Source organism: Ictalurus furcatus, chromosome 5 (assembly GCF_023375685.1).
Source record: "Ictalurus furcatus strain D&B chromosome 5, Billie_1.0, whole genome shotgun sequence".
In the NCBI taxonomy this organism is placed as follows: domain Eukaryota; kingdom Metazoa; phylum Chordata; class Actinopteri; order Siluriformes; family Ictaluridae; genus Ictalurus; species Ictalurus furcatus.
The window spans coordinates 23,989,197-24,133,375 of NC_071259.1; the positions used below are offsets into that span (position 1 = coordinate 23,989,197).

The 144,179-nt window shown below is 38.5% G+C and overlaps 3 protein-coding genes and 1 long non-coding RNA gene across 4 annotated transcripts; 2 read left to right on the forward strand and 2 right to left on the reverse strand.

The window, feature by feature from the left end:
• The first annotated feature begins 17,213 nt into the window (after positions 1 to 17,213).
• Positions 17,214 to 54,279, forward strand: rhocb (ras homolog family member Cb). The gene is made up of 5 exons (XM_053625350.1): positions 17,214 to 17,346; positions 43,996 to 44,153; positions 50,867 to 50,987; positions 52,014 to 52,144; positions 53,696 to 54,279. The coding sequence occupies exons 2-5, from the start codon at positions 43,998 to 44,000 to the stop codon at positions 53,867 to 53,869; spliced, it is 582 nt and encodes a 193-aa protein (XP_053481325.1). The 5' UTR covers positions 17,214 to 17,346; positions 43,996 to 43,997; the 3' UTR covers positions 53,870 to 54,279.
• A 6,679-nt stretch (positions 54,280 to 60,958) lies between these two features.
• On the reverse strand, positions 60,959 to 80,827 carry LOC128608001 (putative helicase mov-10-B.1). The gene is made up of 22 exons (XM_053625351.1): positions 80,648 to 80,827; positions 78,818 to 78,920; positions 75,964 to 76,160; positions 72,831 to 73,081; positions 72,489 to 72,738; positions 72,236 to 72,361; positions 70,544 to 70,706; positions 69,868 to 70,022; positions 68,908 to 69,081; positions 68,538 to 68,685; positions 67,904 to 68,065; positions 66,946 to 67,043; positions 66,714 to 66,811; positions 66,507 to 66,605; positions 66,270 to 66,372; positions 66,055 to 66,172; positions 65,035 to 65,226; positions 64,764 to 64,838; positions 64,526 to 64,651; positions 64,327 to 64,415; positions 63,260 to 63,378; positions 60,959 to 62,983 (listed from the first exon to the last, which is right to left on the reverse strand). Exons 1-22 carry the CDS (start codon positions 80,776 to 80,778, stop codon positions 62,922 to 62,924), a joined length of 3,039 nt encoding a protein of 1,012 aa, XP_053481326.1. The 5' UTR covers positions 80,779 to 80,827; the 3' UTR covers positions 60,959 to 62,921.
• Positions 80,161 to 84,647, forward strand: LOC128608002 (uncharacterized). Its single transcript, XR_008385988.1, has 3 exons — positions 80,161 to 81,173; positions 81,382 to 81,645; positions 82,334 to 84,647. It is a non-coding gene; the product is annotated as an uncharacterized LOC128608002 (long non-coding RNA).
• Positions 84,648 to 107,584: 22,937 nt separating this feature from the next.
• Positions 107,585 to 128,028, reverse strand: wnt2bb (wingless-type MMTV integration site family, member 2Bb). Its single transcript, XM_053625352.1, has 5 exons — positions 127,600 to 128,028; positions 118,488 to 118,708; positions 115,410 to 115,687; positions 113,155 to 113,419; positions 107,585 to 110,091 (listed from the first exon to the last, which is right to left on the reverse strand). The coding sequence occupies exons 1-5, from the start codon at positions 127,740 to 127,742 to the stop codon at positions 109,862 to 109,864; spliced, it is 1,137 nt and encodes a 378-aa protein (XP_053481327.1). The 5' UTR covers positions 127,743 to 128,028; the 3' UTR covers positions 107,585 to 109,861.
• Between the last annotated feature and the right edge of the window lie 16,151 nt (positions 128,029 to 144,179).

A 144,179-nucleotide genomic window follows, 5' to 3' on the forward strand; every position in this document is an offset into this window, starting at 1 on the left:
CAGCAGCAGCAGCCAATCAACAGCAGGCTCTTCAGGCACTCTGTTTTCTCTGCTCACTCTTCCAGTCCCCACACCTGCGCTTATTAATCACAATTACCACAGTTACACTGTGGACTTTTTCAAACTGGCACATGAAAAGGCAAACATCTGTTCACAGCATCTCCCTCATGCCCTTTTTTTTTTGGAACTGTAATCTAATGTGTCCCTTATGTTCCAGGGGACAATATTCAGTGCAACACCGCTTTCGGCTCGATGATCACCACTTAACAATGGCCAATTATCTTTGATATAACTGAATGGCCTTTTTGAAGGACACAGAGAAAAGGGAAAATGCCTGACAGTCAAATAAATACTCAGATACTTGCCATTACCTCAGGTTTTTACAGACTTTGAGGGTGTTTTTTTCTCATTAATTAAGATAAACCATATGCTATGTAGTCAATATTTAGATCTTGAACTACATTCTTCTGGCTCAGAATTTGGATCATGAAAAGAATAATAAGCACCTATGACCTAGATTTCACTTTGAAGTAGATTCATGCATCCTCTAATGACATTAGATTATTAGACACATCAGATACATAAGCATCTTCTAGGCCACTATGTAAGATTTCCTTGTATTGGCTAAGCACCTGCTGTTGACCTAACAAAAGCTCTGACCTGGTAATGTAGCCTAGTCATTATGACCCAAATTGATGTTTACATTTTACTACAGGGCTACAGTTTTCAGATAAGAATGAAGGGCCAACACAGGAATGAAAACAGGGAAGTTTCATGAGGTTATTCAAATGAAATTTTCAACAGACATCAGTATTAACTCAAGAAATCCACAAATATAAAGAAATCACAACATTAAAGTCCATAAATAAAGTTATGTGTAATAAAGTGGAATGACACAGGAAAAAAGTATTGAACACGCTAACTGAAATTTATTTAATATTTAGTGGAGAAGCCTTTGTTTGTAATGACAGCTTCAAGACGCTTCCTGTATGAAGAAATTAATGGGCCGCAGTATTCAGGGTGTGATTTTGTCCCATTCTTCTAAACATATTGTCTTTAAATCTTGTTCAATTGGATTCAAGTGATGTGATTGACTGGGCCATTCGAACACCTTGATTTTTTTTTTCTCTGAAACCAATTGAGAGTTTCCTTTGCTGTATGATTTGGATCGTTATCCTACTGGAAGCTCTGTCTCATCTTTATCATCCTGGTGGATGGCAGCAGATTCTTCTCAAGAATCTCCTGGTAAAGGGCTCCATTCATCGTTCCTTCAATTATATGAAGTCTGCCAGTACCATGCGATGAAAAACAGCCCCACACCATGATGCTTCCACCTCCAAACTTCACTGTAGGTATAGAGTTTTTACGGTGATGTGCAGTGCCAGTTCTTCTCCAAACATGGTGTGTAGTATGACAGCCAAAAAGTTCAATTTTGCTCTCGTCTGACCAGACTACACTCTCCCAGTATTTCATAGGTTTGTCCAAATGAGTTGTAGCAAACTTTAAACAAGCTTCAACATGTCTTTTCTTTAGTACTGGAGTCTTGTGGGGTGAGCGTGAGCACTAGGAGTGCATTGCCTATTGTTTTCTCTGTGACGATGGTACCTGCTGCCTTCAAATATTTCTGGAGCTCTTTCTGAGTGGTTCTTGGCTCTTGGGATACTCCTCTGTCTATTCTTCTGACTCCCTGGTCAGAAATCTTGTGAGGAGCTCCTGTGCGTGGCCGGTTGATGACGGAGTGATGTTGCTTCCACTTGTGGATAATGGACCCAATGGTGCTTACTGGAGGATTCAGGAGTTTTGAACTACGTCTGTATCCGATTCCATCGATATATTTTGCAACAATAAGGTTGCGAAGGTCTTGGGAGAGCTCTTTGCTTTTACCCATCATGAGATGTTTCTTGTGTGACACGTTGGTAACAAAAAGCATAATTATAGACCGTCAATTTAGTAACCCAGCTGATATTAATTTGCACAGATAGGGGGTATAATTACTTATGGATTTCAGCTGGTTCCTTGCCTTTCCTTGCCTTGGAGAACTGCTTTTCCTGTGTCTTTCCACTTTATTACACACTTTATTTATGGACTTTAATGCCATGAATTCTTTATATTTGTGGATTTCTTGAGATAATACTGATGTCTTGTGAAAATTTCATGTGAATAACCTCATTGGAAATATATTTACTGAAAAAAAGATGTTGACGCATTCAATACTTATTTCCCCCACTGTATACGTACGTGTGTGTGTGTGTGTGTGTGTGTGTGTGTGTGTGTGTGTGTGTGTATGTGTGTGTGCATAAATTGTGTATTTGTTTTTGTGTATTTGTCTTTGTTTTTTTGTTTGTTTTTTTATGAAATAATGGGTACAAATGAAATTCTTGGCTCAATGTGCTTCAGTTTTAATACATCAGTTTTATTGTTATACCACAGTGCTGTTAAATTCACAAATCGGAAGGTGTTGATTAATTTTCTCTAATGTCCGGGCTCTAAAGTAGTTATGGCTGTAATTCGGTTTATATGAGTGAGCTTGTTTATTAGGTTTACATTATTGCCGCTCTAAATAATCTAAGCCTAATAATAAACAAATTAAGAAAATGTTGAAAAAGAAAAAACGTAAGTATAATTGTAAGTTTAAAAAAAAAGAAAAGAAAAGAGTCATCACTGCAGAGAAGTTTATACTTTACAGTTTTCCTATGACAAGCTGAATTTTTTTTTGTCGTATTAACTTTACGAGAGAGAGAGGTGAGGGTATGACTGTTTATAGCAGCTATAATGTAAGCGATAGCAGGAACTAACTTGTCTCATAGACATTCTACGTTAAATATAATTATTCATGGTTAAAAGTATACGCATAATATTCTTCTTTAATAAATGTAAAATGTTCATTGCTGTGGGATAACAGCATAAAATACTTCATGAAAATAGGAAAATAATACATTTTTTTTAGTGCTAACAGTAACTCTGCTTTGTATCTAGCCACATCACACTACCCCACTGTGTTTTATTTTCCTATAACAACATACACTGTAGTGGTTTTTAGCCACCAGTTTGGAAAGTAATTAAGTTAAAACAATGATAAACACTTTTGAAAATGCCTTTCTCTATGAAAGAAAATCGTTTTACCTGCTTATGCATGTACTGCCACCTAGTGGTAACCAGCACATATATATCCATGGATCAGATAAAGAGTTATTATTAGGGGATTTTATTTTATTTTATATTTATATTATAAAGTAAATTTATATAAATTATAAAACATTAAATATAAAATAAAAATAAAATAATTAAAAAATATCTCAAATAATTATTTGCAATACAATACTATAATATATTGTATAATATTATTTCATTCTGTTATAAGTTACACTAATCAGTTGTTTTCGAAATATTCATTTGAAATGGTAAGCAAATAAAATAGTTAAACACATATACACATACACACAAACACACTGACATCCAAGCACTCACAACTACACACTATTAATGTACAAAACTCTTCCTATATTTAATTTGCTCCAGTGCGTTCCTCCTATTTCATTATCCATCAGCGCACACTTGCATGTGTTCTCTCAGGTAATATAAACCGATGAATATTAATCTGCTGTAGCTTCTGGCTGAGAGTATCCTGTTCATGACAGATGAAACAAAAGCCCCATAGCTTTGAGAAGATGTGGAGAGAAATCTACAGTGACAAATATCTGTTCGCTTAAGTGTGACATTCTCACTGCATTTATTGCATTAGTTTTTTTATTAAGCTGCATAATAAATGCGACTGTAGTTGTTTTTAATCCATTTGACAAGATGTATAAATCCTGCAGGAAATTAAATGATTTTTATTCAATAAGTCAGTGCGCACATCATGACATTTTGAGTGACAGCAAATGTCATTACTGTATTGCCATTTAGCCATCATAAAAGTAGAACTTTTTAGCAGTGAATCTAAGACAATCTAAGACTCATTTTTACAAGGTTTGTTTGATGACACTGGCTGTGTTTTGCTCTTAAATGAGTAACAGGGTTCAGCACAGAATTAACTATTAGGCTACACAAAATGTGGTTAACTAGCATCCATGCTAATAAAATTTAAGTACATTTAAGGACTAAAAGATTACTTAAATTTTTTTTTTTTATTAATAATTTACTTTCAATCTGCAATTTGGGTAACAGGGATTGCCAGTCAGAATCATAATATAACTAAAAATAAAGAAAAAATGATCATTTTCTTCTTCCCATGATCTTCAGAAAATTCAGATGATTCAACTTCATGCAGAACATGTGACTTGAAATATTCCTGATATTTCATAGGGATGAATGTGTTTAAATGACAGTCAATGTTGGGGGTCACAAATAAAATATACATTTTTCATAACTTATAATGGATGAAATGTGGAAAAAGATGTTTCATGCATGAGATGTTAAATGGATTCAAGTCAAGTCAAGCGGCTTTATTGTCATTTCAACCATTTCAACCATATACAGCTGGTACACAGTAAAACAAAACAGTGTTCCTTCAGGACCATGGTGCTACATAAAACAACACAGAGCTACATAGTTACACAGTCTGGCCATGAGGGCCTGAATGCTTAAGTGTCTTTTTCCAGGCTGCAGGAGGGTAAAAAAATGTGTGAGGGATGTGTGGGGTCATCCACAATGCTGGTGGTTTTGCGGATGTACTGTAGAGTGTGGTGTAAATGTCTGTGATGGATGGAAAAGAGACCATGATGATCTTCTCAGCTGCCCTCACTGCAGGGTCTTGTGATCCGAAATGGTGCAATTTCCAAACAAGGCAGTGATGCAGCTTCTCAGGATGCTCTCGATAGTCCCTCTGTAGAATGTGGTGAAGATGGGGAGTAAGAGATGGGCTTTTCTCAGCCTTCGCAGAAAGTAGAGACATTGCTGGGCTTTCTTGGCTATGGAGCAGGTGTTGAGGGACCAGGTGACAATCTCCACAGAGGAGTTGTAGATGTTGAGCGGAGAGTGGTCACTTCGTGCTCTCCTGAAGTCACTTGTTAATGGAGAAATAACAGGAAGCTGTTTTGAAGCTTTTTATTGATAATATTTTAACATAAATTGTAGTTCTTGTTGGCAGGGACAAGACAAAATGCTGTTTTAAAAATTGTACAGACAAAATTCAGATGAGCCTCAATTTTCTTCTGGGTTAGCGGTGGTTTTTTGCCTCGCCACTCTTTCATGGATGCTATTTTTGCCCAGAGTCTTTCTGATAGTGGAGTCATGATCAGTGACCTTTATTGATGTAAGAGAGGCCTGTAGTTCCTTTGATGTTGTCATTGGCTCTTTCGTGACTTGCTGGATGAGTAGCTGCTGTGCTCCTTGAGGAATTTTGGAAGGTCGGCTACTTCTGGGAAGGTTCACGACTGTGCCGAATTTTTCAATTTGGAGAGAATGTCTCTCACTGTGGTCCTTTGGAGTCCCAGAGCCCTTGAAATAGCTTTGTAACCGTTCCCAGACTGATGTATTTCAATCACCTTCTTCCTCATCATTTCTGGAATTTTGACATAGTGTGTTACTGGTGTGTTACTAGTGTGTTACTGTGACCTTTTAACCAACTTCATGCTGTTGAAAAAGTTCTATTTAAGTGTTGATTTGATTGAACAGGGTTTGCAGTAATCAGGCCTGGTTGTGTCTAGTCCAGCTGAACCCCATTATGAATGCAGTTTCATAGATTTGGGGAATTAGTAACTACGTGGGCAAATGCATTTTTACACAGGCCCAGTTGGTATTGTATAACGTTTTTGCTTCAATAATTAACATTATCATTTATAAACTGTATTTTGTGTTTACTCAGGTTGCCTTTGATTTATCTTAGATTTTCTTTTAATTTCTGAAACGATTTAGAATGGGATATACACAAAAACAGAAGAAATCACACCAGTGTATATACAGTATATGCATTTTGTTTATAGATTTTTTGTATGTATTCCTCACCCTGGCTGGAGCATAATATTTTTATGCATATATAAGTCAACATATTCCACTGTGAAAACCATCATTACAAACCAAAAGACTCTCATTCCTACTTGGACCTGGAGGAAACCCAGTATTGAGTGTATTTTTAATACTTTCATTGCAGGCTATCAATGCATCCATAATGTGTCAAATTTCAGACTTAATGATAATAGTTTATTAAAAATTCTGTGCCAAGGATATAGAGTTATAATCTCAATGCAGACACATTCCTCTCTGTACTGAACAGCTACATTATGTAACAATGAATAATGCCAGCTGTTTTAGGAGGTGGTGTTCGTTCATTTCATTCATTTATTTGAAAAGTGTCATGCTGGTTCTTTCATCAGAAAGTGGATGGAAGAAATTACAGTCAAAATGACACCCAACAGACAGAACTAATAAACTCAAACAGTTCTTCAAGCACAATTCCAATTTAATTCTAACAACTGAACATCCATTAGAGTTTCTATAGGCAGCAGGTGCACGATTCACAGACCAAGTGTGACATGCTCTCAATGCCATCTCCCGAACTCAAGAGACCCGCCTTAATATGCGGGCGCTACTTTTAGCAACAAGCACATTTTTACCCAGAACCTGCAGACACAAGACAAGAATACATTCATATCAGGATGACATTTTTGCAGAGGAATGTGTTCCGGCTTTAAAGACACTGAATGTACAAATATTTCTGGACCATTCTTTATAATTCTCACCCTGAAACACAGGCAAAAATGAACATAAAACCTTGTATATAGCTTTTTGTGAGGGCCTTGAATTTGATCTTATTCTGGAGGACAGGATGGGAATTTAGATAGTTCTGTTTTTAGCTAAAAATAATAATAATAATAAAGGTGACCTTTGGTTGACCTTTCTAGAGGTCTTTCTTGGTGATGACACCACAGAAGACACAATTACAGCTCTAAGTAATGCATATTTCAACATTTTTTTCTTCCTGGAAACTGATCCTTTGAGAGCTGTTTGTTATGTTAATATGTAGTGCTGCAATATATATATATATATATATATATATATATATATATATATATATATATATATATATATATATATATATATATATACATATATATAAGAATGGTTATTGTTCATAAACAAAAAGGTTATACATTTGGGCATAATCAAGTCACACATAAACAGAAGACTGACTTATTCCTATGGTCACATCTGACTAACATATGGTACCTGCTATATATTGTAACATGAAATTTGACCTGTGTGCATATACACAATATGGCCAAAAGTATATGGACACTTGACAATCACACCCATATGTGGTTCTTCCCCAAACTGTTGCCACAATGTTGGAAGCACACAACTGTATAGAATTTATTTTTATGCTGTAGCATTATGGTTGCCTTTCACTGGAACTAAAGAACCAAATCGTTTTATCATGACAAAGCCCCTGTGCACAAAGCAAGGTCTATAAAGACATGCTTTGCTAAGACTGATAAGGAAGAACTTGAGAGGCACAAACTCTGACTTCAACTTCACTGAACACCTTTTGGGATGAACTGGACTGCCAACTGCGCACCAGGACCTCTCACTTGACATCAGTGTCCGATCACACTAATGATTTTGTGGCTTAATGAGCACAAATCCCCAAAGCCATGTTCCAAAATCTAGTGCAAACTTTTCCCAGAAGAGTAGAGGTTGTTATAACAGCATGGGGGCAACTCCATGTTAATCGAAGTGGTTTTGGATTGGGCACATATGGGTGTGATAGTCAGGTGTACACATACTTTTAGCCATATAGTGTACTGTATATGAAATCCTCTACAACTTTCATTATTTTTAATCCACCTTGCTTATTCATATTCTTCCCTGAACTTAATGATGTTAAGTAAAATGTTGTTTTAAGGATATTGTAGGATTGTTTTAAGGATATTGAACATATTAAATCTGTATGTGATATAGAAGAGTGTGAATTTTTAAGACATTCTTTCTCAAAAATGAAGAATCAATTAGCTCATTTTTCTTTTGCATTCACTGGATAGATTACTCTCACGATTATAGATTATATTGCTTATTCTAATTGATCTTTTCAGTTTTTCTTTACTTTAACATTCTCCATCCATCTTCTATACCGCTTATCCTTCCTTCAGGGTCACGGGGAAACCTGGAGCCTATCCCAGGGAGCATCGGGCATGAGGCGGGGTACACCCTGGACAGGGTGCCAGTCCATCGCAGGGCACAATCACATACACATTCACACACTATGGACACTTTGGACATGCCAATCAGCCTACCATGCATAAACAGGATCATCAAGCTCATCAATTTTGTGAGCTTTGTAAAATACAAATGTAAATAGGTTGCTAAATGATAATAACAGACTATATGGCAAAAAAAAAAAAAAAGGAAAGTAAATCTGATCTGAAATTTTGATGTGTAAAGGCATGCAAGAAGCACCTGACAGATATTATTTAATCTATTAGCTCATTAAATGAGGGACTTGTACTGCCTGGGACTGACCTCTAGATGACACTGTCTCCCAGAATCTGCGTCATAGTGAGCGTGGGAAAGGTGATGTGAGGATATTGCCCAGAGCAAGAACCCAAAGAAAACATCCCATAGAGCAACACTGCCGAGTCTGCCTTTATCGCACAACCAAATGATCACCCTGTTTACTCAAACTCCCACTATCAACACATCAAATATTCATCACTGCAGCACTCCAGGCGAAGAGAATCAAAGCCAAGTTTTTTCTCTACCATCTAATGAACTGTTCCCACACCAAACCTACTGCTCCTCTGACAGCTGAAGTTATAATCTGAGCTCTCCATCTAATTACTCTGTAGGAGCCTACAGTAAACCCGAGGCTTTCCACCAGGCTATAGAGATTCATTAACAACCACTGATATGAGTAAGATTTCTTAATGTGATGAGGACGTAATTCTACTTTAATGGAGGATATCATTAACAAAGGGTCCAATAGGACTCGGTTTGGTCTTGCCTATAAAAACTCCTGCAGTGTTTTTCAATTCTGTAAATAAACTTTATCATAAATGAAGTTATTACTGTTGTTTATGAAGGTGGCAGCTCTTTGTGCCGGATCTTTTATGTAAACATTTTCGGTGAGCTGACTCAATATCTGAGTTGTTTGGCACAGCCTAACAATCCATCCATCCATCCATCTTCTACCGCTTACTCCTTCTTCAGGGCCGCGGTGGAACCTGGAGCCTATCCCAAGGAGCATTGGGCACAAGGCGGGGTACACCCTGGACAGGGTGCCAGTCAGCCTAACAATGTAGAAACGAATCTAGTGAGAATGGTGAGATCTGTATTGTGATGATGTACAAGTACACTTGATTCCAAAGGTTTATATACACCTAGGATCAAGATATTAAATTTTTGAAATACGTACTCAGATGAGATTTGAGAACTCCACACATTTCAGATTACTATACAGCAGCTGTGAAAGGGCCTACCTTTAGAGACAGTGCCTTTTACTCCTAATCAAACCTCAGATAAAAAACTGTGGACCTCTTTAAGTCTAAACAACTGAAGGCACCATAAGTATCTGTACAAACAATTGCATGCAAATATAAAAATCTTGGGACCACAAAGAGACTGCATAATTCAGGAAAGAGGCACAAATTAACTCCCAGGGATGAACACACTTTTAGTCTGAAAGGTTCAACTGAACCCCAAGACAACAACAAAGAAACTGGTGAAGGAGTTGGAGGCAACAGGTACCAAAGTACATCAACCATTAAGAGAGTTCTACAGTGCCATGGCCTGAAAGGGTGTCGTGAAAGGAAGAAACCACTATTTTAAGACCGGCATAAAAACAGACTTTTGGAAGAGTTTTCTCTGGTCAGATGAAACAAAATTTGAACTGTTTGGCCATAAAGATCAGTGCTATGTATGGATGGGAAAAGGGTCAGGTTTTTAATCTGAAAAACACCATCCCATCTTTGAAGCATGAGGGTGGCAGCATCATGTTTGGCAGGAATAGGGATTGGTGCACTTCAGAAAATAGATGACATCATGAAGAAGGAGGATTATCTGTTATAGTAAAACCTCAAGACATCAGCCAGAAAGTTAAAACTAGCTCACAAACTTGGTCTTCCAGCAAGACAATGATCCTAAGAATACCTTAAAAGTTTAAACAAAATGGCTTAAAGACAACAAAGTGAAAGTACTGGAGTGGCCATTACAATGCCCTTGCCTGAATCCAATAGATCATTTGTGAGCTGAACTGAAAGAGCATGTCCAAGTGATGAGGCCCATAAACCTCGCTGTGTTACATCAGTTCTGTCAGGAGGAATGGGCAAAAATTCTGGTTAAGTATTGCGAGAAACTTCTGGTTTTCAGAATTTCGATTCATCTTTCAGCAATGAAAAGACATGAATGGGAAATTAAGAGGTTTGAATGTCTTTAGTCTAAGTGTATGAAACCTTTTGGCTTCGACTGTCTGAAGTGTATTGGGGAAATGAACAGCCTTTAGAATAAATCTACCAGAATCTTTAATTAGCACAGACACAGAAGGTATGATAACATTAATGCAGGCATAGGAATAGTTACAATGGCAATATATATATTTTTTATTTGTCTTCAGTGCTTTATCCTCATCATTGTCACAGTGGATTAGTAGGGCATGGGGCAGGGACACACTGTAGATGGCCATTCCATCGTAGACATTTACTTTTATGCAGAGTAATGTTATTTTATGAAAAGAAGTGGCCAGTCGTGGAAGGAAAAATGCCAGTGAACCATTTGGGAGTCTAAAGAGCCAAACTCTTATTGGTGAGCTAAACTGATTTCTTTGCTTGAAAAGAGACAGAATTTCTCTAAAAGCGATACTGGCAGACAAACGTGCAATTGCTTCCTGGACAGTGTGTTATCACACCTTGCACATGCCAGCGTTCTCACCGATTACACGTTGGCACAATTAGATTCACTTGTGGTGATTCATTGTCTTCTTTGTTAATATGTAGAAACCTGTTCAAAGGTTGCTTGTGGTATTTGTGGTGTAGGCTTGACAATAATACCAGATGAGAATGTATGATCAGCTCAGTGAAAAAAAATAAATAAAAAATAACACTAACTGGCCTACATGAGTGTTCAGCTCAGCTGAGTCATGTACTGTATTAAAGTCCTGGTCAACTCACTTTCATGATATTCACTTCTGTGAATTTACCACCGATTTTAGTATTGTTGGTGTGTTCAGTAGCTTTCAGAGAGTACTATATTTCTTTTTCTGCTATATTTTTGAGCAGGGTAGGACTATATTTGGTACATGTGATGTAAAGGCTCCCAGAATTAGCCATCTGCTTACATTATTTCCCCTTTAACCCCAACCACATAAACTAAAGTGACTTCTTTCCTGCTCGCTCTGCCTCTTTGTTTCTGAGCATGAGAAAAACTGCATTGAGATATTTTTTAACCATATTAAAACACACTGTGTTTTTGTGTTTCATGTGCTCATTACTCACATGTGGGAACATTGAAAAGCCAAGATGATGGGCCTCATTTATCAAGCTGGTATGAAAAGATTAGGAATTGAAGAATTCCTGAAAGAATTCACAGAGCCCTGACCTCAACCTTACTGGACACTTTTGGGATCAGCTGGAATGTTTACTGCACGCCAGGCCTTCTTGTCCAACATCAGTTTCTGACCTCACTGATGCTGTTGTAGCTGAATGGGTAAATCCCCACAGCTACACTACAAAATCTAGTGGAAAGCCCTCCCAGAAGAATGAAAGTTATTAAAACAGCAAAGAGGGGACTAAATATTGAATGGAATGTTCAACAAGCACATATGGGTGTTGTCCACATAGGTGTCCGCATACTTTTGGAAATATTGTGTATATATAAAATATACCAGCACACCATGCATTATTCATGACTCGCATGTAAACAAAATCATTGTGGAAAGATCACTCTGTCATTTCTAGACACTTTTCAAGCACACGCACTTCACGAGTTGATTGTGTTGCCAGGGAGATGCTACTGTCAATCATTATGCAATCTGACAGGACCATACAACTCTGATCAGGCATAAAAGAGAAATATTTGTACCTTTTATGTAATTGTATATTGATTTGAATTTATATTGACGGGGGTTTTAACACCCGAGGATTTATATACGGTTTAAGAAAGTCACATTTAGACTAACCAACATGTGGAAAAACAATCACACTAATCAACTAATATAGAAAAATTCAGTGTATAAGAACTCAATGCCATTTTATCCATATATTATCCATACACAGTATATCAAGTTATCTTACATTTTTAGGAGGATTGCACTTAGATTAGTAGTTTATCCAAATAATGCACTAATAATTTTACATTCAGATTTTCTGTAAGCATGTTTGTTCTCTAAAATGTAAAGTTCTCTAAAGTATATTCTATTTGTTTGTGTGTGGTCTTTATTAATAATGGTAAAACGCAATGTTATCATTAAACTATCCTATCATGCTATACTAGTGTACCATCACAGCCCTAATTTTGGTACAAAGATTGCTGGCCTTGTTGTGTCCTCATCCACCAATGTTCCTCCTATTTTCAATGCATAATAAATAAAAACAAAGTAGACTAAGGGACTAAATCTGTGTACACAGCTGTATATTTAATCCCTGTAACATACAATGCAGCTGAACACACAAAATACATCTTTGTATGTAGGATACGGCCACGCAATTGCTTACACCAGCCCTCATTGCTATGGCAACGGCCAAAGTTACTGATAGAAAGGAAGTGTACTGTGTGAATATAAACATGTTTTCAAGTGGATCCCACACACATACCTTATATATCAACATATCCATTCCACTTTTCCCCAATGTTGGGAGTGTTTTTAAGCCAGTGTTACTCCGATGACAAATTCCCGTTGGTTTTATCAGAGCAGGAGCCCTAAGGCCTATAATGAATAATAGATCTGGCATCCACCTGTAACTCTGCATAAAATAATTTGTATTCAAAAGCTTAAGCATAAACACTGACAGGATTTCTAATAAGTATGCTTGAGTCTTGAGTGTGTTTGTGAAGCATTATGTTTTTATATAGTGTGTGGTCTTTTATGTTTATGAAAGGCACATTCTGCATTTGAGATGGGGATTATGAATTATGAAAGTTTACTTACACTGCTTTTGTTCTTTCTTTCACCTCATGTGATCCATGTAATCAAGCTCCAGAACATTATTAAAGTCGGATAAACTGGGTTAAATGTTTCCTTAAAATGAGGTTAGTACTAACAGGAGATCACTAGTGCCCAAGACTGCAGTATATATTAAGAACAAGCTAAGGCACTGTGAGAAACAGGGTAAGAAAACAGCCTAAGCAAATTCATTACAAAATAAATTATGTATAAGGAATATTATGGGTGTGCTGTTGTAGGAAAATATTTGAAAATGGGTGATATGAAATGTTCCAATGCAAAGTAGATGCCAAAGTTCTTTAGTTTTCAGTAACAGCACAAACCAAAGTGTTTCATTCTTCTTATAACACAACAATTTGCCAATATTATAATTTTCATATGATGTTGCACTTTTTTAATTTATAGTAACATTGTGGAATGTCCACAAATCTAGTCAGTTCCTGTTATCACTTATGTCCACAGGTATAAACATGCATTCTCTTACTGGCCTCTCTTCCTTTCTCTATCATGAAGTGTAGCTTGTCATTACCAAGACTGGAGCCTATCTCAGGGGACTTGGGGCACAAGGTGGGGGACGGGGTGCCAGCCTATTGCAGGGCATAATCGCACACACACACTTGCAAACCCGTTCACAAACTACAGACAATTTAGAGATGCCAATCAGCCTACAGTGCATGTCTTTGAACTGGGGGAAGAAACCAGAGTACCCAGAGGAAAACCCCTGAAGCATGGGGAGAACATGCAAACTCTGCACACACAGGGCAGAAGCAGGAATTGTGCCACCCTCCAGGTAAGCATCTGGGTTTTTATATGTAATGCAGCAAGTTAGAGCATACCACTAAAAGAGAAAACAGCAGTGATGTTATGCGGATCAACTTAGATGACTGAGCACAAGTCAGACAGGAGGTATTCTGGACCAGTTGCAAATTTGCAGTACAGGAAGACCACCAGGAGCAAATTGCAGTAGTCAAATCTTGAGATGATGGACTGAACAAACACCTATTGAATCCAACCCTTCCCTGAGCTTTTATGCATTTTCTGAAGGAGCCAGATAATTTCCAGGACTATACAGCAGTTCAGTCCTGCTGGGATTGCTATGAGCTGAGCAGGGATTCCAAGGCTGGTAATGATGGATGAGAGAATACTGTGACTAATTACATCAGAGGTTGCATTGAGGTCTATGAGGATCAGGACTGGCAGTATGAATCTTCTCGGTCACTGCCACAAGATAAATTTTTATAGAGGGTATCGGTTGGAAGCTAGATTGTTTGAAGCTAGTTCTGAGTGAGAAAGTGGAACAACTGAAAAAAGAGATACCAGTCAGTAGCTGTTAACATCTCACTGGTCTACCATGGGTTTCTTCAGTTTGAGACTCACACTGTATATATAGGGCTGTTTCTGAACTTTTGGGGGACCTAAGAGACATCCTTCTTGGGCCCCCATCCCAGTCATACCTCTCAAGTTACAGAATACAAGTGGGACGCTTGCAAAAGCCTGAACCATGGTAAAAACCACGGGCTCACCATTCCTTATCACCAAAATATATTGCTGAGATTCAGATACCCCTCCACTTCAGTATACCTTGAAATATCTGCCTGAGAGCCTTTGGGTGACAGTTGACAGAAGACTTATTTAGAAAGCATATTTCTATTGTTTGTACAGAATTATGGTTTTATTTTGGAGCTCAGTAATGCAGTGTTTTGGTTGGGATACAACTGAATAGTGCATCTCCTGTGACTATCATGTTAATGAGCTTTTTTTTTTTTTTAAATAAATAATAATAATAATAATAATAATAATAATAATAATAATTTCCAGGCTTGGCAGGTTCAACCTATAATGGCCACATATTGCAGATATATTACTGCAAATCAGAAATGTGCACCTCTGTTAACTTTTTTCACTCAAAAAGACTGAGAAAAGAAGTAAAATGCATCTAGTTGGGGTGAGAATTTTGCTGAAACCAGACAACCCTCCCCACAAGCTTCAGTGAGCTGTTCTTCAAAGTTCCACATGAAAGTAAAAACCTCTCGCTTGCATGATTTTTTTTTTTTTTTGTCCTGTGGGATCCCAGTCCCTGAAGCTGGCAAGCATTCTAAAAAAATACCCCTCCTATTGTTTGTATCTGTATTTGTGTTTGTTGAGACACATGGTCTGTTCAATCCAAATAATGTATTCATATTCAGTTATATCTCTAATAAATGTCCTGCATTTCTAAGGGGCCTCATGGTGCATAAGGGGCCCTAAGTGACAGCTTTAACTGCTTTTAGCTAGAAACTGCCCTGAATATATTTCCTCCACATGGCACACACACTCCATCTGGCAAATAGAAGACACACCATTCTTTATTAAATTAAATCTTTGATAATTACGTTTCCATTTGACCAAAAGCCTGATTAACACCTCAATAGTTCTAGCAGTCTTGGTGTCCCTAATCTTGACGTAAGGTTGCAGTTTGCTTTAAATGTGTTTCTAACCCTATAATAATGATATCTTTTTAAATATACCTTAAGCAAACATTGATGAAATCAAATGCAGCCAACTGATTGGGTTAAGCTAGTCTAGGGAACAATACATTTTTTTTTTTAGCTTATTGCTTTTCTTGTAAATTTTGTTTCTGGATAAGCTGTGATTCAAGTAGATATTCCCCAGCAGCCAGCTCACATCCCTGGGTCATGTGTGATTCCAACATCACTTGTTTATGGCAATAAAATTGCCATTATACTGTATTATACAGCTCAATGACATGATATCAGTAATGGCAGTCAGAGATGTCATTCATTCTGTAGTTATATACTCAGGTAATTATAGGCCCTACATCTGCTCCAATCAGAAACATTATTGCAGCACACACACACACACACACTTGTCTTACTATCACTGTGAGGATGTTCCATTAACATGGAACAATGCCTAACCTTAATCAATGCCTAACCTTAATGCCTAACCTAATCAATGCCTAACCTTAAGGAAACCTTTTGACTCTTTTACTTGTTTACCCAGAGAGCCCCCATACATACACAGACAGATCTTGTGAAACAGCACATACAGTAACCCAAGCTCAGGCTCGAACCAGGCACCCTGGAGCTTTGAGGTGCCATGTGCTACAGTGTGCCACTCGTTGAATGCAGTAACCTAATTAACTGACATTGTTCATCCAGTGGGGGCACGGTGGATTAGTGTTTAGCATATTTGCCTTGCACCTCCTGTGTGCGTGGAGTTTGCATGTTCTCGGGGGTTTCCTCTGAGTACTCTGGTTTCCTCCCCCAGTCCAAAGACATACGTTGTAGGCTGACTGCCAATGTGTGTGAACGTGTGTGTGATCGTGCCTGGCAACGGATTGGCACCCAATCCAGGGTGTCCCCGGCCTCATTCCCCAAGTCCCCTGGGACTTGGGGAATGAGTAAACTTTCATCAGTTTATACTATTAAAATTGTCATTTAATTAAACAACGCTGTGATATTGTAATTAGTGACAGCAATCAGTGACAGACAGGGATGTTTTTCCTTCTGTAGTTATATACTTATCTATAAATAGGGCCCACAATCTCCTCCAATCAGAAATATTAATGCAGTTAACGATTTAACGATAAACTTTCATCAGTTTATGCTATTAAAATTGTCATTTAATTAAACAACGCTGTGATATTGTAATTAGTGACAGCAATCAGTGACAGACAGGGATGTTTTTCCTTCTGTAGTTATATACTTATCTATAAATAGGGCCCACAATCTCCTCCAATCAGAAATATTAATGCAGTTAACGATTTAACGATAAACTTTCATCAGTTTATGCTATTAAAATTGTCATTTAATTAAACAACGCTGTGATATTGTAATTACTGACAGCAATCAGTGACAGACAGGGATGTTTTTCCTTCTGTAGTTATATACTTATCTATAAATAGGGCCCACAATCTCCTCCAATCAGAAATATTAATGCAGTTAACGATTTACACATACACACACCCACACACCGCAGCTCGCTACAATTCCAGTGCCAATGATGTCATTCCGTTCTAACAGTAGAGGGGGCGTGTCTCCGAGGGATTCGAAAGGAGGCTCTGCCCTACCAACCAATAGGAATCGGGCGCGAGCAGCTCGAGGCGTGTCCCCTCGATATGTGGCACTCCCCTCGGCAAACCTCAGCCCCTTAAGCGCAGCGTACACATTTAAACCCACTGCGCCAAAGATTGGCTGGGCAAAACGGAGGAAAAAATTAAGGAACTCCGCTTTAAGAAGCGACTTTAAAGAGAGGTAAGACGAATGTGAATGACCACCATGTGGGAAACGTCTTAATTGTTTGATTTCTGTCGTCTAAATTTGAACGTGGCTTGAGGAACAAGTAGAAGCTGAGCTCGCACTTTACCAAGGGGAAAAGTAGGTGGTGGCTAAATGCATTCTGCGTCTTGTTTGTACAGCAACTTGACTTCTCTTTACCGACCTGCGTGCCTCTGACATTAGGTAACACGCTGGGTTCATGGATATCGCTGAAATTAAACGTAGAGTTGAACCGTGTTTGAATGAACCACCTGTTTTCTGTTCTGAATAAGACCGCGTTACACTCTTGCGGGTCACGAGACGCTGAAAACAGGGAACGGATTTCAAGCGCGTGCCGTTTCCTGTGCCGTCTTCAGCACTTGTAGAAAGAAAGAAAGAAAGAAAAAAAAAACAAATTACCACACAGCTTCGAGGATGGACTAATTCACCTAACGTTCAGCTCTTTTGATCCTGTAATGATACTGGGGACAGTATGGTAACTCCAGGAGTAATAGTAGTAGCAGGCTACATTGTGTTCTTCCAGCCGAAAGTTTCAGTTAACGTGATGTTCTTTCCTTGAAGTCAATTATGTTGAACAACTTCAGATTACCTGAAGTTTTACGCATGCGCATTGGCTTCGCATGTCTGCCCGCGTGTCGCCTGATAATGACGGACTGGCTTCTAAATATTGCATGTAGTTATTCAGCAGTAACTTGTTCAACTGAACCGATAGGATGTTTAAGTTTACACTGACCTCTAGAACCGGTTCCTGTAGGAATGTAAAAGCTCAGGTTTGTTTATTATTATTATTATTATTATTATTATTATTATTATTATTTTAAACCTCATTAAGTTCCCAAATTCCTATCTGACAATCACAGCAGTTTCAGAGTACACACACACACACACACGTTTTTTACTACCCTTGTGAGGACCTTTCTATGACATTCTTATTAATGCAAATCGAGATCTAACCCTAGATGTTACTTTTGGATTGTTCGAGTATTGTTTTGTTTTTGTGTAAAAAAAAATAAAAACCAAAACAAAAAGGGCGGTCTTCCTTATGGGGACCAACCAAAGGTCCCTACAAGGTCAAAGCACTAGATATAAAACTCACCTCCACACTCAGTAAGCAGATTTGGGACACTGTAAATAACTGACCAAATCATGCTTTCTAATATTAACTGCCTTTGTGCTCTCTATTAAAATAAAGTTAATATAATGCTTATTTGTAATTCCCACAGAGATTGCATAGTACATCGTTTATTAATCATTGTTACAAAATGAGTGGCAAGAAGTCTGCAGTTCAGAACATATAATAAATTGCATTCAAAACATGTATAATAAATGATTTTAAACCTAATGATTTCTGGTTAATGTAATTAGTATTCAATAATATACATGAATTAAAACTAGCTCATAGCCATGATCACAATACATTAGTTTGAGTATTATACAAGGTGTCCCAAAAGTCTCCATACATAAGGGACTATGTTGGCCAGCAACATGTCAGTTGTGCCTTCGTCAGTGGCTGTTTGTGGACGTTCACTTCTCAGTTGGTCTGTAACACTTCCAGTCTCATTGAATTTGTTAGTAAGTTTGGCAACATTGTCGTGTGATGTATATCTTAATCTGGAACTTCTTAATTATTGCCCTGATGGTGGAAATGGGCATTTTCAATGCTTTTGCTATATTCTTATAGCCAGTTCCCATTTTGTGAAGCTGAACAACCTTTTGCTGCACATCACAGCTTTATTCCTTGGTCTTACCCATTTGTTATGAATTTGGCCTATGTCACACCTCATATTTATACCCCTGTGAAACAGGAAGTCATGGTTGAACAATTTCCTGTTCCTAGTCACCCAGGTGTATGAAAAAAATGAAATATCATTGAGAATATACTTTAAATATATTTTTCTCACATGAATTCACAGGGGTGCCAATAATTGTTGCACACATATGTAACAAAGATATATAATTTTTTGGGGGGATAAACCTGTGTTGTTTGCAGTTGTTTGAAATCCATGATAGGTGTGTGTCTATAAAAACACTGCTAAAAAGTGTTCATTTCCCCTATGTATGGAGACTTTTGAGGTACCCTGTATTTATATTAATCATGTTTTACTTTTGCATTGTAGTGAGCCCCCCCCATCATGTTTTAGTGATGCTTTTCCAAAAACATTTTTTTCCCGTTATCTGCAGCTATACAATAAAGCCCACTTATAAATACTTGCATTTTCAAAGATTATGCAAAATGATAGATGTTGTGAGAACCCTTTTAGACAGGGTAATAAGTAGGTGATTTAGTATTAGTGTATCTATTTATCTATGGAATAAGAGGGGAAAGTGTTCTGGGGTGTTTGTTAAATCTTTTGTGGACCTAAAGTGTAATTCAGCTTAGCATTTGACAGGTTTAAAATAAAAATGTTAGACTACTGTTTTGCCGACCCTCTTATTATTAATAACTTATTATTATTATAATACACAAATACGCAAATCAAATATTTTTGAACATCCTGTATTTTTGTTTGAATGACCTTATTTTGAATGCTCTCATTTGAAAATCTACTCAATGAAAGGTTACTATGTTTAAGTAAATGGAGAAATGTTCAGTGACTGTAGAAATGCCTTTTTCTTCATTTCTCGTCTAGATCTAATCAGAAAAGACCAGCAAGTATACCACACATAAATATTAAAATAAATAAATATATATATATATATATATATATATATATATATATATATATATATATATATATATATTATATTATAATATTTTTATGAACCCCAGTCCCTGACAGCATGAGAGCTACCATATCTGGTTTACTATTCGTCCTTCACTCCCTGAGTGAAAAAGCTTACGTTACAGTGTTTGTGCTATATCCGATATTATTCCATTCAACATCCTTCACAGTATCTGATTCCTCATTGTGATATCTGTAATTTTATTGGCCTGTCCTCAGACTCGTGAAGTAAATCAAATCAAATGTGGATGAAATTTCATCTCTGGCCAAGCAAGCAGCCTTGTATCTTTTGTTTTGAGCTACAGAGTTCTGACTCAGCTATATATTCTGTATGAATGACTGGGAGAGTGATATCTACTGACCCAAATGGCCTTCATAACTTTTTTTCTCCATCACTTCATATACATATAACACTTCATTCGGCAAAGAAGACTCTCACTTGCATGTCCAAGAACTAGAACTGTTGTACAGGAAATCAGCATGAAGACCATTAGCTGTATTTTTTATTTTTTTTAAATAAAGTTAAAGCCTGAATGAACTTGTTCCAACCTGAATGTCTGTAATTATTGTACACTTAGTTGTGTTTTTATGATGGACAGTATTGTAGTTTTTACTGCCTCACAGCTCCCAGGTCCCCGGTTCAATCCTGAGCTTGTGTCCAGATGGGTTTCCCTTCCCGCTCTTGTACTGTATATTGACAGTGGACCCTTCTCAGCCGCTCCTGGAACAGACACACCCACAACGGATACCATCAGTGTGGATTTTTGTCGATAGCCAGTAGTTCCAGCACTCGGTTATCAGTACTTAATCGGCAAAACCAATCAATTGGTCAACCTCTACCACTTCCCAAAGCATGCTACTAGGTGTGAATTGTGTGTGTGTGTGTGTGTGTGTGTGTGTGTGTGTGTGTGTGTGTGTGCGTGCGTGTGTGTGTGGTCCCGTGCGGCGAACAAGCATCCCATCCAGGACGTATTCCAGTCTCGATCTGAGCATTCCCACTATAGGCTCCGGATACAAACCTGATACAAAACTTCCAATACAAACCTGACGAAGATAAAGTGGCTACTGCAGATAAATGAACGTGTTTTTATGCCAGGTGTAGTGGAGTTATGTTTTGAATAAGCTACTTACACCTCGCATTACAGACATGTTTTCTGAACTAAAAGTAATAGCTACTCGGTGCTGCACAATATGGATTGTTAAAGATTGTGTTTGTTGAATGACCGTGATGACAGTTTTTATGCTGAAGTTGCAGTGCAAATCTGTGTTTTGTCAATGTGTTGTCAAGAAACTTGCACACTTGGCTGGTATACCTGACAAACCCACACAAATGTGCTGTCAAAATTCAGAGTTGATCTATTTTGGGGAAAATCACATCTGTTTTTATCTCTTCATCTTTCAGATAATGTTTGTGAAGCAGGTTCGTGGTGAAGCACAGCAAGTCATCTCTTGTCCACGGGCTGCGTTTCGATCTGCTATCGCCTGCTTATAGAGGAGTAAATCCTCTGATAAAATAGGACATTGCACCAGTCAGAGCTATTTTTATTGAAGCTTGGTTACGAAGCTCATCCACATGCAGTTTTCTGTGTTTCTGGCACCAAACAGTCACCTGCTTTGGTTGTTGCTACTTAAGGTCATAACGTGGAGGAATTTTGAGCTTACGTTAGCACTGTAAGCAGACATCTCCCTTTGTGTGTGTGTGTGTGTGTGTGTGTGTGTGTGTGTGTGTGTGTGTGTGTGTGTGTGTGTGAGAGCTGGATTAGTGCTAAATCAGATATGTGAATTGGTACAAAAATGGAGTTAGTAGTGACATGGTCTTGATGGTCTAGAGTGGTACAGTTACATGGACAAGAGGAAAGCAGGAGCTACTCTTAAATTACCATTTCTTTTCTGAGACACTTGATGGACACGCACTGTGGACGAGGCTGACACCAGCATTAGTAACAGAACGAAGCCTCCCACTCCACAACTCGTGCTATTGAGAGATTAGCACCTGATTATCCAGGCTCAGTTCCACTGCCGCAAAATACTTTATATACTCAACTCAAAGCCCTTGTGACCCAAACAATGTACAACATAATCACTGTAGCTCTTTACTAAACTATATCCTTAAGACCTTAAGGTGACCTTTTTGAAGAAATGGACTTATTCTGACTATATTAATAGTTCTCTGGTTTTGCTAGTCGTGCACAGAGGGTAGGGAAAGCCTTTAGGCAATAAAAACAGTGCCAGTTGCTTACAGTGAGAACTCCTGTTTTGGCCCAGTTCCTTTTCAGAAAATTGAAAGGCTCTGTCAGTTCCCTTAGCTGCTTGCGCTGGGGAAAATCATGCTTGAAAGGGTAGCATTTGTCACTTAAAAAATAACGCATGTTAAGGCATGTTGTTTTAGGAAAGCAGGGAATGACTGGGTGTGAATGATGTTGTGTGTCCTAGATCAGCGTGTCTTGATCTGTTTTATTCCCCTTATACCAGAGCAATTTGCTAGTTGTTATTAACTAAAGAAAACATGTACTGTTTATCTGTTTAGGATTACATTTAATATTGTGGAATGTGAGTAAAACAAGATCTGTACATAAACAGTCATTCTCTCACAAGCTTTTTATTTTGTCTCTCTCAAAATTAAAACAAAAAAAAACGCAGTAAGACTGAAGACTTTCCCAATGTACTCTTACAAAGTGAGGAGTCCTTCCATAAATGTTAAATATTTTAAAGGAAGTTTTACCATGTCAGCAATTTTCTTTTATTAAACAACAGTATGGTTATTAATCTGTTTATTATTAGTCATAGGTTGTGTATAGGAGAAAACGACTCCACACCTTCTGACCAATCAGATTGGAGAATTTTAGTCCATTCTGGAGAATTTAATTGTAGTGCATCTTCATGTAATTCCATATAATGCACAGAAAGGTATTTTATTATGAAGTGAAAGATTGATTTACAATGATTGCAAGTTTATTTTTTTTTCTGGACTACTGGAAGTGGTTAGGGGCTTCTTATTCTTTTATATATGAATTAGCCTGTCTATTTCGCCCATCACCTGCTTAAGGGCTTCAGTCCATTACCTCCCCGACGACACATTTATCATGTGAAGGAGGGAAAGAAACAGGCCCGGGGCAAAGTAGGTGGGTAATTGGGTCTCTCTCCTTGTCTCTTGCTTCTCTCCAAGAACCTCAATACATTCAAGTAGGTCAGATACTGCTTCAGAATTCTTCTAATTTCTTTCGATTTATTTCTGGAGAGGTGGAACTTATGAATTCCGTTGTGTTGCTATGGCATCAGACTGCTCATTGGCCGATCATCTGTATATTTTAGTCACTGCTAAATCTGGGCAGAGGAGGTGGTGATTTTCATTCTCCTTCCCTCACTTTAGCTTGTTAAAGCCTGGGGCGCAGTGGTGAGGAGGCCAGAGCTGAGAGTGTAAATTTCTACTGTTGATGTCAGGGCGTCTTTAGACCACATGAACATTGTTTTGGTTCGGGTGTCAATAGTCTTGATCTTGGGCTTGTCCTAAGGATTTATGGAGAGACTACGTTTGGTTGGCTTCTACGGTCGGAGTGATGTAAACATGGCGGAAACGGACGCCACGCGTGTCTCGGGCACACGGCTGCTGAGCAAGCTGTGCGGACAAACCCGCTCTACAACCATGCCTGTTAGAAACGAGACATGCCCAAGCCGATTCATTCTTAGCATTGCACAGGTTGTACTATCATTTATTTAATGTTTTCATGTGCTACTTGCATCTTAATTGCAAAAGGAAAAGCAAAATAGGGGGAAAGCAGCACTTCTTTGTGTTCTAGTATTTATGTACTTCCAACAACTCCTGCATCGCCATGGTTTACGCCGTTTGCACTTTGCCATGGGTAGTCATCTTCATGTTTCATGGAAATCGTCATGAATGTTTAATAGCGCCACCTGCAGTATTGGAGCACTTGCATATGACTGCCAATACAGCACCACCGAGAGTGTGAGCTTGTAAGGTCATGAAGGTGGTCTCAAGGCCCTCAAAGTCATTGTCTCTGCATGAACACTGCATTCAACTAAAACTCATGACTTGGAATTTCCGACTAAGGAACTCAGGGTGGCCTGCTCATATCAACATGGCTGCTCAAGGCATGAATGGTAAACAAAGCAGCAATTTCTTACCTTTTAAATGAGCTATGCTGTATAAACAAATTTGTTTTAGATCAATCAACATAGACCTATTAGCTTGTTAAATCTAGACCATTGACTATACAGATGTGTGTATACTGTGTGTGTATATACTTCAGTCTTCAGTTAGCTGGCTTACATGTTGTTAACAAGTTCTGAATTCCCACTTCCAAGGTAAGTCAAATGCAACATAAGTATGCTGGCTTGAGGTGGGGGTGGGGGGAGGGTAGTGTTTACTCAGTCTCTTGTGGAGACATATTGGCTTGACATGAGGACTGTCTACACTTTTGCACTCAAGTCTCCTTTTGTGAACAGTGGACTAGTTCAACAAAACCGATTTCATATAAAAGCCATAATGAACTTCCCTTTACTTTCACACTATCCGTTGTTACCCAGATGTGGATGGGTTCCCTTCTGAGTCCGGTTCCTCTCAAGGTTTCTTTCTCATATCATCTTCGGAAGTTTTTCTTAGCCACCGTCGCCACCGGCTTGCTCAATAGGGATAAAGTCACACTTCAAATCTGTATCCTGTGTTTGTTTCTGTAAAGCTGCTTTGAGACAATGTCCATTGTTAAAAGCGCTATACAAATGAAATTGAATTGTTTAGTCACATTAAAGCATGTTTATCTCGAATTCACTGCATGCATGATCATCAAAATTATTATTTTTTTTTAGTATTTCAAATACTTTCACTATTACTATTGTCCTTATTTAGGAGAAGCATCACTGGTATGCTTATCCAAGAAAGAACAGCAGTACAAAATTTTCAAACATGTAGGCATTTTAACTACTGCTCATAATTTTATTCATTTCAATGGTTCTATATGAAATGTTCTATTCACATGTAGATAGTCACGTGAAAGCCTACCACTCACAACACATTAAACACTTAAATAACATGCTTTTATACCTTCTGCTAACTAGCTCTCACTGATTTTTCTGTCATTTAATTTCTCAAGTATTTGTACATGATGGAGCTTTCAGAGAATGAGGGTGTTTTGGCTGTTCTTCCCATTAGAACAAACTTGTATTGTCTGAAGTTGTTTGCACTATGAAGTGGAGCAAATGTGTGTCTTCCCAATAATTATGGTCAGAAACTGGTTAGATGCTCACGTTATTTTTAATGCGCTACAGGCAAAGATTTTAAGAACAGTGTGTTTGAGACTGGTAGGGCTATATTCACACTTTGTTTTGAATGCAATCAAATACACAGTCTCGCTCCAGACTGTGTCCCTGAAACTTATTCATTTCTTTATTGTAAAGCATCAATATTAGTCATTCATGTTATGTGTGTTAATACTTCGTCCTTGGGCACGGAGAAAAGCTCCCTCTCATCATATCTGTCTTTCAAAAGAAAACAGCGTGGCTGACTAATTAGGGTTGGTTTCCCCCCCCCTTTTTTTTTTTCTTTCTTTCTTTTTTTTCACCTTTTCTGTCTTGATTATACAGCATGGAGAATGCAGAGTGAGAATCTTCACCTAGTTCAGGCTAGTTCAGACTTTCTGCTTCATTTCACTCCTGAGATTAAGCATCATGAGGGTTCCCTGTAGATTTGGATTTAGATACCTCCTGCAGTGTGGGTTTCTGTAAGCTTTCGGCTTGTGCTGGTTGTTTTTCCTTTCATTAGGGCTGCAACTATTGAATATTTCGTTTTTCAGATGCGCTACAGAATAATGTTTAGAATATTCACTAGTGCGCCAACATCTGTAGTTTAATTTTTCAGGTCTCGCTACAGTGATCGGAGACCTACACTTTTTTTCTTTTTTTTTTTCTTTTTGATTTCTCAGCTACAGCGATTGTCGGACCAAGTGTAAATAAAAGCCAGTTCACCCAAGGAGAAAGGACAGGAGCTGTGAAACTGCTTCACTTTGCATTGTCTTTATCTATTTGGATGCTGGAGAGTTTGAGAAACTTGGTCTGGTGAGCTAATAGAAAACAAGATCTCTCTAAAAGGGGGGAAAAAAAGGATGAGCCACTAATTATTTTGTAGTGGTCACCCTGAACTCTCGCTTTGCTGTTCTTCCTGTTACTTGGCATACATCTAGGAAATAAATGAGCAGATTAGCTAACTAACATTATCCATGCATTCTTCTCAAAATCACCTCCCCTAGAACTGACCTACTGCTGATGTGAAAAGTAGTGTTTGTTTATGGTGTCACATGAACACTTAATCTATGCGATACCAAAGATAAATAAATAAATAAATAGGATGCAAGTGTGAAGAATTGAAATCGGTTAACTGTATGCGATGATTATTATTATTTTTTTAACTTTTTTTTTTAAAAAAAAAGCTATTTTGCATTCCTGAATAAATAGACCTGTGTGTGTGTGTGTGTGTGTGTGTGTGTGTGTGTGTGTGTGTGTGTGTCTGCAGACAGACGGACATGGATGGAGATAAAGGGAAATAAAAAATCTCTGCATATGCCAAAGTTTTTGTAGTAAAATTTTAATATAAAATATTCAGAATTTCATTCGTTTTAATGATTTAATAAAAAATAAAAATGGTAGAATAAAATTCACATTAAAGGCTCTTCTGTAAGGCATCATGCTAGTCACTCTAGAGCTTAAAACTTAAAATATACATTATAAGCTTCAAGAAATTTACAGCAGACTGTGTAAGTAGGCTAACAAATCGGCCATGATAAAGTAAAATAATTTTTTTTCCATGATAAAATGACTTTGAAGTAATGAAACTGATGTTAATGTTCTGTTGTGTGGTGTGGGTTTATTTATTTATTTATTTTTTACTTACACCCTTAAAGTGATTTAAATGTTGATAGTTGGTAGTTTTGTGATGATAAATGATAATAGGACATTAGAAATAAGTGATGAACAAATGATGCTCTCATTTATACAAGAATACATACAAAAAACTGCCATCCTGGATTTTCTACTGCTCCAGAAGGCAAGATGGTACATTTCTGGTGTTTAAGACTGTTATTGTCTGACAATAAAGTAAGTTTGTGGAGGTTAAAGGCTTACCAATTTAGATTTTAATTATTGGACCTGTCAAATGTATTGAATATTAGTCGCAGCCCTGTTATTCTTAGTTTCGTCAACATTTGTCCTAACATTACAGATGGCCTGTATGAGCTTAGCTTCTAGAATCTTCCTGCAATTTTTCTTCAGATTACGAGTGAACTTGCGCTCACCTTTTGGTTCGACGTCTTAATCGAGACTGTGTTCATTTCGGCATTCCGGCGTTCTGCGAGGTTTCAAATTAAACAGTGCCTAATGAGATCTCCATTATGTATAAGGCCGGTAATCAGATCTGTATTTCTGATGTGAACATTTTGTTAATCCAAACCCTATAGAAAGTAGTGGCAGTGAAGGCAGGAACTTCGGCAGGTGGCAGGCCAGTACAAATATGATAGACATTTCCAGTAGAAATAATGAAGGTCCAATTGGTGTATATAGCAAGGTTCAATAGTCTATGAGCAAGAAATCTAATGCAACTTTGTCTGATTAAATTTCTTAAATTAGATCATTCTTGATGTTGCATTCAGGTAGCTGATTTATCCCAACCAAAATGATAAACTAGCCTAGTCCAAATTCCACTGGGGGAATGAGGTCAGGCATTTGTATACTAATCATAGCAGATGAGTAGTTTTGAATGACTGAATCAACTTTAACTATTAATGAGGTACATGGAAACCTGGAGAGACAGAAAGAGAAAAGAAAGATATGCTGAGACATGTAGAGAGACAATAGAAACATGGAGAGAACGATACACACAGACATAGAGAGAGGGAGAGACACACACGTTGAGACATTGAGTGAGACCAGCACAAAGAGGAAAAAGATGCACTGTGTGTGTGAGAGCGAGAGAGAGAGAGAGCTGCACATGCACAGATAGACCGAACTTTCCTTGTACCACTGCACCTTATGTAATTCTGATTAGCCTGCTCTGTGTGTCTTAATTACTTTACATTCCTTCTGCTCATAATGGTAACGTCATAAGAAGACTATGGGGAAATGAGAAGTCTGTGTGTGTAAATATTTCAGCTGTCTGTGTGGTTTTCCTGGGTGGGTTATGGTGAACCTACTGCAGGCAGACATTCCTTTCATCTTACAAGTACCTCCCCATCCCCCCAACCACAGGAACTGTGTGAAAGTCTTGACTAGATGAGCTTTAACAGAATGTCAGAAAGTACTTAAATGGATGTTAAATTCCATGCAGAAAGTCGAGACTCACACAAATATGATTGGAGTCCTGTGTTGTGTCTGTCTGTGTTTTGATGGAAGCTGTGCAGATCTTAAGCTTTATACACAGAAACTGTCAACAGTTTCACTTAACCAAATTCTCAGTGTTTATCTGAACCACGTGACGTACACGACACTCTCGTCCTCACTGTGTGAACAGGATTTGCAGCAGGACTAAAGCATTCCGGACTTGCCCAGAACCCCAGTCTGCTCACATATCTGCACATCAGTAGCCTGAAAACATTCCACTGCCTTCAGTTACACAAACCACCCCCATCTCACGCAGCTCTGGAGGTGTGTGTACTCTGATAGTCCTCGGCTCTTCAACAGAGAACGTCGCTCGGATTCAGTTTGTTGTTAGTGCATTTTTCACTCTTTCTCTGAAAGTTTAGTTAGTGTAATGAAGTGATCTAAGCTTTTGGTGAATATAGTCTAGGAATCTCAGGTGGTGAGCAAATGATATATATTTATTAACTAACAAAATGTCCAGTGTGCTGCCCAGTCTTATTTTATGGTTGCCAAGAAATCTAACTGACTAGACTTAAGTATTAGCTAAAGTAATGTAATAACCTTAGCACTCACACCTCCCAGAAACATTCCAGTAGGTGGATTGGCAAGTCTAGAATTTCTGTAGGTGTTGAACGAGTATGTGAACATGTCCATGGTGTCTTGTGATGGACTGGTGTCGCATTCAGTGTGTATACCCACATTTTATTTACCCAGTATTCCCAGTATAGACTCTGGATAGAGAGGATACCCTGACCAGGGTAAAGAACTTCAACATTTTATATGAAATGAATTTTGTTCCTTGGTTTCTTTACTCCACATTGTCCTTTACAGTTGTACACCATTTTGTTTGCATATTAGCCAAATCTCAGTGTTGGGTGAGGAAGCACAGGTCTTGTGCCATATTTATATAGTTTTAACAAAGAAAGATAACCAATTGTAAACTTCATGCTTTTTTCCAATCTTCAACCGTCCAGTCTGTGACCATTGTTGCCTCTTTACTGACTCTTGATGTGATCTTCTGCTCTTGTAGCCCATCCCCTTCATGGTTTGACATGAGATGCTTTTTTGCTCACCATGGTTGCAAAGAGTGGTTATTTCAGTTGCCTTATCTTTATGGTCCATTCGAAATAGTCTGGCTTTTCTGTCCGACACCAGAACCACGCTACAGTCAAAGGCCCTGCGGTCACCTTCGTTTCCCTATTTTGATTCTTGATGTGAACATTGATTAAAACTCGTGTCCTGTATATTTATATTGCATATTATAGTGTCATATTGCCCAGCGTTACTATAGTTGTGATGACTGATAGAACTTTCGTCTACCACAGGTATACATTCTAAACCAGTGGTCACCAACCCTCTTCCTTGAGAGCTAATTTCCTGCAGGTTTCATCGCCAACCAAAATCTAACACGCCTGTTTTAGTTAATCAAGAACTTTTCAAGACAACGATTAGATGGTCAGGTAGGCACAATTCTGGTTGGAGCTAAAGTCTTCAGGAAGGTAGATCTCCAGGAACAGGGTTGGTGACCACTGGTGTAAGGGCAGTGGTTAAGCCGATGAGCTACCGATCGGAAGGTTGTGAGTTCTAACTCCAACGCTGCCACTGTTCGGCCCTTGAGCAAGGCCCTTAACCCTCAAATGCTCAGATGTATAAACGGAATAAATGTAAGTCGCTATAAATAAATAAGCACGTCTACCAAATGCGAAATGTAAACCATTTCACTGGTTATTTTGGACGCAAGTCAGCCAAGAAGCCTTAATGCCCCTAGTAAATAATCCCATACAAGTGCAATCTGTGTAACTGTACATGAGTAATGGAGAAAGGAAAGCAGATCAGGTAGCAGTTTGTCTCTTGTCTCAGGCCAGTGTGATGTGAATAGTGCTGATAATCTCACAGTGTCTCAACGCTGAAGCCGGGATGGTGTCTCTCCTTAGAGCGCTTGTCCATGAGACCTGTACGTTAACTCTGACATTCAATGTTCTTCAGGATTGGTTATCTGTTCTACATCCCAATTAGTAGTAAAATGGCTGAAATCAGCAGATTTGAATCAGCAGCATCTGTCCAATAGATAGTTTATCTCTTGAATGAGACGGTGCTAAAGATTATCTTCATACCACATGCAGCCTGCGGACCTGCCCAGCTTTTTTATTTGATCATATTTTATACGTTTATAGCTGTGCTGTAAACAGCAGGACTGCAGGGGTTAGATTCAGCAGTTAATGATTATGAGCCCTCACCTGTAGTCTCTCCTTTGGAAATCTCATTTATATGCGTGTTTATGTTCTTAAGGCAAGATGATATGCAAACTGATGTTCTTACGAGTATTTATTTGTGTGTGTTGGAACTTTTAAATGGATGGGGTTGGGGGGGGATTTATGCAAATTAGTCTTCACCTAATTAATTATGAATACATTTCCGTGCTTTATAAAACTGTAAATCTATGTGTTTGAAGTTGGAATCAAAATATTTTTCACTGTGAAAATACCATACAATCTTATTTAAAATAAATAAATAAATGAATGAATAGAAGTAAAGTATAAAAATGAAAGGTAGATTAATAGCAACTGAATAGAAATCTATCTGAATGAGCCAGCGCAAAAAGCTTGGTAAAAATGCACTGTAGGTTTAAAGTGTTTTATTAAATTAGGCATTTTAATATTTGTAATACTCGTTAAAGACCAAATACTGTGCCTCATAGTAACCTACTGACATGATGATGATGTTGCTGTATTTGAAATGTTGCTGTAATATATAACTAAGCAGTGAGGGAGAGCAGAATGAGAGAGAGGACATGGTGAGAGCATGGGGTGTGTGTATGTGTGTCTGACAGAGCGATGGAGAGAGAGAGAGAGAAAATTCTGCATCTTATAAGTTTTCCTATAGCCAAACGGCACAGCATTTCAGCTTCACGTCCTAGCATCACATGCAAAATGTATTATTCGAGTCTTTAACTTATCTCTGTATATTTAACCGTGAAGTGACTGCATGTTCTACTAGCTGGACAGTTACATAACTTTTTTTTTTTTTTTTTTTTGGGTGTGTGTGTGCTCTGCACACTGCATAGTTTGGATTTTGTCAGTATTTCCACATGCCTCGAGTTCTGAAAAGATCGTGTGTTATCTGTGCATGTTAGTTGAAATCCATGTGCCTATTAAATAGCTGTGTGTAGTGCGGTGGGATTCGGAAGCACGCTGTCTAGTTACAGCAACAAGGTGTGTCGCACCACTGTGAAGTGTGTTCTGTTTAAATGAGAACTTTTTGTGAAGGTCAGTAATGAGTAGGTTTTTTTTTTTTCTCTCTCTCCTTTTTCTGGTTGTCAAACCAGCTTACCCAATGGGGAATCACGACATAAAAACTTACAGCCCAGACATGAAATCTGCTTTTCTTTGGTGACTGGGCTACTGACCGTCCACCTCTGTTAGATTTATAGTCTGGACAAATTCATTATGCCTTAGTCAGATAAGCGAAACCATAGTTATGATGAATATAGAAAAATGGCAAATGGAGCTATTTTTGTGTGGATGGTGGCTCTCTGACAGCTCTGGGATTTGAACTTGTGACCCTCCTGTCCCTAGCACAAAAACATAATAGCTGGGTAGACATGCGTTCCCTTAATGAGTTTAAAATCTTTAAATATTTTTCTCAGTATTTTAAATTAACCTTAAATTCATTGTTATGAATGTAAAGATCCATGTCCAGTCAGCTGATTGTCACTAATGTGTATGTTTGTGTATTACAAGATTTGCCTGAATTTTGCCACCAGTGTATTTAAGTGGTGATGGTTGTTAAAGGAAGGATGGGTGAGTTGTAATTTTAGTACACAGGAAGAGATGTTAATGTTGTCGAGCAGGAATGGTAATGAGAAGCCTTTTTTTTTTTTTTTTTTTTGTTTGTTTTTGTTGTATGTGTCTCCTGTTAATGTAAGACAGCAGATGACTGAACAGGGTGTGAAGATCTCGTTTGCATGGAATCTCTTTTATCATTGAGTGATTAAACTACAATACTGTAACCTTCAACCTCCAGCTCAGTTCATATCCGTTTGTTAGGCAACTTGGGGCAAAGGAGTTCAGTTATCCATAAGCGGATGTTACTGTCCCATAACCTCTTCAGAGTTTCTTACCTTCTTGAACATGTTTCCTCAGCCTCACCCTGTGTAAAACTTCTGCATGCATGTTTCTCAATTACTGTGTGGGTTAATGCTGTGTAATGAGCTACGTTTGGCAAGAGAACATAACAGGTTTTTTTTAAATTTTTTTTTTTATTTTTAAAAACGTTTTCTTTCACCATGACCTCATTGTTGTTTTTAGAGATGGCTGTGATTGTCTGGAAACTGAATGTTTTGTCTGATATGCCCTCATGTACCCTTCCCATTTACTGTGAAGGATCTTAGTCACACACATGAGTCATTTAAAGAACACACAGCATACCGGAAAACGTGTTTTACTTGTTTGCCACCCAACAAAAGGACAAATCAGCTGCATGGAAAGTAAAGAAATCTTGCTGTAATCATGACTATTATGCTCATGCCAGGACTCTTTTTCATAATATACACATCCTGAATTTCAACGATATTAGTGTGGTTTGCCGTTACTATTCAGTTATATGCACTAATTATTTATAATCCTACTATAATCCGGTGTCCTCCAGATGAGGACAGATTCTAGTACTTCTCAAGGTTTCGTCCTGATGTCATCTCAGGGACGCCCCCCCCCTTTCTCCGTCACCTGTAAGTCAGCTTTGTTATGATGTCTGTAGAAATACAATGAATTCAGTTAGTGTTAAGCTGTATCCAACAATCTAACACCGAAAATGAATGCAATTACTTGGTTAACAAAGCTGAAGATTTACAGACAATAAACCTCCTAGATAAATGTGACTTTTATTGTTTATTTAGTTTTTTCCCCTCTCATTTTCATTTCTCATTTGTTTTCAATTTCCGTAAAGAATGAACAAGGGCACCTGGGCTGTTAATAAAACATTATGAAAACAGATAAAAATCATAATAAACTACTTTGAAGAGAAATGCATTAGAACACACTTTCAGTACGACTTGCATTCAGGTTCTTTATGTAGCTCCTTAGTTAAATTACTATTAGACATGTGAGGGTTTTTTTTTATTATTTTTTTTTATTATAAATAAATGGTTTCCTTTTTTGAACTGAACTTGGGATCAGGCATTTTCCCACAGTGCTTGCCGGTCTCATGTTACTTTATACTCTGTCCCTTATATAACCAAACTTGGTAAAGTCCCTGAAATATAAGCATTGGCAGTCTTCTCACAGTTGAGTATTGAGTGATGAAGCCTGATGGGTTTGGTCACATCAGTCCTTATCTGTGATGACGTAACTCTATATGTATCTGTTTAGTGCTTCAAATAGCTGAATAATTTAAATTCCCTTTTTTTTTGTTTTAAACCCTGCAAGTACACCCCTGGAAATGCTGCTATTATTTCCCAAAATATAAACAATGCGACCCTGACCAGGCAGTGGAATCAATGAATGAATGAATGCTGTATGTTCATGTTAATGAATGCTTAAAAGTAAAAACCTCCCACTCTTATTTTTATTTTGTTGAAGCTCTCAGGATTTCATTCCCAATGCAGGCTTCTATGCTTTACACAAAAAGCTAAATGTATAGTGTGTTTTTACACAAATTCTGTTTATTCCATGTTTACCCCAACTTTCATTATATTCTCAAATCTCTTTGCTCTTTGAGTCATGCAAAACATGCGGACCCTCTACACTTCCAAGCTTGACACAATACAAACACCTGCCTACTTTTGGTGGATGTGATCTCTGCATGTTTAGTCTGAGTTAAGGTAGTTTTCATTTAGCTGGTGGACTGAAGTTTATCGTTGCCCTGCAAACAGGCACAATGTGACTGTTGTTGTGGCTGCTATGAGGTACAAAAATATATCCGTGTCTTCCTTTCCATATTGACACAGTGGAGCTGGAGTTCTCCTCCCTCATCATGAAATGGTGAAATTGGTGTCTACAATACTAAATCAGCTGCTGTCAGGAGCTGTGAGCTAAAGCTATTTAAGTTACTGAGAAATTCTATTGTAGCCCCTTCACTCAGAAGATCCCATTTCTACCCTGTGAGGAAGAGCTCACTTCATACTGGCTGACGCATTAAGAGCAGTGAGCACAGCCGCGCTGCTGTCCAGAATATCCCCATAGAAACATTTGTCCTGGTTAAATTTAGTTTATTATATAGTGCAACATCATTGCCTAGCCGTTTTTCAATAGCTTATGCCCTGATTAAATCAAGTTGGGGAAAATAAACACTCTGCAGTGCTGTCCTCATTTTGTTCAGTTTCCTGGTTCCAGTTCAAATCGAGAACCAAACATGATTTAAATGTACAGTTGAGTTTGCTGCAGTTTTGTTTATAACCGTTATAGCAGATTATGGCTTCATGTTCTTATCCATTTATGAGGAATAGAACCTATTTGTCGACTCCCTGATGAGCTCTGAGTCATTACCTCAGCCGAGTTAAAACATTAGCACAATATTGATGGGGTAGCTTCTCCTCCCCTTTAAATAAATTTTTGAGCTCATTAAATACTTTATTTCTTCCAGTAGGTTAGATCAAATTGATGTTCAAAGTTACATCTCGGTGCTTATAGAATTCCACAAATAGACACAGTAAGCTAAGCCTCCAGAAACTGAAACTAGTTTTTGGGTTTCATAAGGCATATATTACATCAGTAGCATGGATGTGGGTGAAGATGTTGATCTAGGTTGACACTAGTCTTAGATTCAATGTGATACTCTGTTTTATATTCTCTTTCAGATTCACTTGTACACTTTTCTGGCCACAAGTTTCAGAATCTGGATGGTTGCAAGCTGATTGATTCTGCTCTTCTGTATATACAGTGCCCTCCACTAATATTGGCACCCTTGGTAAATATGAGCAAAGGCTGTGAAAAATTTGTCTATTGTTTAACCTGTTGATCTTTTGTTAAAAAGAAATCGTAAAAATGCAATTGCAAACAAAACAGGTTTATCAAAAAAAAAAACAAAAAAAAACACCACCACTTTGTTTAATATAGGTGTGCAAGCAATTATTGGCACCCTTTTAGTCAATACTTTGTGCCACCTCCCTTTGCCAAGATAACAGCTATGATTCTTCTCCTATAATGCCTGATGAGTTTGGAGAATACATGGCAAGGGATCTGAGACCATTCCTCCATACAGAATCTCTCCAGATCCTTCCAATGCTGGTGGACTCTCCTCTTCAGTTCACCCCACAGGTTTTCTATGGGGACTGGTATGGCCATGGTAGGACCTTGATTTTGTGATCAGTAAACCACTTTTGTGTTGATTTTGATGTATGTTTTGGATCATTTTCCTGCTGGAAGATCCAACCATGGCTCATTTTAAGCTTTCTGACAGAGTCAGTCGGGTGTTCATTTAATATCTGTTGATGTTTGATAGTCCATGATGCCATGTTTCCTAACAAAATGTTCTCTGGCAGAAAAACAGTCCCAAAACATTAAAGAGCCACCACCATATTTAACTGAGGGCATGAGGTACCTTCCACATGGTGCCAAAACCACCTCTGGTGTTTATTGCCAAAAAGCTCTGTTTTGGTTTCATCTGACCATAGAACCCGATCCCATTTGAAGTTCCAGGAGTGTCTGGCAAACTGAAGATGCTAGAGTTTGTTTTTGGATGAGAGTAGAAGCTTTTTTCTTGAAACCCTTGCAAACAACGTGTGGTGATGTAGGTGACTGGATTGTAGTTTTGGAGACTTTCTGAGCCCAAGGCGCAACTAACTGATTCATAACATTTCCAGTTGACTGGAACTTCTTAATTATTACCCTGATGGTGGAAATAGGCATTTTCAATGCTTGTGCTATTTTCTTATAGCCACTTCTTATTTTGTGAAGCTCAACAACCTTTTGCTGCACATCACAGCTATATTCCTTGGTCTTACCCATTGTTATGAATGACTAAGGGAATTTGGCCTGTGTGTTACTTCATATTTATACCCCTGTGAAACAGGAAGACCTGGTTGAACAATTTCCTGTTCCTAGTCACCCAGGTGTACAAAAAATATCAATGGAAATATACTGCAAATATATTTTGCTCATATGAATTCACAGGGTTGCCAATAACTGTTGCACACCTGTATTTAATAAAAGATCATTTTTATAAACCTGTGCGGTTTGCAATTGTTTGATATCCATGAGAGATTGATTTATTTGTTTGTTTGTTTATTTTTAAACAAAAGGTTAAATAAGTAAGACAATTTTTCACAGCCTTCTTTGCTCATATTTACCAAAGGTAACAAAATTAGGAGGGCACTGTATACGGCGTATAAACTAGATTTGCACAATTTCCCCCTTACTCCAAATTTGATCGATCAACAAATACATGCTTGATCTCTAACATCCATTTTGGTTTTGCTCTGGAGTTACAAGGAAATTAAGGAAGGCTTGTAGCCTTCAATTTATTTTGTACACTTTTCTGGCCTCTAGCTTCAGATTCTGTTATGAATCTAACTTCAGATTACACTGCACATCACTGATACTGAATATTTTGTTTAAAAGTTCTTAGTGTTTTGTATAAAGTGGTGAGTAAATAAGATCTCACGGTTATCACTGAAAATAAGGAAAAGCACTGTGGTTATTCATATGCCCGGTCAGTGAAATTGTCTTTGTGAAAGTAGGCAGCTCTTGGTCATATTTACTACAGACTATCGTGAGTGCTAAAAGTCTGTCATGTGAGACTAGGCTGATGAACCCCATGTACATCATAGTTCACTTCCTATCTTCAGAAGTCTAAAAGCTGCATGTAGTCATTTTGCAGTCAGAAGGATTTAGGCATTCTGAGTATGTAGTGATGTGACACCAGTGTCACACTCCTGTGCGTTCTGCTTCCTCTCTCTGAGCGCTGCTCTTCATACAGACATCAAACATTTACAATGTGTTCAGAGCCTGCAGCAGACTGACTCCCATGAGTGTCTACGGCAAACCTTTTGCCCCGGGATACACGGGGAACATTTCAGTGCTCGTTAGAGGTGCATGGGAATGACAATGAGGTAGATTGGATGATTTGATTAGACTGTATCTTTTCTAAAATATCAGTCCCTCCAGGATTTTACGATTGCAGAAATTGGCGCAAAATCAAGCAAACTTCACAATATTCAGAGGAGCTTGCAATTTTTAAAAATTACTGCAGATTTTCTGTAGATTTGAGCCAATTTGCATCATGTGACGTCGTCACAACATTCATTCAGCCAACTCCCTCTTGCAATTTTGTGCAACTGCAATTTCGCCATTTCAAGTAGTTTTCCAGGAAAAAAGCAGAAAGATCTCTGTAAATTGCACCACAAATTTTGAAAAAGCTGCAGCAAAATTGAACATTTTTGATCACAAAAAACTCTACGAAATCCCTTAAAGGTGTTTCTCATTGGAACAGGACAATGTGGTATGGGGCAGCTTGCAATCGGGTAACCTTCCCCAGGGGCAAGAGTAACTTGCACGTCCCTTTAGTTGTACTGTAGTTGACCGTAGAAGGTCTGAGAACTACTACACCTGGACCTACCCTTGTTAATTGAATCGAACTTCCATTTTTTTTCCATAATCAGGTTCAAGCCAGTTGTTATAGATTCTTATCAGCTGTAATGAAACGCCCTCTTCCTCATTCACATCTTATTGCTTTCAGTTGATGCCTGGCTGTAGGTCTCAAAGGAGAATCTCTGGGATTGTGTCAGTAGGATCTCTAGGTTTTTGGCTGAAAACTAGGCTGTGTGTTTTGGAAGAGACCCACCCTTCTGTTATTTTCTGTGTGGAAGCCCTAGCATGAAAAGCACACTGCCAAGCACCACTCCCAGGATCAGGAAGTGTGTTGTTTTGCTTCACAGGAGGAAACCAGAAGCCTGCTCTTGTGCTGAGTGTATGGGTTGCTGGCACCCTCCCAAACACCCTAGTCTACAAACACATTCTACATGCAGGACTTGGAAAAGCCTTCATAGCTCTTGCATAAACCACTGAAACTAAAAGATGGATAGACTGAGTGGATGGATAGACATTTATTAGCTATTGAAATAATCAGGGTTATGAAATGCAAACTGTTTTGCTACCTGATCGTCTATGCACTGGAAAAGATCAATGTAGTCACTTCAGCAACCCCTGGTCCTGTTTCTGGTTCTCAACTTTTTGGCTAAAGATTTGCCCAGCTGGTAGCTGGATCTATCGTCACAGCTTTGTCTCTGAGCAGTTAGAGCCTCGAAAATTTTATGACTCATTGGCCGCCTTTCCTTGCATCAAGTAACTGTCAAGTTGTGTTAAAGTTTTAATAGTTTTTAATACAACTCGCAGCCTGTAACTTGCTGTCACGCTTGCAGCCAACGTAAATAAATCTAGCATAAATCACATGAATTTCCAACCTTCCTGTTCAGACCGACATGCAATATCTGATCTGTATCTGGGGAAGAAACAACACTGAAAAAGAACTGACTCTTAAATTTAATTTTGTGTATGATATTTTAGGACCATGAACTAAAGTTGACTTGTACCGGTTGGACGTGATTAAGTGCGTCACGTGTCATGAAGCAACATTCTTGTTTGGTAAGTCAATTATTTATAAAACTTGAAAACATGTCAACCTCTGGTGCCTTCACTTCTGCTATTATATCGTGTAGGCTTTCGGTGCTGAATGCAAAAATTGTCCAACGTTTTACACTTCATCTATGAATCTCATTGGACTGGCCAATGTAAATACACTACTTGTCCAGGTTTGCAATTTTTGTGGCTGTAACTGATGCATCCCACTGGCCTCAGCATGCAGTTAATCATAATGACAGCATGTTTGTGAAATCCCCTTTCAGGTCTGTTTTTCTATTTTGCCATTATGTAATGGAGGAAATTCGGACATTTTGGCTCCTTCCAGGTCACTTGATGCTGTAGGTTTGGCGGTCATTTTCATGATGTCGTTTCCTCCCCTGTGATTCTTCTTAAAAGGGTCGCTTCTTTATCCTGACAGAATGATTCCTTCCGTGGGTCCGGACTCGACCGGCAATCAACTCTCATCAAGCCTGCCCACTTTTCATCTCCACATCTTTTCCTGTCATGCTGCATACTGCAGAAACGTCACACGTCTCTCACTGTGTATGTGTGGGCATGGGTTGTAAAATATCTGTGGGAGTATTCTGAATTACTTAAATGTTTTACTTACAAGTCCTGAAGCTGTTAAGAGGATTTGGGAAGCATTTTATCCTTGTATATCTGCTCTCAAACGGTGCAACAGAAAGATATTTCCCCTGCCGTTGTTACTATCTTCATGATCAATCACGTTAGACAATCATGGGCATCTGTGAGCTCATGTATGTGGAAGATGGCAGTTGGCGCTTTCCTCAGTGTGTTAAGCTGTCACGTGATGTAACATGGCTAGCCTTCACCTTCCCTGACTGGTAGCTGTTGTGATAGGGGTGGGAATTGGCAAATTGGGAGGGGGGAAAAAAACCATTGTGTATTTGTACCTTCTTTTAGTGCACTAAGTACTAGCTGAGGTGCCAGTATCTGTGGTTTAGCTGTAACATTTATGAACCTGTTGCTATTGTGATGAGAAACCCCTGAAAACTAATCTAGTAAATAAAGAAAAGCTAACATGTATAGTTTAACCAATGCTGAGAGAAAAGACACAGGACTTGAAAGATGTGAAGACGTTCAGCTTTATCTAGGAACCTGTTGAACTGTAATCACAAAACTCTTGTGAACCAATATAAAACAAGAAGGTGGACTTCTTGGTCAGTAAAAAAATGGATGGGATGATAATTGATTAAATAGCCATTACCCCTGGCTTCTGCTTTGCTGTTTTCATATTGTTCTTTCTGTCTCTAGAAAAAAAATCCCAACAAATACGCTAAGGTATTTCCTAGGGTTTCTTGTTGGCAATATAGGCACCTCTATAGCCATGACTCACTTGACCTTTCCTTGGATGCAGGAAGGGAGTGTTCAGCACAGGAAGTGAGCTCAGAGCCTCCCATTCTGTTGTTTTTCCTCTCTTGAGCCTAAACACAAAACGTAGAAAAGAGCAAACAAAATAGCATTGTGACCTGGTGCTCCTAGATACATGACAAAATGTAACTACTACTACACTATTATTATTATTATTATTATTATTATTATTATAAATTTGTATTTTTTTTTAATTACTTTTTTTTATTTTATTATTTATTAAAAAAAACAAAAACCTTTTTTTCCTATTTAAATACAACCTAAAATTTAAACTGGGGGAAAAAATCCCTGGTCATATTGTGCTTGTTTAATCAAGTATTAATTCAAATGTCTTTGTGTGTGATCTCCCAGTTAATGGAACAGCTCTACAGGTCATGAATGTGTGGGTGGGGGAAAAACCTATTAACCTGTGTAAAATCATGTCATGATTCAGTTTCATCTTTCCCACCACCCCAGCTATCATCAGCAAAAAATGCTGAGCTTGCTTGCACTCCTATTGGAACTTCCACTTTCTCCACAGTCCAGTTAAATCCTGATGCATTAAACCAACATCCAGCTAAACATTTCATGCGTTCCTTGATAATACATCATGCAATACAGGTGTAAGTTTATGATCTCCATTTCACGTTAGTTTTTATTAGTAATGCCAGATCTGTAATAGTATCAACCCGTGAACAAGGAGGTTAAAACCCCTTTTGCCTTTTCATCTGCTTGTTGCGGTGGAAAACAAGGTCAAACGTAAAGGCCGATTGTTTTTTTTTTTATGAGGCACTCGTTTCTCATTTGCGTTGCAGTGATTGTGAAAGGAGTGGCCAATCTGCAGTAAAGTTCCGCTGGTGGTTTAAAAGTCACCAGAGCGCTGTAGCAAGCAGAGCCGGCCATAATTGAAGAGTTTCTGTACCAGAGTGACAGCGTGATGAATGTGCGTGTGTGAAACTGGGACGCTATCGCCAGGAACATTTGTGGTCTCTCTCTCAAACACACACATACGCAGAGAGAGAGATCGAGCTGTGACCTGCTTTAAGTCTTTTCTACTCCGTTTCTTTCTTTATGAGGCATCGGTTTTGAAAAACGCCATCAATTACCTTTTGATTTCTTTGTTTTCTGCGTGCATGTGGTTCGTAGGTGGGGATGTAACTATTGCTGTTCAATACTGCTTGTCTATCATTTAGAAAGATAGTAACCAATGCTGATGCCAGTAAATCGGTTCAACTTTCATAATATAATTTTTGCCTAAATTCATTAATTGTTCATTTTGACTTTTGAATTAAAATTCGGCAAGTATCATTTACACTCTGAATTACTTGGGTATAGACATTTTAGGTATTTACTTAGGTATAGACATGTCATAGTACGTAGGCTATCTGTTATTACATATTCAGTATACATTCATTATAAACATTACATATTTACAATCTTATGTCCTAAAATGTCTCAAAAATGAACGGTGTGTCTGTGTTCAGCGGAGGTGGTGATCTTTACTGACCTTTTCCAGACCCTCAGAAAAGCGTCCTATGGTTCTTTTTTCCTGACTGTTTGACCATCTACTTATGGAAGTCTTTTACTGTGTGTGTGTTTAAATACATTTGTATGATTTGATCCCATTTTTGAGACTGATTTGACCAGTTTTGCTCAACTTTCAGAATCGGGCAGATTTCAGCTGTCAAACAATCAAACATTTTTGGTCAACTGTCTAACAGTGTGAGCTGTCTGATGAACTGCTTTCCCAATATGGATGCATGTAACAGTGACATTAGAATGGTTCAGTGAGAACGCGCACTAGACCGACTGCGTGGAGAGCAATTTGTCTGAGGTGTGGAAACAAATATATCCAGGGACAGGAAAAACACTGGCAGCCACGACTTGACTAACTCGAGCTGAGTGGGAGGAACGGTTACAGGGTGGGGCTCTGGCAGATCCACCAACAACAAAAGTAGAAGTGTTTTAGAATTTTTCAGCAGACACGATTCATTCCATAGGAGTCTGGATTTACATAGTGTAAACACGCACAATGTGGCATGTTATACCTGTGTGAGCATATAAACCGTAACATCTAGTCATTCAGACATGTCACATGAACAATGTCCGTTGTCACCAAATAAGATTTGTGATCAGAGTACATCATTTCACGTTACCAATATCAGTCGTGATTGAAACTCACAAAGAGAACTGTCTAGACCAATGTCTGAGGAATGAGTCTTGTTCCAGCAGTCCTCATGGTCTCCTCCACTGTCTCTGTGCTCCTCTATGGAAAAGATTCTGTGCCAGAGTGAAATGCCGTCTCACCAGTGGAAATTATTATGCAATATCTTTTTTTTTTTTTTTTTTTTTTTTTTTAAATACAATACACAAGCAGTATTGAAAACGTACCATACTGAAAAGCAAAACCTTCTTTGCCTGATCACATCAATGAAAAACAACAAGCATTTAGAGAATTAAACACGGACTTCGTGTCAAAAGTGAATGTAATTCCCTGTTGCAGTGCATTTCCCTTTCATCACTGTGCTGCAGTAGTGACTCACTGAAATGCAATCACTGTGCAGTCATAGCCCTTGTAAGCTGAGAAGGTTCTGAAAGTGTCATTTAACAGAAGGTGTTGCTTTCCATATAATGGAATTTTCTTTAATAGTTCTTTATTTGCTTAATCTTTCCTCATTTCTCATGCATCAATTGTTGAATCCGTAATCAGTCAGCTTTTTTTAGGATTACTACTCAAGCATGTGTTGATATGGCTAAAAAGCAATTAAACCAAGGATAATTAATTTTCACTGAAGACTTCGAGACACACAGACAGAACAGTGAAGGCTTTGCTTTTCAGTGTGGTACTTTTTTTTTTTTTTTTTTGGTATGTCGCTAATGAAAAGCAATACTGTTTGTGTATTGTCTTTTACGTTGTTTCACTTCGGCAGGGAATCTTCTCCATACTTGCCACCACCTGGGTAAAGTCTATTAGTGTTACAATGGCACTATGTGAATGTTCCTGGAGTCCTGACCGTTAATAATCACACTGTTCCTGACCCTTGTTTATGTGCCAGCATGTAGCATTTAGAGCAACAGTAGGGTGAATTGTATGACCAGGTAAAGGCTGAATAAGTTTTGGTGGTCTTTTCTTTTTGTGTGTGTGTGTGTAGCAATGTGACCGCATTATCCTGAGTGTACTGTATCCCCCTCGAAACCCACCTGCTTGCGGTGGATCTATTTAAGGGTGTGTTTCTGTGCTGTTCTGGCTGTGAGACATTTTCAGGCCATCATGTCCTTGTTTTCCACAAGTACTCACTGCAGGAACAGACTAAGGGCGGGGCAGAAAATCACCAACCGATTTTTTTATTTTATTTTTTATTTCTGCTCTGTGGGGCCTGTGGAAATTTTTTTAAATAAAATTACTGTGGCCATGCAGTAACTAAATTCCTCCCAAAGAAGGACAGGCCCAGAGTTAGAAATAGTTACCAACTAGCAAAGCAATATTTATTTCTCCCCTCAGTATACATTATTTTGCTTTCCATTCTCACACCTTCCAAAACCAATACAGCGTGTCATTATTTTAACACCCTTGCTTCCCCCCCCTCTATCTACAGCAATGGCAGCCATCCGTAAGAAGCTGGTGATTGTAGGAGATGGAGCATGTGGAAAGACATGTCTTCTCATCGTTTTCAGTAAAGATCAGTTCCCTGAGGTCTACGTGCCTACTGTATTTGAGAACTACATCGCTGACATCGAAGTGGATGGTAAACAGGTGAGTGAGATGTGGCAAGTGCTTATTTTTTAGTACTTGTTTGGGTATATTACTGAGGAAAATCTGACATTACAGATGTTTGTAACATCCTTTTTCAGGCAACATGAATAACCTGGTTATGTGGTTAATTGTTGTTTCAAACAATTGAATTAGAAATAATATAAGAGTGGCTAAAGTTGCATACAATATAGAGTGAAATGGTAATTCTGATAAGAATGAGCAAAGTTACATACCCTAGAGTTAAATAGCAGTTTTGAAGTGTGTTATCTATGCTCAGTTTTATATTTTCCAGGATAAAGTTGACATTTGTGTGGAATTATCCTCATGTATTCATTTATTTCAGAACTAGGCTTTCAGTGTGGGAATGTGAAATGTCATAAATGTATATCCTTGTTTATAGGAAGTGTCAACTTGTGTAACTGCGGAAAAATATATTATTGGAACGGTCCGATGCAGTGTTTGACTCCGGTGTTGAGTATCAATCCAGTACAGTGTCAGGGTCTGGTACAGTGTGTTGATCAGGTACTAAGTGTTGATCAGATACAGTGCGTCAGCCCAGTATAGTGTATCAGTCGGATACAGTATGTCATTCGACTATAACATGTCAGTGCGCCATTCTAGTACGCTGCGTCAGTCCGACTGTTATGTCCAGTGAATCGGATACAGCATGTCATTCTTGTAAAGTCTGTCAGTCTGATACATTGTGTCAATCCAATATAGTGTGTCCATATCAGACCTGACGTGTTGGATTGGTATTAAATGGTACTGACATTATCCAGTTCAGTTGACTGCTGTACTTTTCTATATCTGCCATGAACACCTGTGAATTGTATAAAAATGAGAAATGTTTCAAAGCCCATTAGCTGAGATGAAGCAAAAACTAATAATGTTCCCCAGCAATGCTTTTTAGTCAGCTTCTGCTTTTGTTAAATTGACCAGATCTCAAAAATCCAAAACAAATCAGATTGGTGTCTTTTTCAGGGCATAGTGCTTTATATTTATTTATTTGTTCTAAATGTAGTTCTCCCATTTGGCACAGTGGCTTTCAAATGCCACCATTAATAACTGCCAGAAAGGTAGAGTGAAGTGTGGTAGTGTTGTAATAATACCACTTCTCCACTTCTCTTGTGCCAACCAAGGACAGTAGCCATCTTGCCATCTGTAGAGATCCATTAGATGAATGTTGATGTATTTCAATAACCACAGTATATTTATCTCTTGAATTGGTTTGTTCAGCCGTGCTTCAATTGTTCACCGAGACGTGACCATTCTGTATGATCACCATTAGTCCCATTATAAACCACATATAATTCTTCTTCTTTTTTTTTTTTTTCTTTTTTTTTTTTAAATAAATAAATCAAAAGCCCAGTCAACAAGCCACTCACAGTTAATGAATGGTAGTTTGTAGAAACTTGATGAACTGTATTGCACTCGGAGTGCTACATAGTGACGCTTGCTCATTTCAGAGAACAGTTAATTGTTGAGTTATAGCTGTAAAGTAATTACTACAGATGTCTGTGATAATAATCTTCAATTTGTGCAGGATAAGCGATTTCTGTAGAAATTACAGAGATGGGTGTGCCTTCATTGTTTACGTGCTGGCGACACTTCACATGCTGCTGCACCTCAGTGTTCGATAATACAACGTGGCACCGCTGAAGCAAAAGAAACGCCACAGCTGAATGAGAGCTGAAACTTTGTTTAGTTTTAATTTGGGGCGAATGACGTTATCAAATGTGGTTTGAGGAAATGGTATATGGTCATTCCGTTTGGGGAAGATTTTTCGGGAAGATCGCAATAAATGTCCCTCTGTCAAAGTGGCGGTTGGTGACTGGACTAAATGTCGGACGAATCTACAACCTCAAAAATACAGAGAGTGCATTCACACAGGATTAGTTTAACCTGGGGTTGTTTTTACAGGCCGTTTTATAGAAGGTAAAAGACGCTGTAATCTTCACCGGATCGGGAACGTGCAGTCCGAGGAAATAACTGACCCGACCAGTTCCCACGGGATTAAAATCACAGAGAATTATTGCATTACCCAACCTCCCCATATAAAACTATTCCTGTCCGAATAGCCCTTTTGTTCAAGTACAACCTTGGTTCAGTTAAAGGATATCTGCTTGATTTTAAAGAAACCATTGTTTCCAACTCACAGGATATCAAGGATATTGCAGGCTTTAAGGCTGTCAGTAGACTTAACGTTTCTGAATAGTATTTTTGCTCTTTGTAATTATTCAGTGTGGCCGACTTTTGTTTATATGCGTTTTGGAAATAGTTCAGAACCTATTTGGCGTGTCTTAATGAATGCATCATTGTACTACAGCGCAGCTGAATTCTCGATTCCGATGATTAAAAAAATAATAATTTTGGTGCTCAGTTTCAGCAGGTTTTTTACACTTGGTACCTTGACACTGAATCAGCAGCAGGTGCATGTTACACCCACCCATGGTCTCTTGTTGATGCCCTTCATCAGTTCGAGTGCTTGGCACATTGTTTACCACCAGACAGGTTGGGTTGAGACCTTGGAAATAGCATTGGAGTGCATCAGATGGTCAGTGGGCTGGCTGTCTGGGTGAAGATCACACCAGGGCAGTGGGTGCAAATTTGTATTGCAACACTGTTTAATAACTTTTTGTAGAGCCTTACTTCGGTGAAGTGGCCATACATGCTACAGACTGAATGAAAATGTCATTAATGTAAAAGTCAGCAAAGATGGTAGTGGTTTTAGAGTTGAGATTTGAAGATCATAGTGAAATTGTATGAAACATTTAAATTGGCTTACTTTGATTATATATCTTGGTGCTTGGGCAGCATAGTGGCACAGCAGGTAGGTTGCTGCATCTCAGCTCCAGGCTCTCTGGTTCGATCCTGAGCTCCTCTTACAGAAAACATGCCAGTGGGTGGATTGGCCAAGATAAATTTGCTTGTAGGTGTGAATTAGTGTGTGCGTGTGCGCACTGACTGGCATCCCATCCAGGGTGTATTCCCACCTCACACCCTCCTGGATAGTATAGGCTCCGGATACAGTGCCACCTTGTTCAAAATAATGTCACAGCTTGAATTTTTTATGCACATTTTTTTTTATCCACCAAAGTGAATCTCGTGCGTGTTTGTATGCGCGCATGCGTGCAAGTGACATCATTTGAGTAAGTCTGCAAAGTGAAACGCATACATGTGAACAGCCAAAAACACCAGTATCTATTAGACCCAACAAGATGAATGACGTTTGGCCAAATTCTGGAAAAACTTTACAGAGCAAAAATCTAAGTGAGGAGGAAATTGGTGCTGAAAAGTGAAGGTACATCTATCCGCACATCAGCTTTTAAATGATCTCAGTCCCAACTTCTGTGTGAAACGAGTAGCTTTGACATTTTAAACACATTGAACTTGCAAATGCAGTTTGAATGTGATTTTTGTTTTTTATGCCTATTCGTGCGCGTCTGTGTGTGTAATATATAAAAAACAGAGTTGTACTTTTATAATGTTGCATTTGGAAATAGCCTGATACACCTTATTCTTTTCTGATACTGAAATCTTAAATGTTAGCTGATACCAACACCATTCGTTATCTTTTGTTCTTTAAAAGCTTTAAAAGGGTTTTTAACCAAGGCAATTAAAATACAGAAAAAGACAACTGTATAAATATAATGCAGTATAAATATAATAATCAATCCAATAAAATATGAAATCAAGTCTCTTTATATATGTAAATATTTCAAGTTCCAAAAAATCTTTTCCAAATCCATTCGATTCTTTTTTTTTTTTTTTTTTTTTTTTTTTCTTTCCCCCATTTGTTTCCGGATCAGATCAAATTCATTCTCAAAGATTTCTCCAAACCACATAATCAAAGCCATACCACACATCTCAAACATGATGCTCACAAACACATGCAGCTAAATTACTTACAACACTCACAGAAACCAAAGGTGTTCTACATATTTATAAACTTCTACACACCCTCCGCCATACCACCCTAGCCCACCGTCCTGATAAGTACCTTGTCCATGTTGTGTCTACTAAGAGAAGAATTATACCGTGCCAATATTATACACTTTATAGCATGTTTTGTGTGCATGTGTTCTTTTTAATTGACTCTAATTATTGTTCCGTCATGTTGCATAAATATACTCCAGATATAATACCTGACTTTTCTCCATTTATATCCTCCTTGAGCCCTTGCTGGAATGTCAGCTATTAGGGAAACAGTATATACAGTACATCAGATGACTTTCTACTGAAAGTTATGTACAGTAATTACTGATTAACTGACTGATACTTACTGATACTGATACTTTTTCAAACTCCATTTCAAGATGATGGCCTAAAGGGGATATCTAAAGATATGTGCTGAAACTGAACTGGGTGACACTGATGTGAATCAGAGCACAAGAATGTTAAGAGGAAGGGTGCTTGGGAAATTCATAGGATAGTGACGCGTATATCCGCGAGATAGCATGACCGAAAAACCTCCTTTTCTCCCTGAGGTTTTGAGGTTTCTGATCATTGTTTCAGAAGCAATAAAATAAAGGAGACTAAGCGTGGCAAGATCCCCTAACCTTTTGTTAGAGCCTACTTTTCTCGATCCGACCGCATACACATTCTTGACATTCTCTCCTTTTAGTTTTATCTTGCTGAGGAACAAAAAGTAGACAAGAATTATCTCCTGGCTCCTCCTTTGAGGCTCTGCATGCGCACTGTGTAGGGTAGGGGAGGTGTGTGTGTCAGTGTGGGTGGGCAAGAGGAAGACTGGAATAGTGTGCAGTTACTGTATAATATGTAATGCCATGTATGAATGTGTGTACATTTTATGGATCTATATTTGTGCCTGTTGGAATTTAGGCTCACATGGTGTCAAATCCCTTTTCCACTGAAGCTGGTGCTGTTAGGAATTATCCCATGTTGTGTTTTTTAAAGAACTGGTTTGCTTTTCCACCAGTTTAAGGGCTGAAGTGTTACATAATGCAGAATGGGGTTGTTTTTTTTTTCCTTTCTCCTTTTATAAAAAAAAAAAAAAAAAAAAAAAAAAAATTTTAAATAATTTAATAAAGTACTACTATTCCTACTACTGTTACTACTAATAATAATGATGATGATTAACCATGTTTTACCTTCCATAAATCCTGTGTCTATACAGCGCAAATGCACTCACGGAGCACTTTATTACGGACACCTGTACACCTGCTCATTCATGCAATTATCTGATCAGCCAGTCATGTGGCAGCAGTGCAGTGTGTAAAATCATGTAGGTACGGGCCAGCAGCTTCAGGTAATGTTCACATCAATGTGGCATGGTTGTTGGTGAGTATTTCTGTAACTGTTGATCTGGAATTTTCAGTCTCTCTAGAGTTTACTCAGAATGGTGCAATAAAGAAAAAAACATCCAGCGAGCAGCAGTTCTGCAGTCGGAAATGCTTTGCTAACGAGAGAGGTCAATGGAGAATGGACAGACTCGTTCGAGCTGACAGAAAGGCTACAGTAATTTTAGATAACCATGATTGTGGTGAGCAGAAAAGCATCTCAGAATGTACAACACGTCAAACCTTGAGGCAGATTGGGCTACAACAGCAGAAGACCACGTCGGGTTCCACTTCTGTCAGCCAAGAACATAAAGCTGGAGCTGTGGTGGGCACAGGAGCACCAAAACTAGACAGTTGAAGACTGGAAAAACATAGCCTGGTCTGATGTCTCAGTTTCTGCTGAGGCACACAGATGTTGGGGTGAGAAATTGGTGCCAACAGCATGAACCCACAACCCAACCTGCCTTGCATCAATAGTCCAGGCTGGTGGAGGTGGTGTAATGATGTGGGGAATGATTTCTGGGCGCACACTGTGCCTGTTACTACCAGCCCATCGATTGAATGCCACAGACTGTTTGAGAATTGCTGCTGACCAAATGCATCCCTTCATGGCCACAATTTCCCATCGTCTAATGGCTACTTCCAGCATGATAATGTAGCATGTCACAAAGCAAAAGACATCTCAAAACAGGTTTCATGAACATGACAGTGAGTGTTCTTCAGCGGCCTTCCCAGTCCATAGATCTTAATCCTATAGAACACCTTTGGGATTCAGTCGAACGGTAGATTCGAGCATGAAATTGTACCTGGAAAAATCTGCAGGGATTGCACTATACACTCATGTATCAAAGTGGACCAGAATCCCAAAGGAATGTTTCTAACATCTTGTGGAATCCATGCCATGAAATATTGAGGCTGTTTTGAGAGCACAGTATTACTGCCCGGGATTAATACGGCTTTCCTAATAAAGTGCTCAGTAAGTGTATATTCAATAAGCAATGATTACATGCAAGATGAGCGATAAATATTTCTGTAGCTTCTACAACTCAAACACCACATTATAAACCCTGGCATTAATCTTGACTTTTGCAGTTTAGCTCCACGTTTATGGCACTCACTAATTCGCATGGTATCTAATTTAGTGTTTTTATTTATTTATTTTTTTTACAGCTTTTTTTAATGGCATTCATGAAAATGACTGATTCCAGACCATCTTGTGGTGTTTTGAATCAGACTGCTTTTGCCAGCCAAGAAATCTTTCAGCTCTTTTGTGAAAGAACAGCATAGAACGGCTCTAGATTAGACATGGCAGCTCATCAGTGGAAAATGTATATTGTACTTGAAAGGGGAATGCATATTTATTTAATATTAATTTATGCCGTGCTTCTCTCTCTCTCTCTCTCTCTCTCTCAGGTTGAGCTGGCTTTATGGGACACAGCAGGACAGGAGGACTATGATAGGTTGAGGCCGTTGTCCTATCCAGACACAGACGTCATCCTCATGTGTTTCTCCATAGACAGTCCTGACAGTTTAGGTACTTCACACCACCACACTACACCAGGGGTCATCAGTTCAGCATGGGGCCACATTTTCACAAAGCAGAAGATACAAAAAGTAAAGACATAATGTAAACCATAGGAACTCGAATTTAAAAATTATTCTAAAGCATCCATCATTCTGTGTTCGCTAGAATTGTGGGCTTAGACAGGAAGAGCTACAGTACCACTAGATGCAGAGGATTGAAAACACTTCAAAGTTTCATTGATAATTGATCAAGCAAGATTTCCTTAATTTTTTTTTCCCCCAGCACTTTTCAGAACAAAGTTATGGCCATTCTGTCTTCTATTCATTCTCCCTCTTCCTTTTCAAAATGTTTATTTTGTAAAAGCTTTGAGACTTTTTTGCTTTCTGGTTTGGTATGCATGACACTGCCCCCTAGTGCACATTGCATGTAATGATGAAGGCAGACGCCTATGCAAGTATCCTTGCACAGAATTATAAAGCAGACTTACAAATGACATTCTGATAAAGATGTACCGCTGCTTTTCAATTTAAATTCACATTCCCTTTTTTTTTTTTTGTCAGAAACCCAGCCAAACAGTGATATTTTTTGGTGTAATAGCTAATATCACGGCTTTTATTTATTTATTTATTTATTTATTTATTTATTTATTTATTTATTTAGCTGGCTGTTCACACATTGTTTCTCGCTTTGTGCTATGGTCCTACTCTGAGGCTGTGTGGTGCATACATATACACATACAAATACACATGAACATACTAGCCTCTAGCCTATCAGAGTATCTCCAATATGTAGTTATATATTTCAGTAGGTCTTGATTATAGAACACTATTCAGTACTTTTTCTACATAATTTTACTACCATCAGTTGGATAATAATTTTAATATTATTAATACATGGTATGGAATTTTCATAAAGAGTTACTTAACAATCCTCTTTTTAGCGACTTTTGCTCTGCATTCTATCTATATGCAGTGTGTAGGTCTTAAGTAGAGCCTACGAGTGCTGGCTTTAACAGTGTGTTGTGCGCCCACGCAGAGAACATTCCGGAGAAGTGGACACCAGAGGTGAAGCATTTCTGTCCTAATGTTCCCATCATCCTGGTGGGGAACAAGAAAGACCTGCGCAATGACGAGCACACTCGCAGGGAGCTGGCCAAGATGAAGCAGGTACATTTTGTGTGAATGTATGTGTGTGTTGTCATGGCAATAACGGTTAGTTATTTCCGAATAATGATGGCAGATTGTCTTCCATTCTGATGGTGACTACGAAGAGCTTCCTGTCTACAATGCCCATTTTAGGAAGTGGAAATGCAGCTGTTTCCTGTTTAAAGAAAAATTTCTCTAAGGAGTTGCATTACGCTTTAAGTGTGTTTGTGTGTGTCTCTGTGTGCATTTAGGATGGAACATAGATGTAAAAAAAAATAATAATTTATACAAATTGCTGGATTCCTGTAGTATACACTAATCCTCCTATTATAATATTTGCATTCACCAAGACTTTAGCATTCCTTCAAATGGCAGATTATGGGTTATGGTTAGCTATATTCTATACACTGTTTGAACATCTAAAATCAAGCACAATTATTTCTTATTAGTGCAGAATGTAAAATCACTGTTATGGAATTGCACACGAACAACCTCGAGAGAAACACCAATTTCGAAAGTCTTTTTGCATCTGAGGTGCAATGCCATTCTAGCTCAGCCTTTCAGCAGATTTGTAACTACACTGCCATCTTGTGGCTCTTTCCTGCCTATTCACTATACATGCTCCCTACATAGGGTGCAGCGTAAACTTGTAGAACCTACATAGTGCACTTTAGAATGTTATTTGATGCTTAGCCACTGAAAGTCTCCAGTTAAAATTGACTACTTGCATACAATATGTAATTAGGACACATACTTTTAATATATTTATTTAGTAAATTGATAGATAATTAAAGTTAGAATTAAACGTAGGGGATATTGAGAAAGGAATATAGCATCACCCCAGGTTGATTATTTTTAAGAAACGGCACATCCCAATGTATTTTCTTCTTAGATCACAGTTAATGACCAGTGATAAATAATTTTTAAAAAATTGTTACAGAAAACAATTCAACTGTTTAATGTTGACTTGTCCACGAGGCAGGTTAGACCCTGTTATCACTAACTATATCTCAGTCTCTAACCAGCCTCTAAAGTATTTAAAAAAAAAAAAACAAAAAAAACCACACAGCTTGTGATATTAGAGAAACCAGAAAGCATAAGACCTGAAGACAACCATGTCAGAAGACTGTGACTGACTCTGTTATGAAGCACTGAAACTTGAGACTCCTTACATGTTATATAAATGACTACTTAATGAAAGCTTCACCATTAACAATTGTGTGTGTGTGTGTGTGTGTGTGTATGTATGTATGTGTATATATATATATATATATATATATATATATATATATATATATATATATATATATATATATATATATATATATATATATATATATATATAAAATGTGTGTGTGTGTATAATTTATTTTTTTAAATGTCACATTTTAAAAATATTGTTTGGTTTAGGTTATGTAGAGCATCTACCATACAAGTCCTGTTAATTGTTAGAAAGTTCATAAAGGCTACATGATTATTGTAGCTAAATCATAATTGGAGATTGGCGCTAATGTTATTGTGTTGGAATATCATTCATTTTAAGTATAAAAGTGTGTGTATGTGTGTGTGTAGGAGCCAGTGAAGCCTGAGGAAGGCAGAGACATGGCTAACAGGATCAGCGCATTTGGTTATCTGGAGTGCTCTGCTAAAACTAAAGAGGGTGTGCGGGAGGTGTTCGAGATGGCCACCAGGGCAGCGCTGCAGGTCCGCAAGCGCAAGAAGAGAAGCGGCTGTCTGCTCTTATGAGTCGCGTACACACACACTTACACACTTCTGCCAAGTGCTCAAGGAACAACATTAACTGACGTCATCGCTGTACTGTATTCTGCATTTCATGCACCTGCGACAGAGACTGACGAGCAAGAAAGCAACCCACCTGTGCTCTTAAACTTCGTGTATGCACACAGCCCTGTCCTGCCATCTCTGACTTTCCTTTTCCTCTAGCAGTATATCCTCCTGTGTCTGGGAGAAAGATCGATCAATTTGATTATGTATGTGTTTGTACAGAAATCTTAGTCTCCTCCTTTCTCTCTCTCCTCATTCCATGTTGTATTCAGACATCGCTTCTTTATGTATTGTTTACTTATTTGGAATGGCCCAGTTTTTCCTGACATTTGGAAGTTAATGATCAAGAATACATTTATTATTCATTCAAACATTTTTGTGTCTTACTTTGTGTTGTTGTAGGACTTGTAGGTCCGTGCGAGTGTTTTTCGTAACCTGTACATTTTGCTGAGAGTAACAAAACTCTGAGGAGCACTAAACATGGGGTTTAATAAGATGAAAGTGATTCAGCATGGCTCTATAACCACATTGTAAAGTACAGTAAGGCAAGTAGGTTAAAGATGTAACAAGATAGGAACACATTATTCAATTTAATATTTTGTATTTTAAGAAAATTTGCCAGAAAAGTTTACAGGTCATCAGGCTGAGACGAGGAGGCACGTGCATGCTGTCTCACGTGCAGCTTGAGGACCAAAGACCATGTCCTTAGTGGTCACCTAGCACCACCAAGCTGCCAATGTTGAGCCCTTGAACAAGACACTTAATCTCCAACTGTTCAGCTGTATCCTGTCTTGGCTGCAAGTGTCTTTTGGATTTAAAAAAACAAACAAAAAAAAAAGCATCAAGTAAATGTAAACTTCTACCTCTACCCCACCCCTGTTTCTAGGGGCATAGTGGTAGGATTCTTATTTAATATATTGAAGCATAGGCCATCCAAAAAAATGTTTATTATTCAAACATGCACAAAATCAAATAGTATGTAACTGTAGTCAGAAAACGTGCAGTCAGAAACTAATAGCTGAGGGCAAGCAGTGTGTTTTAATGGTGAAGAGTTTGTGTAACCCTCCAGTGGGGAAGTGATTTGGAATGTGGTGTGCTCAGTGAGAGGCAATTTTTGTAAAGAGGAGTGCACTGATGGATGAATTAAGTCTTTGTTTACAATCCATTCAAGTTCCCACAAAACACAGTCTGTGCTGCTGTAGCAGACAGTCATAGAATGTTTTGGATGATTGATGAATAGAACTGTATAATTTCCCTAGATGTATGTTAATCTAGTTACACTGGCTTTCAGAGCCTGGAGGTGCAGTCAGACCGGATCTCTCACAGGCAGCTGATTTGGCTTCCATAATTTCCCTAGATGTTCCATAAATTGGGATTGAACACACTTTCTTTTCTTTTTTTTAACATAATCAAATTTTACTGCTCTTCTCTTCTCTTAAATATTCTACCGTTTATTTTTTTCCCCATATATTCTATTTCCGATTAAAAAGCAACTGTTTAAAACATTACAAACTCAAAATAATGTGCCTTGTTTCTATTTTAGTAAAGTTGTGTGTAAATGTTTGCATAAACCAACCCAAAAAACTTCTGCTGGATTTACGAAAAGTTACAAAATGCTGTCTTGCTTCATACTCATGCATATATTGATGAACGCCAATCACCTGTAAATGACCAGGTGCGTACATGGCATAGTTTGTTTGCTTCTGGTGATGCCCACAAAACTCCATAAAAGGCAAAGTTCACAGAGCTGAACCGATGAGGACATGGCAAAAACAAAAAAATAGACCTTCTATTATAGATAGAAATGAAAGTTATTTTTGCTTACATCTATATCAATAAAAATATACAGTATAATATTTAAGAGTAACAGCACCTGAAAGGCCACAATCTGGAGTCAAATGTTGACGTGCAGCACACTGTGAAGTATATGGTGCATTGTAGCCTTAGACGTACTGGATCGTTTACTTATTGCTGGCTAATCAACCATGATTTATATTATCCAGTCTTCAATTTACACAAACTCAGGAGCGTGAGTTGGATGCAAACGTTTTTACGAACTCGCAGGATTTTCATTTTTTAAAAAATCTTGTTTTAATGTGCCTATGAATGATTTTATGAATAAATCCATTAATACATTTCCAGCTTGATAAATGAGGCCCACTGGCCACACGGTTAAATAGGTTAAACTTAGACTAGTGAACTCCAAAAGCTCACTCCAAAAAGACCCTCAAAAGTTTTGTGCGTGATCATCTTGGTTGTTTCTTAAAAGAAGTGACCTTTCCATCGCTGACTTAACCATAGAGGAGTATTTCCTGTGTGTGTGGCAGTGGCAGATGAAATAATGCTTGCTGATATGATAGAAATCCAGTTGCTTTGTTCATTGCAATATGATCATGAGGTCACTGGAGAGAGCAGATAATAAAGAAGAAAAAGAGTAGAGGTAAAAGCATAACAGAGTTACTGAGAGACCTGAGGCTCGTAAAGCTCTCTTTTGTTGTTCTATTCAAATGTATGTTTATGACGTTAATCTCTACTTTTACAGCTTTTTTTCTGTTTGCACATGGGTCAGATGTGAACTGGCCACACAGTACATTACACACACACATCCCTATAGCGGCATTAGCTATACTTAAATGCAGTACTGTGCTAATGCTGCTAGTTAAGTATTTAACCAAGCTAATGCTGCTTCTCCAGCAGTAGGTATTTGAATAGTATCTAGTCAGGTTTACCAAAAAGTGAGCTAAAGCTAGACTTGTATTGTGTAACCTGAAGCCAATGTTCCTAGCAACCTAGATCATAAGGTACCAGAACTCACCAACTTCCAGGCTTCAAATAGTCTCTGCCTTAAAAAAGGTATTCTAAATGTTCTCTGACAGGGGAAAAAATCTCATTGGTGCATTTTAACATCTAGAGGGCAGTATAGATATTCTAATTCAGTTTTTGGAGTAGTTCACTCAGGATTCAACTGAACACAGGGTGAACACTTTCTCACTGCACCACCTGGGAACTGGTAAGAAAACCAGTTCTTATCCATTGTTCATTTGTTTATTGAGTCATATCATTTCCAGGGTTGGCCAAAGAGCTGCATGGTATCCTGATAGACAAAACTAAAAATCAAGGACTCGTGTAGGTGGGTCCAGATAGTCAGGTTGAAGCTCGGGGGATTTAAGAAAAAAAAAAACAACAGCAATGAATTTACGCCATTCATTCATCATTCAGCTTTACTTTGCAGAATCTGAATCAGCGTTATAGTGGTTTATATTTATATTCTGGGAATTTTAACCAGTTTGTTTGAAAATAACTCAAAGGTGCGATTAAAAATAATACCTGAAAATGGGTGGAGAATTGGGTATGTATATTGAGTATGTACATGTATATTCCTGGGCAAAAATATGAAGCTTCTAATGGTCTTAAGAACAAATCATTGGTTAGGAAATTAGCAAGAATGAAACCAATAGATAAAGTAACCTAGTATAGGATAACTTTTCGCTTTGGATTCCTTAGATGTTTAAGCCTTGTGGGTGAACTTGACAGACAGTTTTTTATTTTATTTTATTTATTTAATTTTACATTTTTATCATTACCATGATTTTACCTTTGCATACAAGACGACTATATAAGTGAATTTCCCTGTTTCTAGCTCCCCCCCCCCCAAACAGTTCACTGCAGCAAAAGTAAACGAGCAAATGGTGGCATAAGAGGTCTTGCGAGTGTCTAATTCTTGCTAATTTCCTAGTAACAATGATTTTTTCTGATGATAATTGCTGAACAATGATTTGTTAAGACCATTAAAAGCTTAATATTTTTCCAATTTAGGGCTTGGCCCATTTTTTTTTTTTTTTTTGCCCAGGAGTGTACACCTGCACAGTAAAAGTCTAATAATAATAATCATAATAATAATAGATGAATTGAAATGGAATTGAAATCTTGACTTCAAATACAATTTTAAATGCTTGTTCAAATGTATTCTGAACATATTGCTTACACTGGCTCAAAACATGCTTATAAGAAGTAATTGAATGTGGACAATAAAATAAGCAGAAACTGAGCATAAGAGGAAACTCCGTTGAAACGCATCAGAAGAAATATCCAAGGTCCTATTTCGACAAACAGAGCCTGAGCATCTCTGTTTAATTTCTGTTTGATCACCTGACCGTCTGGGTGAAACTATAAAGATAAGAACTAGCTCAGGTGTCCCATGTCGGCCCTCACATCTCAGTGTCACAGTATTCATTTCCCCCCAGATTTTTACAAGAGGACTCCACTTTCTAGCATTTAAATATAGAAGCTCACTTTTTAAACAGTTTCTCCCTGTTGTTGTTTTTGTTTTTTAAACCTGACTTACAGGTGTGCCTGAAGGTCAGGATGAGCTACTCTCTTTGGAATGCACTAACTGAGGATCATTTGCCTGACCGAGCATGTCTAATAGGCATCATTTTAAAATGAAACCTTTTTCTGTCTGTAAAATAAGACTCCCCTTTTTGGACAAGGAAGCCTTTGTGAAAGGAACAAAACATCTTTTGGCAGGTTTTCCATCGTGCTTTAATTAAGACACACGAAGCACTGAGCAGCGAAACAGAATTAGGAGGCGGATGAGAGAATTCTTGATAAAAGTGACTCGCTCCATATTCTTTCACCAAGGAAATGTTGATAATGCGATGTGAAGGTACAAGAAATATTGGCTGTGTTTTTTTGTTTTGTTTTTTTTCGCTCACTGTGCTACATTTCAGTTCATTCCAATTTTTACATGAATTACTTAAAAAGAAATGCAGCACAGAATGATCTTTAAAAGATCAAACTCCTATTTTAAAGTAATATCACAATATACTATATGGTATGTCTTCGTTATTGGTAGACCGAATACAACTGTGGCACTTTTAACTTTTTGCATTAACAAACAACTGTTATATTATTCCTGCAAGATTTATTTATAATTTCATATTCCATACTTGTATTTAAACTAATTAATTCAATCAATCATTTCCAGTAACGGTTTTGTCATGGTATATGGGTCGCAGTGGATCACAGGAAGACCACATGAGAAGGAAATACACCTTAGCGCGCACGCATTCACGACCTACAGCCAGTTTAGAGACACCAAACTAGACAAGCCAGAGAAAACCAAAGCTCTACACACACATTAACATGAGCCCAGGATCAAGCCAGGGACCATGGAGCTGTGAGGTTACACTGCATCACTGTCCTGTCACTGTAATTAAATTAAGGAAAATATTAGTTTACATATGTGGCCTGGTATATTCGGTTATATCTATTCATTTCAGTTGAGAGCAAACCTTTAATTCACAATTTCATATATTTCACAAGTAATACAAATGGTCAAATTTTAGATGTTAAGACTGATTGGAAAGAAATGGTTTATAAATGCATTATAACGTTCATTATACACAAAGTCTTCATAGAAAGTTACTGAAAAACCTCACTGTTTGGAGTGGAGCTGTGTATGTGCTAGAAATGTCCTACCCTCAAAGAGGATAATATTTCATGTACTATGTGCACAGATAATGTGACCCTTCAATCATGTGTTAAAAGTTCTATGTAGAACGCATTTAGAAAGCTAGAATTGTTAGAAAGCAATAGAATTATTCAAATATTAGACTCATTAATTTGTACACAATAATTTTTGGTCTACTTATCGGAGCTATAAAGTTTTTTTGTTTTTGTTTACTCCTGAGCTTTTCAAACACAGACTTGTTTTTGAGTTCTTGAGGTTTGGATAAATTTCATTCAATTCAAGTGCCCAGACAAACTGATTAATAACTATATAAGAGTAATAAATACAAAAACCTACAGTATGTTATTATTGCCACGATTGTAATAAAATAATGAAAAACTCACAGAGCCCCCTGGCTATGCTTCACAGGCCCCTGGGGAACCTCAGACCCCAGTTTGAGAACTCTTGGCTCTAAAGAACCTTTTTAGTCACAGGAACAGAGGGGATGATATTCAGTCCTGATTAGCTGATTCATTTTTGTATCATGATCTAGACCAGGGGTTCCCAAACTTTTCCAGGGCAAGGCCCCCCAAATGGCATTAACATTTGACCGAGGCCCCCCTGTTGCAAGATGTCTTTAAAACACATTAAAAATACAGACTTCTGAATATATTCACCCCCCTTTTTTTATTAATAATTACATCTTTACATTACTTTAGGAATTGATTGTGTGTGTGTGTGGTTGTCTGAGAGTGAGAAAGAGAAAACATACTAGTGGGAGGGATGGGCACACTAAATTGTTGAGGCCCCCCGGGCACCCCCTGGAGGCCCCCACTTTGAAAACCACTGATCTAGACTATCAGATGTTAAAGACTGATTAAGTCATTTTTTAATTTTTTTTCAATTAATTTTAACTGGCTAGTTGATTGATATTGATTGGTTTATTAGAAACCTCTGTGTCAATGTGAAAAAGAGAATGAAGACAGCAGAAACTCAGAGATGAGAAGAAAATGACAGCCAGCAGCTTGAGCAAAGTGTGGCAAGAAACGAAAAGGAAATTGCTCATTACACACACACACACACACACACACACACACACACACACAAAAAAAACATCATGTTTAGTAAGGGTGTAAATAACAGCACTTTTGGGCCTCGGGTGATATTTTATATTCATCTGCATAGCAAAGGAAAACTCTCAACTCCGTATCTCAAAAATTGAAGAACATATTTTCAGACCAGTGAAACTACGATCTGTGTATGAAAGAAAAAAGAAAAAGAAAAAACCTGGGGCATGACACAGTGGTGACTCTGTGTAAGGCTATATCTAGTCGGAAAAGCTAAATGTGTATTTAAGTAACTTTTTAAATATTATACTTAATCAAAGCAAACTCAAACAACATAAACATTGTATTACAATTTATTAATGAGATTCCAACTCTTATCTTATAGACACAGTGTCCAGATAAAGTCAAAATCATCCTCAAACATTCCAGATACCATACTCTTAACAAATAATATATATATATATATATATATATATATATATATATATATATATATATATATATATATATATTATATATATTATATATATATAAAAAAATCCTGATTAATAAAATCTCTGCATAGATCATTTATACTTCATTAAGACATTCAGCAGGCATTTCTGTTCTAAATTTCAAAAAATTTCATTCTGATGGCACTGATGGTAGATGGTCACTGCAATGTCATTTCAACAAATGTCAATGATCTGTAATTATAATCAATATTCAAGTGATGTTTAAGTATAATTCGGAATCATTTATGTTGTACAAGTATTCATAATTCATAATAAATGATCTGCAGCTTCTATGGACTTGCACAAAAAAAATGGAGGCAGAACATGTATATGTAATGCAGCTGTTTATGATGCATGGCCACCAGGTGGCACTAGAGGGAGGGTCAGGGATAGAAGAAAGAATGAAGGCCCTGATTTATTAAAAGTTTGTACGTGCAAAAAATAAATGCACATTTGATAAAACCTACAAAAAACGTGCAAACATATTTACTCACATTCTACAGGCAATCGTGTCTTTCAAATAAGCAAAATAAAGCACCCGATTTGCATGTTTGTCTTAATAAATATACAATTTAGGGCATTTAAAGGATGCTCAGGAAAATATGTTAATTTTTTGTAAATGATTAATCCTGAAAGTCACTTCATAAATGATGCAAATTGATACATTCAAAGAGCAGGTATTAAATTTATGGAAATTGATTTATTATATCAATTAAATCGGTTATTATATGGTTTTATAATTTCTCAAATATTATGTCCCGGTATCATATTGAGATATATTGTGAAAGTTTCTTGTAATTTGGACTATTTGGCAGATTAATAGCTACACCTTTTAGTTCACCTTCACACAAACTACTAGTCATATGTCTAAACTAGCAATTCTAGCATCAGCTAGCGATTAGGGGTCTGGAATGGGTGAAACGAGGGATCTTGGTGAATAGAAATGCTTTATGATAGTAAGCCCAGCGTATACTCGGTCTGGTTACCTGCTCATTACTGCTGCCCAACTTTATTCCTTTATGGCTACTGCTTATCAACACACGCACAGATGCATTCAGCATAGCAAAGCACTATGTCACAAGGCATGTATCGCTACTGAACGCTTTCAGAAACATGCTAGGGAATTTTCATTGCTTTTGTGCTGTAGCTTTTCTATAAAGCTGCTATGTAAATAAAATCGAATTGAATAGTATCCTGCACTGTAGGGCTAAAATATAAAGGGTTTATTACTTAGCCCACTGCTCTCCTATAACCAAGCACAGAAATATGTGCAGCCGAAGGTTGAATGCGTGTTTTAATTTATGATTTATATATCTGACTACATTTAATTCATTATCTGACTCCAAAGAATAATCTTCTAGTTAGTGCTAGAAGTTTAATACCTCAGTGTTCGGATTATATTTAAGCTAAAACAGTTTCATGCTAAGCTTTCATCATAAAATGACGTTCCTAGTCAGAGGCTTTTATATAGCCTATAATAAACAATTATGTTGTCAGCTCAGAGTTTTATATCAACATGCAAGCCTAGGTCTTTCCTTTTTACTTGTCAGAGGTTTCATTTAAACTTGCAAGTAGTAGCCTTTTACATTACCTTTCAGAGATCGATTTTAACGTGTCTAATATACTATAACTTAAGCTTAGGAAACTTCAGCTTTGGGTTAACCATATAAATACAGTCATGCACTGATTAGGATTAGGAACTATATGTTAATTAAGTTCCTGAGAATGAGTCGGTGGGAACAAAGGAAGAATGCCTCCCATGCAAACCAGGGCTGTGTGTGTGTGAAATATGGATAAAAATTATACCAAACATGCCCTGAGTAATACTGTCATTAAGCATAATCTCTGACCTTAAACAGATTACTACCACAGTTAGCAATTATACTACAGCACAGTCCCCAAATCTCACGTATTTGAAATGAATTGGTGAGCGCTATTTGGAGCTTCAAAATTTGGATAGATAGAGAGAGAGAGAGAGAGAGAGAGAGAGCGAGCGCGAGTTACTGTTCATTCCTCCACTCTGGGTTTTCATACTGCTGGATGACACTCTCTTCAGTGTCCACTTGAGGTGGAATAAGAAACACAGAGAAAGAATAAAGGTAAATAAAGAGTAAGCATTTCTTAAATGGTGTAATGCCTTACACTTCTAATTAATCTATTTTATTCTCTCTCTTTAATTTGACTTATTCTATACTTCTTTGATGTACTGTATTTATTATATATATTATATATATATATATATATATATATATATATAGAGAGAGAGAGAGAGAGAGAGAGAGAGCTAATCCCACAATTCAGGCCCAGGCAGTTTTTCCATAAACAGTGCAGTACTGACCTTCAGCCACTGTACGGATGTTGAGGGCCATGAGCCGAGCCACCACTTCTTCTGTGCCCTCTACAGAGCTGCGCTTCAAACCAGTACAGCCTTCCTCTTCAGTGCAGTAATCAATAAACCTTAACACACACACACACACACACACACAAACACACACACACAAACACACACACACACATATATACAGTATGAACAAAATAATACACAGAATACACTTCTATCTGAGCATGTATGCTTGCCATCAGCTTACTAGACCTTTCAGAACTAGTTTCAGGATTTGGTATTTATTTATTTTGAATCTTTTTAATGTTATAGCAAGAATTTGCGTAATGCAGATATATCGAAATTTGTTTTCTATACTTTTAATCTAAATGATCCTGAAGATAGCTAAATGACCCTGAATAAAACCACAAGGCCTTGTTGTGATTTAGTTACAGGAATGTGGATTGCTATGGAGTTTATCTTTGAGAAGCACTTTGAAAAAGACAGTATTTAACCTTGGTTTTTTCCACACTTTCTCCAAGTTTCTGTGTGTCTGGAGTTGTTCCAAAGATTAAAGTGGGTTGAATACATCCACAATCTAACATGGTTTTAACAGGCACTTATTGCTAAATAGATGTTTTGGATTTGTAAATTTACGATTTTATGTTATATGTGTAAGTAAGCAATGTAAAATTGACTTAAATATCACAGACAAAACATTACTGTGGGTGGAAAATTACAAATATTTCTGATGATGTGGAATTGCCTTATTTTATATTTAAATTAATATTTAATACACATAGTGTTCATAAAATAAATTGGATTTATTGCATTTTTTTAGCTTCAGAAAGTTAAAATTTTCTTCGTGCAAAATGTATGCATTACAAGAGCAAAGTGTAATGATGTTCACTCTTTCAAATAAACTTACATACTCTTTAATATTGCAATGCATTTGTAAAGGAATGTTCTCCAGATTAGTAATTCAATACAAGCAAATGAAATGAAGCACTTTAGAAATTAATTAACAGTGAATGCAATAAATTCAGTGCAGATGATGAGAATAAAGTGCAGATCATTGTGCATACTTGCACCAGTTTGTATCGGTACTGAGGATGACAGGGTTTCCCACAACAATGAGGAGAGACCTGGCTCGTGTCACAGCAACATTGAACCTCTGAGAAAGTGAGAGAGAGAGAGAGAGAGAGAGAGAGAGAGAGATATTGTTGTAAGTTATGAGATTGTGTGAGTGTGCTTAATGTGTGTCTATGCTTGTGTTTGAAGTACCTTTGCGTTTTTAAGGAAACCAATGTTGAATTTGGAGTCTAATTCGAGGTATTCATCGCTGCTGCGGACAGTCGAAACGATGATCACCCTCCTCTCTTGACCTTGAAACTCCTCCACTGAGCCCACCTGCAGCACACACACACACACTTTGACAATGTTGTGAAGGAGAAGTAATGATGGAGTACTGAAGGCCATGCCATGGCCATAGCAAACCAAAATGAAATACTCTCAGTGTCACCTTCAGGTGTTCAATGTCCCTGAAGGCTTTCAGCTCTTTATCACATTTTGTGATGGCCTTCCGCAGTTTCTCCACCTGTGACCCAACACATAAATAAATACACAGAAAGACACATGCAATGAGAGGAGTGAGTATGCTATCTGGCTCAGCAATTTGAAAAACATCAGACTGAATCTCTACTCCTACATCCCCTTGTGAATTGATAACTCAAGATGGCTGTAAATACCAGGTGCGGATGTGGCTCTCCTGGCTGGCGGGTGCTCGTTCCTACCTGTTTCCTGTAGGGGGTGATGATGCCAATGTCTTTGGGTGAGATCTTGGCAACACATTTCTTGCCCTGCGTCAACAACAGTTTCTTCAGGTAGTCAACGACGACGGTGATCTCACTGGTGTTGAAGAAAGACGGACTGTTTAACTCGCGCACATCCTTCCCTGGCACACCATGAAAAATCAGAGGGAAACCCTGACAGACAAATACAACAAGTGATATTGAGAAAACACTGCCAAACAAATACGTACAAAGTGCATATAGGGTTTACAGCGATTTCACCTGGAGTGAATAAGAACACTGACTCCTCCCGATTCTTTCAAAAAAAGTGTAAATGACAGTTCTGTAACACACTTGATTGCAAAAAATATATTAACAAACTTAAAAGTTTGTCTAAAAATAATTACAACATTTAGACGAAGCATGTGATGCTGTAACAAAAAACAAATCCCAAATGACTCATATAAAGACTCCACTGGCTAAGCAAAACTTCAGTCAGCCCTAGCAAACCTGTCTTAAACAGTAGTTCAAGTATTCACACTGGCAGTGACGCGATGCGACAAAGTGGATGGACGTCATTCATGTAAATGAATGTTGGTGACAGGAGACAGTGTCCATTTGTGATGGAAAGTGGCCAGAGTGAATGAGACACAAAGGTTCAGTGGAGGTGCAGATGACATGCAAACCAACGTGGTGAGCAAGAGGGACTGTGATATGGTTCTTTTTTCCTGCAATGCTGTCAAGCTTTATCTTAATCAACTGTGATTGTGATTGATTCACCCACACACTACCAGAAAAACCATTGCAAAAAGCATTACTCAAGACAGGAATTACACAAGGTGTGAGCACAGAGTAATGTGTGTTAACTACAACTCTGAAGGATGCTTTCCCTGCATCAGTACAGTATACTGTAGGAATGTAATGCAATGACATATCCCGTGGGATAACGGTCCCCAAAAAAAGAGAATGAATTCAAATATTCCATGTTTTTACATTTTAGAGTAATGCACATCTTTATCTCACCTTTTTGGGAAGGTGTTCCCAGTAGCAGTAGAAGTTGGTACTGAATTCATCTGCACATGGCTGCAGCTCTCCATCATAAAACATCTCATTAGGAATTTTCAGGATCGCCTTGTGAGACCTGCATACGATCATAGGAGAGAACACCTTTGTTAAAAGGAAGTAATGAGTTACATAACTTCCGATCGAAAGAGACAAATAGTCAAGCTGGACATGACCTATAGTTGCGCAGTAGCTTGGTCACATAGTTACTGTTGAATCCGGTATCTGTTTTCTCATAGAGTGGATTTTTAGTCATCAGCCTCTCCAGAAGTGATAGACCTTCAGATAAGAAAGAGAGCTTAGAGTGAGACTGGGTAGATAGAGAGACAGGGCATACTACAATGATCAATGTGGGCAATGAGCAATGAATTCATATAGTCTAGTTCCAAGTGCGAAATAAGAGAGCACCTCACCAAGGCCATATTTGATAGCATATGGAGACCTTAGAATCGGTCCAAGCTGCTTCGGATCTCCAGCCAGCACCAGCTGCCCTGTCTCTGCACGCAGCAGACCTGCACAAACACACAATTCAAACTGTAGTACCTTACAATACACACATACAGACCAAGCACAGTACCGTAAAGTTAGTGTTCCAGTATATCGGTTAATATGTTTCTTACCAGCTATGGCAATAATGGTCTCACACTCCACTGCATGGCCAGCTTCATCCACAAAGATATGAGTGAAATGACCAGCAGGCACCCCACCTGTGACCAGCCTATACACACACACACACACACACACACACTTACAAATTGTGACGAGTTTGAGGAAACTTTTTAACAGGTAGTCCTAAACATCTGTGTATTTTAATGACGAACCACAGAAATGATCGTTGTAATGGACGTTTACCTGCCAGCTGTAACCACAGTGGTGACCACAATCTTATAGATCATCAAATCTTCTTTACATGGAAACTCAAACATATCACCTTTAAGATTACTAGCATCCTACAGAAACAGAAGACATACATGAGCATAACCACACTCAGTAGAGTAGTGCTCTATAAACACACACACACACACACACACACATCAATACTGGCACCATTTGTGAAAATTAGCATATTTATAAATTGATGTTTTATAAGCAGCCCTGGAAAACCATTTACATGGTGAAATTTTTGATATGCTCTACTATATGAAGTATTGAAAATTACAAGTTTTCTTTAACTAAAATATGCTTCTCTTTTATGGACTATATGAACCAGAGGCTCTAGTATTTTAAATTCTGGTTATCTCCAAAAGTGAAAAGGGAAAAAACTGTCTTTAAAGATTCCACTTAGACGCACCGATGCACTGACTGCCTAAAGCAACTACAATTTAGTGGTTTAATTTGTAAGCATTTCCTATGTAATAAAAATATATATATAATAAATTGACCATTTACAATGCAAAACAAGTAATTACTTGGATTATGGGATGTTTTTCTATTCTCTTCTATTATTATTATTATTACTTCTATTATTATTCTATGGTAAATGTCAGTCCTGGCGTTTGCATTTGATGAACACGAGCGCTTGACTCTCTACATGAGCTGAAATCTTGCCTCTACTTCGTAATCAATCATTTTATGCAGACTTTATTAACTGCCACGTTTGCTTAACTCCCTCCTTATCTACCTAATGTGATGTTTGCAGAAAGCCAGTACAAGAGTCCAATTTTGGTCCAAACCAGATTGTCAATTTTGGCTATACCATCTGACATTTTAGAAAATAATGAGTAACTTGCAATGTCATTACAAAATAAAGGAATAAATTTACCTGACCACAATAATCCCTGCTGTTGATATTTGAAAAACAAACACTAACCTGCAGACTGGGGGGCACTTGGTCGGGGTTGCGGCTGCTGGCGTACATTCGGTACACTTTGTGAGTGTCAACATGTGGCAGTAATTTCTCACACAGCTGATCTGCAGCGCTGTTAGAAGGAGCACATGCTAGGATATGCACATCTGGGAAACACTTCTCCACCTGACAGAGGATGAAACAGAAAAATAAATAATGTGTGGGTCACAATCTAATCTCATGGATATTAATGCCATATTAATATGATTAGTGTGGCTATGACAACAAATGAGCAATATAACAAATGCAGTTATGAAATACCTTCTATGGCTGAAGCTATATTCATATAAAATTCTCATCCCCATTCCCAAATTTAATTAAGGGTGTGGTCTATACTCGCAATGTGAAATCTAGAGACTCAGCATAGTAGAGTGAACATATAGTCGGTTTACTTGAGTATGTGGTGATGTGTGTCCAGTTATTTCTGTATATTTACACTAACATTTATTCAATTGTCTGCCCATGTTCTGTATGTGTGTGTGTGTGTGTGTGTGTGTGTGCGCGTGCATGTGTGAGACAACACAAGTGCATGATGCCCAGGGAATTTGTGTTTACAGAGAGTGTAGTGGGTGTGTGCGGATGCTAAAACCTGTCCCACCTGTTTAATGGCTTCTACCATAGTAACTGTTTTTCCTGTGCCAGGAGGTCCAAACACTAGGTACGGTGCCGGCTTAGACACACCAGCTACAATGTTACACACTGCAGTGTATTGCTCAAGGTTCTCCTCCAACTTTCTGTCAAACAGGCTAATTGCAAACACACAACGTCAGTTTATACTATTTTTCTACTGAAGGCTATTACAAGTCATTTTGTAGTTATTCCAACAATCTAGTAAATATAGGTGCTTACATAATAAGGACTTGTGCCTATCATTACAGAAACACATGTACACACACCTAGTGTAAACGCATTTCCATCAAATTCCAGCAGAAATACGATGTCTTTCTCATCTGATCTGTAACACTGACCTCAGTGAATGTTTTGGCCTTGGGGTTGGGTCATTTGATTCTTTAGGGAACAGCACCTCTTCAAGCTTGTGTTGGACAGCCAGCTGCACAGCACGATGCTGGAGTCTCAGTGGGAGCCGGTTAATGGTGAACTCCACCTGAAACTTCATGTTGTCTATGAAACTGGCCAAGAACCTACAAAACCATACACACTAGACATTAGCTAAAGTCCGAAATCTTAAAATGAGGGAAATAAATTCCAAAGTCATGAACCCCCTTTATACCTACACAGTGGGGGAAATAAGTATTCAACGCGTCAAAATGTTTTTCAGTAAATATAATTCCAATGAGGCTATTCACATGAAATTTTCACCAAACATCAGCATTAACTCAAGAAATCCAGAAATATAAAGAATTCACAACATTAAAGTCCATAAATAAAGTTTATCGTGTAGAGCATCGCTTCCCTCTCGGGAGCTGCACATTGCAATATTGTTCCTGTTTTATTATTATTACACTTTGAACTTGAAACTGCATTTGCATGCCCCTCCAACCTGCTTTACCTGACAATATGTTGCTATCGTGATACAATTTGCTTGTGGGTGAGCCGCCATTTTGATGTAATAACACAAAGTCACTGCAGTGTTACCCTGAAGTTAACTTGCTTATGAGGAAATCCAGCTTTGTGGTACAGTTCAAAAATATCATGTTTGTAATCCGCAATTTTGCACTGCAGAATACGGCTATGAATCAAAAATCAGGAAATACAAAGAAGGGTTAGGGTTAGGGTTAAACAGGAGAAAAACTTGAGAAAAACAATGCTCGGATTTAAAGGCTCAAATGTACAATAAGACCTTGCAAAGACAACTCACAAAACAAAGGGGAATGAATACTAAAGGGAAATGTTCACACAATTCAGGACAGAGAGCTGATGCAGTGGAAACAAGTGCTATGGAAACCACAAGATGCAGGCAGCCTTACGTCTGTGAGAAACCCAGTTTGAGCCGGTCAAGCTCCACACGATGCACATAGCCTTTGTACTTGGTGATAGGCTGTGAATTCAGGTCATCAGTCTTAGTCAGCAGCAAATGATCCCCTCTTAACACCGACGGACGATTTTCTGAAACACCTGGAACCTGGAGACAGGATGGTACAGATGAGAAGAATCCACACTTATGCGTGTGCATGGACTTGGAAATGTATGCGATTGTCTTGATAATTAACATGAAAATTCATTTTAAAACTTTTCACATTTCAAGTTTCCTTGCTCAGATGGTAAATTGATGGGCATCAATTTCCAGCAAAAGTTTCACAAAATGACTCAGTTTCAGTAGGTTCCTTCCAGTACTACTTGAATCAATTCCCCAAATGTCAATCATTTACCAATTTCCCCACCCTTTTACTCTATATATTTCTGTTATATAATTTCTGTTGCTGTAAACCACTGGTGTTTTGCCACACTGCTGACACTCGGTGATGTGTGCATGGACATTAGGAAAACACCACATGGATCTGACTGTTCTCATTCATGTTGCATGGCCACATATTGGACATGAGTCTGATCTAAAGTAGGACAACATAAGAAAGTGGCTCAGGTCTGATTAAAAATCTCATTAGCAGATGGGACAGTGAAGCTAGAACACCGCTCTGCATTTACCTCAAGCACCAACAATTTCCTGTTGTGGGTGTCCTTCGTCATGGGGACATCATGCTTGTCATATTTCTTGATGTCCACCTCCATTTGGCGTTCCTCCAGGTAGAGTAGATGCTGGAAGCGCTCTGTATAGTTACAAAAATCCAGACGCGACTCCAGTAGAGACCTAACCACCATTTGTGCGCACACACACACACACACACACACACACACACACATCCTATAAACTCTATGAATTCAAGCAAAGTGAGTCAATACCAACTAACAGTAATCATAATTAAGTGAGGAATGAAACACTTATTCTGCCATATACGAAAATAATCAATGACGGGGTGGTATGATGCAGCTTGATGCAAAGCATGGTGGAGAATTTTTCTAGGGCGACTTGTACATAGGGGCAGGTAGGGCTCTCAGACATTCAATAAACGTTAATCTTCATAAAGTCCTCATTCACAATGCCATACACTTTAAATACAATAGAAATACTAATTACCTCTTTGAAGTGACCAACATTTTGTTTTTAAATTGCTATTCGAGAGATATAAGCCAAGGTTCCATTGACTTGCTCGCCTTTCTAGATGTTGCACAGTCTTGTTAACCCCACTAAGCTTCCCCAGACTTATCCTTGCACCCAGTGGTGAAAATGGGAATTGCTACACATGCTTATAGAGGCTCATTGGGGCAAGAATTTGGCTACCCTATGCTTAGGAGAAGGAGCTACAGACAAGACAGTAAAGATGGGGTTGCCAAATTGGACTGGTTTACAACTCTGCTCTGCAGCCACCAAGCCTTGTTCTATTGCAAATAAATGTAAGTAATTTCTAAAAACAAAGGCAAACTGCAAGTGTAGCTAGTGTGTCTATAAAGTATAGAACCACTTATATTGTAATACAAGGATTGGGAGAGGGAAAGAGGGATGAAGGAGTGAATAACTTCTGTACATTAGAAATGCATGTGATCTTGGTTCCCATGTAAAGGCTGAGGAACGGGAGAAAAATCTGTCGATCTTTTCCGGTGGCAATTTTTTTTGGGGCTAGGTTACAGACTTTTGCGTGGTTTTTGAGAGTTATGATTGAAATTTTTGCTGAGACACATGTCAACCCTGGTTAATAGCAACGGGATATACACCTGCTGTATCGAACAAACTCATCTAAAAACGGCCTATTACAGGATCACTCTAAAAATTCACTAGATTATATCTTATAACATAATCCAATCAAGCCTCTCGATTTCGTTTGAGGCTGTGTCGTTATTTCTTTCGTCCTGCCCCACCAAAATCTAAGGTTACGAACTACTGCTTATAGCAAGCAGCACATCCTGAAGTGTTTCATTCCTGTTACAACACAGCAATTTGGCATATATTACAATGTTCTTATTAAAGGATGAGTTACAATTTTTGTTGTGCAACATCCTCTGTCCTGAAGACTTTCCCATGAAAGAAAACTTACTGATCATCACAAAGTGCTGAAACTGGAGACTCCTTTCATAAATGTTAAATAAATCCACCATACAAGTCCCTGTGAATGAGCTGTTACTACAGAAATGATATAATATCAGAACAACCACATTATTATAAACTTGTGAGTTGTCTGACAGCTGAACTATCAGCAATTCAGCAGTGCTGTGGTGTAATGACTAATTATCAATAACTAATTATCAGTAGTGAGGGCTTGAAGAATGCTATAGCCTACTTACTTCTTTTGCAGCAGATAGGGCTTGGGAAAACGTGGGAATTTCAGAAAGTTGATCAGGTCATCGACATAGTCTGGGCATTTATAGTGAAGCAAAAGGACCTCATTTTGAAGACGCTGTATGGCTAGGCTACAAGAGACAACACAAACAGTGAGTGATAGTGATTTTCTTGAATAAAAATGTCCAGTAAGCCAGTCTATTATTACAGTATAAACATTTCTTTAGAAACAGGCCTCAAGTTTTTTTAAATGCATACTTTTCAGGTCGCTCTCCCTCAACGACAGTAACATCATTAGTTTGGTCTCTGCTCAGTCTGAAGGGTGTGTAGGGCTCAGTGGGTGCCAGCTCTCTAGCTAGCTGTGTGCTGAACTCAGCTTCAATATAGCGCACAATGTGGAACGGAGTGGAGCTTGGGTCCTTGCTCAACTTGAACTCGAAAGCCATCGTAGCCCGGTATATACCCACATGTTTCGATTGGAACTTCACCAGGACCTCATACTTTTCACCTGGTGAACACAACAGGTACTGTCAAACAACTGCAGGCAGAATTGCAATCTAGTTTGAATTTGTCCAACAGTGAAAATGGGTTTATTCTCACCAGGAAGTAGGCTCAGGGGATTGTTGCGTGTGACTTTCTTGGAGTCCTCAAATACGAAGCAGTGTATCCAGTGCAGTGGTGAGTAGTAGGTGAAATCCACCACATACTGCCCTGTGTTTTCAACAAATACCTTCCACTCATAAACCTCTGCACTGTCCACACACAAGCACATTCTCCCATCCACCATCTCCATCTCCATCTCCATCTCAGGGTGGACCCGAACTCCATTTTTGTCAGCCACAAACTGTGATCTGAGAAAAAAGCAACATTATAGTTAGGTGGCTCTAATGAGGATAGAGGTGTTCTCACATGTCAATGTTTCACATGAATTTAAAGGAGCCTTTTCTAATTGTTCAAGCCCTTTGCTGAAAATTGGGGAAAAAAACATTGACAAGCTTGTCTGTTCTGAATGAGCTGAAGCTAATTTTCAGGTAAACAAATGTAAAGCTGAAATTAAGAAACTATAGCTACAGTCCCCTTCAAAAGTATTGGAACACCAATGCCAATTCTATTGTTTTTGTATACCAATGTCCTGATATTTACATCTAGATGTGTCATACAACTTAAAACATGACACATTTGGTGGCAGACCACCCACTTTTTAGGTGAGCAAAAATATAGGAACAGATAGTCACTTACAGATTAAGTAAATTAAAGTAAATAACACTTAATATATGGTTCCATATCCCTTGCTTGCAATAACTGCATCAAGCCGGTGACCCACTGACATCACCAAACTGTTGCATTTTTCTTTTGTGCTGCTTTTCTTGGCTTCTTTTCAAGTACTAGAAAAGTATGTAGTACGTTTGTCGTACTCCAGCTTCTTTCAGTTTGGGGGGGGGTTTCTCACTTCAGTCTCCTCTTCAGGAGAAGAACTTCTATTTTTTTCCCCCTGATGAAGTCCTTTGTTGAGTTGGCAGTTAATTTTGTATTAGTGTCCTCCTGAATAATTTGGATGCATTTCTTTGTAAATTGTATAGAAAATATTTATGAAGTGTAATCAATATGTTTAACCAACATTCAGAATTATTACTTAAGCATAACTGAATAATCAATAGTAGTTATCAAGCATAATCTATATGTATAATCAATATTTAGAAGCATAATCTAAATCCACAGAACAATATTTGATCAGTTATATTCTAAGTGTGCATTGAGTTAGATGAATTCTGTGTTTTACTGAACAATAACTGTTTTTTTTTTTCTGTACCAGCCTGTGATCTTCGTCCACAGAAGCAAATAAGGCCAGATGCCAATTAACGAGTTAGGATAAGGCCTTAGAAGGGGAGGTAGGTTTCAGCTAAGACAGCAGGTAGAAACAGACAGAAACTCATTGAGGCCTAAGAAGGGAGTGTTGGTCAAGGTCAGGGAGAAACAAAAAAAACGAAGACTCGTGACTGAGTGAAACCTTTTTTTTAAAAAAAAGAAACCTTGTCCTCATAAAACCGTTTCAAGAAAACAACTAACTGCGCATGCTCTACAAATTTAAGATAAATATAGACATGAATAATTAATTGTGGTGAAGAAGACTGGTCTGTTTTTAATGAGGAAAGGCAAAACCCACCTAAGATGAGTACACTGTGGAGAAAGGTATAAAAAGGTAGTGTGTGTTTGCATAATTTAGACTTTCTGCAGACTGTCTCACTTTATTGTTTCAATAAAGTTTATTTACTTTTTGACATCTACTTACTCTCTGTCTCTGAAGTTTTTTGACTTAGGCTGGAAAGATTGTTAGCCATGACAATTGGAAGACAGATTCTGTTTTCCAATTGTTTCTGTAGACTTCTGAATTCATTCTGCTGCTACCACCATGAGTTACAACGTCAATAAACATTAGTGAGCCTGTTCCAGAAGCAGCCATGCAAGCCCAAGCTTGAGCTATGATTCTATGAGTTTCTATTTTTTGGATCATTAGGAGATCTTCTTCTCTTTCACCACACTTCAGCCTTTCCATCACTTTTGTAGAGGTTAATCTTGGTTCCAGAACTTTTGTGGCACAACTCTATATTTCTTTGCAAATTCCAATCTAGCCTTCTGATTATTACTGCTCATGAGTGGTTTGCATCCTCGTGGTATAGCCGCTATATTTCTGCACTTACAGTCTTCATGGAACGGTGGATCGTGATACCTTCACCCCTGCTGTGTGGAAGTTGTTGGTGATGTCTCACAAATTTTCTGTCATCAACCTGTTCCATGTCTGGGTGTTAGCACACAAGTGGTTTCTTTTTTTCAAGATGTTCCAAATTGTATTGGCTCTGATATATTGTCCCTCTTTTCTCAGCTTCAAATGGCTTGCTTTTCTCCCATAGACAGCTCTCTGGTCTTTATGTTGGTTTATACTTTTGAAAACAAAAGTTTTCACAGGTGAAACCTAGGGCTCAAACCAAGAGTATACATTCGTAGCAATTCATTCTTTAAACGATCAATTTAACAGGGCACACCTGGGAAGCAAGAAACCCCCATCAGTCACATGTTCCAATATTTTTGATCACTTGGGGAAAAAATGGATGGTTTAAAACAATAGGTGCCATGTTCTAAGTTGTTTAACACATCTAGATGTAAATATGAGGAAATGAAACCTGAAATTCTGATCTATCGTCTCATTCATCTTTTGATCTCAAACCCAAATATCTTCATATATGTATAGCGAAAACAATAGAATTGGCCTTGCTGTTCCAATATTTTCAAAGGGGACTGTATTTTAATTTAAATGGCAATTGTGTGACTTAAAGTCTTAAGTATGTACCTTAAAAACTATATGCTCATTATAGACCAGGGGTGTCCAATCTTATCTCGAAAGGGCCAGTGTGGATGTAAGTTTTCATTCCATCCAAGCAGAAACCTCTTCCAGAAACTTCCTCACCTCCAAAACCTCAAATTTAATCCCTGGTCTTAGTTGTCTGTAATTCAAATCAGCACTTTTCTTGTATTGAAGCATTTTTCTTCATGTTTTCAGATCATGTTTATAAAAAGCACAGTCAAGTACAACAAGTACCAAACGCCACAAAACTAATTTTTTTTCCCCACCCAGCACAGGTGTGTTTAATAAGGTTAAAACTAAAAATGTTTACTGTTGTTCTCTTTTACATACTGTTAACAAATCCTGTATGTGTGTGTGTGTGTGTGTGTTCACCTCTCATTAGTGAGCTTCTTGAGGATCTCGTGAGCCAGTTTCCTTCTGGCTCTAACACCACCCTCAGGTCCAGCAGGTGGAGAGGATGCTTGCAGAGCATCATTAGATGGTGGAGATCTTGAGTTGCTCAGAATGGCAGCGCTAGCACTTGGCTGACTGTCTCTAGGTCTCCACCACTGGTCCTTTAACACTCGCACCTGCAGGAACAATGACACAAATTACACTCAAGATGTACTGCTTTCATTTTTTTTTTTTTTACTTTCTGAAATACGATGTAACAACAGCTCTGTCTTCAAATTAAATAATAATTCATTATTATTCTTCGAAATGACACTGTATAAAATTGTATGTAGATTTTACAGTAATTTGCTGGCAACCTGGGTACTGTAAAATTTACAGTGAAGAACTGTAAAACATATTTACAATAATAAACTGTAATATCTTACATAGTATAAAATAACACATAACTCAGTACATTTGGTTGACACAGCATTCAACTGAGCCGAAGGGTCTTGCTCAAGCACTCAATCAAGGCCCTTCAGCTCAGTTGTATGTCAAATGAGCAAATGTATTGGGTTTTGTGTTATTTTATACAACATTAAAATAGTGCAGTACTTTACTGTAAATAAGTTTAGCAACAACCAAGAAAAATCTACATTTGTTTTAATTGTAATTAATTAATTTGTTCAATAAACCTTTGGTTTGCAGCCTAAAACCGACACTGATTTTCATTTAAGTATCATTTTCTATGTTAATACCACTCAAATTCAATGTAATTATAGATTTAGTGATAAAGGAACATTACACATTGTTATTTCTCAATTATTTCTATTAGCAGCTAATCCAGTGTTTCAATGTTATGCAAATGCAAGTTTCAATATTTGTTATAATATTAGAAATGACAATAATCAGTCCGTCAGTAGATATTACTATCAATTCCTCAGTTGATTGCACTGTACTCTTTTGCATTATACTATACCATAAATTATTCATTCACAAATAGGAGAGTCCTGTATTCTGCCACAGTTGATGATTTCTACATAACATTAAACTTCTTGGTTGATTACTAGACTAATAGGTGTTAGTGGGTGTGTTTCAGATGGACTCTGACCTTCCAGCCCATACACACCTGAAGTCAGCTGTTTAGATATCTGGTTATACTGCTAGGTATAAGAGCACACTTTATAAAAAAATATCATATTCAATTTCTTGTCACTATTACACACTTTACCTGACTGCTACCACAATAACTGCTATGTCCATGTTTGGTATAAACTAATCTGCTGAAGACTAAGTCATAGCATGTTATGTTTACATTTATACCATTTTTAAATTATATTGTTACTCTTTGGCACCTATCTTTTGCACTACCTGTTATATCGGTCACTTCCACACTAAAAATGTGTACTGGTCGGCACTACACTGTCACTTACTGTGCCTACTGTCCTGTTTTAGTAATACTGTACTGTCCTGTGTTGTTAGCACACATTTCCACATGCACTTTATGTAAACATGTTTAGGTCTTATTTAGTTCTGTGTCGTCTCATGTGGTTAATGTGTTGTTTTATGTAGCACCATGGTCCTGGAGGAACGTTGTTTCATTTCACTGTGTACTGTACCAGATGTATATAGTTGAAATGACAATAAAGTGAACTTGAACTTGAACACTGCACTATATTGGACAATCAGAAATCTCAAAATGACTGTCTGTGGCTTATTTTTTCTTCCGGGGGAAACTGCTGTTTTCTGTGGAAGGTTTCTTCCTCTTAACATCTTATGGAGTTTTCCTTGCCACCATCGCCACTGGCTTGCTCAATTGGGATAAATTCACACATTAAAAATCTGTATACGGTGTTTATATTTTCTGTAAAGCTGCTTTGAGACAATGTCCATTGTAAAAAGTGCTATACAAATAATTGAATTGAACTGAATTGCTGAGGTGCAGTTTAATATTAGATTTTGCAGGGCGTATCCATTGTGTCTCTTTACAAAATGAGGAACAATAAATCTAAACATCCTTGGCTGCCTACATTTGCAAGAAAACATAGTGATGTGTCTTAAACATGGTGTCTGCCAATTCATAATTACTAGAATTGAATAAATAAGAACAGAAATAAAAAATATAATAAAACTATATGCCTACTAAAATGTATAAAACCCAGATGTGAAGGTGCATTTTAACCTGTTATGCCCTGCACATGTGAAATCAACTGAGATTCATGTGGAAATAATGAATCATGTGGAAACTGAAAAATGAAACCACATGCCCTGCATGTAAAAAATTAACGTATGAAAATGAATTAATCATGTGTCAAAATCATGTGAAATTAAATAGATTGTGGAATAATCACACGTGAAAAGAAATGTGTAAAAACAATGTGAAAATAAATACATTATTAATAAAAAAAATGAACTGTAAATAAAACCACATGAAAATAATTGAATCGTGAAACAAGTCATGTGTAAATTAAACCATATATTCGCTATAGATGACAAAATCACATGTGAAAATAAATAAATCATATGGGGTGAGGGGGAAATCACATGTAAGAAAATAAACGAATCGAGTGAAAAATAACACTTCATGTGAAAAACAAGAATAAGAGTGGAATCAGTAAGATTTATTTATACTACCTGTATCTGTTATTATTCTTTTTACATAGTTACCTAGTGAATATCCCAATTTTACTTCATAATCTAACCCCCCCCCCTTAATTAGGTAACGCATTAAAGGTGTGTACAAAAGCAAAGCTGAAGACCAGAGACAACAGAAATGAATTATATTGCACTAAATTAAACTGGTAAATTATTAAAGTGATAAATTATTAATTGTAGACTAGGGTGTCAGTCTTACATTAGCACTAAAATAAACCTGTCGGCTCCGGGTGACACGAGCTCTGTTGTTCTTCTTGAGGACGTAAAGCAGTGAAGAGAAGTTGGGATCTTTGCCACCATGTCTGTGGGCAAGAGGGACAGTTTCATATTAAAACTGTATTAAAAATGTATTAGTGACCAATACAGAATAATTTGTATGGATAAATGGTCGGCACTTATATAGCACTTTAACCTTAGCAGTTCCAAAGCGCTTTACACTGGTTCTCATTCACCCATTCACACACACACACTCACGGTAGCAGAGCTGCCATGCAAGGCGCTAACTTGCCATCAGGAGCAACTTGGGGTTCAGTGTCTTGCCCAAGGACACTTTGGTATGTGGAGTCTTGTGGGCTGGGAATCGAACTACCAACCCTACGATTAGTGGACAACCCTCTCTACCACCTGAGCCACATAGCAGGGATATGTCTTATCCTCACATATGTATGTCATTAATTTACAAATTAAGCATGGAGCACAGAATACAATGTGATTTGTATGTCAGTTTCCACAGGACCCTGAAGATATATTAGATGTAGATAGATAAATAGAAAGATAGATCAATAGATAAACCTTGTCTAGTGTGGGAAAGGCAGATAATAAATCAGTAAAAGTTGATCAATTGACTTTAGCACTTGTTGTTGTGGGTCCTAATAACGCCACATTATCTAACGCAGTGGTTTTCAAAGTGGGGGCCGCCAGGGCGCGCTCGGGGGGCCTCAACAATTTTGTGTGAAAATAAATAAATAAATAAATAAATACATACATACATACTTAGTTATTTATATTTAGCTTTCTTAAGTTAACTAACAACCGGTCATCTAGTGAGAACAGGAAGCTGATCAACTGTGCGCGCATGAAGCAAAGATAAACTAAGTGCAAACAGAAACAAAAAACAGTGCAGTAAACGAAACTTATCCGTAAAAGTATTTTCCCCTTATTTCTTTTTTGAAGATTGAATGAATGATTCTGACGGTCGTCAGTGTCCTGTGGCTAACCACGAGTAAACTTACAGAAAATTCAGTTTTCTTGCCACCATTTTTAAAACACAACTTTTTTTCTTACCTCCTTTTTTTGAGCCTGGCAAATATATATTAAAGTATATATTTGCTCAATCAAAATGTATTATTATTATTATTATTATTATTATTATAGCTTAAATTAACAAGTATACCCTAAATTGATATTTTGTAGCCGCAAATTAATTATTTTCCTCTGTTTTCTACTCTCTTGACTAATGTATGAAAGGCAGACAATAAATCAATAAAAGTTGATAAACTGACTTTAGCACTATCTGTTTGGATTCCTAATAACAGCAGGATATCTAATTACCATCTTATATTAATCTGTATTCATTATTATTATTTTTTTTAATCTTAGTTTTGTTCATTTAAATTCAACAGGCTACAGTTTAACACCCTGTCCTTCGGTAAGCACAGGAAGCTAATCAACAGCGCGTGCATGAAGCAAAGATGAAGGGCCAAGTGCAAACAGAAACAAACAACAGTATGCAGTAAACGAAACTCATCGGAAATATATTTCCCCCATTAATTTCCTTTTGTGGGTTTAATGAAACTTTTTCAGACTGACTTCCTGTGGCTCATGGATTCAGCTGTCAGTGAACATTTCTTTTGCACCTTTTTTTATCGTTATTTATTTATTTATTTATTTATTTATTATTTCGATTAGCAAATTTAGGCAGTCTGAGGTGTGTTTGGTTAGCTTTGTTGTTCCTCAATTTTCTCAGAAAAACACTTGTTTACATACGCTACTGTCCTCATCGTGAGATCAGAACAACACAAAGTCTCACCTGTTCCTGAACTCGTGTTTGTAGATATGCTGAAGCTCATCTCTCTGAGTAACACTGAATCTCTGCGTCTCGTGTAAATACTCAATAAAGTCCAGACCGACAGCCCGGACCTCAGAGTGAGAAAGCCGCATATTTAAGGGATAAATCGCTCCAGTAGTCCAGTGCAGTGAGGATGTAGTGCGGATGTAGTCTCTCACACACTCACAGCGCAGTTAAATGACAGGGCTCGGCGTCAAACCGACTTACTCATCAGACTCCCGTCCATACCGGAGAAACGAAACTTAAGCACAGCCCTGTCTATTGTGTCCTTGTTTCTGCGGAACACACGTAGGAACTTATTCCTGGACCCTTATGTGTTTACAATGAAATAAATAAACACGTATTGGCTGAGAAATATCCCAAACCTGATTCATCTCAAAATTCCAAACTTTAAGCGTCAGTAGGAAACGGTGACAAGAGAAAGCGCCATCTACCGCTTAAAGCAAGACACTACAGGACAATTGGCTCATTGTTATACCGCAATATGGTTTGTTTGTTTGTTTTGTTGCTTGGATTCCTGGTTTTCTTAAACGTTTGTTTTTTTGTAACTTTGTCAAAATAGTACATTCATTTAATCTAATCTAAATTTACATACTTAATAAAACAAAAAGTAGTTTTTGGATTATTTATTAAAATTTTTTATTTCACTGTGAGTAGACCATCCATTCATTTTCTATACTGCTTATCCTACACAGGGTTGTGGGAGAGCCTGCTTCAGGGAACTCGGGGAATAAGATGGGGGACATCCTGGACAGGGTGCCAACCCATTGCTGGGAACAACTGCACACTATGAACAATTTGGAAATGCCAATCAGCCTACACTGGGGGAGGTAACTGGAGAACCCAGGGGAAACCCAAGAAGCACAGGGATAACATGCAAGCGCTGTGCACACAGCGCAGAGGTGGGATTCGAACCCCCAACCCCAGAGGAGTTAGCTTTTTGCAGAAGCTCAGGACAGGTGGTTTTATCTTTCAGTTCAGATGTTATTCTCTGGCATGTTTACTTGACTTTACATTGAAATATGCTAAATCACATGTGAAAAATGTATGACTACATGCTAAATGTGCTTGATTTTTCCATAAGGGAAAAATAAAGTTTGGAAATTTCCAACATTCTCCGTAGTGTGTGAATGTGTGTGTGCAAGTAATGCTGTAGCAACAATTCTCGTACAGCTTTCTTTCATAATTTGTTGGTTATTCTACAGATTAATCTAACACCTTGGCCTTATAAAAGTTCTGTTCAAACTGTTCTGTCTTTATTTATTTATTTATTTATTTTAAAAAGAGTTGGTGGATTGGCTATTCAAAATTGCCCATAGGTGTGAATGTGTGCACGCATGGTGCCCTGTAATGGACTGGCATCTCATCCAGGGTGTATACTTCCCTCATGCCACATTTTCCTAGGATAGGCTCTGGATCTACCATGATGCTCAGAACTTTATATCTCTGGTCTCAATTTCTCCCACTTTACCTAAATCCCCCTCATGTGAAGGTGATGTTTTTGTGATGGTATTAGCAGCAAAATTGGTTGCTATGGAACCACACCCTCTTGCAGACAAGTGCAAGCAAAATTTAAGGACTGCACTGAAAATAAAAATAAATAAATAAATAAATAACCAATCTTCTTCTTTCAAATGCTCCCATTAGGGGTCACCACAGCAGATCATCCGTCTCCATTATGGAAATCCGGTTTAGGATCTGCATATTTAATTTGGCACAGGTGTTACACAACAACAGATACAACAACAACAACAACAACAACAACAACAACAACACCAACAACAATAAGAAGAAGAAACTACTCTCCACCCATTTTCCATATGTCTTATTCTACACAGGACGCCTGGAGCCTATCCTATCTGTGGGAACTTGGGGCACAAAGTGGGGGACACCCTGGATGGAGAGCCAACCAATTGCGGGGCACAATTGCACACACATTCACACAATGTCAGTCAGCCTACAACACATGTCTTTGGACTAGGGGAGGAAACAGAAGTAGCTGGAGGAAACCCCCAAAGCAAGGGAGAACATGCAAACTCCGTGCACAAAGAGCGGAGACAGGATTCGCATCCCCAACCCCAGAGGTGCGAAGAAAATGTGCTAACCATCAAGCCACTGTGCCCCCTGTCAATATAATCCGCAATTTTAATAATTTGTTAATTATACTGCATCTGAATATACTGTAATCTTGACTATATGACAGAAAAAATAACATGGCATTTGTTAAATCAGTTCTGAGTGGATGCTCTGCTGCACTGAACTCAGCCAGCGGATGGCGCTGTACACCTGTTCTTACAAGAACACAGCAGAAACAGCAAGGCATTTATAGTACAGGATCAAAGCAGCCTCATATTAGTAACTTGCATTTATCTATTCATTAATATCCTAAGTATCCTACATATTAAAATTTAAAATTATTCTAATTATATATTCTAATTTTTAAACTATATCTTCTAATTCTAATCTTTAGTATTCTAATTCTAATCCCAGATAGCAGATAATGAGGGCTAAGTATGGTTGACTTTAGGCACATAAAGGTTATTTATAAGAAATGTATAAGTCAAATCTTAAAATGAAGAAATCTTATAAGCCATAAGAAACACATTGTTGATCACAAAGTGGTCCAACTGTGAGCAGCCATATTTAAGGGTTTTATAATAGTTGGAATCCGGGACAAAGATGGTCCAAGTGTAACTAATCATATATAATGCTTGTGACCCAACTACATTTATGGTCCATATAATGTCTGAGTCACAGTTAAGCTCTGGCTCTGGTCTGAGAGCCAGGCTGGGCCGGGTTCATCACTGTCATTTCACAGTGGTATGTGAGCCATCAGTCATTTGCTATCTGGAGTTGGCTCATGTGCTCCTCCTTTGGACACATTTTCCTCTTTAATGCAGCCCATTTGTTTGATTGTCTTCACCAGTTCCAGATTAATTTTGGTACAGCTGCGCCAGTACCAGCCAAGATACTCCAAAAGGCTACCAAGGGCTACTCCCTATTGTTTCACTCTTTACAATTTGTTTTATTTTCATCAGCGTGAATGCCAGCAGACTGATCCCATCAGTAGAGCTTCTTCATTAAAAGCGTCATTCATGGGAAAGCATTACTTTATGTGACAAAAACAATAAACCTTTCAACTGATGGATGCTGCAAATGGTAGAAGATGAAGTTGAATCATTTTCATAAAAAGAGCATGATGATACAATAATCAGAACAATACCCAAACCTTATATAATCTCATTTGAATGTAACATTGTTGTGGCTAAACTGCCGCTGAACTTAAAAACACAGATTAAAAACACCATTTTCCTGTTTGATGTTTTGGTGCTATATAAATACTAAATGCTATGTAAAGGTGTTTATTCTTGTAAATAAACTAACTCCCTCTGTACTCTGATTTTTTCACATCTAGTGAGCTGCAGGTCTGTGAATACATTAGCGGTCATTACTAAGTGGTCCTCCCTCACTACCTGCACTTGTGAACTTATCCGGACTCTGCTAATACTCATATACGTGGGTTTCCTTCACTATACCTCCTATGTTCTCTTGGGTCATTGTTTTCCACCTGCCCCACCATGTAGATGAATAGCAAGCCTTGGCTAGCACAATAATTTGTAATGTGCCTCAATTATTGTAATTGAGGCACTGTTCAGCTAGACCACTATGTCAGCCCACTTGTAATGCAACAGCACTGGGCCAGGAGTCAGTATCCCCCAGTCACCCCTTTTATTTCCTCCACTGGATCATTCTCCCTCTGATTTGTTTTTCCTTTAAATTCCCACATCCTCCAGGCCTTGTGACCGGTGGTTCCAAACTGCTAGAATGTTTCCTCACCTTAACACACCACAGGTAGTGATGGCCTGAGTAGGACTGGATAGCGATGTGCAGCGGGCTCTATGATACAACCTTAGACAACTTTACGAATAAGAAAAGACACATATACATTAAGAAATGGTAGCCCCTCTAATTCAGAACTAGGAGTTCTACTTAGCATATTTTCCTGTTAAGAATATGGATGGTGGTTTCTGTCCAATTCTAGATTTGAGAGGGCTGAACTGGTTCCTATAAGCCCTTCACATACTAAGACTATGAGATGTAACTCATGCTATTTGAGGTTGCCCTCCATGGACAGGCACTAAAATTAAAGTTCTTCAGCCTCTCTCTAGCACCACAGGTGTTCTCGAGATAGCAAGCGGCTATGTCATTTCTCATGCGCCTCCACCATGGTGCAGGCCATTTGGTAGATGTCTACCTTCCTCACATAGATTAAAGTGCTTGCTCAGAAAATGCTCCCTAGCACCAAAACAGGCCACATAATTCATCAGTGTAAAGATTCCTGGAGAATGTTAGCCACACTGTTACTATGACATGTGGCAGATATTATTTTGGTCATAAAGCAAATTCAGGCAAGTCATTATATGAGCTACTAGCTGTTGTGGAGTTCCCTGGGGTCTATTGGAATTAAGAGACTTTCGGAACTAACTAGATTCACCTTAAGCCTGTGTGTGTTCATGGCAAAAATAGGTTTATGAGATGTGATTAATACTATAATACAGCATGAATGATGAAAAGTTATGCATTTCTGACATGCACTTGTGAGATGTTACGCTGTTCGAGAGCAATGGCTTTCATTTTGCCTTCCAATTTCGAAAATCAGCTCAAAAAGCATATCAGGCATGCCTGTTTACATTTTATTTGTTTCGTCTTTTATTTCTTCCTTTACAATCAACATCTGGTAAGTTGTCTCTAGAGGTAACATTGAATTAGTTCCATCTTTGTTTGTCTATCATTTTTTTCTCTCTCTCTCTATAGAGGTAATATCAGATCAGGTCTGTCTTTTTTCTATCTGTCTGTCAGCCAGACTCACTTGCTCTGTGATAAAGGTGGATGGCTGTGTTGGAGTGTGTTCATCTGTAGTGAAGAGGTTTCTCCAGTTAGCTGCAGTTGTCTTATCTCCTCCTGTTTGAGGCTCTCAGACCTCTCCAGCTGTCTGTTGTCCCCGAGAGGAGAGCACCCTGCCAGGCAGTCACTCGCTCATTACCTCCTTATCTGTCTCCTCTCATTAGGAGTGCTCCAGACTCATGCTGCTCTGTGTGTGTGTGTGTGTGTGTGTGTGTGTGTGTGTGTGTGTGTGTGTATTTATTCTAGCTCTTTAAAAAGATGACCGACTGGGCTGAAGTGCTCCTCTCTCACATATGCTTTGATGGCCTCCTACTCTTGGCTCTGTTTGGCCTGATAATGCTCCTTTGCTGTTTATGAGGTCTCTTCTTGTTTACGGGTCTGTTTACAAGCTCGTCCTACTCACTGCGACGGGAAATGAGAGGAGGAGAAAAGAGCAGGACTTCACGGGAAAGAAAAGGAATTTTTCTGTCATTGCTTGAAGAAGAATGAAATAAGACAGAATGAATAGCGTAGGACTGCAGTGAGTTCCAGGCCAAGCAAGATGACCTTAGGAAAAAGAAAAAAAAAAGCTTCTCTCTGGCTATTAGGAAATGAAGAAGTAAGGGCAGAGTCTGTGACATTAAGCAGATGATCAGCAGTAAAGGCTGCTGGTCACTCAGGCTAACTGGACCTGCATTTTACAGGCTTCTGTGTGTAATGCAGAGCACCCATCAGAGCCTACCTTCTTTAGTTTTATGAGTGACAGTGGACTTAAAGTGCTTAAAAGGATGATGATAAATCTTTTCCTGTAGGATAGGATACGTCTCTGTATCTGGGTGATCCAATTCAGTGGCGTATACACACATGGACAGCAGATAGTTAATAAAATAGGAGAAGCACACAGTTGGGTCCAAAAGTTTGAGACCACTAGTGATAATGCTTCTATTTTGCATTCTTTTCTAATAGTTAATCCAACAATTTTCATTACAAATTACTTTTTCAAAATTTGAGTGAAAAGTAGAATCTTTGAAATACTTACTGTACATGAATTTAATAGTTTCTTATTGACTTTCGTATTTTATGAGCTGGCACGGACTCCACAAGTTTGTGTAAAACCTTATGATCCAGTTTAGATCAAATCCATTGGAGTGGCATCTGAACACATAAGTTCAATAGAACAGATGATGCATGAAGAAAATCTGACCTTATGTACGATGCAGTTAACATGGTCAATATCACAAAGTTGCTTACGTTTAAATAGGGACCTAGAAATCGTGCCAAATCTTGAATATTAAATATTCAAGATACTGAACATTTACAATAGATCAGCAGACCTGTAGCACCATTACACCATCAACCAGTCAGGTGCCATGTATGAATGAAGAGTGCACAAATACGACTACACCAACATCTGTAGATACTGTTCCAGACTGTAGACAAACATTCAGATATTGATAGTGTCCCAAGTTCAGACACTATTCCATTTGTAGACAGTGTCCCAGCTATAGACACTGTTCCAGCTATAGATAGTGTCCCAGATCTAGTTCCAGCTGCAGATAACAATCCAACACACACACACACACACACCAATAACAATATTCTACATGCTTAATATTACAATATTTCCTATAATTATATGAGTAAATATACAAATATAATTGTGTAATTATAATTTTGAGTAATAATAATACTAATACTAACACTACTACTAATAATAAACAATTATATAATATTTATAATAATTATATTTTGTTATTTATGTTATATATAATAGTTTCCAATCATTAATACTACTACTACTACTACTACTACTACTACTAATAATAATAATATCATATTTCCATGATGTACCCATGCATTCACCAGCTGGGAAGCATCTAACTCTCTACATGTTGGAGTCTGCTTCTGTAGATGACCAGATCCAGATGGTGCATGAGTCTCACACTCATATATACACACAAACACACACATACATATGGCTTATATACACTCCTGTTCAGCAGCTCAGCATTTTAATGCATTTTCGTTTGACTTACCCATGATAGTTTGGGTTTAGAAAGGTTCTGACACCTGATTGGTTGACTGGGACCATTCACTTCATCTCTATTCTCTTTCCCTCTTTCACACACCTGACTCTCTCTCTCTCTCTCTCTCTCTCTCTCTCTCTGTCATTGAAATTATGAATTAGCTTTGGCCATGTGGAAACAAAACTCCACCCACCAAATCATTACACACATTATATCACTCCCCTATGCAATCTTTATATGCATATCACTTTAATTTACACACATGTGATACAGTATATGCTTATGCATATGTTTGTTTGTAGGTCGATAAAATGTATACTCTCCTGAAGGCGAGGGAAGCCGGTCACAAGCCAGTGAGTTTTCTTTAATGAAAACTGGACATGTGCTGATAATCATAGTTATGTGACACACAACAATAATTTGTTTTTGATTCGCATTTATATTTATCATCACCTCACAGTTTACACATGGATAAAATGTTTAAGAGTCATATGAAATTCTAAACAAAGTACACACACACACACACACACACACACACACACACACATACATACATGTATACATGTACACGTCATGTGTGTGTATATAGTGAAGCACTGACATTTTCTGTTTTTTTTTTTAGCATGGCAAGAGATCACCTAGGGTCACATGACTGGCTATGAATGAAACAGAATGAAACCTTGCTATTGTCCTGACTTTGCCAGAAGACCTTTTTTGTGGATTTCATGCTTTATCACATATAGCATTTCATATGTACTCATATTTATATTCACATCTGTTACACAGTCTTTCGGCAGCATGCGACATCTTCCTTTTTGTAATTTTCTCAGCAAAGCCATAGCTCTGAGGTCATCAGAAAGCTGCACGCTGTTCAGCACACTCTCCCTCAGAAGTGCGTGCGATGGATGCTACACACTCATGTGTGATTTAGACTTGGCAAATATAATGTAATTCAGTCTGAACTGGAATGCAGCGCTTGGTGCATGACATGGTGGTCTGGAAGAAGAGTCCTGAAGTGTTTCCTCAAGACAATGACCTCTGTCTCACTCTCACTCTCTCTCAAACACACACTCTTAGGCAATAAAATGTCTAAGAATGAACATAAACAAGAATATAGATAGATGCTAGAAAAGCCAACACTACAACATTAAACCTTAAAACCCTCTGTCTCTCTTCTAGTTTTGTTATTTGGGAAAAGGCAGCATGAATATAGCAAGTGGGCCAAGCATATAAGTCAGCAGAAAAGAGGAGAAAGAACAAAACACATTAGAGGTCTGTTTATGGCTGAATAACTACAGCAGGAGAACAGAAGCTGAATAAGACATAACAAGCAAGAGGAGTTAATGTAGAACATTTTTTGAATGTAGAAGTTTTGCTGTTATGAAACTCAATATTTAAATGCCTAAATGCTAACATGAGAGTTTTCTATATTGTATGGCATCATGATTGACAATCAACAAAATCATCCATGTGATTGGTTGGCACCCCATCCAGTGTGTCCCCCGCCTCGTGCCCCAAGTTCCCTGGGATAGGCTCCAAGCTCCCTGTGACCCGGAAACGCATAACATATAGTACTATATATGTAGTAGCACACTCTAGGAATGTATTAAAGTATATAATTTTTATGTTTATGATTTTTGTGGAACATGAGGTGCCACAGATAAATGAGTTCTACACCTCTGAACAAATATTTTATTGAGTTTTGCCAGAGTTGGAATAATCTCTGTTAAATATCACAAAACAAGTTAATCTCAAAAACATATTACTGACCCAGCATTTAATGATTAAACTTGAATACTTAATGCTGTTTCTACTTTTGCATTATTGGCCCATTAAAATAAAATAAAAAATCAGCCCTGAACTGAGTACTGGTGGTACTGCTGCTAAGTGGATCAGACAGCAAAGGGAAGACAGCAGTAGTAGTCTATCATGCTTGTGTTGTGCTGCTGTCTCAATGTTGTGCTACATGATTCCTGTGTTGTTTTATCCAGTGGAGTGGACGGGTGTTTATTGAAATGTTTACCGAGCCTTTCAAACATGCCGTCTTTTCTCCAAATTCCTTCTCCCACTCACTCTCCTTTTCACCCAGGGCTTTTACAGTGTCTCTCAGGACATCAGACAGATTCATGGTACACAGTCACATATATTTTCAACAAAGACATCAACATATTATATATTTATTCTTTGTTTGATTGTTATTTATCTTATATATTGTAAAATATTGTCATACTATTAGGCATTCATTCAACCTGTTTGCTACCTATACACATACTGTAGGTATGTATGTACTGTATGTGTGTATGTATTACAGATGCAACTGAATATGAAAATATTATTTGGATTAAACATATAATCTGCAAATACAGATATTAATAGGTGGCACACAACTTATTTATTTATTCATTTGTTTGTTTGTTTGTTTTACAGAGCTTGCCAGAAATGTTCAGAGGGCATCTGGTTGGGTCTAAAGGTGTGCATTTGGGACTGGGAGCCTGGGAGTTTTTACTTTCATGCCGATGCATGTGAGTAATACAAAGAAATACCACACACACTGGTTGAAATTAGCTTACTAGTTTTTTTGTAACAAAATATAAATAAATGTATATGTATATATATATATATATATATATATACATACAGTGCATCCAGAAAGTATTCACAGTGCTTCACTTTTTCCACATTTTGTTATGTTACAGCCTTATTCCAAAATGGATTAAATTCATTATTTTCCTCAAAATTCTACAAACAATGCCCCATAATGACAACGTGAAAGAAGTTTGTCTGAAATCTTTTCAAATTTATTAAAAATAAAAAACAAAAAAAAGCACATGTACAGAAGTATTCACAGCCTTTGCCATGACACTCAAAATTGAGCTCAGGTGCATCCTGTTTCCACTGATCATCTTTGAGATGTTTCTACAACTTGATTAGAGTCCACCTGTGGTAAATTCAGTTGATTGGACATGATTTGGAAAGGCACACACCTGTCTATATAAGGTCCCACAGTTAACAATGCATGTCAGAGCACAAACCAAGCCATGAAGTCCAAGGAATTGTCTGTAGACCTCCGAGACAGGATTGTATCGAGGCACAGATCTGGGGAAGGATACAGAAACATTTCTGCAGCATTGAAGGTCCCAATGAGCACAGTGGCCTCCATCATCCGTAAATGGAAGAAGTTTGGAACCAGGACTCTTCCTAGAGCTGGCCGCCCAGCCAAACTGAGCGATCGGGGGAGAAGGGCCTTAGTCAGGGAGGTGACCAAAAACTCGATGGTCACTCTGACAGAGCTCCAGCGTGTCTCTGTGGAGATAGGAGAACCTTCCAGAAGAACAACCATCTCTGCAGCACTCCACCAATCAGGCCTGTATGGTAGACTGGCCAGACGGAAGCCACTCCTCAGTAAAAGGCAAATGACAGCCCACCTGAAGGACTCTCAGACCATGAGAAACAAAATTCTCTGGTCTGATGAAACAAAGATTGAACTCCTTGGCCTGAATGGCAAGCATCATGTCTGGAGGAAACAGGCACCAGTCATCACCTGGCCAATACCATCCCTATAGTGAAGCATGGTGGTGGCAGCATCATGCTGTGGGGATGTTTTTCAGCAGCAGGAACTGGGAGACTAGTCAGGATCGAGGAAAAGATGAATGCAGCAATGTACAGAGACATCCTTCATGAAAACCTGCTCCAGAGCGCTCTGGACCTCAGACTGGGGTGAAGGTTCATCTTCCAACAGGACAACGACCCTAAGCACACAGCCAAGATAACAAAGGAGTGCCTACAGGACAACTCTGTGAATGTCCTTGAGTGGCCCAGCCAGAGCCAAGACTTGAACCCAATTGAACATCTCTGGAGAGATCTGAAAATGGCTGTGCACGGACGCTCCCATCCACCCTGATGGAGCTTGAGAGGTCCTGCAAAGAAGAATGGGAGAAACTGCACAAAATTAGGTGTGCCAAGCTTGTAGCATCATACTCAAAAAGACTTGAGGCTGTAATTGGTGCCAAAGGTGCTTCAACAAAGTATTGAGCAAAGGCTGTGAATATTTATGTACATGTGCTTTGTTTATTTTTATTTTTTTAATAAATTTGCAAAGATTTCAAACAAACTTCTTTCACGTTGTCATTATGGGGTATTGTTTGTTGAATTTTGAGGAAAATAATTAATTTAATCCATTTTGGAATGAGGCTGTAACATAACAAAATGTGGAAAAAGTGAAGCGCTGTGAATACTTTCTGGATGCACTGTATATATATATATATTTGGAGCACTTAACAGATACAGATACCGATGGTGTGTATTGGGTTACATGCTGTATGTATGTATGTATATACAGTATTTATGTATGAATGTGATTTCTTGTCTTTCTTTCAATTTTCTCCATTTGCTCTGTCTTTCTCTCTGCAGCAGCTGTTGATAGGTAGACAGTATGACTCTATAAACACATTAAATGTCTGTTTATGGTTAAATATCTGCAGCAGTTTAAACAGTTTTGAGAAATAACTGACTCCAGAGTCAGAGGAAACCATTGTTTAGGTGTCCCTGGTTGTGCCTGTTTATTTTGCATGGAGACTCCAATGGACCGTTGCACATGATATGGGAGGCACCAAAATCAGCTTTAGCATGATGATGATGATGACAATGATGACGACGATGATGAAGGAAACGTCAAATAAAGACAGGAGGCCGATAGAACATCTCAGCTTTCTCTCAGCGTGTGTGAGTCTGTATGTAGCAGAGGTGTGACTCAGAATTTATTAGTCATGGAAATCAGAAGATTAGCTGTGTTCATGCTAAAGCTGAGGCAGAGATTAGTAGCAGGATGTAGGAGCTCCATATTAGGAGTAAAATGAGCATTATGAATTATAAAGTTGAACTCGATGACTGCAGATAAATGTCTGGCCCTAAATGTCTGTTAACAACCTTAGTGAGGGACTGTTTCAGCAGCAGCATAACTCAGGCCATGTGGGAGTGTGTGTTGGATTGGTGTGTGTATGTGTGTGTGTGTACATGTACAGGTACTTTAGTTCTGTGTGAGAATCAAAGCTCTGATTTATGACTCCTAACACAGATGGAGTTGTGTGAGCATTAACAGGCACCCTCAATGACAAACCTACAGTTCACACGTAAGCCCACAACATCATACAGTGAGGGAAAAAAGTATTTGATCCCCTGCTGATTTTGTACGTTTGCCCACTGACAAAGAAATGATCAGTCTATAATTTTAATGGTAGTTGTATTTGAACAGTGAGAGACAGAATAACAACAAAAAAATCCAGAAAAACGCATGTCAAAAATTTGATAAATTAATTTGCATTTTAATGAGGGAAAAAAGTATTTGACCCCCTCTCAATCAGAAAGATTTCTGGCTCCCAGGTGTCTTTTATACAGGTAACGAGCTGAGATTAGGAGCACACTCTTAAAGGGAGTGCTCCTAATATCAGTTTGTTACCTGTATAAAAGACACCTGTCCACAGAAGCAATCAATCAGTCATATTCCAAACTCTCCACCATGGCCAAGACCAAAGAGCTCTCCAAGGATGTCAGGGACAAGACTGTAGACCTACACAAGTCTGGAATGGGCTACAAGACCATTGCCAAGCAGCTTGGTGAGAAGGGGACAACAGTTGGTGCGATTATTCGCAAATGGAAGAAGCACAAAAGAACTGTCAATCTCCCTCGGCCTGGGGCTCCATGCAAGATCTCACCTCGTGGAGTTGCATTGATCATGAGAACAGTGAGGAATCAGCCCAGAACTACACAGGAGGATCTTGTCAATGATCTCAAGGCAGCTGGGACCATAGTCACCAAGAAAACAATTGGTAACACACTACACCGTGAAGGACTGAAATCCTGCAGCGCGCGCAAGGTCCGCTGCTCAAGAAAACACATACACATGCCCGTCTGAAGTTTGCCAATGAACATCTGAATGATTCTGAGGACAACTGGGTGAAAGCGTTGAGGTCAGATGAGACCAAAATTGAGCTCTTTGGCATCAACTCCACTCGCCGTGTTTGGAGGAGGAGGAATGCTGCCTATGACCCCTGGAACACCATCCCCACCGTCAAACATGGAGGTGGAAACATTATGCTTTGGGGTTTTTTTTCTGCTAAGGGGACAGGACAACTTCACCGCATCAAAGGGACGATGGACGGGGCCATGTACCGTCAAATCTTGGGTGAAAACCTCCTTCCCTCAGACAGGGCATTGAAAATGGGTCGTGGATGGATATTCCAGCATGACAATGACCCAAAACACATGGCCAAGGCAACAAAGGAGTGGCTCAAGAAGAAGCACATTAAGGTCCTGGAGTGACCTAGCCAGTCTCCAGACCTTAATCCCATAGAAAATCTGTGGAGAGAGCTGAAGGTTCGAGTTGCCAAACGTCAGCCTCGAAACCTTAATGATTTGGAGAAGATCTGCAAAGAGGAGTGGGACAAAATCCCTCCTGAGATGTGTGCAAACCTGGTGGCCAACTACAAGAAACATCTGACCTCTGTGATTGCCAACAAGGGTTTTTAAACCAAGTACTAAGTCATGTTTTGCAGAGGGGTCAAATACTTATTTCCCTCATTAAAATGCAAATCAATTTATAACATTTTTGATGTGCGTTTTTCTGGATTTTTTTGTTGTTATTCTGTCTCTCACTGTTCAAATAAATCTACCATTAAAGTTATAGACTGATCATTTCTTTGTCAGTGGGTAAACATACAAAATCAGCAGGGGATCAAATACTTTTTTCCCTCACTGTACACATACACACCCACACACATATACACACAAATATGGACTCTCTGGTATGTGATAGCACTTAATACCCATAAACATAGCAAACATATGAGAAAACATGACAATTTTATCATGCAATTTATTATATTACACCCAGTACATTGGCTGTAATATAAAATGGCATTACACACTCTTAGAAATAAAGGGACCAAACTGTTCTGTTCCTTGTCTCTGGAGTGGTACTATCAAGGGCACATATTTTGTACCTGTTCATATCTTTATACATTTAAAAATAGTTCAAGGTACATAATTAGATTTTGAGTACCACTGCAATGGTACGTTACTCTAAAAGCTAATTAAAGGCATACCATGTGCACCTTCTTATGTAAAAGATACACACTAAATATATAAAACGTGATACAAAAGATAGTACCACCCCAACTATTGAGAGTACTTTGATTCTGAGAGTTTTCTCCACAGAAATATTTTGTGCCTGTCAGGTAGCTGAGGTCTTTGCCATTTATAACTTAATTTCCCACTAAATACTTATTTTTGTTCCTGTAAACACATTTATTATGCAAACGGAAACTAAAATAGGAAAAAACTCAACAAATTTATGAATAGTAATAACTTTCTATGAGGTATGTCCAATTGGCCTTTTGCAGGAACCATGAATTTGTAAGCCTGTGAGTGTGTGTGTGTGTGTGTGTGTGTGTAATGACAATGATTTCCTCCTCCTTCTCTTTCTGCCTGATGTCTCCATCGTGATCTATTCACCCCGGGAATTCCCGTTGGAATTTACCCACCGTTCCCAGTCACTGCTGTTTGTGACTCTGTGAATTTCATCCCAGATTCACTAAAAGATTTCAGAACCACCTATCACATCATCCCACAGCACTGTCTATTCCAAAATACAGTCTCTAATGCTCTCTTCCTTCTTTTCTTTCGGTCCATCTCACTGTTTCGGTGTGCCTTGATCTCTTGTCTCTGACTCCTTCACTCACTCACACCTTTGCGCAGGGCTGGAATGTTGTGCATTTGACCCCGAGGCCTGGAGGCATCACATACATAAACAAGAAAGAAAGAAAAAAACATACACTTATCAAAACATTGCCATGCACATCGGTTATCGCACTCACTCTTATCAAAGCATTGTTGTTTACACAAATCTGTTGTCACATACATGCATACACTACACTTGTTCTAAATGATGCAGTGCATATTATTTATGGGCTGTGCATGAGCTAATGTTATGGCAGTTGTGGTTTGGAAAGGGGAGTTTTGACGCAGTTTGACTCAGAGCACCTTGTGCTGGAATGTTTTATTCAGAGTGAATCGGAATGGACAGGACAGGACAACCTCGTCATCCTCTGTGGTCCTGTGACTCAGAGGAGTTTAGTGTGTGTATATGCTGTATAGATGTATATTTGTTTCCATGTGGAGGTGTAGTAATGGACTTTTTTTGTGTTCACTGGTCACACCCAGTGCGTTCACATAAACAGCAGTTAAACTATAAATCTGCAGTCCTACAGAACATTATAATGAGACACATCCTCACCCTCTGTACATACGTCACTGTGCATTATAAATTATCAGTACCCCTTACACACCCAGATTTGAGTATACTATATATTATATTCCCATAGACAGAAAGCCTTGGAGAGAATCACATCATCAGCAACGCAGCAGTGTTATACTCCATTACCTTTTTAGCTGAATGGATAAATCCTAAGTGCTGCTATGAATTAGGATCAATAGAAGGAAACAGCCTGCAAGTTAGCAATATTTTCTTTAGGGTTTTGAGTTGGAAATTAGGATTCAGTAAGCCATTATTACCATTAATAGTAGTGGTAGCCAAAAAATCCTGTTCTATTGGGTTATGGTGGGTTAGTAAGTCAGCCAATAAGTAAAAAAGAGGTCTGACTGTTCTGAAATTTAAACTTAGTGTTAGACTTAGTGTAGAGGGATACAGTAGATGGATACATGCATGAATGGATGGATTGATGAGTTTTGGACTAGAATTTCTTGGATCTATAATCTAACAACCAAATTTATACCCAATCATGTGTCTGACCTGTTGCCGATTAACCTAATTAGTTGCAAAATGTCCCTCTAGCTGTTTCTTTTTAGTAACACTTACTTTTCCAGCCTTTTGTAGCCACCCGTCCCAACTTTTTTGAGACTTGTTGCTGATATCAAATTCAAAATGACCTTATTTTTTCCTTAAAGTGGTACTTTTCCTCAGTTTAAACATGATATGTTTTCCATGTTTTATTGTGAATAACATATGGGTTTATGAGATTTGCAAATCATTGCATTCTGTTTTTATTTACATTTTACACAGCGTCACAACTTTTTTTTGGAATTGGGGTTGTAGTATGCATTTATTAAAAACAGAGAGTTCTTCTGAATTTGGTCATGGAAAAAACAAAGATAATTAAAATGTCTGTTGAGCACCTGTTAGCGAAGCCACATCAATGAATTACACTGTTACTAATTACATTACTACATAACATAACAATGTAATGGTTGGTCGTTCATCACAGATGTTAACTACAATGATTTAACAATGGCTGATTCTTGTCAAACGCCTGGCTGGAATTTTCTAACGGTCATGTTGAGTTGTATTTGCTGGCTTTGATAGAAAATGTTCTCTTCTTATTTTAGCACAGATGTGTGTTGTTGAATTTTCTTGAGTCTGATTAGTCATTTTTCTATAACAGGATGGCTCTGACAGTAGTGCCGGCTGAAATCACATGTTTATATGAATACACTAATAAGTTATTGTTTGTATAGTAACAACTTCTTTACAAGGACTTGTATAGTGGACATGCCACATAATTTAAGGTTAATAATAAACTCATTCGAAAAGCATTTTGATAATTAATCAAATAAAATGTTTAGTCATTGATATGGTGCAGCTTTCTGTAGTCTCAGATATTATTTAATATTTTCTGGTTTCTTGGTACCTAATTTGTGTCATGGATGTTCCACAACATTAAATGTTATTATAAATGGATAATGTACAATGTCCATCCATCCATCCATCTTCTATACCGCTTATCCTTCTTCAGGGTCATGGGGAACCTGGAGCCTATCCCAGGGAGCATTGGGCACAAGGCGGGGTACACCCTGGACAGGGTGCCAATCCATCGCAGGACATACAGTGTCATTCATTAATAAGTTAAAAACTGGAATCACTGGCAAACTGCCATGGTATAACAGTAATAAGACACTTTGTGACATGCTGTTATTGGAAAATAATCATTTTTGGGCCACATATGGTAATATTAGGCCCCATCACATCACCCTGTCAGTAACTATTTTCATTACTTAATGTGTAGGTCCACAATGTACTCTGTTTAATTAGCAACATAGAATGTACTGATTTGCCATGGTATGCCATTAATGGTGAAATGGACAGAAGGATGGGTAGACAGATAAATGGATATGATTAATATCTGACAAGACAGGTAGATAGACTGACATGCAATCATTGAGACAAAAGAAACAAAGGAATGGGGGTTTATGGGTGACCTGTGTGTATGTCTAATCTCTGTCTACATTCCCTGTCTAGGCATTGTGTTTTTACCTCTGGGGTGTGAGTTTGTGTATGTGTGTGTTTATGTGTGTGCAGGCAAATTGCTAGTGATATAATGAATCCATCTGACCTTTTCAACCTCCGCGTCATTCAGAAATCCTAAAGACGAGCTCAACTCTGCTCCAGGGCAGCATCAATACTGGCAATGACACTCCAAACCAAGCATAAACACACACACACACACACACAGACACACACACACACACACACACACACACACACACACACACAAAGAGAAACCACCATCCAGCAATTACCCTGAGACTCAGCTCATAGTAAGAGAGATAGATAGAACGGCCAGTGTAGGGACAGACCAGAGTTAAAGAGTAGAGGGGGGTCAAAGGAGAGATGGATGAAGTAAAAAGAAAGCAGGAGAGAGAAAGAGCTAAAGGAAGAGAATGTTAAGGGTGAGGTGAATGAGAGGGAGGGAAGAAAGTAAGAGACAGGACTGAGAGACATGTCAGTAAAATCTGTTGACGTGCCAGCACTTTGAGAGAGACAAATGATTGGCTGGTGTCACACACAGTGGGAGGTCTTTGACACAGATATCTCCAGCCTCAGGGTGTGTGTGTGTGTGTGTGTGTGTGTGTTTTGAGGAGTTGTTCCTCCCGCTTAGATTAAGATCATGCCTGCTGATAAACGTGCCTGCGAGGCTGCCCATTAACTCTATACTGCTCTCTCTCTTTCTCACTTCACAACCTGATAATTTTTTCTCATGTTCCCCTGATGTTGTCTATTCTTCCTCTCCTCTCCTCCCTTCTCCTCTCCTCTCCTTTAACCAGCAGTATGCGAGTTTTGTCTTGTTCACCCTCTTTTCTGAGGCTCAATCATTATACCCCATCAGTCTCAGTGGCCTACACACTCCAGTTCATTCACACAACATAGAGTCCTATCACAGGCAGCCACACACTCTTGGATCTCAAAATTCAAGTCACATTTCCCTTTCTTCTTCTCATCTCCTACAAACGTCTGATCACATGTATACCATATGGTGCTGCTTGTGATTATGGTTGGAGGTACAGGTAACATGTCCTTATCACTGCATACAGTATTTGTGCTATGTAGTTTTTTGGTTACTACTTCATAAAGTGCCACTTACCTCTCATTCTCCCTGCCAGGTTGGTTCCTCTCAGAACACCATCTCCTCTAAGTATTTCAAAACATCTGCTATTTAGCTGACTAGTTAGCCTGTGACACCATACTATGCAAAGGTAAGTTAGTTGGATTTCCACTAGTATGTAGATCTTGTTCTGGATTAGACTCTACACTTGCTCTCTTCACTCACATTTCCCCTGGATGTTTAGCTTAAGGACCCATGCAACATGTGGTGTTTTAATCCCTTGGTAGCCATGAATAGGGACCAGCAATGTGCTCACTGCCTTGGCATCAACCATTTAAAAGACACCGTGTCTGCCTCAGATGTTTCCTGCACTGGAATAAATCTGACTTAAGTCCCACACATCATTTAACCAAAGAACTGTAAGTTAACACACAGTTCAAAACAAAGTGTCCTACTCAGCTTAAATCCTTGTTCAAATGTGAGGGGGTTCTAGTTCTAGTCCTTTTCATTCATCCAGTTCAAGCTGTGCAACCACAGAACCTGTATATGATCGTGAACCTGCATTATGCTAATTTTGAGGTCCATCTAGCCCTCAGTTTCTTACCAGTTCTGAGACATTGCCATGTGTAGGTTCACTAAGACAATGTTGTGATGGTCAGCTATATAAACAAACAGGGTGCCATGAGGTTTAGTGGCTCTCATCTACTTGCACAGAATTTCTTTGGGTGGGCCCATCCATGGTTAGGCTTACTGAGGGCAACTCATTTATTGGAGCTGCACAATGGTGCAACAGACGCACTATTAAGCATGGACACCAAGAAGTGGTAACCCAGATCTGGGAAAAGTTTTGGGAGGAACAGATAGACACCATTGCCTAGGCGAGAACCACATTCTCTCTGGCAGAGCCAGACTTCCTGCAGGAGCAGTCTGCACTGGCCCATCACTGGCCTCACCATATACTATATGAATTTCTTCCACTACTGTTCCTTTCTTCTCTCATTGCATACAATTCAGCAACTAGGCAACAAGTCCTGGTACTGGCTGTGAGATAGTTTTCAAGACCATGGTTTGTGGTTTGAACACCTGGCAGCCTCCTCCCCAAGCAGATATACCATCCCAAATTAATGGAGAGATTTGGCAACCTCAGGTAGGTCTCCTTTGCCTGAGTGCTTGGCCCCTCAGGACTGCAGTCTAGAAACACCCCTGGACACAAGAGACCCTGTCACATTGTCCTTGTATGCCCTTAGGTGGAAGTTAAAGGTCACCAATTTTTGTGAATCATTTGACTGACCTTGCAGTGTTCCATGAAGACAAACTTCCTTGTTGTGCCTGGTACATGATCTATAGTACTATTTAGCCAGAAACAAGCTCCATTGTCTAAGCAGAGGCTGGCCTACTAGGTGGTGGATGTTATCACCATGAACTAAACAGTAGATGGGCTGGATGCTTACGATGACATGCCACTCTAAGGAGTGTCTTTTCCTCATGGACATTATTTAGAGGCGTGCCATTTCAGGAAGGCTATGCTGCTGCTACCTGTGCATCATTTCTCCAGATACTACAAGGTTAACATTGCCCCTCCCAAGGATATGAGTTTGGTGGTCATCTCTGGACACCTTGATATTGTTGGAATATGTTATTATTGCTGTCCCTGGTGGTTAAGAGGTGTAAAATAGATCACTAGTTATATATGCAACTGTGGCCACGGGTAACTGCCAGGGTTCCTTGTTATTAGTAACTAACTAATGACTTTGCTAGCAGGTCTCTGTGTGCATTCACATGTGCACAAAAGAGTATCCAGTTTTATTTCCCCTTGGGGTTATGTGGGATTCATAGAACCACATTTGCATACATAACTAATATTCCAGGTCAAAACGTGCATGTCTATATTCTGCCTCAGAATTAATTTTTTTATTAAATGAATAAATAAAATTTGAGCCCTTGAGCCCTTTGGCTCAAGAGGAACCCTCTCAGGAGGGTTGTAGAATTTTAATGTGAATTTTATTTAGTTAAATAAGAAATAAATATTTTTAGAAATAAAAACATACTAAAAATTATTACCATCATTTTCATAAATAGTGTAAAAAGCAAAATGGAAGACATTTCTTTCTGTCCCATTGGAGTTTCCATTTAAAGTCCTACAATAGATGTTTCTTTTCCATAAACGGTTCCAAGTAGAACCCCTTCAGGAAGCAAAGGTCCTCTATCCAAATACCGCTTATTGTATGCATCAACCAGTCTGTGGTTTAAGTACAATATTTTTATTTCATGCATGTAGTGCAAGATAAATAATGGAGTGCAGATGCTGTGGATTTCTACCCATAGAACTTAATCATTGCTTAGTGATTTTTAAAAAAACTTTTGAACCAATTTTGGACCAATTCTGAAATTTATGAAGAGGGTACAATTCTCCTCATTTTTTTTTTTACATGACTCATATGGTATCCAAAGAATTCTCTTTCAGGTTCCTATGACGTTTATGTCTGGTGTCCTTTTAGTGTCATCACAGTGTAATACAGCATCAGGAGGTGAATAGGTAACTCAGTTTGCACCATTTACTCCTGACCCCAAGACCTGGTTGGGCTGCATCCTGACATGACCCAGAACACACCTGCCCCATCCTGAGACAGGCAGCCCTGCTCATGGATTCCATCTCATCATGCTGCAGAGCTTTACATCAGAGCATTTCTTTCACTCTTCAAATCTCTGCCCGGTAATTGATGTTGACAATCTTATTTTCTTATTTTCCTTCTAATTTTTTTAATAGCAAAAATGCATAACATTTATGAAAACATGCACACATCCTCCTAAGAGCAGGTTTGTGTGTAAATATGTTAGTTCCTGTCAAATCCATTAGATATACAAACATAACCTTGGGCTCCCCAAAGGGTCCACATAATCTCTGTGATATGAATAGGATTACATTTTCTTTTAAACCAGCCAAGTTTGTTGTTGGAATAAAATCATTTTAGTATGGTTAAAATAATAATAATAATAATAATAATAATAATAATAATAATAATACATTTAAATGGGTGTGGCACAGAGAGTAACATTGACTCACAACTCCAGGGTCCCCAGTTCCGGTCCTGAGCTCAGGTTTCTCTATATATAGTGTCTGTGCAGGTTCTCCCCTGATTTCCTCCCCAAAACATGCCAGTAGATGGATTGACTACGAGTATTGGCACATTGAGTTGGGCCAATGTGAAAATGCATGTATGACCATTTTTAAAATTTAAAATTGGACATTTTAACCTCAGCAGAATATACAAGCATGTGGGGTGGCTGTGGCTCAGGTGGTAGAGCAGGTTATCCACTAATCGCAGGTTGGCAGTTTGATTCTTGGGCAAGGCACTGAACCCCAAGTTGCTCCCGATGGCAAGCTAGTTTCTTGCATGGCAGCTCTGCTACCATTGGTGTGTGAGTGTGTGTATGAATGGGTGAATGAGAAAAACAAGCACTTTGTAGAACCGCTAAGGTTAAAAGGCACTGCATAAGTGCAGATCATTTGCAATAACTTAGTCTTAATACTTTACACTAACAATATTTACTCTAAGTAATTTGATAAGGATATAGTGCTGATATGTGGAATTAAATCTGCACAATTAATCACCACACTGAAGATTTTACTACATGTCCAGTTACCTAGACTAACCGCTACCAAATCATTCAGTGAACTGGATGACTGAAAACCTACTGTACATAGACACATGAAGCTGCATCAGTTTACTTTGTCAAATTTTACTTACCATTTGGTGATCAATAATCAACTAATAACAATCCAGTATGAATCAGGAAATATGGCATATCAGATCTTCTGTCCATCTGTGTGCTGGTGTTGACAGAAGTGTTTGGTCAGTCCTCTACAGGGTTGCCAGCTTAAAAAATAAAAAAAAATCTTTCAGATCACATTGACATTGAATATATGAAATGGGAAATATTTTTGTTTAGTTGATGGTCTAGTCGGTGAACTCTTGTGCTTCCTCGTGAACTGGGAGGCATTAAGTCTTATATAAATGATAAATTATTAAAATAGCCACTCCAATCTGGCAACCCTGGTCCTGTATCATTTATAGGTTTTGCTGTCAGCTCCAGCACAGTGGCTATATATCTGAAAATCAGACCACCACATTGTAATGTTGGCAACTTTACAACAAATGATAGCAGAACTGAATCTCAATGTTTTCTAGTATCAATAGCTTCTATTCTGTTAAAAACAAATCAGGCTTACAAAACAAATGACTAATAGAATGAATAATGTATTCTGACAATGAGAATGAATTTGGGATTCGTTTCAAAAGAGGAATCAACTAGGGCTTTAAAACTGTCCGGGTGTTGGCTGAAGTGGCATGCCATGAGCAAGCATATTGCTGGGAATTGGCGTTTTTTGGTGCCAAGTGTAATGTTTTCTCATTCTTTAAATTGCCAAAACACAATTGCACTCCGTTAATGTTGGTAAGTGAATTGATATAACAGGAAATTATTTCTTTCTTCATTATTATAGAGCTTAAGTTGGGAATTTACTAATATTTAGTTAACCACATGTTGAAATATGGAGTACAGAGATTTTGACATTAATGGAGAGTGAATCACATTAAAGATATCCATTTCCATGTTGAGTATACAGTATGGCTTGAATGAATGAAAAGAGCAAGCCAGCAAAGAAACAAACAAAATATGAAAAATGCTCAAACCCAGTGTAGTTTGATTGGACTCTGCTCAGAAACTCAGAATAACATGGTTCAACAATAAGTTCAACGGACAAACATGAGTTCCCCGAAGTGTCTGAGATTGCAAGACTATAAATGATTCATGTACTGTGCATGAGACAGCCTCTCTGATTTCTTCCATAAATCATGTTGAAAGTGAGGGCATATGTTAAACTGGCCAGGCAGCGTGTGCCAAATGCCAGGCTGCCTATTTTCTGGCTGGTGACATAAACAATGTCTTTCTCTTTCCTTTTATCCCTCTATCCCTCTATCTATCTATCTATCTATCTATCTATCTATCTATCTATGCCTCGGTTTGATTCATTGCCTCTCCAACTCCCTCCCTGTGTAGTCACACGGCCCTTCATCAAAGCCCTGTCCCTAGGGTCACATTAAAAGCTTTTAAGAGTGCTTCTAATTTCCCTTTATTACGTAATGACAATGATTAGCTGGTAGAATGGCCCATAGCATCCGGATCAGCTTGAGTGATTTCCAGGCTTAACAGTTAGTGATCTTTAGAAGGTCTTCTAACATATTGTTGCCATATGAGACCAAACCTACACCAGCACATTAAGTCAGACAGTAATGGCAGGATGCAAAACAGGCCTGTAAGTACTGAAGCAGCTCAAATGCAGAATGCCCAAGGGTCTGTGGTTTGACTCATAGTTACTGAATTTCAGTGACACTAATGCTTGTAACGTTGATGTCTTATTAAGGCACACATGGATGTGGTTGTGTATTTGAATGTCTGTTTGTGTCTGCATATTCACATCTATAAGAAAGAAAAATTATATATCTAGGAAAACAAAGTATTCCTGAAATCTAGATAGATGGCTTTAGGTACCATACACAGTCCAGAGTAAACTCTCCTGTGTGGTAGAGTCGAAAAATTCCCTTCCTTGGATAATGTAGCATATGACCACTTCCAGGCAGAGGTGACCTCATCACTACGGGAGACCTATACATCTGCTCCCTCATTTTTTACGCAGTACATGAAGGAAAATCAACAGCTCCTGTAGAGTACACTTCTCATGCACTACAATGCAACTCTAATAATGCTGAAGGTCAGGAAATGTGATTGTGCTAATGCAAATCTTCATTTATCCTCTTCTGAATCACAACACACATGATAGAGCAACCATTGTACTTTGATATTCATATACAGCCTACTACAAAAGTTTGCACACCTTACCAATTTGTACCTCTTTTATAATTTATATACAAATAGAAAGAATTCAAATAAGAATACTGCAACAAAATCAGCAAAAGGGAAAATCAATAGAACATAACATAAAAAGAAACAAGAGTTTTGTTCTCTCTGTCTACACAAATTTGGAGACAGTTAAAAAGCCAAATGTACAGTCCCCTCCAAAACTATTGGAGCAGCAAGGCCAGTTCATTTATTTTTGCTGTAGATTTAAGACATTTGGGTTTGAGATCAAAAGATGAATATGAGAAGAGAGTTTAGAATTTCAGCTTTTATTTATAGGTATTTATATGTAGATGTCTTAAAGAACATAGAACATAGGACATTTTGTATCAGACCGCCCAATATGTAAGTGAGCAAAAATATTGGAACATGCGACTGACAATTGTTCCCTTTCAAAGGGAACTCAATGTTGCGTGAGCTTAACACTTTGGGAACGCCTCAGCGCATGACCGGTATCTGAAGTCTGTGTAAAATCACTCCAATTTACAGACTTGCCGTGGTCGGGTGACGTGGCATTTCCTGTGTCACATTACCATAAAATGTTGCCTGTAAACCATGTCATCAGCTTCTTTGTCTTCAGCAAAGTTGCATGTCTGTTGTCTGTGTGAAGAAACATTGCGAAAACTCTTCACTTTCTCTCTATTTTTCTGCTTTTTTTGAACAAAAAATATATATATCATTCCCTTTTCTGTCACTATCCTGTTGAAGCAGAATGAGTCAGAGAGAATTCAAAGAGTGTGTTATTCCCTGTTCTCGCTATATTACAAAGGGGGGTGGACACATTTTCTGCATGAAATGTATGGGAGTGGAGCATGCTACAGCAACAGTGAAGTGGCTCCGCTTTTGGCTCTCTCACTCCTCAGCTGAAGGGAGATGGGTTTCGGAACCTCAGGGCTCTGGGCCAGCCGCTGTCAAGGTAGCCAGCTGGTTCAGATCCTGGGGGTCCCGTATGGATCTGGAGGGGGAACTGGAGATGAGCTCTGCTCTATCTCTTGCTCTTTCCTCTGGATCCAACTCTCCAGTGCCAGGTTTTGGAGCTTGCGAAGTGAAGTCTCCCTCTGGTATGGAGAGTCAACCCACCCTCTCTGACTCCAAGGAGCCAGAGGGGGGAGCCAGTGAATAGGAGAGCACTCCCTAACACCACAGAAAACTCCCTTTTTTTCCCGTACTTGCACCATGAAGCATCACGCTTCTGGGGAAAGCCATACACAAGCTGTTTTTGTAACCCTGCAATGTTGGATTATTCGCCATTGTGGGGAATAAACAGTATGGTTATTTTGCTATGCCAAATGTGGAGGAGGCGCTTGCAAGCTACCTTTCTCCATTAAGAGCAGCAAAATTTGGAGGGCCGGCTTTGCCATCCAAGCCGTGTAAATCCACTTCGGCGTTGGTTGGTGAAGCCTATGAGGCAATAGGTCTCGCTTGTGGGTATCTGCATACAATGACAGTGTTGCAGGCCGACCAGGAAGACCTGCTGAATTGTGAGGCACAGAAGGTGAGTGTGGCAGCCCGCCTCACCCCATTGAAAGCCAGGGGGACTGGGTGGCCACAGTCTCAGCCTGCCAGTAGGCCTGATTTAAAAATTATAATCAGTGCCAAAAAGGCAAAAAGAAGCAGTCCTGATGGGCTGTGAAGGAAGGTATCAGGGGACAAGAGGTTGTTAGGGCAGTTAGCCCCCAGTATTACTGAAGGGACCCCCTAGTTAATGTCACCCCAAGTTTTCAGTTTTCTCTGGTCAGCGAGCTGTCACAGGGAAATGAAAATCTGATGCTTTCCCTCCAACAAAATGTGGAAACTACTGCCTAATGAATCTTCATGGGTTCTGCCCTTCATAGAAAAGGGTTACCGGGTTCATTTCATAGCTTAACCCCCCTGTTTCAGAGGCTTGCTCTACCACAGTAGTCAGCAGAGAGCAGAGCCTGACATTAACGCAGGAAGTAAGATCTCTCTTGGGCAAAAGGGCCATAGAACATGTACCTCTTTCTCTGAGGGAGGGGGGTTTTTACAGCCATTATTTCCTGGTCCACAAAAAAGATGGGAGTATGTGGCCAATTTTAGATCTGCTTCATCTGAAATGTACACTTTGGTTTCAGGATGATGAGGCTCAAATTTATCATTTCACAGATTCAGTTTGAAGATGTGTTTGTGATGATAGATCTAAAAGATGCATATTATACATAGAAATATTGCCCAGTCACAGGAAGTTCCTGAGGTTCATGTTTGGAGGCAACGTGTATCAATATCGGTTCTTCCTTTCGGTCAGTGACATCACCAACAACTTCCACAGATGTGAAGGTATCACAATCCACCGTTCAGAGAAGAATTTGAGAATGGAACTATAAAGACCATACCACAAGATTCAAACCACTCATCAGGAGTAAGAATTGGAAAGCCAGATTGGATTTGGCAAAGAAATACGGAGACGAGCCACAAAAGTTCTGGAACCAAGATTAACCTTTACCAAAGTCATAGAAAGGCCAAACTGCAGAGAAAGAAAGGATCTGCTCATGATCCAAAACATACAAGCTCATCTGTGAAACATGGTGGAGGTAGTGTCTTGGCTTAGGTTTGCATGGCTGCTTCTGGAACAGGCTTACTAATCTTTATTGATGATGTAACTCATGATGGTTGCAGTAGAATGAATTCAGAAGTTTACAGGAACATTTTGTCTGCCAATTTACAGAGAAATGCATCCAAATTAATCTGGAGGAACTTCATCATGCAGCAAGACAATGATCCAAAACACACTGCCAATTCAAGAAAGGACTTTATTAGGAGAAAAAAAGAGGAATGTTTTAGACTAGCCAAGTCAAACCAAACCCAATTGAGCAGCATTTCACCTCCTGAAGAGGAGACTGAATGGAGAAATTCCATGAAACAACTGAAAGAGGCTATGTTAGAAGCCTGGAAAAGCAACACAAAAGAAGAAAGAAACAATGTAGTGATGTCAATGAGTTGCAGGCTTGATGTAGTTATTGCAAGCAAGGGATATGCAACCAAATGTCAAGTGTTATTTACTTATAATACATACACTTGTGTATATATACTTCAAGACATATCTGTTCCTATACTTTTGCTCACCTAAAATTGGGTGAGCTGATACAAAAGGTTCTATGTTTTATGTTGTTTAACACATCTAGATGTAAATACCATGAAATAAAAGCTGAAGTCCTAAACTCTCGTTGCATATACATCTTTTGATCTCAAACTCAAATGTCTTTGGTGTATGGCACAAACAAATGAATTGGCCTTGACATTCAGGTAGTTTCGGAGGGGACTGTAAGTGCATAAAAGTTATTTTATGAAGAACATTTAGGACACATTCATAATGTGAAATTCAAACTTTTTAATACTTTTTACAAATATTGAAAGTATATTTTAGCATATATTCTGTGGTATGTATATGAGTTTTTTTTAACTGTAGTTATATTAGGAGAAAATAAATCCAAGATCACTTTCCTACCAGACCCTTCGTTTAAGGTTATTTTCTGTAAAGGCTTTTTCATTAAGGGAACTTCTTCCAACAAAAAAGCATTACATCTAATAACAGGGAGGAAAGACAGGGAGGATTGCTGGACACTGTGTGCTTTGATAAGCTTGGCTTTGATATACGTGACGAAAAAAAAACCCCACACAAGCAAACACAAGCCCTACTGTGAGACGAGCATTTATAGCTGTCACTATGTCCTGCTGTCCTGCTATTAAGATAATTAGCTGGATATTAGTTAATCAGGAGTATCCCTAGCCTGAGAGATACCCTGTGATCTTCATTGCTCTAGTCCATAAACTGTGATTGCTAGCCCACTAAGTTCCGTTCTCTCTCTCTCTCTCTCTCTCTCTCTCTCTCTCTCACATACACACACACACACACACACTACAATAACTTGTTCTTATTAAGATCCTTACTAGTAGTTTCATCATAATTATTCAATTTTGGACTATATCATTCAAATCAGACTTTTATATGTTCTTTTAGGACAACACAACTTACAAGATCATAATACTTCATATTTTTTATGTGAACTTTTGTTTAAATATCAATACAGTATACAGAAGTTATACAGAAGAGCCAAAACATCAGCATTTCTCTGACACCATAATTCCTCTATAAATCAAACCAGTTCTTTCAGTTTGAATGGATACTTTAGGTCACATATTTTGTGTTAATGCTCATAAAATTATGCATTTCCTTTTATTGTAATTTATGCATTAATATTTACATTTTTGGTTAGATAGTGTTCTTAGTGCAGGCTCATCTTTAGATTTAGACCTTTTTTTAAAAAAAAAAAACTCCCACTCTCTCTCTTCATCTTTCAGAAAGTTCTGTAAAATCCTTTGAGGTCTTCTGTCCAAAATCTGGCCATATCTGGAAAGTGTGCAAAGGCCCAGGCCATTTCTTCTCTTTATGCTGCTGCCTCCATTCACATTCGTTATCAGTCAAAGCAAGGCAATGTTATAGGAGTATGACTGGTACATAGCACATAGTTTTGTTCTCAATAACAAGTAAGTGGTATTATAGTGAGGCCTAGAGTTCTTTTATAAAGTCCTTAAAGCATTTTAAATGCAGCACAAAACACTACTTGAGGAACAACATATCTTTGTAAATTCACAAAAAACATTACATAAAAACCACCAACAAAAAAGTTCACAGTTGCAACACAGCTCATTCTTACACTCTTAGTGTCCTCTGCCCAATTCAATACCATAAAATAAAGAGCAAGAGAGAGGCAGAGTAATGTGCCGGGTTGGACATAGTGTGCAAGGCGCTCATGGGAAATGCAGGTTTGATTGTTTTTTAGTTGTAGTGCTTTCACAGAGAGTTATAATAAAGCCATGCAACAAGGAATAGGGATCAGGGAGAGGAGCCATGAAAGATGGACATCATATCCCAGAATACCATAGTTCACAGAAGATCTTGAGGAAGATGAGGGAAGACAGAACTTGGCCAGGCCTCAGGTCTGGTCCAGCCACTCGGCTCGTTTTGGCGCTTTGCAGGTGTGTATATCCACGGCCTCTTCACAGTCTTTACACTCAACTGCGCAGCACCATTTAAACTTACATTCGCACTTGGTGATGCGCTTCACACGAGTTGTATCGTAACCCCGCCCACAGCACATCACCTCACAGCCATCTGTCCCTCGAGATGATTTGTTGCAGACACGACCAGCCGTGCCCAAAGAACCTTAACAACAAAATGGCATATTAATACATTTAAAAGTTCAAATGTTTAACTAATAAATGCAGTAAGCATGTAAGGTCATTCATTGTAAGATACAGTTCTTGTACAGTATATGTAATTCATATACAACCCCATTTCCATAAAAAAATTTTCTAAAATGAAATAAAAACAAAAATCTATGATTTGTCAAGTCCCTTGAAACTTTAATTAACTGACAAAAGTACAAAGAAAAGATATTCAATGTTTTAACTTACCAACATGATTGTATTTTGTAAATATAAACAAATTTAGAATTTCATGCCTTCAAGCAAACAGGTTACTTGGTAACAGGGGAGGGTATCAGGATTGGACATAAAAGGAGCACCCATCAAAGCTCAGTCTTCGCAAGCAAGGATGGGTTGTGGCTCACCACTTTGTGCAAAACTTCATGAGAGAATTGTCAGTCAGTTCAAAAAGAACATTGCTCAATGCAAGACAGCAAAGAATTTAGGTCTTTCACCATCTACAGTGCATAATTTAGTGAAAAGATTCAGAGAATCCAGACAAATCTCATTGCGTAAAAGGCAAGGCCGGAAACCACTGTTGAATGTGAGTGACCTTCGAGCCCTCAGACGGCATTGCCTGAGAAATCGTCACGCTACTATGATAAATATAACCACATGGGCTCAGGAGTACTTTGGAAAACCCTTGTCCAAAACCATTGTCACAGTCTGCCGCTGCATCCAAAAATGCAACCTGAAAATTCTATTATGCAAGGAGGAACCCACACATCAACTCTATGCAGAAATGCCGCCGAGTTCTCTGGGCCCAAGCTCATCTCGGATGGATTGAAAGGCAGTGGAAACGTCTACTGTGGTCAGATGAGTCCACATTTCAGATTGATTTTGAGAAAAACGGACATCGAGTTCTCCGCGCCAAAGATGAAAAAGACCATTCAGACTGTTATAAGCGAAAGGTGCAAAATCCAGCATCTGTGATGGTATGGGACTGCATCAGTGTCCACATCATGGGTGACTTGCATATGTGTGAAGATACCATTGACGCAGAGGTGTATATTGGGAGAGACATATGCTGTCATTAAGGCAATGTCTTTTCCCAGGAAGTCCATGGTTATTTCAGCAGGACAATGCCAGGTCTCATTCTGCATGTGCTACAACAGCATGGCTTCATAGATACAGTTTGCGTGTGCTTGACTGGCCTGCCAACAGTCCAGATCTGTCTCCTATGGTGCATCATGAAGAGGAGAATCAGACAACGGTGACCAAGGTCTGTTGAGCGGCTGAAGTCTTGTATCAAGCACAATTGGGCAAAAATTCTACTTGCAAAATGGCAACAATTAGTATCCTCTTTTCCCAAACGATAAGTGTAAGTGTAATAAGTGTAACTAAAAGGAAGGGTGATGTAACACAGTGGTAAACATGCCTCTGTCCCAATTGTTTTGAGTGTGTTGAAGGCACCAAATTCTAAATTTGTTTATATTTACAGAATACAATTAAGTTGGCCAGTGAAAACATTGAACATCTTTTCTTTGTACTTTTGTCAGTTAATTAAAGTTTCAAGAGACTTGACAAATCACAGATTTTTGTTTTTTTATTGCATTTAAAAAAAATCCCAACTTTTATGGAAATGAAGTTGTACATCTCAATATGAGTATGCCAAGCTCTCAAGAGTTGTAAAGTTATTTGCCATTAATAACTTCTTCCACTACACTGACTCTCAGGTAGAAGGCTGTGCCTCATGCGTTCATTGTGTTATAGGACAGTGAAGCTCCTGCACTGAAGAATCAGTGTCAGTGGAGTCTCCCCATTCCCTGCAAGCATTCCGCCATCAGCTCGAGAGACGTGTTGGCAGGAAGAAGAAGGAATGGCTTTTGAAAAATGAGCCTGCTGTATCCTTGGGTATCCAAATACCACCAGGAGGGTGGAGAATGGATGGGGGGGAAGGGGTTACTGAGCCACTGAAATAACTGAGCTGGTAAGAGTCAGATGCAAACCCAAACCAAACACAACCCAGACGAAACACACATACAAACCAACATGAGTCATGCTTCACTGCCCCAGTGGCCATTAGCCATGACAGTAATGCAACCCTGTTCAGTGCAACAGTGCTGCTAATGCTGTGTCTTCCACACCTGCCTGGTGCAGGTGCTGTATTTATATGACTCCGCAATTTTTGAAAATGGTTTGACAGCCACTGAAGGCAGGTTTGTCTGTGCTGTGGAGCTAAATTACTTGATAGCTGAAATGGACCTGCTTCAGCCTTATATATACACAATGACTACTGTAAATAGGTATGGAAGATATGTAAAATATAGTTTTGAGATACTTGAGGAGTCATTTTCATGATATATGTTATGAGCTACAGTATTTAGTTTTGCTGAAGTTTTGCTAGTTAGTATAATAGTTTTAAAAAACATAAAAATAGATAAATCTATCTTAGCAGAAATCAATATACTACAAATCAATTGCTTTGGCATTGGTACATCAAGGATATGTAATATTTATTATTATTGTGAAAAATTTCCCATGTACACAGATATTACTGTCCATTTAATTGCTTCTATCAGGAATATTAATCATTGGGTTATCATAAGACTGAGACCTTCTATAGCGTGTCTGGGAGTCGATCTCCAAACCCTCCAGACATTAGCGCAGAACCTTATCTACTAAGCTACCACAACCCTTGAGTAGTGTGCTTATAGGTGTAGAGGTGAGTGTGTGCTGTAGATGTGTGTCTAACTGCACTCCCTGCGGGCAGCAGGGTCACTGTGTGAGAGTGTCAAGGATTAACGGGGCAGAAACATCACGCTCCACCTCTCATGACCCTTTTAAAGCCTCTCACTCCCTCGCTGCCCCAGGGCATGTGTGGCAGAGGCCTGGGCTGGGGCAGGTGTGAGAATCAGCTTACTGTCGGCAGCAAATCCTACCTGCCTTACACGCTCTTATGCATACATTCCCTAAATCAAACCAGTTAGGCAGCTTTGGTATCTAAAATCAATAACTACGTCAGTTCTTCACACTGTCATTAACAGTCTTAGTTCAGGCATGATCAGTCAATGTGTCATACCTGCAGCTTTGTCCATTAAGCAGTAGTCAGGTGAGTTCTCGAAGTACACCAGATCATTTTTGGTGGCGTTCCGGAAGTCCTTGTGAGCCACAGTGAATCCCGCTCCATCTTGGTTCACAGTGACTTCAATGGCACCATTGTATTTTTTCCGGAGGTAATCTCCGGTCTTCCGGAAGTCAGACATCGCCAACCAGCAAGTCCTTAAGGTGCAGGATCCACTGACGCCATGACACTTACACTCCAGCTTCATAAAGCGTTTCACTGACTGGTACAAAAAGATAGGAACAAGGGGACTGGACATTTATATTGTCTAGTGAAGAAACATGTCTTCTGTAAGATCAGTAACTGTTTTTACACAGTTTTCCATTTGATTAACCATTCCAATGTCCACAATAATTTGAATATCATAATACTAAATGGTATTACATCAGCAAATTTGCAACAGTATACACAAATTAAAGGTAATAATTAGATTTGGCATCTTTTCTTATAGCTCTATTCGTATGGAATAAAAAAAATCCGACCATATTGCCCTAATTCTTTCAATTTCATCTAAATTTCTAAATATCTATTTTTATTACAAGTTAGCCAGTAGACAAATAGGCCCATTAAGCCCCATTACCCTCGTTTTTCTTTGCTCATTCAACAACCAGAGACACTACATATTACTGATTTTTGCAAAACATACCATGCATGTGTACAGTGCCGTCCACTAATATTGGTACCCTTGGTAAATATGAGCAAAGAAGGCTGTGAAAATTTCACTTTATTGTTTTAACCTTTTGATCTTTTGTTAAAACAATTCACAAAAATACCCTGCTCACATGGATATCAAACAGCTGCAAACAAAACATAGGTTTATAAAAAAAATACTGTTTGTTAAATATAGGTGTGCAACAATTACTGGCACCCTTTTAGTTAATAATTTGTGCTAGCTCCCTTTGCCAAGATAACAGCTCTGACTCTTCTCCTATAATGCCTGATGAGGTTGGAAAATACATGGCAAGGGATCTGAGACGATTCCTCCATACAGAATCTCTCCAGATCCTTAAAATTTTGAGGTCCATGCTGGTGGACTCTCCTCTTCAGTTCACCCCACAGATTTTCTATGGGTTTCAAGTCAGGGGACTGGTATGGCCATGACAGGATCTTGATTTTGTGGTCAGTAAACCATTTTTGTGTTGATTTTGATGTATGTTTTGGATCATTATCCTGCTGAACATTTTCCCAAAATGTAAAATATCAATGGGAATATACTTCAGATATATTTTTCTTATATGAATTCATAGGGATGCCAATAATCGTTGCACACCTATATTTAACAAAGATATATATATATATTTTTGGATAAACCTGTGTTTTGTTTGCAATTGTTTGATATCTATGAGAACAGATTATTTTTGTGAATTTCCTTTAACAAAAGATCAAAAGGTTAAACAATAAAGACAATTTTTCACAGCCTTCTCTGCTCATTTACCAAGGGTGCCAATATTAGTGGAGGGCACAGCATATTTAAACAAAACACACTTCATGATTGTGCAACGCAAAACTGTATGTATAGCATGCACTATTGTTTCTGAACACTACCGCCTGCTGCACTACATACACTGTCTTTTGCTAGCTGGATTACACAGCTTGCACAGATGGCATACAACATTTTCAGGTATTAAGAGAAAACACCAGCTCATAGCCAAACTTTGGCCAAGAACTTCATGACATTTTGGCAGGGTGCAAATTATTTTGACAAGCATAATGATTATGACACAGAAAATGTAATATGCTTATTTGTGTCTGTATTAATACATTTAACTAGCTAACTATTACATTTGTTACATTATGTTAGCAACCATTTCTAAGCCTAGTCAGAAGGTTTCCAGGTACCCAAAACACTAGAACTTTTACTTGTCCACTGGTCCACCTTGTTGTTTGTTGGCAACCATTTTTAAAATAATAAATACTGTAATGAACAATGCTATTGATGGCCACAAAAGCACTTCCTTCTCTAACTAATCTGAAAAATTTAGAAACATTTAGTGGCAGAATGTCAGTAAAGTGCATCCAAAGCATTGGTCATTACAGTGCTGGCTGTTTTCAAAATGGCCACCAACCAACACAAAGTTGGTTATGTATAATGGAATCTAATGAACGTTTTGAGACTATACAACACGACCACATGAGAAATTTGGATAAATTTGACAGAACAAGGTAAAAAATACTTCAAAAATCAGATATTTTACTAATTGCTCTATACTTACCATTCTTCCACAGCGATTGTTATGAAGGTTCACAAGTGCTCGTGCATCCTTCACTGTCCTCTCTTTGGCGTCTATGAAGGCTTTAGCAAACTTTATCCCATAGTTAATATTGTCGCTGCAACCGCCCCAATCAAACTCGCCTCGCTCGTCCCTTGCTTTGCCACGCTTGTGCGGGTCACAGTTGCACGTCCTTAGCTCCCCTTGACTGCAAGCACGGGTAATAGCGTACACAACTCCTGCCGATGAAATCGCGTACACAAAGGCGGCCTCCCGACTGCCTACACAAATAGATGCTGTTAGAGAAGAAGATGATGAACACACACACATACACAATTTCTCACTCCCTCACTCACTCAAACATAAAATCACACACTCCATCTTGTTTAAGAAAGAGCCTTGGAATCCCAAACAATATCACACACACCCACGTAACTCATTCATCTGCTCCTGACACGGCTGAAAGGATGCATCAGCACATAGTGTAAGTGTTACTTTTAAATATTAGTGCAGGAGTAATCTCTCTGGGATGGGTTCCTCTCCACTCAGATAAACTGTTTAAAGCCGGGCATTGTGATACCCCACTCACTGCTGTTCTGAGGAAGTCAGCTGAGGTAGGCTGCTTTTCACAACAATCCCCTATTCCCAGTGAGAACAGCCCCTTTGTTTGACTTCCAGTCACTCACACTGATTAATCTGGTTAAACTGAAAATAAGAAAATATAACCCGTTCATTTCTCTACAGGGTTGTAGGAGGACAGTGGAAGTGAAACAGCAAGGCCGATTATATAAAACTAAAGAAACTGCAATGGATTTTAACATATCAGAACATACATTTGTCACATTTTCACACCTCTGATGCCATTAGGAAATAAAAGAGAGCCAAAACGAGGGCTGTAAAAAAAGGTTTTCTTTACATATAGCCATATCTGTGGTAAGTAATGATTGGATGTGCTATAAACCTACAAGATAACCTTTATCACCCCCCTATAGCAAGTCTGTTACAGTGACAAAAACAACTGTCAATGGCATATTAGGCCTACCCAATTAAACAGTTAATGACTTCAGTCATATTAAACTTCTGAAGCAATGATCATTTTTATAATCATATAGATATCACATTCATTGGTATATGGTAAAATGGTTAAGGTTTTTCCCATGATTTTGCTTTCTTCCCTATGCAGTCTGGTTTATCAGAGCTTCCTGACCAGTTCAGACTCATGGCCATTAAATTCAGTAATGGCTAGAACACATTTCAAATTAGATTTCCTCTGTACTGGGTTTCATTTTCGCATTAACTCTTCACACACTAAGTTTGTCATTGCTATATTTATATTTTCCCAATATCCATTATTTGTTTATTTATTTATTTATTGTAAATTATTATTATTATTATTATTATTATTAGTAGTAGTAGTAGTAGTAGTACCATTATAAAAAGCTATTTTGTAATATACAGTGGGGTCCAAATGACCACATTGACAATTTGGGATTTAAAAAAAAAAATTGGAAATGTGCAACATCTTGACTATTCAATATTCATGACATTGCACAATTTCAAGGTCCCCATTTAAATGTAAGCAAATTTGTGATATTAACGATGTTAACTCCTTTGTTAATTGGAATATTAATTGGAACCACTTTCTTCCATTGATGCATGTGTTCAGATGAAACGCCGATGGATTTGATCTTACATGGATCATTAGGTTTACGCAAACTCTGTGTCAGCTTGAGAGCACACAGTCATTAAAGCACTAAGGAGACATACTAAATACTAAGAAATTCTGAAATTCATATAAATGCTTTCTATTTTCACAATTTGTTGCTGATAATATAATTTGTGATGAAAAGCTTAAATTTAAAAAGAAACAGAAGCATGTTCACGAGTGGTCTCAAGCTTTTGGACCGTACTGTATGTTTCTTTACTTTTGGCTGCCAAAATTGTAAATGTTTAGCATTTTGGTCCATGTGGACTGTTTTTTTTTTTTTTTTTTTTTTTTTTTTTAAATCCCACAGATGCTTGCTATAAATCAAGCTAATCCCACCCCAACTATATCAACCAGCCACAACATACAAATATCTTGAACAAAAAAAAAAGCCTTATTATTTTTATGCACATAATTGTATAGTTTTTGTAAGCATGAAGGTCAAATAGGGGGAGTATGTGAGGTGTATAATGAGTTGCCATAAGTAATTGCCATGAATGATGCACTAATTATATTATTTGGCCTTTTTTTCTTGCATACCCAAAGGTCCTTGGGCAAATGTCCAGGTTGTCTTTATCATAGATCTGGCCATCCATATACCTTATGAAGAGCACACACATACTCATGTTATTTCATTTAGCATACATCTTGTGTTTTTCACTTTCCGACGCATCTAACCACCTATAATCTGCATTATATTTCACACAATTATGCAGATGTCTGGCAATTTTTACTTTTATGAGATCCGAACTCTCCGTGGCGATCAAGAACACTTGGCACATGCAAAAATCCTCACTTAAATGTTTCCTCCCCTTGTGCTGCACAGAATGTAAATTATCCTATTATTTATAAATCACATACAACATGTGTAATTTGCCAAACTGCACAGATAAATTAGTCTCTTTATCAGGCCTCTGAGTAAAACTGTTGAGCTGAGTTTTGGTTTTTATGTTGCATATCATACTGAGTACATTAGAGAGTAGGCAGTTCATCTGAAGGTGGAACACTTGCACTGAGATACTTCATAAATATAGTCCTGGGTTTTCTCAAAGCACAGACAAATCCCCCCATAAAGAGAACCAGATATATGTGATTGGCTGAGATAAGCAGAGAATGGATATATTAAGTGAAGACTGAATGGTGTGACGGCTGAATGGCAGCTGAAAGAACATCAGAAAAACAACTTAAAAGGCCTTAAAGAATTTTACTGGCTTGAAGAAAGCAACTGTCTCGTATTTCCAAAACACTCCATTTTGTGGTAAATTCAAGTATGGTGGAACTGATCTCCAGGTCTCTATATCACATTCAGCTATCAGCACTAGTGCTACCTCACTCACTGTTTCTAGACAAATATTCTCACAAAGAGAGATACTCACTGCGTTGCATGACCCTGCCGAAGACAGTGTGGTCGCGCTCGATTGTGCTGCAGTTCCAACGGTGGTGTCTGAACTGGTGCTGGCACTCACGGATCCACTCCTTTCCTCCCTCGCTGATCGACTGCATTACGTCTGGATACTTCTGGCACAACTGTCTCTGCTTATTCACCAATCCTGGCACGTTATCACATATTACACGCGCACCCAGAGCGCCAATGTACCTAAAACACACACACACATAGATATTTATACACATGTATATTCCTGACAATTTAAGAGTGATTAATAGTCATATTTTTTTATATTTATTATGGCTCTATTTGGCTTTTTAATCCTGACACCCACATCACATTTTTAAGTGATCTGTATTTATTCCAGCCCAGGGGTCTTTCATCTTATCTAAAACATCCAGTTTAAAAATTAAACCAGATGTTCCTGAGCTGCTGTGAGTCGTGCCGACAATCCTATGGTAATACTAATTCATATTTATTGCTGTATCATTAGTGTTGTATTAGAATTGGTGGGAAATTTACGTATGCGTCAAACACCAGCTCAAATATGCCAAACGTCAACCTGCAGCAACTTCAGGCATGAAAGAAGCCCAATTACATGGTGACAGGCAGAGTCAGCAACCAACCAAGAGAAAGGGAGAGCAAGAGCACGAGAGATTACAAAGCAAAGAGGAGTCAAAGTGAGAGTTAATGTAACAGTATAGGGGGGTCGGGGATCAGCTTTGTTCTTGAACATGTAAGACATTTATTTGTTCTCCAATTAGGTGGGAATCTAGTGAATAATAGTCAATTTGTTGTGGAATCTGTATCATTAGACAGTTGTGAACAGTCAACTTACATCCAGCAGCTATAATGGGTTAACAACAAAGTGAAGCTGTGTCAAGTGCTGTTCCTGGAAAGTTCAGGAATAAATGCTCTAACAGTGTCAGTAAATAAATAGTTGATTATACACATAAAATGAAACTGTGTATATGGGGTCTAAAATCCCCACTAGTGTCGAAGCTGGGTGTGTGCAATTATTTCATAGAAAAACATTGAGAAATACTGAGTGTGTCAAAATGCAGTACTGATGTTCTTCTTAGGTAATCAGGAACTTATGGTAACTCTGCCGCCATCTCTCACAATTTAGCTAAAGCTTGAAAGATAGCAGGACCCATTGCTCTCACTCGCACCAGTTTCCACTCCTGTTATGGATGTTCCCATTCCATCACAGCCCACAGTTTGTTTACCATTTCCCTAACGCGCCTTAACCAAGACTGGCACAAACTATACAGAATACACACACACACATACACACACACACACACACACACACACACACACTGTTTGTCTCTGACTATCCCACTATGTTTTTATCTTTAGCATTCCTATTAACAGCTCCAGTGTCTTGACTGCTGCTGGAGATACAGCAGGGTAATGTCTGTCCTTGTATGACACACACACACACACACACACACACACACACACACACACACACATGCAGATGGTATAGATTAACCCTCCTGCTCTGTTCACTATGTAGCAGTAATTGTCTCATTGAGCAAGATCATCTATTTTGATTTTATATACATAATTGTAATATTATTTTATTTTACATGTCATATTTCATTTAGAGGGCACGGTGTCTTAGTAGTTAGCACGTTTGCCTTGCACCTCTGGGGTTGGGGGTTCAAATTCTTTCCTCCGGGTACCCTTGTTTCCTCCCCCAGTCCAAAGACATTTCCAATATGCCTGTGGTGTGTGAATGTGCCCTGAGATGGGTGGCACCCCATCAAGAGTGTCCCCTGCCTTGTGCCCCGAGTTCCCTGGGATAGGCTCCAGGCTCCCCTACAACCCTGTGTAGGATAAGAAGTATGGAAAATAGATGGAAGGATATTTCAGCTCAATTTCTTAGAAATATATGAGAGAAATATTCACCGAAACAGGAACCTGGACTCAGTAAAAAAGAAAAAAAAAAAAACATTGTACATGGTTGTATTTTGATTCATTTCATATACTATACACTGTTCGGCAAAAAATTTTAAAGACCTTATATTAGTAAATGTTTACTGAATGTTACAATCTAGAAATCTATATCCAGAAAAATTTATATCATGTTAATTAGGCACTTGTATCACACCTCATATTAATGTTTTACAGTTAATACGATACTGTCTATGAGCATTTTATCTATAGCCTGAATGAGTTTACCACCCATGTGCCTGCCTTTCATAAAGAACTGAGATCAACCAGTTAATACCACAAGTTCCACCAAGATTTGGGTTTCCTTATTTAATTGCTATTCTGTCAAGTTTGTTTGGCATTAATAATGATTAAACTGTAATAAAATATAAGAAACACCAGCTGTTCAAAAACTTTTCACTGGAAAATTAAATGAATGTGTATAAACACTGACCGCACCCCTAACTCTAACGTGTGTAACTTTTCCTACAAATCCATCCATCCATTTTCTGTACCGCTTATGCGACACAGGGTTGCGGGGGAGCCTGGCGCCTATCCCTGAAAACTCGAGGCACAAGGCGGGGGACACTCTGAACAGGGTGCCAACTCATCACAGGTCACAATCTGCCTTTGAAACCAGAGTACCTGGTGGAAACCCCAAAGCACGGGGAGAACATGCAAACTCCACGCACACAGAGTGGAGCCGGGATTTGAACACCCAATTGCAGAGGTGTCAGGCAAACGTGTTAACCACTAAGCCACTACGTCCCCCTTCCTACAAATCCTACACCATAGGCCCAGGTTTCTGAAATAAGTACAGTCATTTTGTCACTTTTGAAATATATTCTTAAATATGCCTTAAGAATGATTATCTTGAGTGGAAAAGTGTAACGAAGGCTATACCCAGTTTCCAAAGTTAATACCCAGCGGACACACAAGGTTGATATGACGTCTTTTTCTTGTTAGATTCTGGTCATGGCATCAAATGATTTAAACACTACCACTTTTCAACAATAGAACAGCTTTACATTTTAGTTGAGATTATGACATACAGTATCTCACAAAAGTGAGTACACCCCTCACATTTTTCTAAATATTTGATTATATCTTTTCATGTGACAACACTGAAGAAATGACACTTTGCTACAATGTATAAATAATGTAATAACGTCTAAACCGCTGGCAACAAAAGTGAGTACACCCCTAAGTGAAAATGTCCAAATTGGGCCCAAAGTGTCAATATTTTGTGTGGCCACCATTATTTTCCAGCACTGCCTTAACCCTCTTCGGCATGGAGTTCACCAGCGCTTCACAGGTTGCCACTAGAGTCCTCTTCCACTCCTCCATGATGACGTCACGGAGCTGGTGGATTTTAGAGGCCTTGTGCTCCTCCACCTTCCGTTTGATGCCCCACAGATGCTCAATAGGGTTTAGGTCTGGAGACATGCTTGGCCAGTCCATCACCTTCACCCTCAGCTTCTTTAGCAAGGCAGTGGTCCTCTTGGAGGTGTGTTTGGGGTCGTTATCATGCTGGTATACTGCCCTGCGGCCCAGTCTCCGAAGGGAGGGGATCATGCTCTGCTTCAGTATGTCACAGTACATGTTGGCATTCATGGTTCCCTTAATGAACTGTAGTTCCCTAGTGCCGGCAGCACTCATGCAGCCCCAGACCAGGACTCTCCCATCACCATGTTTGATTGTAGGCAAGACACACTTGTTTTTGTACTCCTCACCTGGTTGACGCCACACATGCTTGACACCATCTGAACCAAATAAGTTTATCTTGGTCTCATCAGACCACAGGACATGGTTCCAGTAATCCATGTCCTTAGTCTGTTTGTCTTCAGCAAACTGTTTGCGGGCTTTATTGTGCATCAACTTTAGAAGAGGCTTCCTTCTAGGACGACAGCAATGCAGACCAATTTGATGCAATGTGCGGCGTATGGTCTGAGCACTGACAGGCTAACCCCCACCCTTTCAACCTCTGCAGCAATGCTGGCAGCACTCATACGTCTATTTCCCAAAGACAACCTCTGGATATGACGCTGAGCACATGCACTCAACTTCTTTGGTCGACCATGGCGAGGCCTGTTCTGAGTGGAACCTGTCCTGTTAAACCACTGTATGGTCTTGGCCACCATGCTGCAGCTCAGTGTCAGGGTCTTGGCAATCTTCTTATAGCCTAGGCCATCTTTATGAAGAGCAACAATTCTTTTTTTCAGATCCTCAGAGAGTTATTTGCCATAAGGTGCCATGTTGAACTTCCAGTGACCAGTATGAGGGAGTGTGAGAGCGATGACACCAAATTTAACACACCTGCTCCCCATTCACACCTGAAACCTTGTAACACTAACAAGTCACATGACACCGGGGAGGGAAAATAGCTAATTGGGCCCAATTTGGACATTTTCACTTAGGGGTGTACTCACTTTTGTTGCCAGCGGTTTAGACGTTAATGGCTGTGTGCTGAGTTATTTTGAGGGGACAGAAAATTTACACTGTTACACAAGCTGTACACTCACTACTTTACATTGTAGCTAAGTGTCATTTCTTCAGCGTTGTCACATGAAAAGATATAATCAAATATTTACAAAAATGTGAGGGTAAAAATGTGTAACTCACTTTTGTGAGATACTGTAGGTATGATAATTTTGTAAAGTATTGGCTGGGTTGGGTATTATTTCATTAAATAAATAAATCTGGCAAAACTTTGGAATTCCATTGTGTCCTTGGTATAAATGAATTTTTAGCCATGTGGTTATTGAAACAATCGTTGTCTATATTTAAAACATCTTTAATATAGTGTACGTGCAACTAAATCCCTGGTAGATGGGCAGAATTTCATACACATCGAAGTAAAGTGATAAGGATCAGTGAATTTACTTGACCTGTATAATGAGTCACAGCTTTTTTAATGTAAAGTTGAGACAACTGGCCAAATGTGTGTGTTTAGACATATTAATGTAGACATAGATGACCTTCCTTCATTGTTTATTCAGAGATTAACTACATCTGGTACATCTGGTGCATTTTGGTGCTTCTAAAGGATTAATCATTAGATACTTATAATACAAAAAAAAAACAACAACAATGCTGTAATGATTTTCCACCTACACATAAAGATCACACACATATACAGAACATGAGATTTATTCCTCATAAGAGAATAAATCTCATTAGAGACCTAGCTAATTAGCTGTCGTGCGGATATCATGCTGACATCATGAGAAAAAGAAATCTTCCAAATTCAACCATAATTCAACCACCAGAAGAAGATTTTCCAAATGTTTTGTCAACTGAGCTGTTAACAGGGTAACTTTAAACTTTCAAACCAGTTCCACTTTCTGTAAATATTAAAACTGAAGCAGACCATGCAGATTATGGTAAATGGTCTGCAATATAATAGTGCTTTTTTAACCTTAGCAGTTCCAAAGCGCTTTTCATTGTTTCTCATTTACCCATTCATGACAGAGCTGCCATGCAAGGCACTAACTTGCCATCAGGAGCAACTTGGGGTTCAGTATCTTACCCAAGGACACTTCAGCATGTGGAGTCATGTGGGCTGGGAATCAAACCGCCAACCCTACGATTAGTGGACAACCCACTCTACCACCAGAGCCACAGTCGCCCGGATTAAACAAATGCTGTCACTGAAATGTTCAGATATGTTCAGTGGAACAGTTCAATTGCCACTGCTAAATTCAAAGTGAAAATGTGGTTAGTTCCCCAGGTGTTTCTCTGCAGTTCATATAAACTTCGTAACTTCGGATTAGCGTATGGAGGATGATCCTCAGCTGACACCTGGTCTGCATCACTCCACTGAAGCCCTTTCCAAGTGGAACCTGTTCAGTTATGTCTGGTCCTGCGCTGCTCATATGGCTGACTGGGTAATACAGAGAGGGTGGTACCTCGTACAAATCCCACACACACACACACACACACACATCCCATGGAGACTTCACACATGATGGTGGGATGGAGAGGGGCTTTTACTGCTGCGGTAAATCATTATCCACAGGACTGTAACAACACACCGTAAAAACACACTCTGGAACCCCTATCGCATGTGGGTGTGTGCGTGAGAGAGCGAGGGATCAGATATGGTTAGGCTTGACTGGGTAAAGAATGCATGACTGTGGTGATTTGCCCCTCGTTAGGGTGGCTAAAGAGCCAATAAAGCAGAACTGCTCTCTCTCTCTCTCTCTCTCTCTCTGTCTCTCTCTCTCAGGAGGCCACTGAGAAAATTAAAGTGCTTGCTTATAGCAATATGTCAGCTTTGGTTTACAGAACTTAACCTAATTTGCCCAAACAGCAAGTTAATGGAGGCCATTGTGCTCCATTTGGGGCTATTATACACCACAATTATGACTATTTGTGCTTCAAACATTGAGGCCTTTTTGTTTCATTTCTGAGACAGGTCCTTTAGCATCCCTGACTTTAAACCATTAAATTGATGAGGGCCAAATTGGATGTAACTAGAAGAGAATCATTATTATGAATGTTCCCTGTGGTTACAATTAACTGTAAAAGTAACCTCTAGGGTACATAGGGAGGTCTGCAGTTACATTCCCTACTCTTGTAGCTACATTTATTCAATTATACAGCATGTCCCAAAAGTCTGCATACATAGGGGAAATTAACCATTTTGATCAAAATGTCTTCAAAAATTGTTCATACATAGTTTGTATTATTGCAAGCACATCACACACACGACACTGTTGCCAAACTTATTAACAAATTCTAAAAAAAATGGAAGTGTTGCAAACCAACCGAGAAGTGGATGTTCATGAACATCCCCTATGTATGGAGACTTTAGGGACACCCTGTACTTTTAATATGCGATAAGGGGAATGAATGATAACCTGGAAAGTTAAGGGATTCTCCAAATGAGCCAGAAAAACATGCCTTTGTCTTTCTTTCCATCTTTGTTGTCTAAGTCAGATGTTCTCAAACTTTTTGCAGCCAGGAAACCCTTTAACTGTAAAATAGATTTCACGGAGCCCCATAAGCCAACTATTCATATATTAGATTCCGTATGTAAATGTGTACACTAATATTTTGGCTAGGCATAAACCTTTTTTATTACTGTAATTTCTGCTGACAGAGCTGATTAGGCCCAAGCTGATATAGTTTACAGTGCTACTTTTTTGTTTTTGGGTTATGAATATCTGGAATAAACACGTTCAATTCAAGTGATCAGTCAAACAGGCTAATAATTATAATAACACGATAATAAATATAATAACTTTAATAATAATGGGTTGTGGAACGCACAAAAAAAATCACAGACCCCATGACTTCCCAGACTCCTCTTTGAGATCCTGTGTTCTATGTAGTCTAAGCTGCATAAATTAGAAAAGTCTAGTTTCTTTTATTTTTAGTCCTATCGTGCATGCCAATCTCAGACATTTTATTAATTGTAAGATCAAGAGCAAGAATGATGTTGCATAAAGTCATTCGAAAAGCCACATATCAGGAAAAACACAAGTCTTGCCTTAACTTTTAGTTTTAATAAATATTAAAACAAGATGAATGGCTTATAAAGATATACATGAATTTTATATATTTTTATTAACAATTTATTAACAAAGTATATGCTAAAATTTCATGCTTTTTATCTAGTTAGTCTCTGCTGCTGAAAAGGAAAAAAAAAAAGCCTGATATTTAAAATGCTGGCCCTTTAAGTGTAGTGAAGAAATGGAAAAAGAATTTCGTGATAAAATTATGAAATTATGAAAGCATTTATTACAGTTATCCAAGTAAGTCATACAAATGCCATAGTTTTCTAAACAATTTTGTTGTAAAGATCTCTGAATTCCATGTGTATGATGTCATCAGAAAAGCTGAGCACAAATATTTTAACCATTTGTGTACATTTATATAAGATGCCTCACTGAGCCTTGAAGTAAGTTCAGGGCTGTAAATTGTAGAGCATTTCTGAACAGAAGTGTATGCATTCAGGTATGTTAGGGTTATGCAATCGAAAAGTCTTGTAAACCTGATCCACTGTTCATTCAAATGAAACTTTCAAGTGTAGAGTGACTGACAGTTACTCTGTGTATGTGTGTTACATTTAAACCAAGGGCTCTGGATGAAGTGTGTGTGTGTGTGTGTGTGTGTGTGTGTGTGTGTGTGTGTCTGAGAGAGAAAGAAAGGAACGTAAGATTTAAATCAGGGGTCTGACCTCAGAGTCTCTTGATCTTACAGGCAGATCACCTGTAACCCTGATGAAAGTGAGTGCAAACATACGCACAACACAAACTGCACACAATCAAAAAGCTCTTTGATTTTTGAATTATCTGTGTGTGTGTGTGTGTGTGTGTGTGTGTGTGTGTCTGTGTGTGTGTGTGTGTGTGTGTCTGTGTGTGTTTTTAACTACGCTTGTGCCTCATTGTGTCAGAGTCTCCAGCTGAGCTGAGAGTATGCGTCTAGCCAAGCAAACCTGATACAGATCACAATCATAAGGCTTCATTTTATTCCTCTATTAGTCTGTTTCTAAGTTAGCTGGCAAAGCACCACAGAAATGTCACAGAAAAATGTAAAAAAAAAAAATAAATAAAAATAAAAAATTAAAAAAATTAAAAAAATTACAGACCATAATTCTGATACAACTGCACCAAAGCTGATAATATACATATCGAGTTGGTGGTGACCTTCATATGAATTAAAAGTAAGGAGAAGAAATACTTCCAGCAGTAACCAACTCAATAAACCATTAAAATGAGAAGCAGAGTTTGATTATCATATATTATAATAGGTGAATGCTTTTGTCAATGTTATCTTTCAGTGTAATTTAATTTCCTCCATTAGGTCCAAACTCTACAATCTAAATAAATAAATAGCAGCAAAGCTGGTACATCCAGTTTTATCAATTATAAAGCTAAAAATCAAATCAAAATGTAAAATAAACACAACTGAAGGTCACTGGTTAGTGGTTACTAAATCTCAGAGAGAGAGAGAGAGAGAGAGAGAGATGTCCAAACATGCACCATATTCACTAGTGCACTCATCTGGGAGTTTTGTTAGTGGAGAATATTCACGCGCTCTCATGAACTCCAGTAAACGCACTGTTTATATGATGAGTGTCCAAGTGGAGGGATTAAGGTATAGAGGGTAAGATCATCAGTGCGGACACATAGGCTAGGAGAGAGGTTACTTACCACCAGGATGAGTCCACGCGGGGTGTGAGGATGAGGATGAGGAGGATAAACGCGCAACAGCGGCGCGAGGAAGCGCCGGTGGCGCGCGCGGCGGATTCACCGAGGATCCTGAGCGAGCCGTGACCCTTACTAAAAGCAAACATCGCTCAGTCTGTCCTCCAGTGCGCACCACTCCGGCACAAATAAACCGCTATGTCTTTACGTCCGTGTGAAAAGTTTTGAGGACGTGCTGAGAGTGAGCGCTTATCACGGCTGCTCGCTCCACGCGCTCGCCCGTCGACTCTCTGATCAGCTCATGCCGCGCGCCATTTAAAAGTATTCCCCAGCAGCTGGCACACGCACCAGAAATAATCCGAGCCAGAGCGCTGGAGGAAGCGTTTCCCACTCCTCCTCTTTTGAAATCGTTATAAAGGTCTCAGTGGAGCGCAGGACGCGTGTGCAGGCAGCGCGCGCTCTCTTCCCGTCCGCCGGCCAAGTGTGTGACCGTTCCGCCGAGGTGTGATGGCGTTCGTGCAGTTGTGAAGCAAACAACAGCTGGCGAGAACCTTCTGCTCTGCCATCAATACTGTATCTCTTATCCCCTGCGCTTTCTCTCTCTCTCTCTCTCTCTCTCTCTCTCTCTCTGGATACTGGAGCACTGAGCTGTGCGGGTGGGAGGTATGTGTGTGTGTGTGTGTGGGTGTCTGTAGGGTGGGTTGTGTTTAGGAATGCCGACAGAACGCGGTCTCTGTCTGTCATTGGGTAGAGTTTACGAGGCCTGAGCGCGAGCGCTCGGGATGCTCCGGTTCTCCCAGTATGCATTGCTCATTTCCAGAAAGATGAAGTACATCTGAAGTTCACCTGCTGACCAGATATTATACGAACGTTACAAAATAAGATGAAAGTAATCTTTTGCAACAATGTAAAGCCACACCACCATCATCAACATCATCATCATCAACATCATCATCATCATGAACAATAAAACCAATACAATTATTCACATACATTTTGTAGGCTAGTGTTATCCTACCCACTGTTCCCTGTACATGTTAGTGATTTCCCTGCTCTAACACACCCATTTCAACTAATCAGCTAATTAACAGATCTTCCTGAGTTGAAGTGGGTGTGATAGACGCCCATATTTTAGTAAAACACTAAACACCAGGGTGTCAAGGGCCAGGGTTGGAAACCTGTGCCATAAAGATTTCTCTTTGTGTAGTTATTAGTTAAAGTTACAGAAAACAAATGTTTTTGTCGAGTTTAAAAAGTCAGTTTCTTTCTATAAAGAAAGAACTACGGGGTGTCCCAAAAGTCTCTATACATAGAGAAAATTAACAGTTTTTCGCTAAATGTCTTCCAAAATTTGTCATACTTAGTGGATCGGGAAGCTGTCGCAATGTTGCGATGGACTTTAAGAGGAAACATGGCAAGCACATCACATGACACTGTTGCCAAACTTATTAACAAATTCAAAAAGACTGGAAGTGTTGCAGACCAACCGAGAAGTGGACGTCCACCAACATGCGCTGACGAAGGCACAACCGACGTGGAGCTGGCAAACAGTCCCCTATGTATGGAAACTTTTGGGACACCCTGGTTTTGAATATACAAGGCTGTTATATTGACCATTTATATTTTAATTCATGTACTCTATTAAATCATAAGGTTTGTGAGAAAGTGTGTGTGCTCCAATAAAGAGGTTGTTGTACAGATAGAGAACTAGAGCTTGCACAAGGGACATCAGGCCTAAATAGACTTCAGTGTCAAATAATTGCTTTCCAAATAATTGTTTTCTGCATCAGAAACCTGAGCTGGAAGATTTTTAATGTTTTTCACTGAATAAAAACATTTTTTAAAAAAGAGCAATCATTTTTGGTTTGTTATTTTGTAGAAACCCTTAAATATTCCACAAAAAGCCCTACAGTACAACCTGATTGTTTCCCTGTCTGAGAGGTTTTTAAGTGGAACGCTATGGAACGTTATAATATATTAGAATGATCACATTCATATTACCCTATCATTCATGTTACAGCCAGAATTATCTGCAGTATATGCTATATGAAAATAATGCGCACCACCTGAACAATCAGGTTCAAGCATTCAACCACGCTTTTATGCTCATTTAAACATGAGTTTAATCCAAAGCACATATAAACAAGTATTAATAATTCCAACTTGAATGTAACCACAATACTACTACTACTACTACTACTACTACTACTACTACTACTACTAATAATAATAATAATAAAGGGGAAATTATGTTAATATTGCACAAAATGTTTCAAATCTACATTTTAGCACAGTGCAATTGCTTTGGGTTTTTCGGGTGGAAAAATTCAGAAATAAAAAGTTCTAATAGCAGTAAATAATATAGCTGTACCTTATGGATATAATATTTGAATAGCTGGATATTAATCATGTGGATTTAACACTGGACAGTGGTATTTTGAAGTTACTGTGAACACACCAACATTTTATTTTATTCCTCTTATATCACAGCAATTTGTCAACAATGATTTCTTTTTTTGTATTTATTAATGAATAACACATTATGGGAGCCATGGTGCCTTAGTAGTTAGCACTGTTGCCTCACAGTGCTAACCACTCTGGGGTTGGAGGTACAAATCCTGCCTCCATCAATGTGTGCATGAAGTTTGCATGTTCCTCCCCCAGTCCAAAGACATGTATTGTAGGCTGAATGGCATTTCCAAATTGTCTGTAGTGTGTGAATGTGTGCGCGTTTGTGCCCTCTGATGGGTTGGCACCCCATTCAGGGTGTCCCCCACCTAGTGCCCCAAGTTCCCTGGGATAGGCTCCAGGCTCCCCTGTGTAGGAAAGCAGTAGGTATATACAATGGATGGATGGATGGATGGATGGGGAATGACCTATGCTTTTTAGCTACTTATAAGTACAATGAATGATGTGAAACATCCATTATCCAAGTTATTACTTAGTGGATATTTCTCAGCTACACACATTCACTGTTTTTTTCTCTCATTTGAAGTTAGGAAGATAAAAATTTATTTTGTTACGTTATCGAGAAACCAGAAGGCACAGATTCCTCTGTCCACAGGGTGGAAAACTTACTCACTGTTACAAAGCGCTGAAACTGGAGACTCATTCCATACATGTTCTGTAAATAAACTTACAGAGAAAAAACATACAGAAGACTTCACCATATCAAAGATTTGTTTTTGTTTTTGTTAAATAAAGGCACATTTTTATAATTATGTTTAAAGCAACAAATATATATATATTTTTTTTACAAACTATACATGTTCCTGTGAATGAGTTGTTACAATAGAAACAATGAGGTATTAGCAGGAAAGCATTAATATAACCCTATCATTTGAATTACAGCTGGCACTACCGTAAGAGATGCTGTTACAGAAAACTAATCAACTCGTTCTGAGCAAGAATTCAACAACCCTGGGGTATAAGCCATAATACGAAAGGGACTCAGATTCCAAAATGTTCCCTATTAGGCACGTCCACCGTGTAGGTTTAGGGGCTGCAGCCTAAATAGTCAAAAATGCTCCCCAGTGTTGTTCCATTCCCAAATAAAGAAAGCTTTCAAGTTATGTAAAGACTTGGTCCTGTAACCTTGGAATGGTCCAAACCTCTACTGGAGTTAAAGAATGTGTGTTAATTTTTTCAAAACATTTTCTAGTTAGTGATTAATTTATTAGCTTTTGTTGCCTTGAATGTAAGCAATTGCTTGAGAAAAAGACTTCTGATCATCCAGTGACTTTGCAACTTCACAAAGGGTGTGACACAGTCTGAAAAACTTTATAGAGACTTGGTGATAGACGTCAAAGCAATGCCGCACGCTGAATAAAGATGCCATGCAAGCTACTTTGGCAACAGCTCTGATGTTATGCGCTCAGCTAATTCGAATTAGAACATAAACTGACCTCAGAGCATGGATGCAATGTTCATAGTGCAAGAAAGAACCCTTGAGAGGAACTGAGACTAAAAAAAGAGAGAAGTCACTCTCAGGATGGTTGTCCGTTGTCAGTCAGACTTGATCTCGTGTGACATGTATCTGTGTAAATCATAAGGTCAAGCTGACATCATGTTGCCAAACTGCATTTAGCCTGCTGCTATTAACACTGTTCAGACGTAACACTGAATTACAATGCAATGCCTTGGTGGCGGTGGGCTGCTTACTGAATTGGAATAAACTTGACACCTTGTACATGTGAGCTAGAAAATCAGAGGCGGCTGGTTTAGAATATTATGGCTTAATTGTTGTGGTATGCCAGTGAAAGTGCCTACGCGACAATAAAGTATCGAGCGATCTACTAAAATAAGAGCCCAGGCATTCTGAAGACTAATAAAAGTGACGGCAAAGCTGAAGGCAAAATCTGAAGACAATGAGTCTATAATGAAAACCTTTGTCATGTCAGACTGCTTAATTCTCTTCATGACATCATTGTCATGTCCTATTGGCTATCAGCAGTTTTTTTTTTTAAGAATGATTAATAACTCAAGGTGACCATTATGGACCGAAGCACCTGGGGCAGTGGAACAGGCTTCTGTGAGCTCATGGTCTATTCCTGTGTGTAGAAAGAGTAAAGCCTTAACTGTTCAGTGTCATCAGGTTTGGCTCTGATTCAGGAACTGGAATGGGTGTCCTCACTCCTGCTCCGCCAGGAAAAAAAAAAAATCACTCTGATATTTAGTTCTTTGAAATATCCACTTATGAAGTAATTACTGTGAGTTATTATTACTGCAGATGTTCATATTTATGCTGTTGGAAAACAGTGAGGATATAAGAAATACTTTTTGCACTGTGTCGCTGTAAATAATTGGTTCAAAAGTAACACTGACGAGGCATTAAACCCAGCTGTCATGTGTTAGAATTTCAATACTGTGGCATACAGTAGTCTTCTTGTTTAGCACTCATCAGGATTATCACTGACTTAGCAAAGTTAAAAAAAAACACACACGCACACACACACACACATACACAGTGCTGACAGACTGATACGGCAATTGAACAAAACTTTCACAAATCTACAGCTATTATTCAGCAATTATTATCTTAGATTTTCCAACATCACCTGCATTCTGAGAAAATAGGTTCATCATTTGCACATATCTCAATCACAAGCAAAGTTCTAGCATTAAAAAAATTGTACACAGAAATGGTTTCATTCCATTCTAATTCCACTATAAAGATGCATCGATTCTCTAAGAGCACTTAATATTTATTAACTTAACTGTAATTAAATTTATTATGTAATACTGTAAATAAGATATACAAATTATAAATCTTGAATATGAAAACAATATACATCTTTACTCATATCTTACAGTCTAACAGCATATGCAGAAGTCCTGCACAATCAATCCTTGTATCCTTTAAAAAAAAAATCAAATAGACTTTATACATGATTAAAATTCATTATATTTATGTACATTATACACTATATTTGAAATCCGTCCATCCATCCATTTTCTATACCACTTTTCCTACACATGGTCGAAGCATATCCCAGGGAACTCAGGGCACAAAGCCGGGGACAACCTGGACATGCAGTGTACAATCGCACACACATTCACACACTACAGACAATTTGGAGATGCCAATCAGCCTAAAACTCAAGTCTTTGGACTGGGGTAGGAAAATAGAGTACCTGGAGGAAACCCCCGGAGCACAGGGAGAACATGCAAGCTCCATTCACACAGGGAGGAGGTGGGATTTGATCTCCTAATCTCTGAGGTGCGAGGCAAACGTGCTTAACTAGACCCCCAGATTTGAAGTCTTTAATATTATTCTGAGAAAACAGGCTGTCACAAACAAAACCCCACCTGCTTCTACATTGTAACTTAATCAGTTTATGGAAAATCAACATTCGTGGCACTTTTATAAAAGTTTATACTGTAAGTGTACAATGGAAAATGGAGGCTAATCATCATTTACACCAGCCTCTCCTGATAAATTCAGTGAGTTTTGTTTTTTTGGCCAAATTTGCCATTTACAATTACAGTTCAAACATTACAGCTTTATTCGCTGTCATCACTACAGTGTCAGTGACAGCGCATGTGCTTCACAGATAACATGACATTCACAGATAATCACAACATTCACCCCTCTAAATCACTACATCATACACTTGCTAATTTATTGTCTTATATTTTTAGATGCTCTGAGATGCTATGAGGTTTTAACATTCACACTTACTCACATGCTTTACAGGCTTCTGAGAACTTCTACCTGTTACACACACACACACACCCACACACACACAAACACACACTCCAAAGAAAGTCCTGGTGCTTTTGATCACAGTTTCTCTTTAGATTAACAAACATCTAACAATGATAACTCTATAAACAATGATACAATATTATTATGTAAACCATGTACGAACCGAAAATATTAGTTCTGCTGTAAACAAAAACTTGGTCAAAGCATGACATTCATCGTGTGAAGAAAGCATAATTAGGTAGCATGTAGCAGTTAGGCAGACTGACAATTTTTACACACCTGTGGATGTGAAACCTTTGGAGAATCCTAGAAACATTGGAAAGTAAATACAAACATGTATATATCATTTTGGTGTCAACTCTACATGTCTGTGCAACTGTACTGGAGGAATATTCCCTTAGTTGATGTTTTGATGATGGTGACTGTCTAAAACGCCAGTCCAAAATCTCTCATACTGTAGTTGTTCTGCTGGGTTGAGTTGTGGTCACTGTAAAGGTGATCATAACATATGATTTACATCATTTTCATACTGAAACCATTGAGTGAGTCCTCATGCCCTTTGGATGGAGGCTGGAAGAGACCATTTCTATCAGGATAGAAAGATTTCACCACAGGCCAGTGGGGGTTTGATTTTTTTGTTTGTTTGTTTTTGTGTGAATTTCTAAAAGAAGCTTACATGGGTGATGATTAAAGAAATCAGGGAGTTATGGGTAAAGAATATTGGAGTGGGTACTCAGACTGTTGCTTTAGACAGGGAATAGCGTCAATAAAACAAAATGATATAAAGACGAACGGGGTTAGGCAGAGTAAACACATGCATGACTGTTTTGATCACATTAGTCAGTATACATCCATGTGCATTATTGCTAAACTCAGCTGAAGGTCATCAACAATAAAACTAAAAATACCAGCATGGATCGGGGGGGGGGGGGGGGGGGGGGGGGGGCGGGGGGTGGAAGAGAAAGATTTTCCCACTGCCACCCCTCTAAATCGCTACATCATACACTTGCTAATTTATTGTCTTATATTTTTAGATGCTCTGAGATGCTATGAGGTTTTAACATTCACACTTACTCATATGCTTTACAGGCTTCTGAGAACTTCTACCTGTTACACACACACACACACACACACACACACACACTCCAAAGAAAGTCCCGGTGCTGTTGATCACAGTTTCTCTTTAGATTAACAAACATCTAACAATGATAACTCTATAAACAATGATACAATATTATTTGTGTATGTGTGTGTGTGTGTGTGTGTGTGTGTGTGTGTGTGTGTGTGCACGCACTCCAAAGAATGTAAAAAGTAGAGATACCTAGAAAATAGGCATTGAGACCAAGTTCAATCTGCTAATCTTATTTATTACTGTAGACCGATGCATTCATAAATAGAACATTGCAATTGGTTCACAGACTTTTGGACTTTAATGCAACATTTTGCAAAGCATTCTTCCATATAACACACAATCTGTCTACAATGTTAGTGACAGTTTGTCAGGTTGTAATTCTCATTAGAAGTAACACTGACCATATATTACTTGCCACTCTAAGCTGTTGCAGTAAGGACATGTCACAGTAAATACATTTCAGTATAGACAGTAAACACAGTAAAGACATTCATTGTTTTCGATTATAAATAACAAATAACATTATCTGCTACATTAGCTTTAGCACAAAATTTTTAATATATTTCAATTTAACTATATCAAATTGTTTCAAAGGTCCTTTTCGAGCCTTCAATCAAGAAACACACTTGAAAAATGGGTGGGTTCAAACAAAAGGTGTCATGTTCTAAGTTGTTTAACACATATAGATGCGGCTGTGGCTCAGGTGTAGAGCGGGTTGTCCACTAATCGTAGGGTTGGTGGTTCGATTCCTGGCCCACATGACTCCACATGCTGAAGTGCCCTTGGGCAAGACACTGAACCCCAAGTTGCTCCCGATGGCAAGTTAACGCCTTGCATGGCAGCTCTGCTACCACTGGTGTGTGAGTGTGTGTATGAATGAGTGAATGAGACCACAGTGTAAAGCACTTTGGATAAAAGCACTATATAAGTGCGCCATTTAAATATTAGGAAATGAAAGCTAAAATTCTGATCTATCGTCTTATATTAATCTTTTCTTCTCAAACCCAAAATGTCTTTGTGTATAGAAAAAAGAAAGAACAATTGGCCTTGTGATTCTAATACTTTTAGAGTGGACTGTACATGTCTTACCAACCATCAGATATCACATACTCTTTGTAGTTCCCTATGAGCTCATGTACATGTTTCCAGGTGGATCTGCCTGCTTGGAATGATCTGTTATTTAGAGGCTGTGGTCCTTGCATTTGGAGTATGACTTAATCCTCAGTGTGGCCACTAATATCTCATGTGTACTGGACCAAAGCTATATTGTGTTACTTGTGGTGCAAGATATTTATATGCAGTGTATTCAACAATAAAAATAAACATATAGGCATGAGTTAAACATTATAGTTCTTACATTAATTATTCAGATATCCATACAGTTATTTAAACTAACAGGGTGGATTCTCTAAAGCCTAGTCCACACTACATGATTTTAAACCCCATTTGCTAGTCGCCGAGCTCGCCGACAAAAACCCATTGATCAGAGGCAACTCGGAAAGCAATTGGCGTTCGCCAATCAGCAGTCAATCGTTATGTGTGAACTACTCAACGATGCATCGCAGAGGTTCGCCAACACATCACTGAGGCATCAGTGACGTCACACAGATATTTGGCATGCTAAATATCTGGAGCTGCTGGGCGACTCCACATCCTGTGGTGTGAAAGTGTCCTCACTGGCAGTGATTGTGGCGATGAGCTACAACCAATGAGAGAGCAAGGCATGGGGTGAGTTCACCGTGAGGAAGGGAAACCCGCGAAACCTTTTAACTCACTTCTAACTCTCTCTGTAGCACATACAAACCCTGCTACCTGTGTGTACTAATCCATTCTTTCACCCACTTTATGTTTTCTTTGTTGGGTTTCTTCAGCACAAATCATTGTGCAAACAGCTCATACCGCTTGTTTCTGTCCTACCTCCATCTTCAAATAAACAACTCCTGTTTTGCGCGTAGTTTTTGCGTCATACACCACAACGACTTCATGACTCCTGATTATAATTGAGCAAGTTGTGTAGTGTGAATAGCGCAGCGATCTGCCGATGCTGAAAGTCGTGTAATGTGAACTTAGCTTAAGGTAAAGTTAGCCCACACATAGTGTGTGAGTGAGATGAATCTAGAGTAACTGTGAAATTAAAGTTGAAAGAATTTAAAAATTATTAATTTTTTTTTTTTTTTAATATGTGCATTTTAAAATGCCCTAAATGTAAATCTAACATCGTTAATATGTTATGGATGACCACAATGGAGTAGCAATAAAAATCCATCCATCCATCCATTTTCTGTACCACTTATCCTGGAGCCTATCCCAGGGGACTAGGGGCACATGGTGGGAGACACCCTGGATGGGGTGCCAACTCATCTCAGGGCACAATCGCACACACACTCAAACACACATTCACACGCTTTGGACAATTTAGAGATGCCAAAGTATCCGGAGTAAACCCACCTGAAGCACAGGGAGAACATGCAAGCTCCGTGCACACAGGGTGGACGCAGGAATCGAGAACCCAATCATGGAGGTTCGAGGCAAAGTGTTAACCACTAAGTTACTGTACCCCCCAGCAAAAGTAAAAAAGAAAATAGTATACATAATTACATTCACAAGTTATTTCGCCACTCCAAATTTAAATCACATATTTGTTAAAGAATGTGCTATATGAATTAATTTAGGAATTAAATTAGGATTGTTAATGTAATAATACAGTAACTAGTACAGAAGATATTACAGGAGACCATAAAAAGCTTGACTCATAAATCACATATTTACTCATGTACTGTATATTCTATAGCATCTTATACACCTGATTCAACCCAAGAAACTTGGCAGATGTGAAATGACAGACTTGACACAAGTGAAGTCGTGTTGAAGTTGGTAAAGCACTGTCCTGTGACTGAAGTTAAGCAGTTAGTTACCAGAGAGTCAGTACCATGCTGTAGGTGGATTCTGCATGGGTTTGAGAGGCTGATGAAGTGGGCTTATATGATATCATAAACCAGCCAAATCCAGATCACTGGTGCTGAAGAGGGGTAAGGTGTTCGACTCATTCCGCTTCAGCATTGCAGGCGACGGCATCCCTACCATCACGGAGAAGGTGTTTGACTCTGAGAGATGCAGCACCTTTGTGGACCTGCAGGGCTGACTAAGAGTCGTGGGCTAGTCAGGATTACCAGGAAAATTTAAAGCCTGCCTTTACCAGCATGGCATTCTGCCACTCCTGGTGTATGAAGTGCCAGTTTTGACTGTAGAAGCCATGGAGAGGAAAGTCGGCTCTCTCCTCAGAACGGCTCGGTCTGCCTAGGAGACTGAGCAGTATCGCACTATATGAGCACAACAACAAACTGCAACTGTCTCTCAGTTCCTTAGAAGAGGAGTCTCAAGAATGAGGGAAGTGTTGCAGTACAGTGAGTACATAGACCCAAAGGTATGCTGAGGAACCACTTCAACTGCAAGCAGAGTCAAGGCTGCTCCAGAGCAAGCAGGTGGGAGTGGTGTCAAGAGGCAAAACGGGGCTGGGATCTTTTCCTACTTCCCAGTTCTACAATGTCAAAGGGAAAGAGAGGGGCTGCCTGGTTCAAAGGAAGGTGAGGGCAGCAATAGAGGTGTAGAGGATCTGCAGGGCGGTGGCAATAAAACAGCAAGGTGTCTGGATGAGATGGGGCAATGCGCTGGAGAGAAAGAAGACCTGGGCTGAGCTGTGGAGAGCTAAACACACTGGATCCAGTTCCCTGTCCAGGCAGTGTCCAACATGATACCTAGACTGGCAAACCTCCATACATGGGGCAAAGCAGATACTTCAATATGCCCACAGTGCTCCAGAAGTGGAACACTTTTGCAAATACTGAGCTGTACGCCATGCCACTAGGGCATGGTAGATAGTGCTGGCAGCATGACCAAGTCCTAATTGTCTTCGTGAAAACCATCAGCGCAGGAGCCGAGTGGAGCAAGCGGCCCCACCTCAGCATGATCTCTGGCCAGAGCATGTCCTTCAAGGACAGAGGAGGTGGAGAGCTATCCGCAACACCAACAATGTGGAAGAGAGGGCCTCTAGATGGCTATGGCTAAAAAGAGGAGAACCATGGGAGCAAAGTAGCCAACCTGCCATCTGGATACAAGCTGAGGTTTGATCAGCCTCAGCTGGGTCACCTGGAGGAGGGTGTATGATGTTGAACAAAACAGAAACACCTAATGACTCCAGGAACAACACTAAAGATGTGTCTGAAAGCATCTACAGAAGTTTGTCCTCATCTTGCACCACAATGCATAGAACATTCTTTTAGCTCCAAATTTATTTGTCAAAAAAGGGATACAGTAAAAGGATGACAAGGACCTGTCTTTTTCATGACCAATAAAATCTGGTATATCTGTATGTATTAAATTACACACACACAAAAAAACGCTTGGTGTTATTTAAATGATAATGGGCATGCATATGCTTACTGCAGCTTTATATCTGTGAATGAATTGGAGCTTCATACTGAACAGATGAGTGTACAAACTCTCCCTGGCTCTCTCCCAGCTTGACCGCCATCACACCAGATTACTCTGTTTATAACTAACACAAGCATTTGTTTGGTCAAGTAAACAAGGCCAGGATACAACAAGCTCTCCCTATTCCATTTGTAATGTTCTCTCTTGCCAAACTAGGAGTGTCAGAGTGTCTCCCACAGCAGACATTTCTTTGTCATACCACAACTATAGCTTGCTTTTCCAGTTAACAATATAACACTGTGTATAATGTAAACAGAATGATTTTCTGTCTTCTTTCATTATAAGTGATCATACTGATGTAGAATATTGTGATTATGGATATCGTTCTGGCTAGCATTGGTCCTCTATAAGCACCGTAATGTGTTTTGTCAATGTTTGAGTCATCTGATGGCTGCCAGCAGATGGGTTTGTTGTTTTTCACACTGAGTTCAGCTCTACATCAATCCTCTGTTTTCACTCTTTCACTATCCCCCACCGCATCCATGGTGGGGATTCCATTCAGAGAGGGAACAACAACACTGCCTACTTTATACAGCAGTGGTAGTAGTGTGATTCAACACACACACACACACACACACACACACAGACACACACTTTTGTGACTGTTCAGCACAATGTGCACTCGAGCTGGCATGGACTCCACATGGACTTTTGTGAAACCTTATGATCCATTTGAGATCAAATCCTTCAGAGTGTCATCTGAACACATGCTTTAATAAAAGCGATTAGGCATGAGGAAAATCTGACTTTTTTTTACAAAACAGTTAACATGGTCAATATCACACATTTGCTTACATTAAGTAGGGACCTATAAATAGTGCAAAATCTTGAACATTAAATATTCAAGATATTGAACATTTACTTTCTTTGTTTTAAATATTTAAAAAATATTAAACTTGAATTTGAATGTACATTTCAAAAAAATTCTGATTTTAAATTGAAAAACCCTTTCATTGATTTTCAATGTGGTCTCAGACTTTTCAATCACACTGTCCCAGCAAACTTATGGTCAGTGGGCCAATAGTGGGCTAACAATGGAAAAGTTAGCAGCCCAACGACGGCAGCCACCTGCGGTCCACCATTGTTCTGCTCATCGTTTTTCCATTGGTCCACTAGCGGCAGCCACCATTGCAAATTTATTCATCGTTTTACTGGACAGAACCAAGACACAAATGACCAAAATATTGATAAATATATTTTAAATATGTAACTATATTGGACTTAGATTCACATGCCCTAAATATTGCTATATATATATATATATAAATAATTATATACATACTCTCTCTCTCTCACACACACACACACACACACACACACACACACTTATATATATATATATATATATATATATATATATATATATATATATATATATATATATACATTGCATATGTAAGAATAATTAATTAGGTTTTATGTATAGGTTATTATAAAACTATATATTTAGGATAGGAAACTTCAAAATCATTAATATAATTAATCAATATTAACATTATAAATATTTACACAGTACACTATAATAAAAAAATATATACACAAAAATGTACAGAACAAAATAATTTGAGCCTCATCAGAGCCCCATCTGCCTTTGTTTCCTGCCCCCCTCTCTGTCAGCAGCTCCCTTCAAAAATTTGGAAACCACCTTCTGGAGGCTCCCTGCTGTTGCCGCTCTTATAGAGGGGTTCTTTCGTATAGCTCCTGAAATCACAGAAGTACCATCAGTTTTTGTTCATCAATGAAAGATCAAGAACATTGGATATTTCATGTTCATATCTATGCTCAAAAGGGGACAATTAATTTATTTACTCACTAGACAGCAAAACATTATGGTAATGTGAGAAAGGCGGGAAACAGCATAAATTATGTCTATGTTCCTCATCTCTGCAAATCATTTTACTGTTACACAATTTAGGATTGGGTTGTTTTAGCCAGGTAAATGGCTGGCATTTTTATCATGGTTGGATAAGATAACTGTATATAAGAAACAGGTGAGAAGGTGTGAAATTTTGAGTCAAATGCTGATTTGTCATCATGCATATGATCAAGGCGAATGGCGAAAGATTGACATACCATCCCTTGTGTCAGAAGTTGCACTTACATGATCATCATGTCTACAAACTTATCAATAAGTCCAGTCCATAATTTAATAACAACCATCCTACATTCATACTTAATGACATCTAATAAGCCTCACTTTACTTTTTATGATCTTGCTTTGCTTAAATTGTCAGCAGGGATATATATATATACACAACATATATGTTGGTGAGTGGACCAGAGCGATGCATTATGTGTGATATTGAAAGAATAATTAAGACAAAATAATTTAAATTTAGTCCGCGGCTAACAAAAATAGTATTAAGTCAAACACTGGATAGCTTATATATTACATTATTACACTCATTGGGGGAGCGCTTAATATTTCCTTTGTATAGCCGTACAATAGATTTCATGAAAAATAATTAATGGATCAAATTATTTAAATTAAGGGCAGAATTTCCACTTATGTGAAATATGTAAGTTCAACAAAAAAGTAAATATGTAAATAATTTTAATAATGAAAAAAGTCAAATGATATACTATCTATCTATCTATCTATCTATCTATCTATCTATCTATCTATATTTGTGTGTATGTATAGATAGATAGATAGATAGATAGATAGATAGTATATCATTTTACTTTTTCATTATTAAAATGAAAGAATGAATGAATAAATTAAATAGAAAATCTCTAATTTGTAAATCTCTGTCTGTTTGTTTGTCATTACAGGTGTATTACAGTAACAATATTTGTAAATTTTCCCCTTCATTCCCCATTCAGATATTATTCTCATTTGCAATCAAATACAAGAAAGCTTTTGATAGCCTAAGTCTTACTCTTACACTTTTATTAAAAAAACAACAACATTATTATTATTATTATTATTATTATTATTACTATTACTATTATTATTATTAAGGTAAAGTAAAGGTACTAAACTAAATAGTTAACTGGTTTATAGATGATTTTTCAATTTTATATGTTGGATGTTAAAAAGCTAAAGAGAATAACCACAAGAAACAAGGTCCATTGGTGATGGCAGTGTTTATGAATATGAATTCTGAATGTGTATTTGCGAGAGATAGAGAGAGTGAGAGAGAGAGAGAGAGAGAGAGAGAGAGAGAGAGAGAGAGAGAGCAAGAGAGAGAGAAAGTATGTGTGTGAAAGTGTCCTCGTCAGCAGTGCTGTTGGTTCTGTGTGGGGTTAGTGCTTTGATGTGGCTGTGAACAGTGTAAACTCTGCCATTCTTTGTAATTTCTCAGTTAGAATGTTTTTTCTTTTCTTTACTTTTTTATATTTGATCTGCTACAATTTAAATTAAAGTGGAATTGTAGACACACCTCAGCACTGTAAAGCGGTTGCTGCAGGTCCAGTTGGCTAGAGTATAATACTAATATGCTGAATTTTACTGAGATCTATTGACGTATGTATCAGTTAGAAATGTCACTTATACTGCCTTGAGGTTTGCATCCATCTGCAAGTCTTCAGTTGTTCATTCATGCTCGTATTTGCACACACTGAAAAAATAGAGCCTGACATTATAATCTTCTACCAAATTACAGGAACTGAAAATCACCTCTCTTACACTAACAAATGGTTAGAAAGAACATCAGAGAGAGAGAGAGAGAGAGAGAGAGAGAGAGAGAGAGAGAGACCACTGCAAGTTAGATTAGAAGCACATGCTGAGCTAATACAGAGAGAAGGGACTGGCTGTGGTCAAAATTTTAAGAGTGTGTACCTGATCGAAACTGCAACCTACGAAATAACATAACTTACTGCAAAGTGATCTCACTCTCAACTTGCTTTTCCTATTGTTTTTCAACAGACTTGAGTTTAACAGTCACATTCTTAAGTTTAAAAATGACTGTTGGCCGTATTTCCCTCTCATATATACGCCCTTCTGCCGAGGGTCATGCTCACTCTCATCATGCTGTGTTTTTGCCATTTTCTATTTACGATTTGTCTTGTCGTGATGGAGTCTGTGCTGCTTGATACCTCTCATATCTGCTGTTAAAGATTTCTATATAATCCTAAAAGTCAGCACGTTATTTTTCAAAAGTGTCTGTAAGTCTGAGAACCTGTCTTTTTTTGTGTGTGGTTGAAATGCATAATCCCATTACACGTGTTCTTTTCCTCACAGGTCCGGCTGAGACTGAAAGATCAGGATAATGTCTAGCAGAGCTGAAATCTCCCCATTTGCCCTTTCGACAGTCTTTCATACCTTTCTCCTCTCTCATCCCTCACTATGACTTCTGCCTAGGCAGAGAGGAGTGCAGTAGACTAGAATGGATTTATTTTGTCCATACCAACGTTCTAATCCATAAATCACAATGCCCTCTTTTTTTCTTATATCAGCGATAGTTTTGTCGCGCTTTTAGATATGCATATTTTATTCTTCATGGTCAAATAATCAGTAGATGGTATGAAAGACTAATCAATTATGTGGTATGTGTGCCGACAAAGACAAGCGCTGGCATGGATTCATTTTTCGAAATGACTCTAATCAGTGAAAAATGCTCTTCTAATAATCATCTGCACTAAAATATGATGTGGACCTTTACTCTATTAAAAAAAACAACAGTAAGTTACTTTATGATTTAATATAAAAGCATGTGCAAGAAGCCTTAATCAATCAATTAATGACTTGATCTAACTTTAGAAGAACAAGTCAGTACTGTAGTTCATGGCTAAAATATCATTCTGCCAGTT

Excerpts from the sequence above, each read along its gene's own strand:
- rhocb (XM_053625350.1), top strand. The coding sequence starts at position 43,998 with ATGGCAGCCATCCGTAAGAAGCTGGTGATTGTAGGAGATGGAGCATGT. Across the intron at positions 44,154-50,866 it reads TCGAAGTGGATGGTAAACAG|GTTGAGCTGGCTTTATGGGA; the intron begins GTGAGTGAGATG and ends TCTCTCTCTCAG. Across the intron at positions 52,145-53,695 it reads AGCTGGCCAAGATGAAGCAG|GAGCCAGTGAAGCCTGAGGA; the intron begins GTACATTTTGTG and ends GTGTGTGTGTAG.
- LOC128608001 (XM_053625351.1), bottom strand. The coding sequence starts at position 80,778 with ATGCGGCTTTCTCACTCTGAGGTCCGGGCTGTCGGTCTGGACTTTATT. Across the intron at positions 66,173-66,269 it reads AAGCTACTGCGCAACTATAG|GTCTCACAAGGCGATCCTGA; the intron begins GTCATGTCCAGC and ends GATCGTATGCAG. Across the intron at positions 62,984-63,259 it reads CATCCGTACAGTGGCTGAAG|TGGACACTGAAGAGAGTGTC; the intron begins GTCAGTACTGCA and ends TTCCACCTCAAG.
- wnt2bb (XM_053625352.1), bottom strand. The coding sequence starts at position 127,742 with ATGTTTGCTTTTAGTAAGGGTCACGGCTCGCTCAGGATCCTCGGTGAA. Across the intron at positions 118,709-127,599 it reads CGCGTGGACTCATCCTGGTG|GTACATTGGCGCTCTGGGTG; the intron begins GTAAGTAACCTC and ends TGTGTGTTTTAG. Across the intron at positions 113,420-115,409 it reads ACAATCGCTGTGGAAGAATG|TCAGTGAAACGCTTTATGAA; the intron begins GTAAGTATAGAG and ends TTTTTGTACCAG.